Source organism: Tasmannia lanceolata, unplaced genomic scaffold (assembly GCF_043159265.1).
Source record: "Tasmannia lanceolata isolate RefF3 unplaced genomic scaffold, GAP_Taslan_0.1 ptg000037l, whole genome shotgun sequence".
NCBI lineage: Eukaryota > Viridiplantae > Streptophyta > Magnoliopsida > Canellales > Winteraceae > Tasmannia > Tasmannia lanceolata.
This window is the reverse complement of record NW_027518714.1, coordinates 13,596,137-13,717,874: the sequence shown is the minus strand read 5'-3', so window position 1 is coordinate 13,717,874 and position 121,738 is coordinate 13,596,137. Positions and strand designations below refer to the sequence as shown.

The window sequence follows — 121,738 nt, the reverse complement described above, 5'->3', positions numbered from 1 at the left end:
AGATCTATCATTCATCCAATGACTGCAAAATGTAGTGTAAGCTCAGATCTACACAAATTAAGTAAGCACAATTGCAACTGAGCCTCGAAATCTCTATGCAGATTTGTATGAGGCAAATAATCTCCTTGTTACAAGGGAGCTGTTTTTTTCTAAGAAAAACAGAAAAATTCTAGAATACTGTTTATGAATTGTATTTTCAGAAGGATAATTTTACCGGTGTTATCAGTTACACCAAAGTTATCTTGTTATATTTACAAGGCGATACTTATTTATTATTGTGCATCTGAGATATGTAAGAACTAAGAAAAACTACTTAGAGGGAACTAAGCCACCATATCCTCTATACCTTCTAGTTGCAGTGCTGGTGCAGTAAATAGCCAGTTGAAAAAACTAATCTCTACTACTAGTACAACTGTGCAACGTTTCAAGTTCCAGTGGATGGGTAAATGAGATCTTATGGAAGCTTAACATGATTGAAGGAATCAGATCCATCAAAACTTGAGGTACTGGTATTTCATCCTTAGCTCTCTGTATTCATTTGTTTTCCTTTGTGTGGATGATTGGTTCAGGGGCTTTTTGACCACATGAGAGGAGTTCTGTTGGTTTATTTTCCCCTCTACCATTTTATGGCAGGATATATTTTTATATCGGTCTAGTCAAAATATGAAAATAATATTTTGTAGATCGGATCTTTCACTTCAATACATTTACTTGATTTTTTACAATTCACCTATGCATTATTGGTATTTTTACAAATTCCAAGTTTTCCTTCAAATTTATGTTTTGTCAGTAGTGTCATTTCATTATCTTTCCTAATGAATTATTCTTCAGAAGAACCAAGTTTTGGGGAGAAAGTCTGCTTAATGGAAACGTCTTTGTCTGGAGCACCAATAATACTCTTTGTCCTATTTTTCTCTTTAGGTTTTTTTTTTCTTTTTTTGATAGAGTCCCGTTGTGTTGCTGAAAGAAATTATGATGTTCACCCAATTGATCAATCATTTCTTACTCTTAGTATTTTCATGCTATACTTTTTCTCATTGCCTATCTGCATTCTTGCTAGTTTCAAAAAGGTAATTGAGTATCTTGTGTGGAAGTGGTGGGCCATGAGGAAAGAATGTGGAAAAGAAGAAGCCATGGAAGCTTGCATAGCTACAATAAAGTGAGTTCAATGTGGGTGGGTCTTCAGATAAATAGGTCTAAATATGAACAGAAGCACCTCTGCTAGAGGGTTCTCAGTAATTCTGTCCTATTTGTTGCTTGAACATGAAGACTTGAAAGAAGTCTAGATGGTCTTATTGTGAAAGCTTTGGTGGAAGCCTCTTTGAAAATTTTATTTCCAGATTATAAGACAGACTCAGAACTTTCTTTCAGAAGATTGTTCACTGTAAAGTCACTGTAATTCAAAAAAAAGATTGTTCACTGTAGATGTATCGAATAAAAGATGTCTGAATAGATGAAGTCTGTAAGCTGTCCTACTTGTTGCTGCCATGAGTTTTATCTAAGACAGACTTGCTTACCATTATAAAGACAGAATTGCTTTATTTGTTTTATGTTTATTTTCTTTGGTGGACCCATTTCGATGTACTCTGAAATTTTGATAGATCCCACTTCACTTCATACTTTCATAGTTGTTATTTTAAGATGGATGCAAAAAATGTGGGGCAAATAAGTGGGGGCCACTTGCTCAACGATCCAGACCACTCATTTTCCAGGTCTTGCTATGGATGGGTGGAGCAAAATCCACCTAAGGCCGAAACTGAAATGTACCAAATTTCGGGAATTTTGGCCGAAATTTTATTAAAATACTATTTTTAATCATTCTTACCATATTTCGGCCGAAATTTAGGCCCAAAGAAACAATTTTTCGGGACTTTCTGCTGGATTTTGGCTGAAATTTTGGTTTTGGGCGGACCGAATTTTATACCGAAACCGAAATTTAAATCCAACGTTTATGAGTTATGACTACGTTTTTACACTACAAGGGGTGGCCCGTGGCAGAAAAAGGGAAGTATAATTTCCCATATCAGCATCAGCTCCGCTTGTCACGGCGCTAACCTGGCAGGCATCTTATAATAGCTGATGTTACTGATAGGGCCCACCTCTTTACCAGACTTATATCATCCGTATAACATTGCAGTCATGTAGGCTACATGACAATAATTATTTAATCTAATTAAGAGGCAGGAAAACTGGGAACTCAACATGGAGAGGTTCAATCCCAGCTTACTTACCAAAAATAAAGTAGGCAAAACTAAATGCTAGTTCCCTCATTTGTGGGTCATTTTCTGCTTTTGGGCTAATAGGAAAAATGGTTCGGAACAAGTGTACCTCACTTTTACTTGGACCCTCACCATCGGTTGTCACAATCTGAAACGAACTGGGCCTAATTATGGGGCTCAAAGTTAATCAGTTTTGGACTCACAATCGGTTCTCAAAAAATCCAAAACGAACAGAGCTTAGAAATTGTATTAAAAGCTAATTAGAATAGTATAAAGTAAATGGTGTGGTTCCATTCAATCCATCCCGAAAGAAGAAGAAGAAGAAGAATCATCAAAAGATCGGCGAAAAATAATTTTAAAATCAGAAAATTAATAATACAGGGGAAAATCAGGTTGAACCAACAAAAACATCAGGTTGAATTGGTAACACATCCGCTTAAACTAAAAAGTCGGGTTGAATCATCAAAACAATTGGTTTGAATTGACAAAAATGGGTTGAATCATAAAAAAAAGAGTTAAATAAATGAAAATCGATTTTTTTTTTCAATTCAACCTGACTTTTCAATTTAAGCCAAAATTTCACCGATCCATCCCTATTTTTGCCGATTCAACTCAATTTTTTTACGATTCAAATCCATTTTTATCAATTCTACTGGATTTTTTGTCGATTCAATCTGACTTTTTAGTTCAAGTAAGGGTGCCTTCATTGGATGCTAAAGTGAAGGGAGTCTTTGGAAAAACCAGCCGCAAGGGCTCCTTCATCGGATCCACATTGCCAATATGCATTTATAATAAAACAGTAAAAATTAAAAGTAAAGAAATAACAAATGCACAGTGGTGATGTGGATCCAATGGAGGTGCCCTTGCGACTGGTCTTTGTGTGCGCCCTTCACTTTAACATTCCTCAAGTAAAAAAGAGCAAAATTCAAATTATCTTTTAGATTAGTGGGTGAATAGTTTTGAAACTACCATTTTTCAGATAATTCCTTCTCGTATACACATTCACTTCTAAATAAAATAATATTAGTCGCACCAGATATTGATTCTAATGATCATTAATGATCCTAATCATACATTAAGTGGGCCCCAAAAGAGGAGTGTTTTGATTCAAATGATGTGATTGTTTACCCACAAGCATTTATTTGAGGAGGAAAACAAAGAAGAAACTTTGCTGAAAGGTGGCTTAAGATTCACATTAGAAAGATTATTTTGGGCCGAAAGAAACTTGTTGAAGGGCAGCCTCATAACAACAAAGATGACAAGGCCCACCAGTTGAAAGGTTAGAATCCTTTGAAACTTGTGGGGACACACATCCCTAGAAAAGACAAAAATTTATAACTTGGCTAATAAATTAGTCCACCAAAATTCGAAGTCGGATGTGCTTTTTTGTCTTCTTGTTTCCCCGCCCAAGAAAAACAAAAAAAAAAAGTTATTTTAGAAGAAGGATGAGTCCTAATATTTGTTAGGATTATTACACTCTTTTCTTTAAAGCCCCTCTGATTTTGATCAGTAGAGGGTTTTGAGAGGGGGTTAAAATGGAAGGTGGCAAAGTGGAAACAGGGCCTTGTGTTTGTGGAGAGATGATTGGTGTTGAGAAGAATGAAGTTTCTGAGAAAGATGATGACTTGGAAGTGGAAGATGAAGATGAAGATGATGGAGTTTTTGGGTTTGTTCCAGGTCCTTTGGTTCCTCTCAAACAACAGCTGGAGAAGGACAAGGTATTGTTTTATTCATCTTTTTCTGTCTCTGTTTATTTATTTTGGTTTTTTTGTTTTCTTGTACTCTTTCTTAACTTTTTTATCTTTTAGATGTAATGGGTTCCTGTAGTTTTGGCATTTCTGGGTTGTTTTTGTCGGAAAATGTTTGAGAACTTGATGTTAATGCCTCAAATGGTTTTTTCTTCTATTTGATTTTGCTTTTCATTTCTGGGCTCTTGTAGTTCCATTGTTTTGTTTTGCCTTTTGGGGTTTTACATTAACATCCTCACATTGTGTCATGGATTGTCTAATTTTTTTTATTTTGATACCTTGGGCTTCAGATTTTTGTTAAGACCGACTCAATTCGTTTTTGCTCGCGATAGTATACTATTTTATTGGGCTGGCTTTGTGATGTCTTGAGTAGGGGTGTAAACGGATCGAATTCGGAGCGGATATGGCTATATCTGAATTCGATTACAATATACACCATCCGAATTCGGATTCGGATTCGGATTCGACGGATATTTAATATCTCTTACCGAATTCGTATCTGCTGGATATTGTTCGAATTCGGATATTATCCGTATCCATTTATCCGGTAAATTCGAACATTTTATTGCAGCACTTTATCTTTTTTCTCCTTCTTACTTAATGAATTTTCCAAACCCTAAAACTAGACCTCTACATTCTTTTCAAAAAATAAACTCGCAAACCCTAAAATATATGAGATCCTCTTCTTCCCTTTAAAACAAAGGCAGAGAGAGAGGGAGGCGGTGGGGATGGTTGATAGAGTTGGTAGTGGTCTTTGGATTTTTCCTTTTTTTTTTGTATATGATGGAATGGGTTTGGGCTATTTTTGTTTTTTTTTTTCTAAAAAGAAAATTCACTTTTCTTTTAGAAACAAAAGGTAGTGTGTCATTACTAAAAATAAACATTAATGATATTATTAATAATAAATAAAAAGGATTTACTTCTCAGATTCGGATGTTAAACGGATCAGATATACCATTTACCAGATTTGCATCCGCTAAGAGCCGGATATCTCATAAACGAATTCGGATAATATCCGCTTGAAACGGATTCAGATAATATTCGCTTTAAACGGATTCGGATGCGGACGGTAATCGAATTTCCGAATATCCATTTACACCCCTAGTCGTGAGGGATTTTATGAACGTTTTGTTTGAAAATCTCTCTCTCTCTCTCTCTCTCTTCTTCTTCTTCTTCTTCTTCTTCTTCTTCTTCTTCTTCTTCTTCTTCTTCTTCTTCTTCTTCTTCTTCTTCTTCTTCTTCTTCTTCTTTATGGGTATATTGTTACTGCCAGGAGGTGTTTAAGATTATGTGATGTTTGACATATAATACTCATGTGTTGGAACAAACATTTCTAAACAGAATTTCTTTAATCATGTATATAGAAACAGATGCAGTGCATTTGCGTTGGGGATGTTAATATGCACACAATACTGGACCAAAAACTAACATTTGTATCTTAGTCTTATGGCATTAGTGCCACAATGTACAACAAGGCTCATAATTATCATTGCAAAGAAAAACTTTGCTGAAGAAGCTGAGAAATCTATTCTGAGCATTGTGACTGTCTACCTTCCTGCTGGAACACAGTATATTGCCACCTTACACTAGAGCAGGGTGTCACTGGTATTGATTATTTTAATGCGTTTTTATGCCAATTTTTTAAGAAATAATTCTTGATGTTGGTCTGATGCCAATAGAGTTTATAATCTACGTTTCAGAATCTTCATTGCTTTACTTTTGAGTCATGCTCTGTTCTGCAGGAAGATGAGAGTTTAAGGAGGTGGAAAGAGAGGCTTCTTGGTTGTATTGATGGTGACTTCAATGGTTTGTCTTAAGTTTCGCCTTTCTGTTGTATATTTGTCTTGCTCTTGGGCCTGTTTCCTGAAAGTTAATTTCCTTTTACAGGTCAAATGCAACCTGAAGTTACCTTCCACTCCATAGGGATTATAGTTGAGGATCGTGCAGAGATAACTACGCCCTTACCGATTAATGAAAATCAGAGTCATGTCTTGTTTACTCTCAAAGAAGGATCTCGGTATCGTCTCAAGCTGACATTCTGTGTGCAACACAACATTATCTCTGGGTTTACCTACTCAAACACAGTATGGAAGGGGCGGCTCCAAGGTACACCATTTCAAATGCCGATGATCTTCCACTAATTGCCCAACGCATGTTTGGTTGCCATTTTGCATCGAAACTCTCATTGACTCCCAGACATCTTCTACACATCATAATTGCCTTTTTTTCCCCCTATATGGCGCCTATGTGGCGGAAATGTTCCCTCTAATCTTCTCTCCATCTTTCACCATTTTGGTGGAATTTGGGTGGAAGAAGAGGAGAAAATTTCTGTCTTATTCTCTTTCTCTCTCTTCCACTCTGTATTTTGGTAATAACACCCCAACATCTTCTACTAATCTTCTCAAGGATTACCGTGCAACCACTCTTATCACTCTTCCACTATTCTTTTCGCGATCTTCCAGGCTTGTCTATTTCCCTTTGAACATACATGTTTACATTTTCCTTCGAACGATTATATGTTAGCTATTGTAACTATTATTTGCAAATTATTATAGAAGACTATATGTAAACAATTTTAAGAGGTACCCAAAGAGGCCCTAAAACTGCTTTAATGATACGTTTTATTGTATTGTTGGATGTCAGTTGATCAAAGCAAAGGCATGCTGGGTACCTTTGCTCCTCAGCAGGATCCCTATGTACATACCCTTGAGGAGGAAACAACCCCATCTGGCGTGCTTGCACGAGGAATTTACTCAGCGAAGCTTAAGGTACAGTTTAGTGTCTGTCTCTGCACTAATGATAAAAACAACTGCAACTTTAGGTTCCACAAAACTCCAGGGATAGCTATCTGTTAAAGATTTTTTAAAATCAAGTGTTTTTGGTCAAAACAATTTTTGGAAAATATTTTCTTTAAGTGTGTTTTGGAAAAAGAAAAACTTTTCTTTGGAAATAGTTGCTTTTTGCAAGAGAAAGAGAATAGTGTAATGTAGTTGAAAAGTTAGTCCCAAATCGGATGAGAGAAAAGAAAGAGAAGGGCTTATAAAGCACTACACTTTTCTATTACTTGTTTGATTGCACATTGGGTTGAACCCATGGTTGGACCCGCGGGACGGTGCAACGCACCGTTCGCGCACGCGCACGCGCACAAGCACGCGCGGCGTGGGCAATGGGCTATAGGGCGCATAGTGGCACTTTATTGGTGCTTTTTTCGAGGAGCGATTGGAGCCTTTAATTTTTCCAGATCTGATATGGACCGTTGGATCTAGACGATTGTGGATCGGTCTAGTGGGTGGGCCGAATAGTTCAAAGGCCCATCAAGCCCAAGCCCAGTGTCGAATAGTTCGATTGGGTTGGGCTTTGATTCGAGCACAACGGTCGGCCCAGCGGGCCCAGTGCTCCAACGGTCAGTGGGTGCGATCCATTGGGTTGTGTCCCTTCCCAACGGTCAAGGATCTAAGGGGTGCGATCTGTACCATAGATGGATCATCTAACGGTTAGATGGGAGGACGGGAATTTAAATATCCCAACAGACTCTCTAGGATTATTGATCTGGTTCGTTGAATCGCGTATGGGCGCGATCTAACGGCCAGAATTCAAACCGATCTGGAAAGACTCTATACAGGGGTGCTTTTCACACTGAAAAGACACCAGAGGCTCTATAAAAGTTGCAGAACCCAACCATTTCAAAGTACAATCGAATTTACCCATTTCTGAATAAATTTTTAAGACTTCTAGTGCATTATACTCTCTTTCTTGCTCCCACCAAAATTCATTTTACTAAACTATTTTCTTATTGTTTATCTAATTACTGTTATACTGCAGTAACAGAAATTAGACTGATTCTCTCAGGCTTGTAAGATTCTAAGGGCATTTCGGATTTGACTCCGCTTGTGCATAGCGTCGTCAAATTAGTAGGACATTCCTACTGGCTTCATTGTATCTTGGAGGCAGTTCGCGGATCCCCTTTGCACACTTCTAGTGGGGGCGAAATCTGTCTTAAGGAAAGCGATTTCGCGCCTTGAAGCAAACTGGTTACTGCTTTTTCTTTCCAACAGATACAGAATTATTTCTCTAACACTATCCCTGTGCCAAACAGCCCCAATAGGTTGTTATTACTCATGAGTACTGGTGATTGTTCAAGCCATTAGATGTCTTTTTCTGAATGCCATTTGTGTCAGTTATAGAAACATTTTATTTGACGTTCTTCGATTGTGTTGTGGTTCCTGCAGTTTGTAGATGACGATAAGAGATGTCATCTGGAACTTAACTATTCCTTTAAAATCAAGAAGCACTGGTAATGGAGCCTATATGGCAGGGATTCCCTGGTGTTTTTGAGTTTCTATTTCACTGACTTTGAACTGCAAGTATACATTCCATTCATGAAAATACTATGTAGATTGTAATTTTATATATTTGTAATTTAGTTACCGCTTGGCTACAGATCACAACCTCTCTCTCTCTCTCTGTTTCCGGTGATGGATATAGATCATCTTCTTCTTTTTTGAAAAGTGACATATTTCATTAATATTTAGATAGCATTCGGGACTAGGAGTCCCAGCCTGCGGTTCAAAATATTAAGGTGAATTGGCACGGGCATACCCAAGACCAATTCAAAGGGTAAACAAAATATTCAAAATTACAATAGAAACCAAGCATTCATTTTCTCTGTTCTGCTGTATGCAGTCTTTACACCTTCTATAACCATTTTAAAAACTCTCTCACATATCTTTTCGAGACAGCAAATAGATGGATATAGACCATTATCTGCCGGGTTTCATTAGTTGGGTCATATATTGAAACAAAGTAACACCTTCTCAGGTAACTTTGGAAAACCTACCAAAGTCTCCTTTTTTAAGAATACTCCCAACACACCAAGCTCGTAAGTTTTTTTTTTTTTAAAAAAAACTGAAATGCTTTTTCCTTTTTTCTTTCCTATTTTCTCTTCTTGTTCTTCTCATTCTTCCTCCAAAAAAAAGCATACAAATCATTCAAAAACAAAAAGCAGGTATTTCAGTTTTTTTAACTAAGAGCTTGGTGTGTAGCATCTTTAAAAATTCCAAGTTATTACTTGACAACGTGTTAGATTTGTTTGGTTCCACTATTGGTTTCCCTAGCAGCACTCTTTGTTTTTTACTTTCGTTCTGGCTCATCATGTTAAAATCAATTGCAGTTTCTATTCACTTGTGGTAGGGGTCTCAAAGGGCCAGATCCACAGGTTAATTGGATCCAAAATTTATCTTGTTATCCAATTGAATTCACATCCGGGCTATACGTATTTTGGCCAAACCCGTGCTTGAGTCCGGCCCATTTACACTCTTTCTCCAACTACTTTGAGAGGGGTGAAAGAAGAAAGCAGAGAAGGTTCTGTAAAAATGGCAAAGTGAATAAACTTCCTCTTTTTCTTTATAGAAGCAAAAGCCTGTGATATGTTCGTAGAATAATCTCAAATTCTACATAATAGCAGATTAGCATCACTTCTGTGACTAATTATCTTACATGTATAACTGTTTTTTTTTTTTTTCCTATCAAGGCTTACTTACTCGTACAAGATAAATTAATGTTACATAAAGTAGCAAATGGCATGATAGATAAAATGAGTCTAATCCCAACGACTTGCCCAAATCAACAACCGGTTCAAAACTCGGTTGAAGTAAGACCAAAATTCGTATACATTCCTTATCTCTCCAACCTGAGTCAACTCAGGCAATTACTGAGTTGGGTTGTGAATATATAGCGTCATGCGATCTGTCAAAGATACAAGAAAAATATTTAGATAACAATTTTTTCACTGCAAGACAAAAAAAAAGATAACTATGGCAAGGAGAAGGCATGAAAACAGCAACATCTCACAGGAAAAAGGCACATCTGGAAATAAAAGATCCCAAATAGTTTTAGATTCAAACTCTTTTAGTTAGGTTTTATGTCAGAACATTCAAATACTCACTACTCAACAAAGAACTCGGGTGAGTCACATCTACTCGGCCAGGTTCGAAGTACTTACTCAGACTCTGATTTTATAAGAAGTCGGGGTTTTTGAACATTGACTATGTCGAGAACTACGTCATATTTCTATGATATATACTTTTGAGAATTCACTCTAAACTATCTACAGCAGAAAATGTGGAGAGGTTGGAGGTTGCTGGGACTACAATTTACCCCTCTTCATTTACATCCGCCAATGACCAATTCATTTCTGGTCTTGGAGAACACAATGGGCAGCAAGATTACCAGATAAATAGATAATTGATATTTTGCGAGCTGATTGATAGAAAATAAATTTTGGTCCAAAATGAGAAAAAATGGAACAAATTATAGACATGAAACGGATGAGGGTAAAGGAATAGCCACATCTGACATAATAGGCATAAACTGAGACACTGGCTAAAGAAACCAATGCCTCACGCACAGACAAAGGGAATTTTCTATGATTTTTTCGCCGCCTTCTTTTTCCCTATTTTAAAGAATTTTCTATATTTTTTTCCCCTTTTTTGTTCTTTTTCTTTCCTTCACCTTCTTGCCCTGTTTTTTTTTTTTTTTCTCCTCTTCTTCTTCTTCTTCCCCTTTTTTAAGGAGTTCTTTCTATAATTTTTCCCAATTTTTCTGTTTTTATCCTTCTTCGTTCCTTCTCCTTCCCTAGGAAAACCCCATGAAATACAAAAGATAAGCGAGAAAAAAAGGGAAAATAAGAAGGGTATTTTAGTATTTTACCCCTCAAAACTTATGTATAGATAGTTTCTTTAAAAGCTTGGCAACTTAGTAGTTTTGACAAAGTTGCTTACAAACTTGATATTCGATCTATCTTTATTTAATAAAAGAAGCCAAAACAGAAAGACCAAGCTGGTCTCAGACAATAAAAACAAAGACAACAATACAAAACTGCTCAATCCTCGGGGATTTGTGAAGGAGGCACTATCAACACCTACCCGACCTCCAAACATGGTAAGAAGAAAAATAACTTACAATTTATAAATAGTGCAAGAGGAGGTCTGCAGAAGAATTCTTCAATCTGCAGCTCTGTCCAAGGTGAATGTCCCCAAAAACATACCTGAATTGCACTATAACTTGAGACACTGATTTCTATAATGAAAATCAGAGTCATGTCTTGTTTACTCTCAAAGAAGGATCTCGGTATCATCTCAAGCTGACATTCTGTGTGCAACACAACATTATCTCTGGGTTTACCTACTCAAACACAGTATGGAAGGGGCGGCTCCAAGGTACACCATTTCAAATGCCGATGATCTTCCACTAATTGCCCAACGCATGTTTGGTTGCCATTTTGCATCGAAACTCTCATTGACTCCCAGACATCTTCTACACATCATAATTGCCTTTTTTTTCCCCTATATGGCGCCTATGTGGCGGAAATGTTCCCTCTAATCTTCTCTCCATCTTTCACCATTTTGGTGGAATTTGGGTGGAAGAAGAGGAGAAAATTTCTGTCTTATTCTCTTTCTCTCTCTTCCACTCTGTATTTTGGTAATAACACCCCAACATCTTCTACTAATCTTCTCAAGGATTACCGTGCAACCACTCTTATCACTCTTCCACTATTCTTTTCGCGATCTTCCAGGCTTGTCTATTTCCCTTTGAACATACATGTTTACATTTTCCTTCGAACGATTATATGTTAGCTATTGTAACTATTATTTGCAAATAATTATAGAAGACTATATGTAAACAATTTTAAGAGGTACCCAAAGAGGCCCTAAAACTGCTTTAATGATACGTTTTATTGTATTGTTGGATGTCAGTTGATCAAAGCAAAGGCATGTTGGGTACCTTTGCTCCTCAGCAGGATCCCTATGTACATACCCTTGAGGAGGAAACAACCCCATCTGGCGTGCTTGCACGAGGAATTTACTCAGCGAAGCTTAAGGTACAGTTTAGTGTCTGTCTCTGCACTAATGATAAAAACAACTGCAACTTTAGGTTCCACAAAACTCCAGGGATAGCTATCTGTTAAAGATTTTTCAAAATCAAGTGTTTTTGGTCAAAACAATTTTTGGAAAATATTTTCTTTAAGTGTGTTTTGGAAAAAGAAAAACTTTTCTTTGGAAATAGTTGCTTTTTGCAAGAGAAAGAGAATAGTGTAATGTAGTTGAAAAGTTAGTCCCACATCGGATGAGAGAAAAGAAAGAGAAGGGCTTATAAAGCACTACACTTTTCTATTACTTGTTTGATTGCACATTGGGTTGAACCAATGGTTGGACCCGCGGGACGGTGCAACGCACCGTTCGCGCACACGCACGCGCGGCGTGGGCAATGGGCTATAGGGCGCATAGTGGCGCTTTATTGGTGCTTTTTTCGATGAGCGATTGGAGCCTTTAATTTTTCCAGATCTGATCTGGCCCGTTGGATCTAGAGGATTGTGGATCGGTCTAGTGGGTGGGCCGAATAGTTCAAAGGCCCATCAAGCCCAAGCCCAGTGTCGAATAGTTCGATTGGGTTGGGCTTTGATTCGAGCACAACGGTCGGCCCAGCGGGCCCAGTGCTCCAACGGTCAGTGGGTGCGATCCATTGGGTTGTGTCCCTTCCCAACGGTCAAGGATCTAAGGGGTGCGATCTGTACCATAGATGGATCATCTAACGGTTAGATGGGAGGACGGGAATTTAAATATCCCAACAGACTCTCTAGGATTGATCTGGTTCGTTGAATCGCGTATGGGCGCGATCTAACGGCCAGAATTCAAACCTATCTGGAAAGACTCTATACAGGGGTGCTTTTCACACTGAAAAGACACCAGAGGCTCTATAAAAGTTGCAGAACCCAACCATTTCAAAGTACAATCGAATTTACCCATTTCTGGATAAATTCTTAAGACTTCTAGTGCATTATACTCTCTTTCTTGCTCCCATCAAAATTCGTTTTACTAAACTATTTTCTTATTGTTTATCTAATTACTGTTATACTGCAGTAACATAAATTAGACTGATTCTCTCAGGCTTGTAAGATTCTAAGGGCATTTCGGATTTGACTCCGCTTGTGCATAGCGTCGTCAAATTAGTAGGACATTCCTACTGGCTTCATTGTATCTTGGAGGCAGTTCGCGGATCCCCTTTGCACACTTCTAGTGGGGGCGAAATCTGTCTTAAGGAAAGCGATTTCGCGCCTTGAAGCAAACTGGTTACTGCTTTTTCTTTCCAACAGATACAAAATTATTTCTCTAACACTATCCCTGTGCCAAACAGCCCCAATAGGTTGTTATTACTCATGAGTACTGGTGATTGTTCAAGCCATTAGATGTCTTTTTCTGAATGCCATTTGTGTCAGTTATAGAAACATTTTATTTGACGTACTTCGATTGTGTTGTGGTTCCTGCAGTTTGTAGATGACGATAAGAGATGTCATCTGGAACTTAACTATTCCTTTAAAATCAAGAAGCACTGGTAATGAAGCCTATATGGCAGGGATTCCCTGGTGTTTTTTAGTTTCTATTTCACTGACTTTGAACTGCAAGTATACATTCCATTCATGAAAATACTATGTAGATTGTAATTTTATATATTTGTAATTTAGTTACCGCTTGGCTACAGATCACAACCTCTCTCTCTCTCTCTCTCTCTCTCTCTCTCTCTCTGTTTCCGGTGATGGATATAGATCATCTTCTTCTCTTTTGAAAAGTGACATATTTCATTAATATTTAGATAGCATTCGGGACCAGGAGTCCCCAGCCTGCGGTTCAAAATATTAAGGTGAATTGGCACGGGCATACCCAAGACCAATTCAAAGGGTAAACAAAATATTCAAAATTACAATAGAAACCAAGCCTTCATTTTCTCTGTTCTGCTGTATGCAGTCTTTACACCTTCTATAACCATTTTAAAAACTCTCTCACATATCTTTTCGAGACAGCAAATAGATGGATATAGACCATTATCTGCCGGGTTTCATCAGTTGGGTCATATATTGAAACAAAGTAACACCTTCTCAGGTAACTTTGGAAAACCTACCAAAGTCTCCTTTTTTAAGAATACTCCCAACACACCAAGCTCGTAAGTTTTTTTTTTAAAAAAAAAAACTGAAATGCTTTTTCCTTTTTTCTTTCCTATTTTCTCTTCTTGTTCTTCTCATTCTTCCTCCAAAAAAAAGCATACAAATCATTCAAAAACAAAAAGCAGGTATTTCAGTTTTTTTAACTAAGAGCTTGGTGTGTAGCATCTTTAAAAATTCCAAGTTATTACTTGACAACGTATTAGATTTGTTTGGTTCCACTATTGGTTTCCCTAGCAGCACTCTTTGTTCTTTACTTTCGTTCTGGCTCATCATGTTAAAACCAATTGCAGTTTCTATTCACTTGTGGTAGGGGTCTCAAAGGGTCAGATCCACAGGTTAATTGGATCCAAAATTTATGTTGTTATCCAATTGAATTCACATCCGGGCTATTCGTATTTTGGCCAAACCCGTGCTTGAGTCCGGCCCATTTACACTCTTTCTCCAACTACTTTGAGAGGGGTGAAAGAAGAAAGCAGAGAAGGTTCTGTAAAAATGGCAAAGTGAATAAACTTCCTCTTTTTCTTTATAGAAGCAAAAGCCTGTGATATGTTCGTAGAATAATCTCAAATTCTACATAATAGCAGATTAGCATCACTTCTGTGACTAATTATCTTACATGTATAACTGTTTTTTTTTTTTTTCCTATCAAGGCTTACTTACTCGTACAAGATAAATTAATGTTACATAAAGTAGCAAATGGCATGATAGATAAAATGAGTCTAATCCCAACGACTTTGCCCAAATCAACAACCGGTTCAAAACTCGGTTGAAGTAAGACCAAAATTCGTATACATTCCTTATCTCTCCTACCCGAGTCAACTCAAGCAATTACTGAGTTGGGTTGTGAATATATAGCGTCATGCGATCTGTCAAAGATACAAGAAAAATATTTAGATAACAATTTTTTCACTGCAAGACAAAAAAAAAAGATAGCTATGGCAAATAGAAGGCATGAAAACAGCAACATCTCACAGGAAAAAGGCACATCTGGAAATAAAAGATCCCAAATAGTTTTAGATTCAAACTCTTTTAAGTTAGGGTTTTATGTCAGAACATTCAAATACTCACTACTCAACAAAGAACTCGGGTGAGTCACATCTATTCGGCCAGGTTCGAAGTACTTACTCAGACTCTGATTTTATAAGAAATCGGGGTTTTTGAACATTGACTATGTCGAGAACTACGTCATATTTCTATGATATATACTTTTGAGAATTCACTCTAAATTATCTACAGCAGAAAATGTGGAGAGGTTGGAGGTTGCTGGTACTACAATTTACCCCTCTTCATTTACATCCGCCAATGACCAATTCATTTCTGGTCTTGGAGAACACAATGGGCAGCAAGCTTGCCAGATAAATAGATAATTGATATTTTGCGAGCTGATTGATAGAAAATAAATTTTGGTCCAAAATGAGAAAAAATGGAACAAATTATAGACATGAAACGGATGAGGGTAAAGAAATCGCCACATCTGACATAATAGGCATAAACTGAGACACTGGCTAAAGAAACCAATGCCTCACGCACAGACAAAGGGAATTTTCTATGATTTTTTCGCCGCCTTCTTTTTCCCTATTTTAAAGAATTTTCTATATTTTTTTCCCCTTTTTTGTTCTTTTTCTTTCCTTCACGCACAGACAAAGGGAATTTTCTATGATTTTTTCGCCGCCTTCTTTTTCCCTATTTTAAAGAATTTTCTATATTTTTTTCCCCTTTTTTGTTCTTTTTCTTTCCTTCACCTTCTTGCCCTGTTTTTTTTTTTCTCCTCTTCTTCTTCTTCTTCCCCTTCTTTAAGGAGTTCTTTCTATAATTTTTCCCAATTTTTCTGTTTTTATCCTTCTTCGTTCCTTCTCCTTCCCTAGGAAAACCCCATGAAATACAAAAGATAAGCGAGAAAAAAAGGGAAAATAAGAAGGGTATTTTAGTATTTTACCCCTCAAAACTTATGTATAGATAGTTTCTTTAAAAGCTTGGCAACTTAGTAGTTTTGACAAAGTTGCTTACAAACTTGATATTCGATCTATCTTTATTTAATAAAAGAAGCCAAAACAGAAAGACCAAGCTGGTCTCAGACAATAAAAACAAAGACAACAATACAAAACTGCTCAATCCTCAGGGATTTGTGAAGGAGGCACTATCAACACCTACCCGACCTCCAAACATGGTAAGAAGAAAAATAACTTACAATTTATAAATAGTGCAAGAGGAGGTCTGCAGAAGAATTCTTCAATCTGCAGCTCTGTCCAAGGTGAATGTCCCCAAAAACATACCTGAATTGCACTATAACTTGAGACACTGATTTCTATAATTTGCAGCAGAAAATACCAAAGATAGGAGGAAGAAGAAAATTACCTATATTCACAATGTTCAGGCCATGCACACCGAGCTTTTCCATAATCCCAATAACAGTCCTCATTCCTCAAAGGTCCACGCCTGGCTGTTCGTGCAAGATTTAGGGGATTAAATTTTACAAAAAACAATGAGAACAATAAGAAAAAGTATCCACCTTTTGTAACAAATTTTGATTTTGCAGCAGGATGAATGTCATGCCACATCTGGAGCCACAACTCTCGCATTAAAACTGGTGACCGAACAATGTTCCTGTGGTTCGCTACAGAAATTATGCCAAATTAATATGAGGAAACCCCTACAGGTGCTAAAGAGCAGAGAATCAATTGATGCAGAACTAAAGTTAATCAGAGTACAGTCATCTTGCAACTGCAAGAAGGCGCCATTTTAACAATTTCAAATAGTTAAGGAATTTCAAAATACTTAATGAAAAATGCAAGGATTTATCCCCATACCTTTATCAAGCTCCCAAACTGCCGTCCTCCTCCCTGGAATGCTTTCAGAATCTTCATAATAAGTTATGTACTTAACACGGGGGGCCCTTGTCATATTTGGAACAATATCTACACCGTGTTGATGCTCCACGTTCAGGTCCACTTGTACATCAGATCCATCATGCTCTGACTTCATTTTTTGGCAGAAAACAGACACAACGATAAAAAATTTTAACAGACACAACGATAATAATGAAGGATACTATGTCATTCTGTAGTTAATCTTAAAAGATATGCTACGTATCAGTCTAGAAATTGATAAATTAAAACTCATAAACACAGTTTTGAAGGCCCGGTAAGTTGACCAGGGACTTGCAGCCTGTCACAAATATCTCCGATATTTTCAAAATATCGCATTTTTATTGCAACATTTTGATAAAACGGCAAAATCCCAAGATATTAAAACTATAGTGATATTTTCATTTTTATCATAAAATATCGTGATAATATCACGATATTATCCCAATATTTTACTACATTTTTATTTTATAATTTTTCTTAAATTTTATATATTTATATATATTTTTAATACTTTTATTTTATCGTTTTTCCCGATATAAACCCAAAAAAATAAAAACAAATAATATATTCCTAGATTTTCCCTTGCTGAGAAATTCCTGAGAATGATATTTGTAACATAGCATGCAGCAGTCGACCTGGCCAAGCCACATTCCAGGCTGTGAGTCGGGTAAAACTTAAATCTTTGTCCTGGTTTTAGGCACAATGAAGACAAGTTTGCCAAGTCCATCTGGGACTCCTTTGACTAGTCTAGGACATGATGAGTTAGACGAGTCTCCCAAAGAGTATTTTCGTTGTTATTTGTTGTAAAAACAATATTTTGAGGCAATATATATGGTTTAATTGAGAAATTAATAAGCATACATCAACCCAAGTTTAGGAATGTTCATATCTGTCAAGGTCGGTCCCATTTCAGTGTTCTTTGATAACTATTTTAGGCACAATGAAGACAAGTTTGCCAAGTCAATCTGGGACTCCTTTGACTAGTCTAGGACATAATGAGTTAGATGAGTCTCCCAAAGAGTATTTTCGTTGTTATTTGTTGTAAAAACAATATTTTGAGGCAATATATATGGTTTACTTGAGAAATTAATAAGCATACATCAACCCAAGTTTAGGAATGTTCATATCTGTCGAGGAAGGTCCCATTTCAGTGTTCTTTGATAACTAGAGTGACATTCGTGTAACAGATACTAGAGCCTTGCTTTAGATAACAAAATTATATTGACAATTGAGATGGGCTGTCACTTTATTCTAGAGAAAATCACGACAGAAAAATTAAAACTATACACATACAACAAGACCTAAATGGTGAACTAAAACCATAAGAAAGGACCAGTTTGTCTATTCCTGCTTAGAGGTCATAGATTTTTCTTTTCTTTCTTTTTTCCCTTTCCGTTTCCCTTTCAAAGATAACAGCCAAACTTTATTGTAAAGAGAGAACAAGGAAGAACAAAAGTAAATGAGGGGTGGCTTATCAACTCCTCTAGCTAATGAACCATCCACCACATCGCTACCACTATCAAGTGATGTGTGCAAAATCAGAAGATGGGTCTACCTAAATTAAGGACTCTGAAGAAGCAGAAGTTCTTGGGCTATTTGTTAGTTAGCGATAAGATTTGATAGGAAAAGCTACCGTTTGGCTTTAAGGTCGTTTAGTTATAGGGGAATGGGGGAATGAATGTCATATAAAAGAACCTGCAAAACAAGAAATGACAAAAGATGTGCCCATCCTAATAAGAACACCAATGCACTGTATACTGTGACTTATTGATGACAATCGTGGCTCCCATCATGTAGGAAAGCCCATAAACATGAAAGAAGTCCAGATCAATTGGAAAGGAACCCAATTGGACCATATAGATGATAGAACATTGAATTGGGATCTATAAATGACCAAAATTTGGGCTGAAAATTACAGTCGTGGCTATAGTTAGTTTAAAAGATTTTCAGTGAATTTTAGTTTGAATTTAGTAGTAAATAAAAAAGTTAGTTTAAATGAGGACTGTAAAAACTAAAAACAGATGAAAGTAGTATTTTAGGATCATTTCTTCATTGCATAGTTTCTGGTATGTAATTATCTTTCTGCATGAAGCTAACATCAAATTGGTGCCCGAGCCTTGATATCTGTGATTTTCGTGGATTTTCACGGCTAGTATGTGGAGAAATTTTGGATCACATCAAGGTAATGCTCGAAGGATTGTTGAATGTTCAGATCAGTAGAACCATATCAGAAGAGAAGAACTTCTAATATACCGCCGTGAAACTGAGCAGAGCCTACATGCTATGAATCACAATTTCTAAGATTAGATGACAGAATGGTGAGAATAGGGGAACATCTTGCCAGCAAATCTAGTGAACAAGACCGAGATAAGTAACATCTCAATGATCATTGCCTCAGGCCTTGGGCTGTTTTTCCACTCTAATTCCATGAAAACTAATGTTGAGAAGACAGAGAACAGTGCCAATCCTTCCTAGTGAAATGTATCAAAAGGATATAAAACCTGAAAGAACAGGACTGCCCTCACAGCTAAAATGAGAGAAAAATTTAAGAGAATTCCCAATTATGTGATTTCCTACATATTTACACCTTTAAAACTTCATCCAATATGCACTAAGACTTGTATTAGGTAAGTTTCAGATTGGATAAATGTCCAAATACTTCCTTTTTCCCAAATGTTTCAATAGATGCATCTCATAATTTGCACTACTTAGGATTTTGATTACCAGAACCACTCAATTTCATGTTAATAGTTTTAAATCATTGTGCTTGCGTGTTCTGACACTTGTTGAAATTTAAAAATCATAAAACACCACAGATCTAACATACATCTATAGAACCAATGAATGGTGTTTATTGGACCCAGTGGAATACCTGAGGAGCCCTTGTTATGTTCACTTTCGACCCAAGCCAAGTCTTACACCATGAGAGGGAATGATATGGTACCTGCCCAAATGACTTAATGAAAACAGGGTATCTTGCAGTGTTGAAAAAACTAAATACAAGGAAAAAAACAGGAATGAAATGTATCCAACACAACATTACATTAATAATTTCTCGAACATACCGTCTCATCCCCACTTATAACTCCTGGATTCCCATTAACTGAATTTCCTGACCTGATCAAAGATTCAAAATACATAGGACAGTATCCATATTAGACTTCAGAAGTTCAGATAGTCTTAAATATATGTACCAACCAAGATTTAAAATTTTGGTTTCGGAATGCGTTTCGGTCCTCACCGAAACCGAAATTTCGACTGAAATCCGACGAAATCTATTCAATGGCTATTTTTCTCCTAATTTATTTCAGCCGAAATTTCCAGGATAATATTAAATAATTATAAAAAATCCAGATTTTTGGCTGAAATCCCTTAAATTTCGGACAAAATTTCGGGGTAAACGAAATTTTTTGAAATTTCGGCCGAAATAAACTACAGTTTCGGGTATAATCGATTTTGGTTTCGTTATCGGCCGAAACCCGAAATTTCGGACCGAAATTTCAGATTTCAGTCGAAATTTAAAACCTTGGTACCAACAAGGTAACACCTAATATGATGTATAGATGGAACAATAACTGGTGAAAAATAAAATTTGGTGCCACTCAATAAAAAACTGTCCCTGTGGCACATGTGTACAAGATCCAGGTCGTTTATCTAGTGGGCCACATATGGACAAGGGAAGACATCTGAATGCCAGCCACAAATCCATTTAGAGGCATTTGAGGGAATTAAAATCCTGACAGAATCTGTGTTCAGGCACAATTCATACCCTTATGCAGGGAGCTTGATGGAGGGTTGAGCCATTCACAATTTGACCTTAAACCCATATCTAATCAGTTCAGTGGGATCGCAGGGGGTTAAGGGAGATGGCTGGAAACCATTTAATTAGCCCAATTTTTTTTTTGAATGGTATACATGTTAAAACCAAACAAAGAGCAAGGCCCATCAATATTCTCAGAACATACAGCAACATCATTATTAGCTAGGTTTAGATGACACTTGCCTTGAAAACAGTGTTCCCTCAAACTCATAAACGATATCAGTTATGATCCAGTTATCAGGATATGGCTTCCCACTTGGTGCAAAATAGTACCCAACCTGTTTTGTCAAAATACCTTAAATATTATTCACCATTATAAAAAGGAAGTGATATATCCACCCCTTTTGATTACTTGGGACACCCAGCAGCAGTGTATCATTGACTGCAGAGGGTCTGATGTACTTCACGTCAGATGGATTCAATGGGGCTGATTGCTGTGTACACTGCTGCTGGGTGTCCCAAGTAATCAAATGGGGCGGATATATCACTTCCCTTATAAAAATCCAAATAGATAGTCTAGAGAAGAATAAACTACAGTTTTAGAATAATTACATCATAGAAGGAGATATTGGTTTCAGCTATCAAGTGGAATTTCCAAATATATGCAGATTAAAAATAAATATACCACGAACTTTAAAGTATAGCTTTAGTAGAAAAAGGTTGGTATTCGGTTTCATGGAACCATTGCTCCTGTCATCATGCGATATATGTACTAAAGGATTTCAATGCCCAACGTTTGAAATGTTCATTACCTTCAATGGTTCTTGTTTAGGGTTTATGCTGAAAAGACAACTGAGACATTGTAAGGACAGACAACAGAAGTCTACCTAACCAGACTATCATAACCCCCTGATTTATTGAGATTTTCTCACAGAATGTAGATAGTTGCCTTTTTTACTTATTAATCATCCATTTATAGGCTACAAATTGAAGGGTTTGGGAGCTAAGTTCAGTTAAACACATCATTAAATCTTAATAAATTTTGAACCTTGCTCATAACTAAACTAAACAATCATAACTCAGAAACCATAATGACGCAAAAGAGTAAAAATCTGTCAGATAACTAGTGAATTTAAAAATAAGAAACAAAACAAGAAGTGTTTCGTGAACATCTGAAGATAGATCATACAACTAAAATAAGAGAGCTTGAATGTGTCGTTGTAAAAATAGCTAGAATCTATAAGAAAATCATAGGAGCCTAAAATAAACAAATAATATAGATGCCCACTTTACCATTCAAAGATATATAGATACCATTCAAATATATATATATATATATATATATATATATATATATATATATATATATATGAGGAATGTGTTCGTGCGCTTGAGCTCTAACATTAAATGGTGCGCTTGAGTGCACCAATCACATGGGTCCCATAATTTCTGTGAGGATCCAAACCATTCATTTGCAAGGCCCTATCATAGATAGGGTGTGTACCAAAAATCAGCTCCATTGAATCATCCTAACCCCTCCAAAAGTGGAGGGCAAAAATGGGCAGATTTGTGGTCTGTCCATTTTGACCTCCACAAATGGATGGGTTAGGATGATCCTATGGAGCTGATTTCTTGTACACACCCTATCTATGTAAGGGCCTTTCAAATGAATGCTTTGGATCATCCTAACAATGTGGGCCACATGGGTTTGAGAGCTCAAGCGCACCATTTGATTGGAACGCTCAAGCTCACAATCCTTTTCCTCTCTCTCTCTCTCTCTCTCTCTCTCTCTCTCTCTCTCTCTCTATATATATATATATATATATATAGAGAGAGAGAGAGAGAGAGAGAGAGAGAAATTCTATGATGCCCGACCATCAAGTCACGTAGGTGGTACTTCAAAAGTACCACCCTTGATATTTGATCCAACAGCAGCATCTTAAAAAGTGGGCTACTGTTGGATCAAATATCAAGGGTGGTACCGTTTTGACGGTCGGGCACCATATAAAAACTATATATATATATATATATATATATATATATATATATAGAGAGAGAGAGAGAGAGAGAACATTTCCTACACACTTGTGTAGGAAAGTTACCTACACATTACCTTAAAATACAGTGGGGGCCCACATTGTTTGGGTGATCCAAACAATTCATTTGAATGGTCCTCACATAGATAGGGTGTCCACAAAAAATCAGATCCATAGGATCATCCCAACCCTACGATTTGTGGAGGTAAAATGGACGTGTATAAACCTTCACAAATTAGTCCATTTTTTGCCTCCATAGTTTGAATGGTTAGGATATCCTATGGATCTGATTTTTTGTGGACACACTATCTATGTGAGGATCATTTAAATGAATGGTTTGGATCACCCAAACAATGTAGCCCCCCACTGTATTTTAAGGTAGTGTGTAGGTAACTTACCTACACAAGTGTGTAGGAAATGTTCTCTCATATATATATATATATATATATATATATATATATATATATATATATATATATATATATATAGACAGATAGATGCCCACTTCAATGATGTCATGATTGATGAGTAAATTATTTTAGAAGCTACAATAAACTTAGACATTGTACAGGAATAAAATCATTTCTAGGGTATGAATTAAAGTTCGATATTTTACGAGCATTGTACGCCAAAAAGTTATTACAAGTAGCCTCTGAGAAGTTGATAACAGAAGTAGTCATTTTGACATCCCTTTTGGAATCTACCGATACAAAACAACTAAATATAAATTATTTATAATGGGACTAAATATAAATTATTTATAATGGGAAACTCTTAGGGAATTGGCATACATGATTTGCAATGGAGAATTCATGCTGAAGGACTCATATAGGGCCTAAGTTGTAAATATCGTTTCATTTCGGCCGAAACGGACCGAAATTTCGGTCTCGGTCTGAAATCCGGAACTGGATTTCGTTTCGTTCCGGATTTTGGTCCGTTTCGGACGAAACAGGCGAAACACCCTGTTTCGCCTGAAAATGCGGAAGAAGTTTGAAAAAAATTGCGCCATTATAGCTGTTGGGGGGTATTTTTTGACGATTCTACCCTCATTTTATGACCGTTTTATAGCCCTTGGAAGGGTATTTTCCATCTTTTTGCATCCACAAGCCTATATATACCCTTTTAACCATTGTTTTCCCACTCCTCTTTCACCCTTCTCTTACAAACTTCATTTACACACTTTCCACAAACTAAGATCTACTCTAATCTTCTTCTAAGCTCTTCAAGCTTCTCTAATCTTCTTCTAATTTCACTTTTACACTCGTTCCCACTTTTACACTTTTTCTAATTTCGCTTTTACGCATTTTTTTGGATTTTTTCCATATTTTTAACTATTTAAAAAAAAATTCCCTCCAGGAAGCGGAACGAAAAGTTTCGACCGAAACGCGGAATGAAACGGCCGAAACACCGAAGCGTACCGTTTCGGTTGCCAATACGAAACGGCGAACGAAACAGATTTTACAACTTAGTATAGGGCCTTTTATGAGGCACAATGAGTATAGATTCTTTCCACAACAAATATGAAACACTATCTGCTACAACATTAGAGTTAATTAATAATTAGTATGCATTAAGAGCAAATATATCTACACTAAAAATGCAAATGCCCATTATGCACATAAAGAATAAAAGATGCTCTAGATTCACAATTTAACACACCAAGTTAAAAGAACAGTGCGCAACAGCAGTATGTATAATTTGGACCTATAACAAGTAACAACAAATGACCCAACCACAAAAAAAAAATTGAAATGCTGGTCTTATTTAGATGGAATAGAAATACCTCAGTCTTCCTATCAACACCATATATACAAAAGACATTTTTTACTGGTGGTCTATCCCAGGGTGTAAGAGGATTCAGCACTGGATCACCATGATACAACCTGAAATGTATAGCATTGGAAATGTTAAAGTAGAAAAGATTAAATAACGCCTTCTCCACCAGCTTAATCTTTTGGAGTAACTAGTTGTTTCACATGGTATCAGAGCCAAAGGTCCTGAGTTCAAACCTCCTTGATAGCAAAAATCCACATGCAATGGCCAAACCCAAAAGAGGGGCCACATGTGCCACGTGTAAGCCAACCCTAAAAAGAGGGGTCACACTTGATGGCGAGTGTTAAAGTATAAAAGATTAAATAACGCCTTCTCCAACAGCTTAAGCTTTTGGAGTAACTGGTTGTTTCACAGGAAACATAAGCCTATGGTATCGATCGTTTAATCACATAACAATATTTTCAAGGAAAATAACTCAAATCCTTTAAAAAAGAATAGGCATGCCAAATTACCAAGATATTTACAATAGAAGCCATAGAAACTAAAAATTACCAAGATATTTACAAATAGAAATATGCATGAATAGGCCACTATGAATTCAGTTATGAAAATATGTATGCAAAGAATTACAAATTTCTAGGAACAAGCTTCCATATTACCCTTAAGTGTCAAGCCACTCTTGTCGCAATTGCACATTGAACCCATCTCAAAGAATGCTAGTATGTTGAAGAGTCAACACAATCATAAAATATGACTCGTCGCGATGGTCATGAAGAGTTCACTTCATGCAGAGTGCAAGTAAAGAGGTCAAGTAATACCGGTAAAGTTTTACACAGTGATCCCCAAATAACTAGGCATGGATTCAACTAGATCATTTGTGCCATTTTGGGACAGAAATCTCATAAAAACTAAATGGAAACCCCAGTAATTATGGCTTTTTTGTCGGATATATAATCACCCAAAAGATGAAATCATTCGAATACCTTGAAGTATTGTACCCATGTATAGAAACACGCACGTGGGAAAAATTGAAGTGCATAAGCAACAAAGCTAACACTGTCATCCTCGTTCTCCACTATGGCACAGCTTCAGGAACCAACACTGAACATTCTTGTAGTGTCAATCTTCAGAAACCCAAAGTGAAGGAGGAGAGTGAGGGAAGGGCCAAAAGGGAAGGGAGAACATACTTCTTTTTTAAAAAAAAATGGTTCATGGTAGGGAGAACATACAAGGAGCCTCAATATTAATATTGCACATTATTTAATGTTTCTGTTTTTTTTTACATAGAAAAGGAACGGGTGGGGTGGTTGCTTGTACTTTAGAACGGGTGGTTGCTTGTGCTTTATGCTTGACATATTTAAAAAATGTTCAATATATAGAATGTTTCAATAAAAAGGGATAAATCAGAAATCTAGTTTCACAGACAGTAGCAGGGCTAGAGGAGGAGAGGAAAAAGTGCTCTAAACAAAGGGACTGCAGTTCCTCATTCTAGATCCGAGGTTCATACAACACCTATTGCAGTGAAAAAGATGAAAACCCCTTATATAGATCCCCATATCAAGATTAAGATCTAATTCTCTATGCAGATTTGGATACAAGATGAAGGACCTCTGTTGTAACCAAATTCCCTTTTGTGCCTCATAATCCGTTTTACTTTTCTTCCATTTGCACAAACCCTCATATCATACACAGACGCTCATTCATACAGTTAGAAGGGAAATGGTACAGAAAATCAGAAACCAACTGCGCAATTGTATGGGGACTTCCACAAAGATTTTGCTAATTTGACCCCTTAAACCTAAACTCAGTATGCACTTGCACATGCATATTTCTATGCACGCAAAACCAACCTTAAGAACCCTATCATTCAAAACCCATAATCCACAGATTGAACTTATGCAGCCACCACAATTGGTAAAGTTGTAATAAACCTTAGGGTAAGCAAATGTCTCCTACATATAAATTTCCCCTGAAAAGAAAAAAAAAGCCTCATTTACCAAAATAGAAAAATTCAACTCACCACAACCATGTCAGGCTCCCTGCTTGAGACTCTCATGGAGATCAATAAAAAAACAAGCACTATCAAATCAAATGAAAGTATGTAACATAGAAGGAGATATGTATTTTATAAAATACAAAATATCATCGTAGCAATTTTGCCAATTAGTTCTCTAGTTATCATAATATAACTCAAAATTTTGAAATTGCCCATGATGTGTCTAGTGAAGGGTAGCACCCTGAGAATTGTACAGATTGAGAAGAACGCCACCTTCCCTCCCTCCCTCTGTATATATAGCCTATGTGGCTGCTTTCTCATGCAACAGCCGCTCCGCGAAATGCCTTATGCGATGGTCCCTAGCAAATCCCATATATATATAAATAGGAAGGGGAGTTTTGCTGTTCACCACCACGTGTCCTCCTCCCCTTCCTCATATATATTTTGCATTTCATAAATTCTCAAAAATTAAGGTAAAAAAACGAAAAAGAGAAAAAACCCGGAAAAAAAAACTGTAAAAAGGTTTTAGAAAAGCAGGTATTTTTTGCATCTCTCTCTCTCTCTCTCTCTCTCTCTCTCTCTCTCTCTCTCTCTCTCTCTATACGGAGAAAATCTCGCCTACTAGGTGGTGAGAATTTAAGGGGAAAAAATTTAGGAAACACAACAGAAATATGAAACGACTTCGTTTTCCGTCCAATCTCTGTATCCCCAAGTCAACTCTTCCTGGAAAAATCTCCGACTTTTTTTAATCTTCTGTATCCTTAAATCTCCTATTTCTCGGGCAAAATCACTGACTCTCCATAACCATACCTATCCGCTTCGCAAAATCTATGGAACCTCCCTTGTCCATTTATTGTTTTCATTTGCTCTCTCTCTCTCTCTCTCTCTCTCTCTCTGCCATCCGATGGCATTTCTCGCTCACCCAACCCCTCTCAGTGTGATCGTCTAGATCACCACCATGTCCTCTCCCCCCAGATGGCATCTCTTCTCAAACCCATCTAGGGAGTAGCAGCATTTGGTGGAAGATGGCTTCAGAAGACGGTTGGCATTCTCCATCCCAGACCGCTGCTGCTGCTCTTGATGATCAACGTCCCCACCGCCACCGGCCACTCCATCATATATATATATATATATATATATATGAATTACAATATATATTTATCTATAACTTACATGATTGTCTAGGCTATGTTAGTTGTGATATCCGAATGAATTACATGATTGTCTAGGTGGGACGAAGTAAAAATGAGCTTAAATGTTAAAATTAGTAGAGGGCCCACCACTCCCTAAGCACCCATGTGATTAAATCCAATGGGCCATCAGCGGTGATTGTTATGGAACTTTTGTTCATGGGGCATATTTTTATGCCAATGTTACCCAAAAGAGGATGTCCATAAATTTTGATGCTTGACTTTATATCAAAGTCCATGTCCAAGGCCCACTTGTCAAAGCCCAAAACCTATATTCGAACCCAACCCACAGTTACGCCAAGCCTAATTGCATAATGGGCCAAGTCCATTAAAATTAGTCGGGGGCCCGCCATTCCCCAAGCACCTATGTGATTAAATCCAATAGGGCCCATCGCTGGTAAGTTTTACAGAGTTGTTGTTCACGGCCCTTATTTTTTATACCAATGTTCCTCGAGTGAGTCAACAAATTTTGATGCTTGACTTTATGTCAAATTCCATGCCCATTTTCCTCTAATTGACCCCCATTTTGAGTTCCTCTCAAATCACTGCCAAAGCTGAAACAATCAATCCCTCCTAGAGTAGAGTTTGTCCACACCCTGATCTGTCTTGGTATCAACCTTAAATATGAAGCAGAGATCATCCAGAGCCCACAAATTCAAAATCCACCACCAGCAGAGGCAAATCGACCAATAGAAATAACCACTAGGATTGTGACACCTCCAATCCGACACAACCAGAGGCTATTTCATTTGTACAGATGTTTTATAGTTATTAGCCGACCCCAACTAGTTTGGGACAAAGGCTTAGTTGAGTTGGGTTGAGTTGGGTTGAGTTGAGTTTTGTATTTATTAGGGTGCTGATGATTTATTAATGTCTGGACTGCATCACTTGTCTATTTGTAGAAAGCATGTATGATAGAGGCCTTCCGCAAGAATGACCATCATTGACGTGGAGCCTTTAAACATTTCAGTAATTTTAATATTGTTATTATCCATCACATTCAGCACCCAAGTTCAAGTAACAGAGTTGATAAACTTTTAACAGGGAAAAAATAAAAAGAAAAGAAAAAGGTGGCCTTAACTATGATGCGATCAATAGCTCATGACATAAATCTAAAGAAATTGAGCTGTATCTTAGTTGGAAAGTTCTTTATGTTGCAACCACTAGGTTGTGGTTCCAATCACAGCTTACCAACCAAAAGAAAAGCGAGAGATAAAAGTCAACTAAGAAGCAATAACATGTGAAGAGTAAGGAGGAGTGATATAAGTGAAAACGTATGAAGTTGAAATGCATACAGGTTGTGATGTGTTAAATAAAGTAAGGAACTTGGAAGAACATGACTCATTTGGAAAGCCTAAAACTGCTTCCCTCAACAAAAGCGAGTAACCAGGTAAAGATTCATGAGTAGAGAAGTGAGACAAATTTGGAACCAGTGTGTCTATGATATCATGTTAGCCTTAAAATGCTGCATTAGCTATTAGTTGCCAATGAACTTCAATGATAAATTTTAAACCTCGTGCATTAATAAATGAACCAGCTAAAACATCACTAGTCCAGACAACTGATATAAGTACATAAATGTTTTTCCCAACCATAGCTATACAATTTAGTATTGGATTCATTTAGCTTCAAAAAATCAAACATCCATTATATGACTTACTTGTGTAGTTGATGCAACAGTCTTTTGCTATCCGGATCATAGTCCTCTATTGCTTTAAAGAAGGTACCATCTGATACTTCTCTAGCTGAGAAAGAAAGCTGAACAGGAAGTCCGCATTCCATGCCAGATGTGGTCTGTGTTACATCAGAAATAGGTGGATAGGCATCGGCACCTACAATTATGAAAAAAAAAAAAATAACCGATCAAAAAAAATTACGAAAATTCCAAAAAGCATAAGTATGTGTTCGAAAATGTTTCACCATCAGGAAACATGCAAAGTTTTAAAGTTGTACCGCGGTTTGAAGGAATTTCAATATTTATAATATTTGTTGGCCATCCAGAGTAATTTGACCGAAACTCCATATCATCACAATGGTACGCGCTATGCCCCCTTTCTCTCCCTTCAAAGAAATGTTTCCAATACATATCATCGACCCTACAATACTCGGAGAATGGCATCATCCATAAAGAAGAACCAAATGAATTGAACATCAATCGAGCTGTTCCCTGATTACTTGTACAAGAAAACAATAAACCTGGGTTATTCAGCTGGTTTCAAAGACATGTGAAGGGATCAGTGTCCATTAACCACTCAATGTTTCAAAAAATAACCGAAGGTAATTGGGAAACCATGAAATTGGGATGGAACATAGTCAACAATCTCACCGAAACAGAAAACTGATATTGCAAAGAGATGATTTGGTAGTACAACCCAAAGTTATTAGGAAATCATGAACTTTACAAATGGGCAAGACAATTGAGCAAAATAATAAAATTCTTAAGCAGTAAAAAACTAACTCCTAGGAGTATGAAAAAGAAAAGGGAAAACCTCGGCAACAGGAAGACCAAAAGTGAACCCAGAAAGAGTTGCTTTGACTGTCTCAATCGCACCAAGAAGAGGAGCTCCTGAAATTAAACAAACAAATGGTTCACATAACGGATATGCATTTCCATACTGGGAGTATTAAGTTAAAATGGTTTGGTAGGAGGGAGAAGTGAGCATACCGACTGCAAAATAAGCATGTATGTGTTCATCAAGCCATTGGATATATATTTTTGGTGCAATTTCTAGCTTCAACCATTCCAAAAAGTAGCGAAAGACATTGTTTCCCATTGAATGTGCAAAAACCAATGACGGGCCCCCACGAAGTTTAAGGGCTGTTTCAAAAGTCAACCTAATAAATGAAAAAATATCAAAAATCTAAGCCACTTGTACTGAAAATTATCAATCAAGCACCTGTACTGAAAATTATCAATCAAGTACATACTTTATAGTTAGAAAACCAAATGGGCATGATGTACTAAAACCAAGGTGTATTATTAAGTTTATCAGCCAAAAACTTGTTTCCCAAAAAATGCAGCCAATGTACTTCTACATGCTTGAAAGGATCAAATAATAGCAATGGTTTATGTATATTGAATCCCAAGAAAAAGCACTAATACAATACATACCGAGGTTACATATCTGTCTGCACTTTGCACCATGTGAAGAATTCAGAACTACTTAGAATATCAACAGGACTTGTGATTAGAAGACAATGATGCTAGCAAAAATTAACAATAAGTGAACAACTTGATCCCTAAATGCACATTTTGTAATTGTGATGCGACTGCCACTGGTCATGGCATGGAAAGAGATGAAATTGTTTTGTCCAAATGCGGTGCTATTTCTTTGGTTTATTCGACGTCTCCACTCCTCTTAGTAATTTCTCCCAATTAGCGACTTTTCGCTCTGGCAGTGTAGGCCAATGGGCAACAGAAGGCCTATTTGTCTGAAAAACTATCTTCCCTTCAACTTTCTGGCTTATTTGACAAGAAATAAATGCTTGTGTTTTTACAGGAAAAAGAAAAAGTATAGGCAGGACAATTAATAATATTGTAATCAAGGTCTCACAAAATGCTTCAAAAAACTCTCTCTTTCTGGAGTTTCCCCTTCAAAACCTTCACAGGGCTTCAGTTTATGAGGAGTATAAATGCACACAGCATAACTAAAAGTATAGTAATCAAGGTCTCACAAAAAGCTTCAAAAACCAATCTCTTTCTAGAGCCTTTAAAACCTTCTTAAAGACAGGGCTTCAGTTTATGAGGATTATATTAAAAAAAGGATCGGCAGGAAAACTAATAATATAGTAATCAAGGTCTCACAAAGAGCTTAAAAAACCGATCTCTTTCTATTGGCAGGATTATATTTCGATTTATAGGGCCCATCTACTGGCTTACTTATGCATATTGTAGGCCAAATAAGAGGCATATTTGCCCATTAGGATTTATTTCCATGTTATTTAGTTTCTAGGCTTTTATTATTGGGTTTTGGGAGTGGTGTTTGATGTGATTAAGGGTTTGTTTACAAAATTGGGTTCAAGGAAAGGCTTATATATGGGACTGATTTTGTTGTAAAACAAAGGGGGCTGGGTTGAGGTGTTCAGCTGAGAATTAAAAGGGTTTGTGGTGATAGTTTGAACACAATAAACAGGGGGTTTTATGGTCTGATTTGGGACAGCAGTGGGTTGTATTCGCAGCTGATCTTTAGGGGAAAGAGGAGGCAAATAAGGGCCGGCTACTAAGGTGAAAAAAGGGCTTGGATCTTAAGCTCTGATACCAAATTTGATGTAGGACTAGGAAAAGAAATAGAAGAAAGGGAAGAAAAAGAGAAGACGAAGAGAAGAGAGGGAAGAATAGAAGAAGAAGAATAGGAGGAGAAGTTAAGAACTAGAAGTAGAAGAGAAGAAATAGGGGAGAAGAAGAAATATGTACAGGGGAGAAGCCAATCAATTCAATTAATCATCCAAACTTCTAATCTCTACTACATAAGGCCTATATATAGGCAATTAGGAGTCCTTAAAAAAAGGAAGGTGCCTAATTAAGAGTTTCTAAAAGACTAAAATAACCCTAAAAAATCAATTATACCCCAAAATACCCCTAATAACACTAAAAATAACAAAAAGATCCCTAAGAAGCAAAAATAAAAATAAAAAGATCTCTACGGGGCTCCTCGAGGGCGGCCCCGCCGAGAATAAACTCGCAAGGGACGTCGATCTCCATCATTTCCCCCTGCTGAAAAGAGGAGAGTGAAGAGTCTAGTACGAAGCTCCGCCTCTGTAAGCCAAGTAGCGTCGGAATCTAGTCGACGATGCCACTTGACAAGATAGCGCTGAAAATCACCATGGCATGAGGAAACGATCTTATCAACAAGTATAGCATCAATCTAGTCGGCAGGAAGTGATGGAACTAGCGGAACCACTGGTACTGGGGCTGGAACAGAAGAGCTAGCAGTCTGACCTGTAGAAACATCTGTCGGCATAGTAGGAGGCTCGAAGGTACCTCGATATGGGATAAGATCTTCAACAATGAATACGGGACTAATATTCATATCAGCAGGTAAGTCTATTAAATATGCATTAGGGCCATGCTTACGAAGGATATGAAAATGTCCAATGGCGAGGGTACCACTCAGGAGGAATACGAACCATAATATAGTCACCTTCATTAAATTCAAGTTTCCTACAATGTACATCAGCGGCTAGTTTGTAGTCAACATTACTCGAGCAATCTTACGACATATATTAGCATGAGGTCACGAATGTGCTGGGCAAAAGAATCGGCTGACTGAAAGGGACGGGCATCAGGGAGTAATGGTATAAGATCGACGGGCTGGCGAGGGTTGACGCCATGAATACTCTTAAGGGGGCTTTTTCCAGTAGTCCTATAAACGGAACTATTGTACGCAAACTCAGCAGCCAGTAACAAAAGATCCCATGCACCTGGACGGTCTCCTACCAAACATCTCAACAAATCACCCAAGCTACGATTAACGACCTCAGTCTGAGCATCAGTCTGTGGATGAAATGCTGATGAAAACTTCAATTGGGTTCCGAATAGTTTCCAAAGTGTCGTTCAAAAATAGCTAACGAACTTGACATCTTTGTTAGACACAATGGAAATAGGTAGCCCGTGAAGTTTGACGACCTCTTTAAAGAACAGCTTAGCAACCCGCACGACGTCAGCTGTCTTGCTACACGGAATATTACTCCCCCTATCGGGTTGGTTTGACCTCAACTTTGGCAATAAGCCACAAGGTAAGGTTATGCAGGACTACAATACTGAGATATGTATATCTCTGACCTTGATAGTAGGGCTGTGTCGGATTTGTAGGCTCTCTATGAAAAGAGAGTCAAGCAATTGAGGCAACGCAGCCTGGTGTGAAATTAGTTGATGATCAATGGCGTTACCAAATTTTAAATCAAAGGAGACTCTAAATATTATAATAAGGCTTAAGGAAGATTCTAGGCCTTCTTGGCACTTCTGGATGTATGTTAGAGAGAGAAATATTCTTTAAGTTAGGTGAGTGTTTCTTCACCCATATTCACCTTGAAGAAAAGTCAAAGGTTGACAAGCTAGCTAATTTTGGCATTTTTAGTACAAATTTAATTGTTTGGCACTATACAAGGTTTTAAATTTTGGTTTAAGTTTTGGCTTTGGCCGCCATAGAAACGAAAACGTTTCAGCTTCGGTTGGAAATTCCGGTGGAAATCATGTAAAATCACGGAAATGAATGGAAACATATACAAATGATAGAATTTTAAGATGAAACTTTAGGAAATGCAAGAATAAGCACAAATACAAATTTAGAAACCATCAAATAAGCAAGACAACCATCCATGATAGTTCAATAACATTGACAACGAGTGACATGTGTTGCCGTGCATGTCTAATAATTCAGTACATACCATATTTCACATGTGAAAAAAGGGCGGCCCAATGCACGAGGCTCCCGCCATTGCGGGGTCTAGGGAGGGCTAGATGTACGCAGCCTTACCCCTGCTTTGCAGAGAGGCTGTTTCTGTGACTCGAACCCATGACCACCAGGTCACAATGGAGCAACAACATTTCACATGTTGTAAGCCCAATGGTTCTCACCTTGGCAATCTTCTATGTTTTGATGATTCCAAACACAAGTTGAAATGTATTGTATTTCTAACGTGTTTGATGTTAAAGTACATGTATTGAAGATTCAAGTATTTCAAACACTTGATCAAGGAAAACGGCATGGATCGAGGCTTGTACATCCTTGAACACCATTTGAAGCCAAAGGATGATGAAGGCTTGGAGCATTCAAGGAGAGATCTTAAAAAGCCAAAGAAATGGAGGTGATCCATGCAAGAGTTCAAGACTTGAAGATGTGCTTCAAAAGTAGAAGATTTGAAGGCTTAAGTCTTGTGGTAGATTGTACATCTAATCCCTATTAGGTACCCCACCTTGAGGCATAATTGAGTCACCAAACAACTGACTTTAATTGAATAACAATCCCATCTATGTCAAATTTGGAAGCCCTTGAAGCCCAAAAATGATCAGCATAAAAAATATGGAATATTGGCTGATCTAGGCTTCTCGGAGCTCCGAGCTCGGAACTCAGTAGCTATTTTCCAAATTTTGTTTGTATTCCCGGAACTCCGAGACCACTGTGTCGGGAACAAAATTATGACCGTTTGGGATTTTGCCATAATTACGACTATGCCCCTGTAACGGTCATATTTGGGTTTTCCCTATATATATGTGTTCTTTATGCCTTAGAACACATCTCTCTCATTACTAAACATGTTTTAAACACATTAGAGAGTGGTAATCACCCTTGTGCCTCAATTTGGGATATCTAGAGGGATTAGACCTAGGCTTGAATTTGTACATCATTTCAAAGAGTGGAATTTGTGTGAGCTTGAGAGCTATCTACCCTTGAAGAGGGAAGTTGTATTTTCTATTTTCTTTGATTGTATTTGGGCGAGTGCGAAGGGACGCGGAGCCATCCCAAGGGCAAATGTTCGGAGAAGCGTAGCCCTCTCTCCGTGGTGAGGATTGCCACCAAGGTTAAAGCGATTGTAATCGGCACCGGTCTTCGCGGAAGTTAAGAAGATCAAATAGTGAAGCCATCAACGGGTTTGGTTGGTGGAGTGGAGTAAGCCTCGTGTTTGAGGACCGAACTACTTTAAATCTCGGGTGCACTCTTTCTTGTCTCTTGCTCTTTATTTGCATTGGACCTTTAGATTTAGCTTGTGTGCTTGAATTTCATTGTTGATCTCTTAATCTTCTAAATTAGGTTTGAGTTTTCAAAAGGTTAAAACTTGCTAAGCAACCTAATAATTTTCACTCCTCATAGTTGCCATTTCGGGACCACCCTTGGAATTTCACATGTAATTCACATAAATATTAATACGTAAACCACATTTCCTATGTAATTCATTTAAATACAATTATGTAACGCAAACTAATATTGTATAACACTAATGGATTTACGATTTTTTTTTCTTGAATTTCAAATCAATCTATATTAAAAATAAGCAGCGACCGAGATGGTCAAATGCAAATAGAAACAGAGATCGTAACACAGAACAATGAAGCAGAACCAAAAAAAAAAAGCAGCAAGGAGTAATTCTCTAGGGGTAAGAAATAAAAATAGATAGGCTATCTCTTTCAACTCCCGACCGAGCTAAACGATCAGTGTCGGTATTAGCCGATCTCCGAACATGCTGATACATCACTGAAACACCCTCCATCCTGTCAAAAATCTCATCGAACATGGGCATGAATCTGCATGGAGGCGGATGGCTCCCGCTCGCTTGCCCACCAAATAACATTAAGAGAATCCCCCTCAACAATCAACCTACTGAGATCTGAGTTCTCTACGATCCTTATTCCTTGTAATAATACTCTAACCTCAACTTCACTCAAGTCCATTATTTCAACCGACAACGGGAAAGTCCATTTACAATTTTTGTTTCGGTATGCATTTCGGTTAATGTATTGTTTCGACTGGGATGGCTGATTTTATCTTAACTTCACCATGTCTGACAATTTCACCGCTAACGCCATCCATGTGCTTCAATGATGTCAGCTCTTATTTTGTGGCCCTCATAGTAGGATTGTGTCGGCTTTTGCAGGCCCTCTATGCATAGAGAGACAAGCAATTGAGGCAAGGCAGCCTAGTGTGAAATTAGTCGTTGATCTATGCCATTACCAAATTTTTTATCCAAGGAGAGTCTTAATATTATCATATGGCTTAGTTTGAAATTCAAGTGCGGTACTGTGGAGATTCGTCGCCCTATTTGAAGAGATCCAGGACAAGGATGGGGCCGCATCAATTTCCTTCATCCATATTAGGCGGTCAGCTAATGGTGAGGCGGACAGATTGGCTAGGGAAGGTGTATCTAGGGAGAGTATTGAGCTCTTTAATTCTCTCCCTCCCTAGAGTATCGATTTCAGTTCAATTTTCCTTATTCTTGAGATTTCTATCGATTTGTACTTTTAGGGACCTCCTCGGTCCCTGTTTACTTTAATGAAATCTCTTTGCCATTAAAAAATATCCAATTCCAGTAAGAGGATGGGAATGCATATATTGAGCCAGTGCCTAATCTACTAAACTTTGTAGCCAAATGTGCTATTGCAAGTAAATGAGCAGCACAGCCAAGAATTAGATGTTGTAACTAGGAAGAAACTGATTGGCAGCATGCAAGAAATAAGAAGTAATGATGAATACAAACTTTAGCTTGTGGAAGTAAAGGTCTCGCTCCTCCAGCATTGATGCTGACAGCCTCCAATCATATGGAACAGCAACGATTGCATTTGCCTCGATACCAAATTCAATACACCATTTTAACCATTCTTTCCATACTGAAGAAAGAGGGCCTGGGGATATATCATTTTAATGTGAGCAATCAATTAAAGCAAATAAAATTATAAAAAAATGCAGATCTGCTGAACAAGCTTCACAACTCGAAACATTCTTATCCGTAAATGTTTCATTGTTTAGTGATGAAGATTAAGAACAAGGTAATCATGTTATCCCGATTTAATTATGGGACGCGCATAACAAGGGATTAAATATAAAATCTAAGTTACTATATATATATATATATATATATATATATATATATATATATTATGAAAAGGTTTCTGAGCTCGAGCTCAGCCTGAGCTAGAGCTCAGAAACCACCACTCCCATAGTTGTTTGACTCATCCAACCTATTCATTTTATAGGTTATGATTAGGGTTATGGTTGGGATTATAGGTTATGGTTAGGGTTATGATTTGTGGAGGTTTAGAATGGATGGCTAGAAAATGGGCTTCTACAGATTGAATGGTTAGGATTATGGTATGGAGATGGTTTGTTAGGAACACCTTATCTATGTGAAGTCCTATAGAATGAATGGGTTGGATGACTGAAACAACATGGAGATGGTGTATTTATAGAGCTCTAGCTCAGGCTGAGCTAGAGCTCAGAAACCTCTCTCTCTCTCTCTCTCTCTCTCTCTCTCTCTCTATATATATATATATATATATATATATATATATATATATATATATATTAGGAAAAGGTTTCTGAGCTCGAGCTCAGCCTGAGCTAGAGCTCAGAAACCCACCATTTCCATGTTGTTTCAGTCATCCAACCCATTCATTCTATAGGTTATAGTTAGGATTACGGTTATGGTTAGGATTATTGGTTATGGTTAGGGTTATGATTTGTGGAGGTTTAAAATGGATGGCTAGAAATTAGGCTCCTAGATCGAATGGTTAGATTATGGTATGGAGATGGTTTGTTAGGAACACCCTATCTATGTGAGGTTCTATATAATGAAAGGCTTGGATGAGTCAAACAACTATGGGAGATGGTGTATTATGATTTATGAGCTCTAGCTCAGGCTAAGCTAGTGCTCAGAAACCTCCCCCCTCCCCCCTTCTCTCTCTCTCTCTCTCTCTCTCTCTCTCTCTCTCTCTCTCTCTCTATATATATATATATATATATATATATATATATATATATATATATATATATATATAAATCCAAGCAAGAAATGGGGAATAAAGAAGGAAGCAGGCTAAGGAACTGCCTTGGGTAAAAGGCCAGGCGACTCCACGCGCGGGTAACTGCGCGCTGGCGCGTACGAGCCCTCCTGAGGAACAGTCTCTCAGGCACCTTCCCCTCACCACACCTAATGACCAGTAATATATAGAGGCTTTCTGCCTTAGCTTGCAGGTGATCCTGATCTCGTGTAATTTCCCCCCGTTTTAAGTAGAGACCGACATAAGGTGGGCAGAATTGGCATCTAACAGCTTCCAATCCTATAACCAGAATGTGGACCTGACTTTAGAAAAGTAGGATGGTGCTTATACAAAGTCATTATGGGTACTATGCATAGTTGTCAACCCGTGACTCGATTTCTTAATTTTATGAATCGTGACTCGACTCATGACTCATAAGAGTTCTTGAAAAGAAAAGAAATTTAGCTGAAAAAATACAATTATATATCAAAAGATGACGCATGTAAAAAATATAACCCAATAGCACATAGATAAAGCACTAAGCCAAAAATATAAATAACAATATGCTTGTAACTTGCATGCACAGAAATAATTAAGTTCTAAGTTAGCCAAAAATATAAATAACTATATACTTGTTACTTGCATGCACAAAAATAATTAAGTTCTAAGTTCCAGCTTCCAAGTTTTCAACCATCAAAACAAGAAAGACCAGGCCCAGCAACTCGACTCAACTCATAAGAGTCTTATTTGTTCGAGTCAACTCACAACGACTCGCTCAAGTCACCAGACGACTCTTAAGAGTCTTCAACAGAGACGAGTCACCCATGTGACATGCCTCGAAAGCCCAGCGACTCGACTCGACTCAGGAGTTGACTCGTACGAGTCGTAAGAGTTTGACAACTATAGTCCTAGGTCCTATCCTAGGTGGCGACTCTACCCAATTTTCCTAGGGAATCCGGTTAGCACGATTCCATGGGAAAATCCGTATCGAAGGCCTCACCGGCCTCCAAGAAAAAGGCCCGAGCCGGCAAGGCCTTGTAGAGAGGTTAATGGGCTAGCCCAGTTCGTTTATCTCTTTTAAAACTTGTTTAAGTTTGAAACTAGTTATTTGCCTATTTTATTGCATAAAATCAATTTAATCCTAAGTTCATAAGTAGGAAAATCTGAATTGCTGCTACTAATTTTCTTCCCTTTTGGTCCTACATTATAAAAGCTCTATTAGATTTTTTATTTTTATTTTATTGGTGAAAAGCTCTATTAGATTTATGACCGCAAAATAATTCTTCCATAACTTGCATAATATCATTCTTAATAATCTCCAAAAATTCTTAGAAGAAACAAAAGGAAAATTCATCAGGAACTGGTTATTTTTATCAAAGGTAAACATTACCCTACGAACTTCCTCTTCAAGGAATATAGCTCCAAATCAGACAACATAGGGAGTTACCCAAGGCAAATTACCAAAGATCCATGCCCTAGACTTTCCAATCTGACTAGAAGATGGAGGGGAAATGCTTCAAAATTTCTTCATCAAGACCATGTCTAATTGTAAGGGTCTAGCAACATGCACAAAAGCCAATAATCTACAGCAAATCGATGTGGCAGGAAACATGATTCAATCTAAAGTAAAACCACCCCAATAAAAAACCCAACCCATGTGTTTACTATCCCAAAAATGACACATAACAACAAGATGGTAATGCATTTCCACGGAAATGCATTGAAAAGGAAGCGAACCACAAAAAGAATAGAGAAATGTTTCAGAACATGAAGGAAATATATGTGAAATCCGTGGGAATCACGTAGGAAATAACATATGTGAAACGTGTGGAAATGTGTGTGAAATGCAAGAAATGTGTGGGAAACGTGTGTGAAACATATAGGAAAGATATGGAAAATGTGTGGGAAACAAACGAGAAAAGTTTCGCAGAAATCACACCCAAAAAATTATAGGATATATATTAACAAGGAAAACAAAGGAATCTATAGTAATAAAAATAAGTAAAAGAAATCTACTAGAAAAATAACTGTGTACAATATAGATAGATCATCTATTTTTGCCTCTAATTTAAATAAAAATAAAGAAGAAAATTATAAACGCATGTATTTTCTGCATAAATTCTTGTAGAGCTTTGAAATTAACAAATACTAAATCAACAAACACACAAAAATATGCAAAAAAACGTATGGAAATACGAATTAAAAGGAAAAATAGAATAATAAGATAAAAAATAACAAGAACGAAAATAAAAACATACTAGGTGTGTTTCTCTCACGTTTTGGAGGCGTTTCATATATGCTGAGAAGCGTTTCACACACAATTCAAGTGTGTTTCTCTCGCATTTCCCCTATCTTTCATATGTGTTTCCATAATGCTTCCCTTCACGTTTCCCATTTCTGTTTCTCTTCTAGAATGTGTTTCCTAAACCGGGTACCTATGGTCTAATCACTTAGCAATTGCACAAGTTTTACAACATCGAACTCAAGAAATATCTTTCAGTTATACCGACCAACCACATTTTGATAGTTCATGTAGGTAACAAATTTTATCCAGATAAAAAGCCAACCCAATGAAGGATCACCTATTTCATCCCAAACAGAAGCTTTGGAAAGTCCATCAAAAACCATGTATAGCTCTTAGTAAAGATAAAGTATTTATTAAATATGTTTCTAGATATCACAAGAACAATGCACGGATTGTGAATTCAACATCAAAGAAAATTCCTGTGATAAAAAAGTCTACAATAACAACCATCACTGAAATAAGACAAAAACAAAAGATATCAGAGAATGGTATAACTTTTATGTCAGAAGCTTACCTGTTATATAACCTGGATCCAATTCTGTAATTGCAGATAGACCACTGTCAGGACGTGACTTGCAATCAGGATGGTCTGTTTGATTGTAAGGGTCTAGCATGATGCACTTCAGCCAACAATTTACCGCAGATAGAAGCTGCAAGAAACATTAAAATCTGGTTGTAAATTCATCAACCTAAAGTAATATCAGTCCGTGTGTTTATTGTCCCAAAAAAAATGTAATAGAAAAAATGGTTAAAAGAAAAACACAATTATTTTTTACCAGGCTGCCTAAACAACATTATTTTGTTGAAGGCTAAGGCATATCAAGTGAAAACTTGGCTGAATTGATCGCAAACGATGTAAAAATAAAATTTAATGGCCACATTAAACCATGAAAGACTTCATAAGTATCTAAAACAGATACCGATGTTAATAATATGAAGCGCACGGACTACTTATCTGCTCCCCATTGCTTACTGCGAATTTTGACATCCATTTCCTTAATCCTTGCTATACATGGACCAGCACTACAGTTAATACCAATGGCATCAGGTTAGTCTAATTGGAATACTTTATTGAAGTTTATGGACCTCGATAACTGTTCTGTTCCTGCCCTCAAGAGTGTGGTGATCTGTGTGAATGTTGGCCAAATGTCTTTTTGGCTGGTAAATCATGGAACTTGGAAAGGACATATCATAATTGAACATAAATTCCACAATTCCCTTCACCAGGTACCTTATCCAGCAAAGTCTGTGTTATTAGGATATAGCATTGATGCCTCACAATTGCAGCAGGGATATGCTTTTAAACTAAGTAATATTTTTTATATAATCATGATGCCCAAATTAAAAGAAAGATACCATGATAAATCTAAAAGCCTTGATTTTTCACTATATAACACTGGATAGAAAGAAAAAAAAAAAAAAATTTGTACCAGAACAAGTTAACTTTGATTACTGCTCATTATGTGATTCCGATTCACCTAAGTTGAGCAATTAGACTGTTAATTGTTCTAAATGTGCAACTTACCTGGTTTGCAGGTGTAATTGTTTCAACTTCCCTCTTTGCCATCCATAAGTTGCAAATGAACTAAGTCTTGTCAGCTTCCATAATTCGCTTGTTTGGTTTGCTCGGGTTCACTATTCTAGTCCACTCCAATTCATAACTACAGTTTTTATACTTCAATCTTCAATTCACTCCATTCATTAGTGCAGTTTTGTTTAGATTATTAATTCAGTAAAAATTTATCCTCGTGGCATGTGCCAAACGCCAGCCAAAATCACAATCGGTCAAAATCGAAATCAGTCAAAATCGATTATACACAAAAACTGCTTCAAAATATCTCTTGAAAACAATCAAAGAAAAAAAAATAAAAAGGACAAGACAAAAAATTTAAGGAGCAGGAAAGAAACCCTAGAAAAGGTGAATTTAAGTTAACTGAAAAAAAAAGTAATGAAAGGTTTTGTGAGAGCTTACTTTGGTGGTATCGAGCCAAACGGAGTCGAGAGGGTTAAAATCGAGTGGTGAATAAGGGCAATCAAGGACTGACCATGCTCGGAGTTGTGTAGAAGCGAAACCTGGGATTATAATCCCTGAAAGCTTCGAGTAGTCGCCTGTGAAGTCTCCGCCATTAACGAAGCTACTCTGAAGAGCTCCAACAAAGATGAATGAGAGGAATATGTAAAAAGATGAAGGCGCAAGGAATCCTCTCATTACAGAGGACTTCCTCGAGACGAACGAGAGAGGGAGAGAGAGTCTTCTTTTTACCCGACTTAAAATACTCTCGGCTTAATAAAAAGGAAATTGCTAAAAAAAAAGGGGTGCTGATACATTCGCATCCTTGTTGGATAATTCGCGCCCCTGTCAACGCGATTTGACGTCAAGAAGCATTAAAGTCTGCCCCCCAACTCACGCTACAAGTGGTGCAAATTATCCTACAGTGGGTGCGAATTTATCATCTCCCAGAGAAAGTCAGTTTTACACTCATGGGGGGGACACTTCAATCTTACTTACGTGATCAGATCCGGAAAAGATAAACCGATGATGTTTGTCGGCCTTTATCTTAAAGAAGAATAGGAGGAAGGACCACCAAAGTGAGGACACTCATGTTGCTGTGCAAGATCAACGGTCTCGATCTCACATACATGCCCCCTTATACATCTTAACCCGGACCAAAATAAAAATTGCCTTTTAAGTTAGATTGGAAAAGTACTATTGTTTTGGTAATGGCACTCTACGCTTTTTTAACCGTGGTGATATCAATAATAGTGGAATGTTAATATCAAAGGATGATAATTCAACACGATGTATATCAAATGTTAGGCAAGGTTTAAAATTTCGGTTTCCGTACCGGTTTCGGAACTTGAAATTTCAAAATTTCGGTCGAAATCTGGTACAAAACCCGAACCTCGAAATTTCGGTGAAGTATTAAATTAATTTTCCACTGCGGGAATTTCCATCATTCTACTCTGTCACCCAGCTTCTTAAACCAATGGTGATGTAACAAGAAAGATAAAGGACTTTACAGTAATATAAAGTTTATTATTTAATGCAATTCCAATCCCCCAAAAAAGATCGTTTTCCGCTTTTATAATCCCAAAAAACTCCCTTTTCCCCTTTTACCCATCAGGCCATCATTCCCTCCTAGCCCTTTATCCAGGTTTTAAACTTTAAAGAGAGAGAGAGAGAGAGAAATTAATTGGGTTTCTTGTGGGAGAAGATAAGTTATAGATCGCTTTCTGCTTTAAAAAAAAGATTATTTGGGTAAATTTCGGTCGAAACAAATGACCATTTCGGTTTTCATCGATTTCGGTGTCGGTCACCACCGAAATTTCGGATTTCGGTCGAAATTTAAAACCATGATGTTACGTACCTTACCAATATGCCAAAAGCTCCAGAGCTGATGGAAAAGCATCAGGCAAAGCCCTTTAAACCTATCCCATACCAGGCTGGGTCCCACCCAGTCACATACCTAGGCGGGCCCCCACTTAGGACCGTAACATACCACCACGCTTCCGCATCCGTCATCGCGGCCCACTCTGTGATGGCTTTCTGTTTTATGATGGTAAGTGCCTAATTAATTCGATAGGCCACTTCATTGATTGATCCGGACCATCTATCTAGTGGGCCCCATCTGTTACGAACCTAAATCGGTTCGTAAAGGATTTGATCTTCTTAGAGGGAAGATCAGCCTCTTGACCCACTTCGAGGGAAGGGTCGCCCTCCTCTGTGCACAAAACACACTATTTTGGGGATAAAATTCTCATTGAACAAAGAAAGGCTACGTACAAGTTATTTATTAAAAATTCCCAACCTAGATAAGCGTTATCTCTAAGACTCCTAACTAACTAGCAAATCTCAAAATAACAAATATCTCAACCGATTTATTTCACATAAGGTGAGACCCAAATAAGCACGTAACACCATCCCTCCTTCGATTCCCTGTCTCAAAATAAATTAATGAGAGAAGGGAAGTAATATATTCACACCTAACCCTCACTTGGAACAGCCCTCTCTAGTGTACATATAACTTCTCTTTTATACCACAGAGGGCTGTCCCAAGTAAAAAAGGGGAGGAATACATGATTTCATGCCCGAACGGGGAAAACTACACTGCTCAAAAGGCTTAATAACGTCAATTATAGTAAATTGGGTAGGCTAATAGGTGAATGGTCCACATCAATCACAGGTGGGGCCCATCAATTTACAATACAAGCAGGCGGACGGCCCATATCAATCACATGTGGGGCCTATCTATTTGCAATACAAGCATTGACACGTTAGGTTGCCCCGTTCCCGATCGTCCTCCTAACAAAAAATGAATGCATTTCAAACCCTCTTTTTGTTCGTCTTTTTCCAAAAATGAAATCATTCACAAAAAGACAAATAAAAGGGGGTGAAATGGGAGGAAAGAATGGGGGAATTCATTAGTAAAAGGGAAGTACAAGGGCCTGTGCAATCTGAGGGGTGTACACATGCAGAATTCATGAACCATGTTATCATATGATACATGACATATCTTTGATTATAATAAGAGAGAAACAGTATGTTATAAAAAATTTCCAATCCGTGAAAGCTTTCACTGTTGGTTTTAGATTTTGACAGGGAAAGCAAACAAGATATGAAACTACAATCCAGTAAACCATATCAAGAATAAAAGACTACTCTGGATATTCAGAGTTAAAAAGGCTAATATAACTAAGCAAAGGAAAAGGGACTAAATCAATGAAAACACAAACAGCATAATACAAAGGTAGTAGTAAATAGTTAAAAAGGAAATAACTAACAGAATAGAAAATGCATCTCCTCTCTAAAGTAAATAATATCACAACAGACCATTACCTATTCCATTGATAAAACAAAAGATTAAGCTTGATTTACTAGACCCTGGACGGTATCAACCATGCCTAAGGAGTGTAGAAATCTGTCTGAAATCACAAGAGATGCAGCTCAGCGTCTTAGCCTAGCTAACATAATTAAATATTCATCTTGGGAACCTCAGTCGATATAAATCATGAGGAACATACCCAGCTGCCACAATCCGGTCCCCATAAATTCGTCCATGCAAACAATGTGCGGCAGAGGAAGCAGCCTCTTTTCTCACATACTCAACAAGAACGCAGCCTTGTTCAAATACATCAAGATCGCAGGTCTTCTGTAAACTGTTTATGTTGTCAACATCTATTTTTTCTACTGTAATTTCATTCAATTCAATGCAAGCATTCTGCAACTCTCCATCCGCTAGCTCAGGCTTTGGGTCTTCCTGAGTCGTACCATTTTCCTGGCCTGAGTCTCCAACCTGGAAATCAGCACCCCTATTGGAACATGAAGGTTGATTTTCGCTAGTGCGAATCTGGGGGTGATCTTTGGTAGCCCCACTACTATCTAGGTGAGTGGGCTCACTAGATTCATTCTCTCTAAGATCATTAATGGGCTTGTCATCAATAGATTTGATGTCTTCCACAGCTTCCCCAATGCCATGTGGCTCTCCAACGGCCGCAACTTCCCCAACATCTTGAGGTTCTCCAATGGCTGCAATTTCCCCGACATCTTGAGGTTCACCAACGGCCGCAACTTCCCCGTCATCTTGACGTTCTATAATGCCCATAACTTCCCCAATATCATTAGATTCTCTAACACTCAAAACTTCCCCAATGCCTTGTGGCTCTCCAATGGCCACAACTTCCCCAACATCTTGTTCTCCAATGGACGCAACTTCCCCGACATCTTGTGGTTCTCCAATGTCTTTAGGTTCTCCAACACTCACAAGCTTTCCTTCATTATTTTTTTCGGGTTCACAGTTAGCATGCTCTGTTGATTTTATTTTATCAGGATTCTGCAAATCTCTCTGTATGGTGCTATTGTCATTGATTTCAAATGCTTCAGGCACAACCACATGATTGTCGCTGAACCTTACTATATTCACAGACTTGACAGTGCCAAACCTGTAAAAATGGAATGCAATAGATATTAAGACTGTTTTACAGAGTGAAGCAATGGATTTCAAGTAGATGAGATTTTCACAAACCTAGCACACTCTAGCCGTATATCTTCCAGTGTCTCTTCCAGTTCAGGTTCAGATAGCAGCAAGGATTCCTCCAGGTTAAACTAAATCAAACCAACCCATAATTATTCATTGTCAGTTAACCCTAGTAAAGATGAAAATGCTACCGAAATAAACACCATAGCCTAACTTTGTAGCGATAAATTGAACCCTACCACATTTTTAAGCCTCAGGACTTGTGTGGGCTTCTCAAGTAGTGGCTTTACATGCTCAGGAACACCATAAAAAGGAGGTCTTTCAGTTGGTTCCTGGAATACAGATTTCCTTTGGTTAAAGTTTTATACATGAAAAATGTCTTTCAGAGGGACAAAGAAACCAAGAAAATATCTTTTTCCATTTGAGTTGAAACAAAAATACTCTGTATCTGAGATCAATTAAATAATAAAGAATGGATGTGATAAATACCTCTACAAGCTCATCAGGAAAAGCTTGAACCACAGTTAAGACCTTCCCAGCCAACTTCATCCCATTCAGCCCAGCGCATGCCTTCAGAGTAATAGACTGGTCTACGTACTGAAAGAAAATAGTATGAATTTGTCAGTCACAAGAATTCGGGGGCACTTTATAAACGTGGCAGACAGAACAAGCCAATTAAAGTGAAAGCATAGAATGGCACTCGTATATGAGAAGTTTCAACATCACATTATAGGTGCACCCATATTTTTTGTTTAAAGAAGTGCACCCATATATTTATAAACTTTCTATAATAAGAGCACAGAGAGCAAGGACTGAAAACTCCTCCAGAAGAAAGGTCGTGGCCGTAATAAGAGCTCATCTAACCCAGGATGGAACTCCATGAGGTCAGAACTAAAGTCACATTTACACTTAATCATAATTTTCACAATTGAATTAGACTGTTCATCTTCCCTTTCCTTTTTGGAACTAATAAAGAAGAGAATTGTGTCCACTGCTACTGTACAAAACAGTGAGGCACTGGATCACAATAATGAATGGTCTTTAAAATAAACTGTCGTTATAGTAGGCTAACTATGGCTTGACGACAAATTATTAATAGAATGAATTGGTGATGCGTAAGAATCTAAAATACAATGAGAAATTTTTTACATAGAGAACAACAATTGGAAAATAAAATGATGAAGAAAAATAGTAAGAAGCTACACATAAACAGGTGATATGATTAGTAAGTAAATCTTCACTCATCATGAACTTCATTTCCAAGAAAAGAAATTGCAAAAGTCATACACCATGACGGAAATATGCTGGACTGGAGAATCAGATAGCTGTCTTTAGCCAATTGTAAAAATAAAAAAAACACACACACGCACTCTGTTATGTGCATATTAGTCGTGTTAGTTAGATGTGGTTATTAATTATGTGCTTATGTTGTGGGTAGTTTTAATGTAGTAGTATGTAGATAATGGTATGTAGTTTAGGGTGGAGGGGTTAGTTATTTGTGATGTGTCTTGTTAGTGGGTAAGTGTGCTTGTGATGGGGCACTCTCTCTTGCTTGTATTTATGTAGTAGTAATCTAATGAAATGGCAAAAAAAGAAGATTTTTACAACAGCATAGGAGACTTTGTTTTGGAGAGTCATGGCTCCTCTCAATTTGAGCCATTAGGAGGTCCGGTTGCCTCGAATCAACCTCTCTCCCCCCTTTTTCTCTCTTTCGTTTGTTTATTTCCGTTACGGCCAATTAGGCATGTAACAAGTGGTATCAGAGCCGTTGATCTTGCACCATGGCTTCATCGTCGGAGTTTTGGGAATCCGTACGTGAAGATCTACAAGAAATTAAAGCATTGGTTTTGAAAATGATTGAAGGACAACGAAGATTTGTGGAAGGTTTGAAAAAAATCAATACGGCGAGAGAGGAAATGTGCAACGAGGAAGAAAAACATAATCTTGAAAATGTTGATTTTCAAATGGAGAAAAATGCGAGAATTGATGGGGACGAATATACTTTAGTTGAACACCATGCCAAGTTTTTCAATCAGTCTGTCGTTTCGATGCGCCTCCATGAAAAATCGCATTTCTCTCCAACTTCGTTCGCCATGGATTTTGGAGGGATTCAAATGATGGTGGCCATAATGATTTGGGACCCTGGTGGATTATAAGTATTTTCTCAACAATTCAACCTTGACGACAAGGTTGTTTGTAAGGGGGGTGGAATGTTATGTGCATATTAGTGGTGTTAGTTAGATGTGGTTATTAATTATGTGCTTATGTTGTGGGTAGTTTTAATGTAGTAGTTATGTAGATAATGGTATGTAGTTTAGGGTGGTGGGGTTAGTTATTTGTGATGTGTCTTGTTAGTGGGTAAGTGTGCTTGTGATGTGGCACTCTCTCTTGCTTGTATTTATGTAGTAGTAATCTAATGAAATGGAAAAAAAAAAAAAAGATTTTTACAACAGCAAAGGAGACTTTGTTTTGGAGAGTCATGGCTCCTCTCAATTTGAGCCATTAGGAGGTTTGGTTGCCTCTAATCAACCTCTCTCCCTCTCTTTTTCTATTTTCTGTTTATTTATTTCCGTTACGGCCAATTAGGCACCTAACACACACACGCACACAATGTTCTAGAAACCAAAATGAACAAGCTGGACCAACCCGGTCCTACCGAAACTAGCATGTTTCCAACCTGTCTTGATCAAACCATTAACTTTTATTTCAAAATCATTTAACAGCCAAGTTGAGTGTTTGGACTGCTTTCTTCATGTGAACTGGCACTGTGCAAACCGGGAGGTTCATTTATATACGAAAATAAGGTGGTAAATTATTAATCATTACTTAATTAAGATTTCAAATTTCAGCTATAGACACTTGGAAAGAACCTAACTAGAATTACACTAATCAATGCATAACCACACTACTTTAGCAATGAAGTAGAAACATTATTTAGGAAATAATAAAAATTATTATTTCCGAAATAAAAAAGTAAAAAAAAAAGAGTCAAAAAACTCTTCAAGTCTTGCCTCTTGGGTTTCTGACCTCCTAAGAAGCACGGGTGCGGGTATGACACTACACGTACGTGATTTTCCAAAAAAAAAAATGATGCGGGTACGTTGCGGGTACTGGGTACACCGAATATAATATATTTTAATATTTTATTATATATTTATAAAGAATTTTAAAAACAATTGGAGAATGGGTTGGGGAGAGAGATCGAGAGAGAGGAGGGAGATTTGGGGGAAAAAAGACATAATGGTCTTTATAGTTGTTTTTAAACCACCCCCCGTATTTTAAAAACCCACCCTCCGTTTTTTTTTTCCTTAAAAAAAATGGTTTAAAACATGTCGGGTGCGCTCGGGTGTGCACCCCAGCGCACCCCGACCCACTTTTTTTCTTTTTTGAAAAAAATAAAAAGGATACGCACCGGGAATGCACCCGGGGCTCGGGAGAGTACCCGCGCTTCCTTGCTGACCTCTCTCCTCTCACCATCTCAAAAAACTCTTATGATTACAAAAGGAAAATAGAAATGTCTTGCCTATTGCCATTCGTTTGTTTTTAAAAAAAATAACCCATTAATGGCATCCTGTTTAAACCGGCTGTAACCGGAACCTTCTCCGGTTAAGATCTCCGGTCTGATTTTCAAAACATTGCTTAACAACTTCATCAATCATTGACAATTTGATATGGCCAAATGGCCAATTTTTCACATACCAAACTCAATCTAACACTCAAAAAAAATCCACCCGAGTCAATGAATAATGGGCTTGGTCAATGGGAATAACTCTTTCTGCTCAGTTGAGACTCGGGTGAGCCCATGCCCTGCCCAAGTCCAAGTTCAAATGTTGCTTCTAGCAGATAGTTTTTGCTATGTTCCAGATAAACATGAACAGAACTATATACAGCCATGAATTTAAATTTCGGTTTAGGCCGAAGCCGAAATTTCGGCCAAAATCCGTTAAAAAGTATTATTTTAATATTTCAGTAATTTCAGCAGAAATTCCGGAAAAATTATATATTTTTGAAAAAAAAAAAATTTAAGAAATCCGAGAAATCTGAAATTTCGGATTGCATAAAATTTCGGTTTTGGTCCCGATCGAAATTTCGGATTTCGGTCGAGATTTAAAACCATGTGTACAGCTGTAAAGAAATTGCCAGAAAATAACAGTAAAATAAAAGAACTTCAGTCGATACCTCCAAAAAAGCAAATGGTTCGTTCAATTCCGTATTAACCTCAAAGCGGTACGCCTTCAAAAGTCCAAATGCACTAACAATCTCCATAAGCTGAAAAAAAAGTCATAAACGGGATCATTTGTCTAAAAAGTTATCGAGAGTGAAAAATGTTTTTAACTGCCCAAAAAGAAAATGTAACCTCTTGTTGACCCTAAAGCTAGAAGCCCGAACGACATTCTTCATCAACATGTGACCCAGTTCTTTATTGTTTATCTTTTTCAGAATAGTAAACTTATCAACTAACTTACCATATTAGCTGAGAGAGCCTTCGAGATCCCACCAATGAAGATCTGCAACAAGTGAACAGGAAAAGGACCTAAGTTCAGAACAAACTTGCCAGCCAGTAAAGTAAATAAGAGGAAGTAGTGTATCAGTTATGCCCCAATACAGTACAGCTTCTCATACAATGATACAAACAATAAGTCTGATCTTTTCTTATTTTATTTTATCTTTTTGATTTTTTGAACTGTGACAAACAATAAGTCTGATAATATTGCGTATAGCATGCCTCAAAAAATCCGACGAACCCAATACTAATGGCAGAGTCCTAATACTTCAAAATGGGTGCTTTACCAATGTACAACGCTAATGTAGCCAGAGAGATTGGTTGGTTGGTAGGCATTGGAAAATAGCTCACAGTAAATATGAGATTTTGGATTTTTTACAGGGGCTGATATTTCATTTCACGTCAAGAGACAAGTTAATGCACTAGTGGATCCTTTAGTGAGATGGGGTGTAAATAGAGTTGTACTATGCATGGATCTAGCTCTGCCCCTTTTGTAATTTCCTCTCTTTTAATAAGGTTTCCTTTCGGCTAAAAAAAATACCATGTCATTCTCAGGATGTAACTTGATAAACATATATGATCGAAAGAGCATCTATCAATAGAAAATCAAACAGATTTGATTAACCATGTGAGCCCACAATGGTCTTGAGAACCATTCAACCTAGATATTTTCTTTCTATCATTTTATTTTGGTAAAACAAAGGGCACATTTTTAAGGAATTTTTAGAGCCATTAGATAGGCACCTAAAAACTGATAGTTGCTATAGGAACGTATCTAAATCAGCTGATCATTGGTTCCTAGCAGGAGAATATTCTTGGGACACGTGATTCACATGGGACAGAACTAAATTGATACGTTGCAAAAGGTCACCTCTTGATCCACTGCGTTCTACACCGCCTCACCTTTCTGGTGCAGATCATTGGTCTCGTCACCGAAGAATATTTTCCAGGCACACAATTCGCTTCCTGACTACAGAAAACTCCCATTGGGAGATATAAGTGAAGCTTAAAGAAGTCGACGATCTTAGCCTAATATCTGGCTATGTGGCTCAAAAATCCACCATGAATTTTGACTGTTAAGGTCATCCACCTCATGGGTTCACATGATCTCGGCAATGAAAACCAGCCTCCTTATCATAAAAAAAAAAAAAACACCCCCTCTCTTTTATTGTCCCTTCTTCTCTCGCTTTGCTTGCAAACAAGAAGAAATTTTTGTCATTAAGAACGATTAAGTGCAGGTATCAACCACATGAGGTAAAAGGAGAAGCCTTTGAAGAGGAATGAGAGACCCCTTTTCCATGATCTTGCATGGAATGATGACATTAGGCTTCCAAACATAATACCCTTTTTAGAGCTCTCCAAGTACTTATCGAAAAGGGGTCACCGTATCCCCTCCTTCATTTCTACCCCCAAAAACATACCTAGGCTTCCAAACATCCCTCCAGATTTATCTCTATTTCAAGCATAATTCTTTTACTAATTGCATGATCACAGTATATTCACACGAGAATGAAAAATAATATAATGTGTTGAAAGGCTGTACCGCACGAAATCAAATGATAGAGAATAAAAAATAATGTAACGTGTTGTACTGCACGAAATCAAATGATAATATCAATTTTTTAATGGAAAATACCACAATACCAGTATGCATAGAACTCAAATGCAGCTTCGTTTGGAACTAATTACCAAATACTTCTCTATCAAATAATTACCAAATAATTACCATATACCATTCAAAAAAATTACCAAATACTTAGACTCTATCAAATGTTGGACTCTGGATGAGAATAAGAAACAGGGAATTCACTCTGTCAGCTTTTGAAGGGCTTGCTCTTGACAAAGGTACTGGGGCAACCTTCATTACCCTAATCCCAAAGGTAGAGGGGGCTTCAAAGGTGTCGGAATTTCGTCCGATAAGTTTAGTTGGTTGTTTATATAAAGTTTTGGCAAAAGTTTTGGCGGATCGCCTCAAATTAGTTCTTCCTTCAATAATATCAGATAGTCAAAGCGCTTTTGTTAATAAAAGACAAATTCTTGATTGTTCTCTCATCGCAAACGAAGCTATTGATGCCTACATGCGAAGCGGTGAAGGAGGGGTCTTGTGTAAACTTGATATGGAAAAGGCTTACGATCGGGTTGAGTGGGAGTCTCTGGACTATAGTCTTGGAAAAATGGGTTTTGGTTCTCGGTGGAGAGGTTGGATTAGATCTTGTGTACCTTCTGCTTGGTTCTCAGTTCTCATTAATGGCTCTTCCAAAAGTTTTTTCAAATCATCTAGAGGGTTGAGGCAAGGGGATCCTCTATCCCCCTTTCTCTTTGTGATTGTTGCGGAGTCTCTTAGCCGGCTTTTGAGAAAAGGAAGCGAGTTGAGTCTTTTTGAAGGATTCTTAATTGGGAGTAATAAAGTGGAGGTTTCGCTCCTTCAATTCGCAGATGATACGTTGCTATTCTGTGCCCCAGTGTTTTTTCAGATATTGAATCTTAAAGCTGTCTTAAGGTGTTATGAGATGGTCTCGGGCCAAAGATCTAATTTTTCGAAGTCAGGGTCATATGTTATAAATGTTCCTTCTTCCGAAGCTTCTGTTTTTGCAAGGATTCTGGGGTGCTCATTGAATTCTCTACCTGCTTCTTATCTTGGCCTTCCTTTGGGGGTGGGAAGACTGAATAAACTATTTTGGAATCCAATCATTCATAGAGTTGAGAGGCGTCTAGACTCCTAGAAACGTAATTTGGTATCTAAAGGAGGGCGGTTAGTTCTCATCAAAGCAGTTTTATCAAACATTCCGATTTATTTTCTTTCCTTGTTCAAATGCCCTGTGCGTGTAGTAATTAGAATTGAACAGATTCAAATGAGGTTTTTGTGGGGTGGCTCTCATTCCTCTGGTGGAATTCCGTTCGTTAAATGGAGTTCTGTGTGCCTCCCTTTGAAAAATGGAGGGTTAGGAATAAAGAGAATCAAAGGCTTTAACACGGCTTTGTTGGGAAAGTGGCTGTGGCGGTTTGGGTCAGAACCCTCTGCTTTATGGGTAAAAGTATTAGGGAGCAAATATGGGTTGAGGGAGGGGAATTGGTGTACTGCGGATAATTTTAAGTTCAAGGGTCTAACTGTTTGGTGGGATATTTTGAAGGTTGAGGTTCTATTCTCCAAAGGTATTCGCTTTAAGGTTTATGTTGGGGATAGAATCCGTTTCTGGTCAGATCCGTGGTGTTCGGCAGTTCCTCTTAGGGCATTATTCCCTGATCTGTTTCTGGTGTCTTCTCAAAAGGTGGGTTGGGTGGCGGATTGCTTTGAGAGGGTGAACTCGGTAGTGGTTTGGAAGCCGAAGTTCAGAAGAAACGTTTTTGATAGAGAGCTGAATTCAGTCCTTGAGTTGATGGCCTTGATTGAAGGGTGTTATATTAAGAGGAGGGGGGTTGATTCCCGTGTATGGTTTTGGTGTTCATCTGGTTTTTTCTCTGTTAAATCTTTCTATCATCATTTGGTGTGTAGCGAGGTTGAGTCTCCTTCTGCATCGATCTGGAAGTTTTCTTGCCCACCGAGGGTTTCTTTTTTTGCGTGGGCAGTATGTTGTGGTCGTATCCAGACAATTGATTTTTTGAGGAAGAGGGATGATTTTGGTCAACCATTGCCCTTTATGTTTTTCGGATGGCGAATCCATTGATCATCTATTCATTCACTGTAAGTTTCCTAGAGATTTATGGGGTTTTATTCTATCTCGCTTTGGGGTATCTTGGGCTCTCCCTAACACCATATCAGATTTTATTAAATGTTGGGAATGGTGCCCCTGGAAAAGAAAGGGTAAGTCGCTGTGGAAGATGTGTATGGTGGCTTCATGGTGGTTCATTTGGAAGGAAAGAAATTCCCGAGTATTTGACGGTGTGGCAAAATCGTCTTACTGGATATTTATCAAGATCATTTCAGCGGTTATTTCTTGGGCTAGAAGCCTTCATCTGTTTCATTTCGTCTCAGCGTATGATCTTTGGGAAGGCTGACAGACTATTTGCAAGGAGGGGATAGCAAAGTCAAAATTAATCATCCCTGGCTCCCTCCTCCAAAGGGAATGTTAAAGCTGAATTTCGATGGATCCTCTCTTAGCAATCCTGGTGATGCAGGGATTGGGGGTTTATGCAGAGATTCCAAGGGGGATGTTCTCTGGGCTTTCTCGGGCCCCATTGGAGTGGCGGACTCTAATGAAGCAGAAGTGAGAGCAGTTCATTGTGGGATCAAGTTTTTGGATCATTCTGTGTTAGATAAGGTGATCGTAGAAGGGGACTCCTCTAATGTTATTCTCTGGCTTCTGGGTGCGGCTTCTCCTCCGTGGCGTATTTTATCTTTCTTTGAGGAACTTGATGATTTAGTTCTTGACTCGTCTATAACATTTAGGCATGTGAGGAGATCAGCTAATTCAGATGCTGACTCCCTAGCAAGGGGTGGTGTATTTAGGTCTAGTATGGAGCGGTTTGATTATCTCCCTCCTTAATTGTGTATTTTCTTTCTCTCTCTCTTTCTGTAATTTGTTTTGAACCAGCTCGGTTCGCCTTTTAATATTTTCTCATTTTACCGTCTCAAAAAAAAAAAAAAAATACCTTGTGAGGAGAATCCTTTACAATGTCAGATATTGCAACAGCCACTGCCACAGGTTTCTCTGGGATTGTTGCCACTGGTTTCTCTGCGATTACCGTCTGCATGAAAACAGCAACTGTCTGAAAACCTGATATGCAAGTGGTAACCGTGATTTACCTTAGAAACCGAAAAAATTGTATCCAGAAGAAAGTGCATTCTAAACCAGAAATTACCTCAGTGTCCTCATATAAGAGATAGAAAAAATTCATTCAACGAAAAGAGAATATTGAAGCATTTGAAATACTAAATTAGAGGTTTACTGTATTAAAGAGAATGCAAAAATATATGGAAATTTGCTAGGGACCTCATCTCAAATTCCCAATGCAAACTAAAAATAACATAGCTGGCAGAATTAGTGCCGAAGAAAACAACAATGCTGGATTGAAAAAGAATGTCAGCTACAAAGAAATAGCGACCTTCTTGCCTTGGGTATTACACGACACATATGTCCTGAAAATGTTAGACTAATAGCAAACAGCATGTTTAATCGACACTGTAACTCGCTGGAGAGACACAAACTTTTCCTTGAGAAAATAACCGGATTGAGGCTTGGGGTTGGATCCTGAACATAATAAAGAGCCATCACAAGCCCTCTAGTCACCAATTTGGTCACTAAATTGAATGATGAAACTAACGCCTCCATGAAAGTGAAACAATGTAATTATGCTCCTCTCCAAGTGTATCACTCAAATTTGGATTTGAAGCAACACTTTGGCAATTAATCCATGGGTGAAGAAGCTCTACCCTACCCCCACCCACCCACGCACGCACCCACGCACGCACGCGCACACACACACACACACACACACACACACACACACAGCAACATTTTTTTTTCTTTTGAATGGCCACTTCAGGAAACAACGTTTAATATCTACAAGTGAAGATGTGTGAATTTATCACTTAAATTTATCTTAATATCAAGCTGGAAAAAAAGTACTAAGAAGAAAGGGGAAATGTCAGAAATGAAAGCCAACAAGGACATATCATCGACACCCACATGCTGCCTATACTACAGAACATAACAAAGAACCTTCACAAGCCCTCTGGTTACCAATTTGGTTACTAAAATGCATGATGAAACTAATGCCCTTCGTGAAAGTGAAACAATGTAATTATGCTCGTCTTGAAGGCATATCACTGAGATTCAGATCGGAAGCAACTCTTGGCAATTATTGCATGGCTGAAGAAGCTTAACACACACCACCCTCCACCCCGGCTCTTCTCCACCCCCTTGGAGATTTATGTCTCACTTTTAACAAATGCATCAAGCGGTTGCAACTTTCCAATTGAGTCGTCTTTACCATATCCAAAGGAAAGCCAGCTCCTTGGCTAAAAGATTGGCAAGCTATGACATGTGTCATGAAAACATGCCCAACGTGTAACTTAACCGCTTTATGGAGCCATTTTGTATTTTGTAACAGTTTTTTAATAAAGTTCCATTATCACTTGTGTGTGTGTGTGTGTGTGTGTGTGTGTGAGAGAGAGAGAGAGAGAGAGTTGACAACATTATAATGGTCCAGAAAATATGTACTAAATAAAATACAAACCAATATGCTTCACAAAATTGGTTAAAAAAATTTCAAGCTAACAAAGCACCTTCAAATTGAACACATAATGAAAGGTGCCACATATGCTATGCGTATATTGTAGCCCAGTCGCCCACAAATAAATAAAAGCTTAAATTCACAATACACTATGTGTCAGCTCCAGCCACAAAACAATGCTAAAGGAGAAACTGAACCCTAGATTAATGGCCTATGGATAATCAAATATACTTAATATCCAAATCAATTGGGCCTAGTTCTATCTAGAGTGCATTTGGGTTCACCAATCATGGATGTTTCCAATGTAGACAGATTTTTTTTCTTTTTTTTTTCCAAAAGATAGCAAAGCAGGCATAATGACGAATATTGAATATGAAGAAATCAAGCTATGAGTTCAAAATTCAGACTCCAAAGCAGCACCATGAACAGAAGCCAACAAGAAAGAAGTAACTTCCAATCACAGCCATAATGACTTACTTGAATTCTGTAACACTATCAACCTAGGTTGTACTTCTTGGTTTGCTACTAATTGTAAATGAATTAATGTTACGCAGATGTATTCTGAACGTAAAAGTTGGAACTTCAAATTGTAGTCATGGAACACTTCTTTTTTATCAATACAAAGTGATCCGTTCTAGAAAAATGAAACAAAAATTAAAAAAGAAACCCTTCTCAAAAGCTAATACACACCCACCCCAAAAGGATGGATAATTCAAGAAATTGGCCCTCTACAGAAGTCTCTTTCTAGCCTTCTGTTCCATGATGTGTGACCAGGAGTCGGAGCAAAGAGGATTTAGCCATTTAGGTGTGGAAGTGTGGAAGCAAAAAAAAATTAGGAGAATCAAGAAGCAAGAGGATTGAGAAAGATATTGAATAGAATGATATTAAAAATGTAAATTATGAATTTATTTACTAATGTATATAAGGGTTGAAGTTGATATTAACACCCCATCATTTGCTAGTTTCACGCCTATTTAAAAAGAAAGAGGTGGCTTCATCTTCCAGATGATTTCCGTTGCTATAGTGTGCTTCCTAAAGGTTGGTAATTAAAAATATAATCAACAAGGTCATAATAAAATCATAATAGAGACTGAGAATATGCCTACATTCTGTGAAGGAGGATAGTAGTGGCTAATCGTACGCATGACACTTGTGTTTGGTGATTGGAATTGTTGCTCCAATGGCTACCACAAAGTGACAGAAGGTAATGATCCCATGCCAAAGGGAGACCTCATCCACAAGAGCAGGGGCTGCAAACAATCAACGGTTAAAATTTTCCTGACAAGCCACGTTTTTACTCATCCCTGAGCATGGGTCTAGGATAATCCGATCATAGTGATGCCCATGGTTATAAATTTCCACCAAAAGCGACATGAAATGGCTGAAATGTTTCTGTTTCCATCCCCACCGAAATGCATACCAAAACCAAAAACCTAAGTGCGTTAGACATATACTATATCAATATGTGTTACATAACCACCTTTATGTGAATTGCATGTAAAGTGTGGTGCAAGTATTATCTATAAATATTTATATTAATTACATGTGAAATGTGTTGTGCACTAAATTATCAGACATGCACGACAGTGCAAATCATTAGGTGTTCGATGTTATTAAACTATTATGGATGGTTGTCTTGAGAGGGCGAGCCTTGGCGCAACGGTAAGGTTGCTCCATTGTGACCTGGTGGTCACGGGTTCGAGTCTCGGAAACAGCCTCTCTGCAAAGCAGGGGTAAGGCTGCGTACATCTAGCCCTCCCCAGACCCCACAATGGCAGGAGCCTCGCGCACTGGGCCGCCCTATGGATGGTTGTCTTGCTTATGTGATGGTTTGTACAAGTGAATTTGTGCTTATTCTAGCATTTCCTAAAGTTTCATCTTGAAATTCTATCATTTGCATACGTTTCCATGATGTCATAGGATTTCCATCGATATTTCCAACTGAAACCGAAATGTTTCCATTTCTTTGACAACTGAAACTGAAACTGAAAACAAAATTTAAAACCTTGGTTATGCCAACATGATGGATCGGACTCAAGCCGGCACAAAAGATCAACATATTCCACTACTAAATTGTCACATGTGGCCACATGACATTGTGTCAACAAATTGTAAACATTGCACACGTGCTCAATTGTCACATGCGGCCACCCAAATGACATTGTGTTAACAAATTGTAAACATTGCACATGTGCTCTGTGGATCGGGTCCTTTCATGTAGTGGGCCACCACTAGCCTAATACAAGCCCAATGTATGCATGGTAGATGAGAGAGATGACCGAGATTGTTCATCTTGTGGGCCACCATGACACCGTTCCTCATATATAATATCATGTTTTTTTAATGGTGCACATGTAATATCATGTTAAGCAAACAATCTAAACCTTTCTCTCAAAAAAAGGCTTTGTAGACATCTTTCAAGTTCTCAAAATATATGGTTGTATAATGCATGTTTCAATAGAGCTGACAAAATCTCTGTTTGACGTGAGCATGTGGGATGCACTTGTGTCTGGCTACAAGAAGAATGGTAATGATTACCACAAGCCTCATTTAGTGGGCCAGCAAAGAAAAAAAATTCCCTTGCTGTACAGTTAGTATAATATCTTTAGGAAATATTACATGAATATGATAAATGAGGGCATTTTGGTCATTGCATAGATAGTGCTTTAAGGCATTGTTGATTTATGTTTTGATTAGTAGTCTTTAGAAAACATGCCGTAGAAAAAGGTACCCTCATAAAAGACCAAGCCACCTCTTTCCTACTTATTAGGGAGCTACAGTAACAAATAATGGGGGGTGCAATCAACCCCTGTAAAATTATAAATTAACTTAGGCCCCGTTTGGATACCTCATGCATTTGTATCTTGATTTGGATTTGAGTTTTGGATACAAAACACATCAATCATCTTCATGATCATGTTTCAAGAGAGGGAGGGAGGGAGGGCTGCTGCCGGAGCAACGTCGAAGAGCAGCGATGGTGAAGGAAGTTGCCACAAATATTGATTTCCAAATAATGTCTCGCAGAACAGATTTGAAAATTGGAATTTTTTGCACTGTTGTAGCTGATTTGGAAATCTAAGGATCTGATCCAATTCAAAACATCAACTAAATCCAAATCTAAATCTTGTTGGTATCCAAACGTGGCCTTAGGGGATTTTTTAATGCGCTGATTTTGCTTATGCCATAGTATCAAATTCATTACAAGCTTTAAAAAAGTGCAATGTTTTCCTAAAATTAGTTTTACATTGTTTGGGTGACATCCTGTATTTTATAACGATGCAGTTTCATGTGGTTTGGATAACATCTTGTATTGTCCTAGAAATTTTATGTGTGCTGTTTGGCTGAGAAAGATACCCTGTCCAGCAACTGAGAGCGACAATGGAGAAACAGCGCAAGAGTGAAGACAGAAAGATGACAATGCCAAAACCAGTTGTAGAGTGAACAAGACCACAATGTAAGGGGTGGAAACATCATTTCCCGATTGAGAAGGGTAAATAAAGGGAGATGGCTATGCTTTTTATTTATATTTTTATTAATATATATTTTTTACTTGTTTACTTTTTTATTCAATTTATTATTTATTAATTTTCTTTTCCCCTGTCCCAAAAGTGGAGAGATAGCACAACTGGGGAGAGAGACGTGCAAGAGAAGTGTCTTTTAGGTGTTTTTTAAGTCTTTTAAGTCATAGGGGTAGTTGAGTCTTTTCCCATCAAAATCACTCAAGTTCTTTGAGTTATGAGTGTTTTAAATAGGTCCACGCGTGCATTACAAAAAATTTAAGTGGGGAGAGATTCTTTAAGTCGATAGAGCATATTTAGTCCAAAAGTATTAGGTTTTTGTTTAGGATTTTAGAACTTTTAGTTCTCTTTCTTTTCTTATATATATATATATATATATATATATATATATATATATATATATATATATATATATATATATATATATATGTGCCCTTTTGGAACTTTTCTTAGATGCTATCCAATGATTGAATGAAGTTTCTGTTGAGAGTGGGCATCTGTAATACCCACTTATGGGGGATATTTCTGTCTTTTCATTTAATGTATTATATTTAATATCGTGTGGGAGGGGAGAACTCACTCTATCACGCATTCGGAGCACAAGGTTGAAGATTGAAATTTTCATCCTTGAAGAAACCCTAAAACTCTAACCAAATCATTGCCGCCCCACCTTCCCTAACCCTAATACTAATCCTCATCAACCTAAACCCAGTCGCACCCCTCCCTTTCCCTTCCACTAGTGTTGTACCACTCTAAAACCCTTTCTTTGTGAATTCTTCCAACCCCCAAGCCACTCCCCCCTCCCTTTCTACCTTAACAGTGTCGTACAACCCCCAATGTCTTAGTTTTTTTTTATTTTTTACAAACATAAACACATTCCCCCCCCCCCCAACCCAACCTTTCTTTTTTGGTTACACAACCATTAACCCTACTTGAAACCCTTCCCTTTGATCTTCTCAACCTCAAACCCTAACCTTAACCCGCTACTTTATACAAATCAGTCCCTAAACTCCTTTTAATCTACTTCCAACCTTTCATATTCATGATCTAAATAGGTATTATTCGCTCTTTATCATCTCGTGGTTGGTTCCGGGCTAAGGTTTGGTGATTCTCTCATATTGGTAGTGTATGTTTGTGGTGTTGTCGCCTCTTTCTATACCGGAACCGTGTGTTAAGGTGTGAGATAGCATCTATGGGTGCTTTTGTTGGTGGCTTGTTCGTGATTTGATGGTGATCAGTTGTTGGTGTTGGTTGTAGTTGGCTTGTCATTAGACTTGGTGATGTTGGTGGTATTGGTGGTGATATTGGTGGTATTTTTTGGTCACTTGATTTACAGTGCTGTTTGAGTTGTTATTTGTTGGTGGTGGTTGTTGGTAGAGTACAGGTGGTGCTTGTAAGCAGTGCATTCTGGTTAACCATGGTTCTTTATTAGTGATACCGCTCTGTTTGGAGTGATTGGCACTTGGCTTTTAGTGGATTGAGAGTTGTTCTGTGATCACTATTTAGTATGACTACTCCTACCTCATCCAATACAGTGGCTGGGTCTTCTACGGCCCTCCCTATGGTTCTGATGACCTCTGTCAAACTCAATGCTATGAACTATCCTGCGTGGTCTCGGTCAGTTTGGATCTATCTTCGTGCAGAGGGGAAGACTTCTTATGTTACATCGGATCCACCATCGTCTGATAGCAAGGAATATGCTCAGTGGAGAGGATGCTCACATCCAGACCCAAATGTTCCATAGCATGGAGCCGCAGATTGCAGAGCATTCGATGTTTCTTGACTCGGCTAAGGCCATCTGGGATCATGCAGAGACATTATATTCAGGGGAGAATAATCTGACACGGATATGTGATACCTACTCTCACACACAGAAGGGATACCGATGTTATAGTCCGCAGCTTCGACGTGTTTTTGTGTCTGCTGATGTTACCTTCTTTGAGGACGCCCCTGACTTTGGTGAGTTATGTCGCTACACCATCTTCTGATCCTTTAGTTCCGCTGTCGTTACCAGTCCAACCCCACTTCCTACCCCTATGAAACAACAGAAGCCAGTGCAGGTTTATTCTCGTCGACCTCAGAGGTCGTTATTACTTCCATGTGAGGATGGCACCTCATGCCCACCACCTCCTTCAGAGATCGATGGACTCCCTTGTGCTCCTGAAGTAACTAGTTCTTTGCCTACTCTGGATGATGCTCGTGTCTTCTCGTAGACGTTCGCGTTCTACTATTCATTCCATTTCTGATTTTTTTTCGTATGCTTGTATGTCCTCCACTTATGGTTCTTTTCTATCATATGTATCTTCTGTTTCAGTACCTCGTTATGTTGCAGAGGCTTTGGCTCATCTAGGATGGCAAGAAGTGATGGATACAAAGATGGGTGCTTTGCAGTCCAATAGTACATGGTAGTTGGTTTCTCTTCCATCTGGGGCTCAGGCAGTGGGTTGTAAGTGGGCGTTTACAGTCAAATATCTGCCAGATGGAACAGTGGAAAGACTGAAGGCTCGTTTGGTTACAAAAGAGTACACACAAACTTATGATATTTATTACACGGATACATTCTCCCCTTGTGGCAAAAATTCCTTCGGTCCGAATTCTGATATCTCTTGCAGTTAACATGTCTTGGCCACTTTACCAGTTGGATGTCAAGAATGCCTTCTTGCATGGCAATCTGCAGGAAGAAGTTTCCATGGAGTAACCTCTTGAGTATGTTACTCAGACGGAGATGAAGTATCCTAGATGATATCTGTAAGTTGCACAAGGACTTGTATGGTCTGAAACAATCTCCTCGTGCCTGGTTTGGGAGATTTAGTGAAGCAATAGTACAGTTTGGCATGACTCGGTGTGTTGTGGACCACTCAGAATTCAGCTCTCAGTATAAAGATGGTCGGATCTTTCTGGTTGTTTGCGTAGAGATGATATCATTTTCATAGGAGTGATAGTGCAGGTCTAAAGAAGCTAAAGGATTTCCTTCATAAAGAGTTTTGTACCAAAGACCTTGGTCGTCTAAGGTACTGTGTAGGGATAGAGGTAAGCACATTCACATGGAGGGCTATCTCTGTCACAAAGGAAGAACGCATTGGATATATTGAAAGAGACAGGTCTTTTGGGAGCAATGCCAGATGAGACACCTATGGACCCAAATGTTAAGCTTTCTCCTGACCACGGGGACTTACTGGAGGATCCAGGCACATACAGACAATTGGTGGAAAGTTGATCTACCTCACTGTCACACGTCGAGACATTTGCTTTGCAGTCGATGTGGTTAGTCATTTCATAAGTACACCATGGACACCTCACTGGTCGGCAGTCATTGAGATAGTGAGATACCTAAAGAAAGCTCCTGTTAAAGTTTGTTCTTTAGGAAACAATAGTCATATGAGGGTCGAACGGTACTCATATGCAGACTAGGCAAGATCGCCTGAAGATAGGAGGTCTACTACTGACAATTGTACCTTTGTTGGAGGCAATTCGGTATCGTGGAAGAGCAAGAAACAGGATGTTGTATCCAGGTTGAGTGCAGAGGCATAATATAGAGCCATGGCCTACACAAGATGCGAGTTGATCTGGTTGAGGTCGTTTATGTCAGAGATTGGGCTACCCTAATCATCACCTGCTTCACTTCACTGTGATAACAAGTCCGCTATTCATATAGCCCAGAATCCAGTCTTTCATGAAGGGACAAAACACATAGAGGTGGTCTACCACTTTATCCATCATAGGATTCAAAAGGGGAGATTTGCACAGTGTTCACGAGGTCAAATGATCAGATAGCAGACATGTTTACCAAAGTAACCAAACCCCTAAACAAAGCAGGATTGAGTGACTTATGTAACAAGCTGGGGGTGTATGATATATATACACTCCAGCTTGAAGGGGAGTGTTGAGAGTGGGCGTGTGTAATACCCCCTTATGGGGGATATTCATGTCATTTCATTTAATGTATTTTATAATGTCATGTGAGGGGAGAACGCAACTCTCTCTATCACGCATTTTTTCTCCCATCTCTTCTTCATCTCTCTATTCTCCAATGTAGAAACCAACCGTTTCTATTCCTAAACTCTTATTTTTCTTTTTGTGTATCTTCTCATCTACCCCTCATCCCCTTCCGATTGGGATTATAAGCCAATAACCCCCTATCAATCTCACTTCTTACATCATTGTCTCCATCTTCCCCCTTTTTTCCCATATCTAGTCTCATTTCTCTTTTCCCATCTCCTTCACCCTTCCCTGTTGAGTTAATAAACTGATCCCCTTTTTTACTCCTACCACACCTTTTTTGGATCGTGATCTTGATTGTCGGCTTTCTCTCTCTTGGCTGTTATGGATTCACCTCATGAGATGAGGTCCCTCCAATGCCAATGGTGTCGGCAATACTGATTACAATTGGTGACCACATGATTCCAAAACTAGTAGTGTTGTAGAGGCATATGTCCATGCATGGGCCATATCGATGTCACCAACCATGAAAAAGCTTTTAGATGAAAATCACTTCGAAGAGAAAGGCTAGCCTAGATAAATGCTGAGCACACATCAAGCAATTTCTCCTCCAATGACAAAGGCATCCACAATTACATCCTCTCCAGACCACAACAAAATTAGTTATGATATGTATCCCAATTCCGTTCTCGAATCAAACAGATAATTGGCGTCTAACTACAACTTGCAATCTATAAAGTCATCCACCAGTCCAGGCTAGTGAAGTCCAGAATATTCCATCATAAGATCTTATTCTCATCCCTTATCCCAACTATCATCCCGTATCCCCTTCTCAACCTCAGCCAACTGTCAATAATGTAGAACAAATCTACGATTGACACTCCAATACCAAATAATGCAGAAAAAAAATCTATGATTAACGCTCTAATACCAATTTATATGAAACTTTTATCAAGAATAATGGCTAAAATTCGATGGGTAGCTTTTAGATCAAATCATGGGTCAAAATCTGGGTAAAAACTTAGGCTTCAATCAATCTTCTTGAGATAAAAATTTGGCTACAAGTTGTACTACATCAGCCATCGTTTCTTGAAAAGAACTTGACTTCGAGTTGATGTCGTCCCCTTTTAAAGATATTTGCTTGGCAATGAAAAGATGGTGGCAACAACGCATATACAAACAAGATACTTGGAGAGATAACACTCCGATGGTAACTCTAGTGGTATATCAGCGAAAAAAATATAAATAAACTCGACGAGTGAAACTTCAATAATCATCTTGTCCAATCGATCAACATTCTCTTCCATCAACTGACCATATATCTGTCAATCGATCCACTCCAAAGTTGGCTGCTCGTATGTCAATTTTCTTGGCACGATTTCTTTTGATCGGAACCTCAAATGGCTCTATTTCATTATTTTCCATCCATATCCCAATCCATTTATTTAAGATCCCTTTGGTGTCATTGACATAAGAGATGGCATTCAATCGAAGAAGATGGTATCATTGACATAAGAGATGTCATTTCTAGTCTATCTGTTTCTATCTATGGAAAGTTAAAGAAATCATCTATTGGGCACAATACTCTCACCTCTAATTCTGTCTACCGTGGTAAAGAATAAATCTTCTCTTAAATTAGTTTGTAGTATTATAAGAGATTCACATACCTCACAGCATTTTTCACTCAAGAGATGTCATTTCTAGATTATCTGTTTTTATCTACGAAAAGTTAAGAAATCATCTATCGGGCACAATACTCTCACCTCTAATTCTGTCTACCGTGGTAAAGAATAAATCTTCTCTTAAATTAGTCTGTAGTATTATAAGAGATTCACATACCTCATAGCGTTTTTCACTCAAATCCTCATAAGATACTTCACCTTCTAATCCTCCAAACATTTCGAGAGTTTCGACTTAATTCCTTATTCACATTAATTACTTTTTTGTGGAACTTGGTTCATGGACTGGAATAGTTGCCAAGGGGAATACCATTTGGGTATGGCTAGATACCTAGGGTTCACCTCTTTTTTAAGTCCTCCCAAATTGGTCTTTACATGTTTCGATGCACTCAATGTTTGATGCATCTTTTCATTGCGCATGAATTGAGTAAGAACAGCATTAAATTATATGAATTGCTCTCTCATCTCCATCTTTGGGTCATGCTTTTGCCCATGTTGCCAAATTAATTCCTTCATCTCCTCAAGATTCTTGTTTTCTTGCACATCTTCACTAAAATTAAGGACGGATGTCTTTTTAGGAGGCATCTTGGCTTTGATATCAATTTAATCAAGATTAAATCATTGATTGATGCCCTAATACCAATATATTATGAAACTTTTACCACGAATAATGTCCAGAGTCTGTGGGTAGCTTTTTTATCCAATTCTAGGCCAAAATCTGGGTAAAAATTTAGGTTGTGAACAATCTTCTTCCTGCAATCAATATTTGATTGCTACGTTGTACTACATCACACTCCCCATCACTGTCCACCTTAAATTATCTGAATTTTAATATTGGAAAAGGTCCCACATAAATATTCAAAGAACAACATTATGAAAAGATAGAACTTGCCTCTACTTTCAAACCCCCGAGCCTCGACCAAACTTACCCATTATGATTCCTCTCCAAAAGGGTGTTCCAATTCTCTACAAATCACTAGAGCCATTTCCCTAAGAGAGCTTTAAGCTCTCTTAGGCAAATGTTCCCAAGCCCAAGAACTCCTGATTTAGGCCGAAAAAGGTTCCCCCACTTTACAATATGTTTCATCTTCCCCTCCCCTCTGTCATTGTATGTTTCCAAAGAAAATCTCTATGAAGTTGTTCAATCCTTCTAGAAATTGCCTTAGGAATCTTAAAAGAGACAAAAGTACATCAGAAGGTTCACGAGGGTGACCTTAATCAAAGTTATCCTTCACCTCAGAGAGAGGTAAGTTTTCTTCCAATGACCAAACTTCCTCCCGATAAGCTCACCCACTGGATCCCAAAGGGCTTTGAGAGGAATTATAATATGACGGGCCACCCAAGATAAGGAATAGGAAGCTTTTTAACATAACCAAAAGAATCTACGATTCCATTTCCTCTATTATCATCCACAATGATTCTCGAGATGAAATTCTTTAAAGCATTTACGTTCAACCCTGACACCTCCTTCAACCACCAAAGAATACCTCACACATTAAGAAGTTGAGTGCTTGAAACGCCGCATAAATATTAAAGTGTCGTCTGCAAATTGAAGGTACAAGATGGAAAGGCAATGCCAGCCTGTAGAGAATCCATCAAAAAAGCCCACCTCTTCCGCTTTAAGAAGAAGCCTACTCAAAGTATCCCCCACCAAACTGAATAGGAAGGTGGAGAGTGGGTCCCCTTGACTAAGGCCCTAAGAAGTAAGAACTCTTAAAGAACCCAATGACCTTCCCATTAATAACAATGAAAAAAATACGGAGAGGATACGGACCCATGATCCAATTCTTCCACCTTTGCACAAAGCCCATCCTTCCCAAGATATATTGAACGAAATCCTAATCCATCATGTCGTAATCTTACCTCATGCCAACTTTGCAAATGATACTTGGACGTCTCCCTTTTCCTAGAATCCAAACATCCATTCGCAATAAGAACCCCATCAAGAATTTGACTACCCTCCACAAAATCCCTCTGATTTTGAGATACCAATCTCTGAACAAATATTCGCATTCTAGTACCTTACTAGATACACTATTTGCTTGAAAGCAGATAAGAAAGATCTATAGATTGTCAGCAATCTACCTCAGAAATCTCCATGTGGACTTTATCATGGTTTTAAACTTCGGTTTCAGTCACAACGGAAACGGAAATGTTTTGTTTCAGTTGGAAATTTCAGTTGAAATATTGTAAAATCATGAAAATGTATGAAAAATTGAAAACATATGCAAATGATAGAATTATTAGTAGAAATTTTCAAAAAATATTTTAACAAGCACAAATACACATTTAGAAACCATTGTATCAGCAAGAATGACACCTATAATGATTTAATAACATCGAACACCTACTGACATGCACTGTCGCGCAAGTTTACTAATTCAGCATATGCCACATTTCACATGTAAGGTATATAAATATATGCACAATATACACATGACATTTTACATGTGATTCATATAAATAAAATTATGTAATACATACTGATATGGTATACACTTACAATTTTGGTTTCAATATGCGTTTCGGTTTCGGTGGGGATGACAACAGAAAAATTTCAGTCGTTTCGTGCCGGTTTCGATGGAAATTTAAAACCATGGACTTTATAAACATCCCCATTGCAAGGAATCAATAAAGAAAATTGACCAAGTTCAGAACCAGCTTCCATAAGAATAGCTGCTAGCACGTTTTATAGTTGTATAAAGGATGATTGTATAGCATCATAACACTGTGACTTAGATGACTGAATCCAAGTACACTGACAAATCCAAATTTACATATAAAAACGTTTTGATGGAATAAATAGCCTAGTCGGATCCTCAAAAAAAAAAAACCCCAAGTATATGAAGTTATGGACATCTAAGATATATTTAACCGACAGTCCTGTGAGGAGCGCATCGGATATCATTTTGCAAAGTTTGCCATTAGACAAAAGCAAACGCCACATAATGGTCAACAGAAATGACTCTTTCAACAGTCAAGATCAATCACCGGAAATAAATTCTGGAAAGATGCTGCTATCACATCAAGCTTGCACAATACCAGGAAGTCTTCTTATAAATGCCCTCGCTTTGTCACCATTCTGAATGTGAATTATGACACACCCAATATAAATACCCTATTTAAGAGAGATGTCAACATGATCGTCAGACAATTTCATCTTAGGATACAATATATCATGTCTTACACAAACCAAAACAAGTTCAACTAGATAAACAGTTACTATGGGAAAAAAAATGAGATAAGCAACCTTTTAGCAATTCTTCACAGTGCAGTGGCTTAAGGCACAAGAAAGCACAATTTTTAAGTGATTAGTGCAACCATCAAGTTGGAGCTTACAGATAAAAAATCCACTCAGAATTTCAGCACATCTAATCATGATGGTCTTTTAATATTACAAAAGCATGTAGGCTAGCAATCTGAATGTAAGAGAACTATTTAGAAGCTAGGACTATTAAACTTTTGCATTTTGAAATTTGCTATCCATTTTATTGGGTGGCAATCTTGCAAAAATATGATCATTGCATTAAGTTATGGTTCCACTTCATAATGCCTATATTTTTTTTCCTTTTAGAAACACATCCAGGATTCATATATCCACTCAAGAGGACTACAAAGTACAAATAAAAGATAATGATCAGCAAATAGCTCGGCATTGAATCACAATTTTCACCATGACACATGTATCAACTGTGGTGGAGAATGTCTAACAGGAAGAATCCAAGAAATACAAAAAAAGAAGAACCTCTGAATTGAATATATTCATACAAATAACAAAGCACACCCAGGAATGCATCTATGCATCCATAGACATGTATGGCATTTGGAAGTTAAATGCATGCACCATCTACCAATCAACTAAAAATCAAGGATCAAGAAATATCACGCCGATCTAAGAAACACGAGCTTGTATCTTGTACCAAACAATTAACATCAGCTGAAATGGGGAAGGGAACATATTACAAATATTAGCTACTTTGCCATCTAGACCCTTTGTAAGTACTTTGATCTTCACAAAGAAATTCTTAGGTTTCAGAAAACAAACACAGTTTCTTAACAGTCACCAGATCTAAAATGTTCCAGGATATCCACTACAGAAAAATACTTAGATGCATTGAAATTACTAAGAGATAAAGAGTGAGAGAATTGAGGTTATAGTGCCTATATGAGAAACAAAAAATATGGCATGCAAAAGGGACATTATATAATCCACCATTCGTTCTCTCCTAAAGAGGTTACTGTTTATTTATTTTTATTTTTTAGAATGGTAAGGTTACTGTTAGTCACTGATTTCTCTTCCTCATCTCCATCTTGTGACCACAAGATGCCTCGAGACAGATTTTTTGGTCGTGGCTGACCCCACAACTATCTTTCTCTTGATTGGGTTTTTTCCAAGGTTGCCAGAGCAGGAATCGAAGGCTCCCGGGATGGTCGGAAGCGGGAATCGTGAAGTCGCCGGAGAGTCACCGGAGAGTCGTTGGGGAGTCGCCGGGGAATTGTCGGGGAATCACTGGGGAGTTGGGCATCGCCAGGGAATCTCCGGGGAATCGCTAGGAAATCGTGTTTCACATAACATCCTAGTTATAAATTTCGTTCCGTTCCCGCCAGAATGGACCGGAATTCCGGTTCCGGACCGGAATTCCGGAACGGAATGGCCATATATTCTGTTCCGGTCGGAATTCCGGTCCATTCCGGTTGTTCCGACCCAAATTCCACTAGAATCCGGAATTCCGGACGAAACAGGCGGAATGTGTTGTTTCGTCCGGAATTCTCCAAATCCTGTTTTTGTTTTCATCTCTTCCTATTTCTTCTTCCTGGTTCTGTCTTCTTCCTGGTTCTGTCTTCTTCCTGTTTCTGCTTCCTGGTTCTCTCTTCTTCGTAATATTTACATGTAAATCTTAAGTAAATGCCCATTTACTTAAGATTTACATGTAAATAAGGGAATACCCCCATTTGGATTTATTAAAAATAGTTTCAAGACCCAAATCTAAAACGATAAAAAGTCAACTTTCCAGTTCTAGTACAAAATTCGAAAAAAATGAGTCGGGTCAAAATCTTAACTTCCAAACGATGGGGTATTTTTCTAATTTTAAAAATTCATAAAATCTATCGTGTCCAAAAATTATTAAATCTCAAAAGTCCGGTAAAAAACGTCTCATAATTTGGTCTCTAAAAATTTTTCATCTTGTCAGGCACCCGTCAACGCACTGGTCAACATGCTGGTCAACACAGGCAATTCATCTTATAGTGATTTTCCTTTAAGTAAATGTTGGATCTTCTACATATTTTGTTCAATTAATTGTTGCTTCTGTTTTTATCACAATTTCTGATTTTTTTGGATTTTTTTCATATTTTTAACTATTAAAAAATATTCCCTCTTCCTAGCGGAATGAAAAGTTTCAAACGAAACGGACGAAACACCGAAACGTTCCGTTCAGTAGCCAAAACGAAACGGCGAACGAAATGGAATTTATAACTTAGCATAACATTAAACCGTGGTTCCCAAAAATAGGAATCGGGTTTCCGGGGAATCATAAACCGCGATTCCCACAAGTGGGAATCGGGTTTCCGGCGAATCCGAACCGGGATTCCCAGTTTTTTGGGATTCGAGAAGATTCCCGTTTCGACTTCGAGAACCCGGGAATCGAGGTTCCCCACTCCCAGGGAAGAATCCGGCTTCCTTGGTTTTTTCCATGTGTAGTACCCAAATCAACATTCTCGCAACCATCTTTCAAACCATATCCCAATCCGTTTTTTTTTTCACTGTGTGCCTAAGACAACTAAAGATGGTTTCTATCCCAGGCAATCCATTACGAAATCATGTTAACATCTATCATCCCAATAACCATAAGAAGCACAGGTCTCAAATTGCTTCAAGGCATCAAGCGGTGTACTTCACTCTAGAGCCTGAACCTAGTGGACCACTTCAATAGTTGACACACTAGAGGTTTTACCAACATTGACAGCCACGATTCAAGCTATAAAATGCCAAAAACAGTGCCACAAATCATGCATGTTTCCTTTCTAATTTTGGATTAATAATCTTTGAAAACTCAATGCATAGAAATAAGTTTAGCCATACACTGACTTTCAGTGTTGCTTTTTTGTTGCATACCAAATATCGTTCATCTTCTTGCACTTATTGCTTGTATAGATGTGGTATTCCCTCATCAGTTGCAGTTGATTAATGTTTGTTTCTCCAAAATATGTTCCATACATAGGATAAGTTTAGCTATTCACTGATTTTCATTGTGTTAGTTTTGTTGCATGCCAAATACCATTCATCATTTTGTACTTATTTGATGGAGACTTCACGAAGAACAAGGGTTAAATATGATGATAGGGCTATCATTAGTGCTTTATAGTTATTTCTTTGTTCGTATGTCTTTTGTCTTAGTGGGGGTATGAATAATGGTCTTTTAGAATTTTAATTTTAATGTAATTGGGTTGGGATAGTGTTTTAGTTGGAGAGCAGGGAGGGGGGGGGAGGGGGCGGACAGCGGAAGCAAAAAGGGAACAGCATCCCCAATACACAATTAAGGAGGAAGTCAAAAGTCAAAATCTCCTCCCACATCACGCTGGAACGAGCTAGCTAAATGAACCATCTTTTTCTCATTGCAAGTGCCTTGCAAGATTTGATTCAATGTCCTTCAGGTGCTGCTAACGCAGGAGCTCAACTACCCAGGCATCAACAAGGCGGATCTATTGTTTGTCTTGTACTTTTCTAGGTGGACGGTGATTCAACCAATGTTATTGTATGAGCAAAGCGATTAAGTACCGGTCTGTGAAAACTAACAGACGTCATATTGGAGATACTTGATCTAAAAAAAAGAGTTGAACTCCTGTTATAGGCATGTTACAAGAACCCCCAATAATATCGCACACACTTTAGCAAGGGTTTGATACCATGTTGGCTAAGAGATGCCAGTTTTGTAGCATGCTTCTTTCTATGTTTTGCCCCTTCTCTTCCTATTCTTTTGTCGTTTTTCATCTTATCGTACCTTTTGCTTTTCTTAATGCTTTTTCTCTTTCTCAGTGTTCAAACATATGTAGGGAAAATATGTCCAAACTTACTTTACTCTATTCTCTAATTGGAACTTTTCTAATCAGTTGTTAAGGTTGTCACAGCCCAGAAAGCTAACAACAGCCAATCAAAAAAGTGTAAAGAGAGGAATGCCACTACAAAACAAGGGAGTGGGAATATCAGTTCCCTATATATATATATATATATATATAGAGAGAGAGAGAGAGAGAGAAGTGTAGCAACACATACGTGTAGCTAACTTAGCTACACCGATGGCTTAAAATACAGTGGGCCTACATTGTTTGGGTGATCCAAACCATTCATTTGATAGGCCCTCACATAGATAGGGTGTGCCCAAAAAATCAGCTCCAATGGAAGATCCCAACCCTTCAAACTGTGGAGGCAAAAATGGAAGGTTTTTACACGTCCATTTTTGCCTCCACAAATCGTAGGGTTGGGATGATCCTATGAAGCTGGTTTTTTGGGCACACCCTATCTATGTGAGCGCCCATCAAATGAATGGTTTGCATCACCGAAACAATGTGGGGCCCACTGTATTTTAAGGCGTCGGTGTAGCTAAGTTAGCTACAATATATATATATATATATATATATATATATATATATATATATATATATAGAGAGAGAGAGAGAGAGAGGCACACAACCCATTTCAATGTCACGAGAATCGATGGACCTACGTGTGTACAACATCCATGTGGTGACCATACAAAGATCTCCCACATATCCAGGCTCCACTTCATCAATAGAAGTCGTCAACTAAGGATCGTATACTGTACTATGCACAAGTTCTTCAGACCTATTGATTGGATATATCATAGTATGGAAAGTTTATTGGAATTTGCAGTGAATTGTGTGTATATAAGTTTCAAAAAAGAGTTTAAGATCTCATGTAGTGAAGGAAATTTTCTCGGGTTGATATTGGCTCATACATTCTTTAATTTTCCAACATGCTCATCCCTCATCTTTAATATCCTTGGAATATGAGCAAGAAACTTCAAGCTGAAAGAGCTGTTGACCGTCGCAAATGATGTAGGAACCACAAAAATTCCCTTTATAATGTTCTGGTCCAACCATAATTCATTAAAATTACCTCCCTTTTAACGAAAACCAACAGTAATTATTAGTTATAGTTGGCAACTGGCATTCTTTATAAAAAAAAGAAAAAAAGGAGAAGTTTAGTAAATAATATCAAAGCCTACAAAAGACATGAGAGGTAGAGCTGTCAGTTTACATTTTACAATGTAAACGGTAAGCAGCATGACTCCCTAGCAAGGGAGTCGTCAATATCACTAACCTCACGGAGGGCATGACATCAAACAAAAGGCAAATGCCATGAATCTGTCAAAGAAGATGGTTAGTCTACAGGAAGACAATCCCACACATTTCAACCAATAGATTACATTGAGCAAATCAACAAAGAGACAAAAAGGACCCCAAGAAGATTCTAAGGCCTTCTAATAGGTGAAGTCTTCAGCTTTAATAGTCCTAAATTCCCAGAAGACCAGCAAAGGCAAGCCTCACTTCACCACTCACTTACTAGAAGACACTTAACAATGAAAAACAGAGGACACTAATGAGCTTCAGTTAAAGTTTAACTCAGGAACTCCAGCGGGGATCATTACAACTTGCGACTGCCTTGGGAAAGCAGGTTATTCTGTAATTTATTCTTATAAATTATTGATTCTTATAGTACTGGCATTTGGTCAAAATGAAGCCTAAGAAATGAAAAACCTGTTAATGTCAGCCAATCTTATTATTTCTTAAATATTAATAGGTAACACTTAAATAATTCCTCTCATATCATTTGTCCGATGAAATAGTTTTTTTTTATGATTTTGTCCAATGAAATAGCTATTCAAACCTTTCCTTTCAGATATTTCATAGAGGTATTTGGCCTCATGCTAATTCATCTCAGTGTCCCTATGTTTGGCTCCAGACCCCATCCGCATGCAATAAACCCTCACTGACCCAGGAACAATCACCCCCTTCAAATTGATAGTGTTCCTCCAACTTCCATTAATGATGTGTTCATTGTTCATCGGGATACCTTCTCTCAACTCGACATCATAAAAAAACCAAAAGAACAGAATTAGAAAATATCCACTTTTGAATCAGTAATTAAGAAATTTGGGTTGATAGTTTTTCAGAACAAGGAAGAGACTGCTTTCTCAAATAGACAGTGCTGCCATAGTGCCGTGGTAAGATTCCAGAAGAAGTGCCGTGGTAAGATTCCAGAAGAAGTGCCGTGGTAAGATTCTAAGACCCTAAGTCTAAGTGGGATTTAAAAATACTCGCAGCAGTTTAATGAAACACTTCCTCATATAAAGATCACAAAAAAGTAATAATAAAAAGAAAAAGAAACTTAGAAACTAAAGCATCAATACTGGGAACAACTAGTAGTGACACTGCTGCAAATATCATCATTTAGTCCAGGTTGAACAATAAGTGATAATTTATGTTGCATCAGTACGGATACGAGTGTCGGAATCCAACATAGGTATCAAGTTTTGGATTCGGCAAACCTCAAAAAGAATGATTCGCGGATTCGCCAAAAATATTTTAATAAAATTTTAAATTTGGTTTTCTTACATAATAATATGGTTAAAACAAGAAAATTTTTGAAAAATTTAATCTGTTAAGCAGATATAATATTTTATTTCTATTTACGAAACTTGGGTAAAACTCAAAATTTGAGGCGTATCCGACACGGATTCTTCACCCATTTAGAAGAATCCATGTAACATGGGTGATAATGTTACTTCTACGTACTAATTTCATCACTATATTCATTAACTTATAAACTGCAAAATTCAAATAATGATGTGCAACTGTTCAGCACCATTTACAATTTACACCTGTAACGCTAAACCTCTACAAACATTGCAAAGAATATACAAGCAATAAAAAAGATAAATTACAAAATAAAAACGGAAATGGTATATATAATTAGCAATCTTACTGTTGTTTCAATGAAATCTTTGGGGCGCCTGATTTTGAGGATAGATCCCGAGAAGGATCTGCCATCAAAAGCAAGAGATAATGTAGCATATTCTGGTGTGAGAAATTCCACAAGAGCTTGACCCTTCTCTTTGTTTATCTGAAAACATAATGCCTTGGAAAAATAAATAAATCCATGCCAAAAATTCTTGACCCTTGAAGTTGGTTTTTGCAAGGGTGCCCTTCATTCTATCATTCCTCGGCCAATAAATAACATGGAAAAGCAAAGTATTCACTTACAATGCAGCTGATGCAAGGCCGTGTTCCTTGGACATGATTAACACTCAATGACAGAAGAAAATCATTCAGACATTCCATTACAGCTTTATCAGAGGAGGAAGCTGGTATGTTTTCCACATAAAGCCTCCTCATTGGCTTGGTTGCTTGTGTTAGTTGAATTGAGTCAATGGATATATCTTTTATCGTTGATATAATATTTGGAGAACTAGTAGACTGAGGTTTAGCTATGTTTGATGTGAGGGGCCCCACAGTAGGCAACTCATGCATATTTGACGATACAACTTGGTGTGGTGATTGAAAATTAGCCGGCATGGAAGCAGCACCAGCACCGTCCTTTCCTACCGGTGGGAGATCCCAAGCAGCATTTTTCCTTTCTGGTGACCGAGTAGTCGGGGAAGGAGTCTTAATAGCTGCCTCGGTCCTTCTCTTCCTCGGTGAATAGCCACCAAGGCCACTTGAATGCCCACCATGTCGCCGATAATGACCACTTGAATGCCCACCATTGCTCGACGTTCTGCCCTTATCAGCATCAGAATGCTGCCTTCCGGGCCTGTCTTTAAGGGAATGAAATGATGACTCCCCATGTTCACGTCCATGATGGGACCCACGCTTGTGTGGCCTTGGTGATACGGAACTAGACCTCCTATCTCTGTCCCCATCATGTTCTCGACTCCTTGACCATCTCCTTTTTGGCCTTGCTTCTTCATAATGGGGTTGAGATGACTCCTTCTTCCTGCCTTTTCTTTCTGAAAATTCTGTATCTTTCCACCTTTCTGAATCGTGTTTTTTTAGAGCACTCCCATCTATCTCTGATCTACTTTTCTCATCATTTCCACTGTGATGTTTCCTTTTGCTCTCTCTTTGGGATTTTTTGTCTCTGTCACCATACTTATCCTTTACCACAAAGTCCTTGGACTGTCTTCTTTCAGATTCAATCTCAATATCATCCCTCAATCGGTCTTCCATTCTGCTCCTGTGATGACTCCGTTTTTCGCTGTTGTCTCTCTTATCTTTACTCCTCTTATCTGTGCTGGACTTCACCTTCAAGTTGGCCTCTGAATCACGATTCCCTTTACCCTTTAAAAAAGCTTCTTCCTTCTTGGATGTATTTTCTTTTTTCTTTCTGGAGATGTCCTTCGCTTTATCATTCATAGGTTTGTGACCACCATCTGAATCAGAATAATCAGAAGCACTTTTAACATTGTCCCTCACTGATAAATCCCCCGGCTCTCCAGCTCCCTCTTTGGCATCCGCAGGAACTTTCTTGTTTTTCCTTCTTAGCATAATCTCCTCAACGCTGAAAGGTCTTGTCCGAGCTGCAGTACCTTCATTAGAGTTATTTCTTGAAAACTCATTACTACTGCCATATCTGTCTTTATGCCGACCAATTCTGCTCATCCTTGCCGGACATATAATTCCTACTCAAAATGTTTTGGAAAAAATCAGAAGAAACACTGAGCCAGATAATCTAGTGAGCAGACCATTTAGACAACACTTTCACCAGAACTAAAAAACCAACACAAGAAAATGCACTCATTTGATGAGTGAGGAGTACTGCCAAAAAGTGAACTCCCCATGATGGTCAAGATCGATATACAGATATCGTTCCTAGATTTTAGATCAAAGATTTAAAGAACAACACATTGACTGCAGGTTGAAGGACGATAAAATGTGAAATAACAAGAAATAAGCTTCAAAAAAATCATAAGAAGTAATCATTTACATAATATACAAAAAAAATTGTCCTGCAGTGACAAGCAGGGTAACTAGCTTGACAAATATCAAAGTTATTACGAATGGTAACCAAGCCTCCCAGGTAATACCAATTAAATTTTGTAGGAAATATAGAATATACCAAGTTTATTGTTCAAAATTTTAAACAATTAGATTGACTAAATCATTATCCTATTCGTGATAGCAGGCACAGAGTCAGGTGATAGCACCTAGGAGTGTTACCAATTTCGTTATATGTTCTTTTTGTTTAATGGTTAAAGCTTTCATTTAAAGAAGAAATGTGGGACAGTCAATACAACAGAAGGGAAGATAACAAGGCAAGTACATATAAGAGAGATATAAGAGAAAAGGAGAAAGGCAGCAACTCAAGGAGGTAGATCGTCAGCTCCAAAACCTCCTTGGAAACCCCTCCCTTTGCAAGCCTATCAGCTACCTCATTGGGGGATCTCTTAACATGATGGAATGAAAGATCCAAAGTACCCATCCAGTCACGTATCAAATAAAAAAGGAGCAAATCTACAGGCACATCCATGGGAACCTCGAAGCCATCTAATCACGTTGAGAGAGTCCCCCTCCACCAATATCTTACCCAAGTGACCGGCTGCTAATAATTTTATCCCTTGATGTGCCGCTCTCACCCCCGCCTCACTAGCATCAGTGGAGCCAATGGGACCCGCGAAAGCCCAAATCGCAGGCCCGGCATCATCTCTCAAAACAGCACCAATACCGGTCGGGCCGGGGTTTCCCATGCTCGAACCATCGAAATTGAGTTTTAGGAAGCCCTGCACTGGGGAACCCACTCCTTCAAGACCATAGGCCGCCGCTCTTTGGAAACGCATATTTATTGCCACCCTCTCCAAAGGTCGAAGGCGGACACGAACCTGAAGCATGGAAGAAACTTCACCCAGGAGATGACTAGGGCTACCACTTTATAGTGAAGAGAAGAAGAATTTTTAGAGGATCCTCTAAAAAATCTGGCATTCCTTTCCTAGTTTCCTTCCAAAGGACCCAAATGGTAGCCAACAACGATACGTTCCATAGAACCCTCTGGTCAGTTTCTACAAATTTCATGAGAAATGAAAGCAAAAAAGTTCTAAACGCAGACACTCCTTATAAACAATAAAAAAGCTTTATGGATGAAAGACCAGCCAAAAACAAATTACAAATGAACATAAAAACTCTATTTCCAAAACTAGCGTGACATTTAAGAACATATGTTGTAAATCATAAACAACTTCATGATATAAGAATCACAGGATTTTAAGAGTCTAAATAATTTCAACAGAAGGAATTGCTGGAATGAATCCAACTTTATTTTTGGAGAAAGCAAATAAAAAATAGGTCTATCTATTGTACTTGTGCACCTGCATGTCCAAATTTATACTAGTACATTACATTGGTAATATAGGTGTTTGAAAAAAAATGCAATGAAATGGAAATGAATGTTTGAAGTAGCTAAAGATTTTTATTTTATTTTTTAAGATCATCAACAATATATGAAAAATCAAAAGCATTTTCTGCTCATGAAAATTAGTTATGGAATAACTTTTGACCTTCAATTCATGAAATAGAGGTAAATGGGAGATAATGAACCATGTGTACATTGGTCATGGAGATGCCACTAACATCAAGAAGGAAGGCACGACAAGCCCATTTGGTTGTATCAGAGGGTAGTACTTAAACTAGACATGTTAGAGACTGTGCAACAGTTTAACACATCAAGTTTCACGACTCGTCGATGTTGGGCATGCAGAAGCGTGCCTCCAAACCGCCGTTCATAGGATTAGGACTACCATGTTGGAGCAATTACCAGTTTGTCAATGAACCATAATCCTTGTATCGTATAATTGTCAGAATGAGTTGGGCTTGGTCCACTTGGACATGAATAATAAAAATAAGAAGGGTGGCCCGGCATAGACAGAATACCTAAAAGCATGGCCTAGAGACTCAATTCTCAAGAGTAAGCCAAGTTCTTGAGTTTCTACGAAGAACAGGGCACAGATTCGACAAGACCTACGCTTTGTTGTTTCTTCTTCTTATTTTGTGTAAGAATGGGTTTAGAGTCCCACTAGGAAACACAAATTGTGTCCCATCCATCATCTCCATACACATGGTACAACCCACTAATTATCCATAATGTCCATATGGTTGGCACCCTGTGGTGGATGGGCTACAGCACAAAGTTGTACCTATCAAATGGTTATAAATTGTCCAATATGTGAATTTTTCGATTATGAGCCTACCCTTGCTATATACATTATGAGGGCACTAGGTGATTGACTCCAATTGCCAACCACAAAACAAGTGAAAGGAGGAAATTAGGTGGAATGGCATCTGGGGTGTCCTTCCAAGAGACCTTTCATTTTCATTTCGTGTAATTGAGTTGAGTGGCGTATGCCTGAGGGTAGTTAGCCCATAGTGACAAATAAAGCTCACAAGAATTATTTGAGGCCATGCTTGTCATTGGAGATTTGCTCACCTTTTGGATGAGATTCTAAACAAAAATGGAAAATAAAATTGAGTCTCTAGGCCATGCTTTTAGGTATTTTGAAAACCTAGCTCATATGAACGAACTAAACAAAAATGGAAAATAAAATAACCCTATCTGAATCCATTTAATACCCATGTCCAAAAAAACCCAGAAATCCCCAACCAAAAGCAAACATATCATGCAAAAAACATAACCCATATGGGATTTTCAACATATAATGGTTTAAAAAAATAAATACCATCGAATCTCTTCAATTCCTTCTCAAACATCCCAGAAATTTCTATCCAAAACCAATTTCATCAAAAAGTAAACAAAACCCATGTGAAGATTTTCAATGTAAATGAGTTCCTTCCTCCAAATCAGCATAAACAAGCTCGAAAGATAGAGAAATAGAAACATTAGGATAGCAGATAAGGAATAGAGACATGAACATTTGTAATGAAACGAAAGAGAATAAAGAAAAGCGAAAAGTACCTGAGGAAATCTACTGAAAGACAAACTATGTGAGAGAGAAACCCTTCGGTTGGCAGAAGAAGAAAAAAACGTATAAATACAAGTGGGTTTTAATCCCTCCAGCAAAGAGTTTTTTAGACGACCCGCGGCGTGTGAAGCGAATGGGGAAAAAAAAATACGAGGTTGGTTTCTTGAGTTCATGTGGATATTTTGGTCTTTTCAAAAGAAGGAAATGATATCAGCACAACCATGTTTTGATAGTTTCACGGTCCCAGCTTGTCTTTTCTTTTCAATTGCCTCATAAGAGCTTTTGGGAACTGTAATAACCTTTTGAGAGCTCTTTATAAAGGGATATGCTAGGGTCATCGCAAAAGGCATTTCGCGGCTGGTATGTTGCTTGTCAGACCGCTCACCTAGTGAATGGAGACAAACTTTTGCGAGGACCCTAGCAACATACCAGCCGTGAAATGCCTTTTGCGATGGACCCTAGCAATTCCCCTTTATAACAAAAAAGAGGGGGGAGATTTTATGGAATGTTTACTTTCTAGCTATTATATAGGTGATATGAGAGGAGTCAAATGCTATAATCTTTGACGGCCTCTCCAAGTACCCTTCTTTCATTTTCTTAAAGGTGATAGCTCTATCCATTTTATGGGTAAAGTCATTGCCTCAATTTAAGTTTGTGTCAGCATTTGATTTGTGGTATGGGTAGAGAGAAGTCTTCATTAGTGCTTAGAGACAGGTTGTGATATCTAAGGACTATATGCCTCCCAGTCAGGGTTTCCTAAAGCTTAATTTTGATGGATCGAGTATGGGAAGGTATTGATGGCGTCCTAAGAAATGAGGGGGGTGATTTGGTCTTTCTCTGACACAATTTGGATAGCTGATGCTAGGGAGGCGGAGATGAGGCCAGCTTACCAAGGAACAAAGTATATGGAAAAGGAAAGTTTAGACAAGGTCGTAGTAGAAGGAGACTCATTAAATGTAATTAAGTGCTCAAAAGGCTCAATTCCTTGTCATTGGAGATTTGCTCACCTTTTGGATGAGATTCTAGGTATACCGGGGTCTTCTTCTAATTTTGTTTCATCATGTAAGGAGATCTACAAATAAGGTAGCTGGCCGTTTGGCCAAGGAGGGGTCTTATAGGAAAGCTTGGAAATTTGACTTCCTTCTGCCTTGAGTTTTGATTGTTCTTTCTGGTTTTGTTCCCTTATTGTACTGTGTAAGCTTCTGCTCTTGTATTTTATTGTTTCTATTTTTGTTTCTGACTATCTCGGTCAGATTTTCTTTAATTAAATCTTCATCTTCTCCCCAAAAAAAAAAAGGCAAGATGCTTTAGCGGAAATATTAAAACATGGTAGTGTTGAATGTTGCCATTAAAAAAACAATTAGAACAGTTAAAAAATGATTAGAACCTACCGCTAGATGCAAACTTATTGGTTAATTAAAAGCATTCCAGTTCAACCCTATATTTTCTTATATTGTAGTCCTATGAAAGTAGTTATGGAATGAATATCTAGATAACATTCTATCATGTAGCTGAAATTTCTAGATGCTCTCCTAGAGATAAAAATAAATAGAAATCAGTGCTTTATTATGGTTCAGCTTCTTGTCTGCATAAGGGTCCAGTCAAAGTGGTAGGCCTATTAAAATACTTGGTCGGTGGATTTGATAAAAGGCTTATCAAAAAGGTTTTGAAACATTAAGAAGTTTTAATAGTTTTGCAAATGCATTTGAGAGGCTTACACCGCTTGACCAGAATGGTATACCATGAGTAGGCCCAGGGGGTAAGAGTTGTCACCCTCCGTAGGACTCAACTCAGTAGATGTAGATCGGAGAAGGGACATGCGCATACTAGATGTGGTTAGGGGTAAGATGATTTGACGGTCATCGTTAGGGTTACGTCTCGATAGAGGACACTGACTCAGTACGATTGTAGTTATAACTACGGAGCGAGATCGCAGTGGAGCCCACCATCAGGTTCCACATAATCGACCGTTGGATCACTGCAACGATCACACTCATAACTCCAATGACCCCAGTATATTCTTATGAATAAGGTCCTGCATTTTATTTATAAGCACTTACGGATATGATCTGATGGAGAAGAAATATTGAAAATGTTTAAAAGGATTTTAGAAATGCACTTGAGCCTTTTCTATTCCGCCTCCAAGCGAAATCACTTATCTTTGCGAACAGGATTCACTTTTGTTGTTGGGCCGAACTTTAGACCCCGATTACAATGAAAAAAATAATATGAAGCTCACGCAATGCATCTTGATAGGCCAATACAAACAATAAATAGCTCACAATCCCTCAAAAAGATTACAAATATAAAGCCCGATGGAGATCTTGTTCAAAATGATATGTAAGTTCAAAATATTCGAAGAAAACTAATGGATTTTGAAAGTTTAAGCTCTAAATAAGATTTTTAATCATTCCAAAAGTCTTTGAATCCATGAGAAAATAATAATTTTATAGCCCACAATGATTCATTAATGTTTGGGGGTAGTTTGGGCAAAAAAAAAAAAAAAAGACAGGTCAAGAAAGCAACTAGCCGTTATGCCCCAACGATTAGTTTCTCGAGTAGTGTCGGTCGACCGCAGGGGGTTAGTCGCTTGCGAGTGGGCTGTTGGATTTTTTTTTTGCCTCTCTGTGTGCGACGGTAGACCGTGCCTGCAAACAACTGTTTTTCCAGCCTGATTTGTAAAATTCATATCTCACTTGTTTCTCATCGGATTTTGACGCTCTTGTACTTGATTTGAATGGAAATTATGAGATCTATCTGTTAAAAATATTTTAAAAAAAGTTTTGGACCGATTAATGTGGAATTAAGGTCTATGGTCTACAATGTAAGTTTTAATTTGATGTCATTTCATGTTTTACCTCGACTAGGCACTTGGGCTTTGGTTATTGGACTAGGACCTTTAGTTTTAACAATGTTTGGAACCTTTAAAGATGATTTTCCATGAAATACATTTAGTTTCAAAGGTGGTTTTGAGAATGGTTTGAAAAACACTTTTAAATGCAAAACCATATGAAAAAAATGTCCAGTACAATCTAGAAAATGAAAATACCTGGGAACCTTGATTGCATTGGCTTCAGAGATCTTCCTTCGGTTTTTGGGCATGGAAGTGAACACTTGAGTTGCTTTGGTCCATGTGACTCTCTCTCTCTCTCTCTCTTGATTGAATCTTCACTTTGGATGAGGTCACCAATGCTTGTTCATCTTCAAGCTCCTCTTGGCATTGTGTAATGGCATGCTTGCGGGATCTTCAATTTGAGCTCTTGATTTGACATCTTCCAAGGACGATGTCACAGTTGTGTATAAGCTCTCCTAGTTCCTTTGTATATGTTGATCCTCAAGCCATGTGTTGTGTTGTATTGTGTTAATATGCTAATGGCGATATGACATGTGAAGTTCATGTCTAAGGCACAACACTCCAAGGCAACACATTAGTTCATAAAGACTAATCAGTTTGAGTTTGCTAGCATCAAAACAACAAGGTAAAGGTGATTAGTTGAACCCATGGGAACCCTTAGGCTAACAAACTCGTCTTGTCTCAATATTTAAACTAGTGGGAAACCCGTGTGATGCACGGGACGACGAAAGAAACTACGCTTTAAAATTGTTTTAATGAAATGTTTTAAGCCATGTTTGGCAACTATGATTTTTTTTTAATGATAAATTTAAATTCTCAAGTGGAGAGAGAAGGGCACTATGGGAAGGAGGAGAGATTTGAATGGGTACCAATGAGTAGAGGATGAGAAGAAAAAAACCAGTCATACTTTCTTTGTTTATCATGAAAAAAAATTATGGTTGCCAAACATCGCCTTAGCGAAAAAGAAGTATGCATTCTTTGAGAAGATGCAACTTAGAAATGCAGGTAAACCTAAATCATTTTGTTCAAGGTTAGAGAGGTACCAAATCCTTTTGTATAAGGAAAGAGAATCGTTAAGAGACTTTTTTTCTGAAAATGATATGCCACGTGGGATGGAGAATCGTGAGAACTGAGAAGTGCTGATTTTTTTATTCCTTCCCACACGTTTAGGAAAAATAGAAAAGTAGCTGATTTTTTGCTAAATATTATAGGGCAATAAATAGTAACTTTTTGATATTGTGTAGGAAAGAAAATAGAAAAACAACTGATTTTTTGCCTAAATACTCTAGGGGATAAATAAAAACGTTTTGATGTTGTGTTTTGTATATACGAAATAATAATAATAAAAAGAATGATGCCACGTGGCGCACCCACATTGTCTAGGATTTTGCTTTACATATATATTATATGATGTAATTTCTATTTGTCACAAGGAACGAAGAATCATCTTCTTTTCTCCCTATTATATTTTCTATTGCTTATGAAGATATCCCACCGGACATGGAATTATTTGAAATTAATTGAAATGTAGAGCAGTGGAATGCGAAAAGGCTATTTCTACATTAGATATAAGGAGTATGAGGTTTCCTCTTTAATTAAAACTGTATTTATTATCAAATCCCTATTATGACGAATATGAAGAAAATTAGAAAAGATAACATTTATTCAGGAAAGATAGCAAATGTGATGCATAGGGTTGCTGATTCGTGATGCATAAGGGGATATTTATATAGATTAGATTAGATTTTGCTATAAACGTGGGATATAGAGGGAGATTTTTTTCTCTAATAATTGAAACAATTTTGCTAAATGATGGAAATGAAACGGCTACCACATTCCACTTTATAAATCCCTTATAATTAGAATCCGGGAAAGTGGAAACGTCTCCAACCTTAATTATGGAGTAGTGTTTTAAAAATTGCGGGATAGAGGAGGGGCTGCCACGTGGCAGCACCACAGCTTAGAGGATTCCACTTTACTTAGATATATAGGTTATATGATGTAATTTCTATTTTTCACAAGGAACGAAGAATCATCTTCTTTTCTCCCTATTATATTTTCCTATTGCTTATTAAGATATCCCACCAGACGTTGAATTATTTGAGTCTCTCTTCGAGGCGCCGTATTAATAATATTACGATATTGAGTGAGGGCCTTCTTAGGTTAGGTATGATAATAGGTGGGACCTAGCCTGATATGTGACCGCTTTAAAAGGCATAGCCTAATGTGTTCCATAAGCCCTGGAGCTTTTGGCATATTAGTCAGGTACCTAGCTTTTGGTATTGGAGCACACGTGTGTTTGAGTCATGGCAGGGGCGACCTTTGGAGAGGACAAGCTGGAAAGATTTATAATGTAAAAAAAAGAAGCTAGAGTGAAGTTGCCATAGAGTGGGCCATCGTGGAAGGGGCAACATGTGGAAAGAACTACATGGAAAAAGGGGTAGAGTGAAAGCGGTCATAGAGAGGCCCGCCGAGGACGACAGATGTGAAAGTGTGGTAGAATGTAACGGTCCCGAGTGGGAGCCTGCTTAGATATGGGACCGAGTGAGAACCAACCTGTTATGGAAAGTCTTAGGCTAGGCCCTTTAAGCTTGTTCCATACCTCTCTTCGCAACGCAACCAGTTATGTGTTCATGGACGGATCATGTAGTGGTGCTCACTTATTCCAGCGATGTAAACCATTCATTCAGTGGTCCTCCACAGATAGATCGTGGCCCAAAAATATCTAAAAATTTGATCCCAACTCTCTGATCTACTGGGTGTGAAATGGATGGCTCGGAAAAGTCATTACATTTATCCATACAACATGGCTGTAAATCAAAGGAGAAATGATAGAATGAAGGGCACCCTTGCAAAAATTAGCTTAAGGACGCCCCCATCGGTTACTTTATGTAAAGTGTGGCGCAAAAAAAAGTGGAAACCGTGTTGACCAATAAGAGCGTCCTTGGAGTTGATATTTGCAAGGGCGCACTTCATTCTATCATTCCACTCAGATATGCACTTTAACATGAGACCGCGCGAGTCGAAAGTTATTAGACGGGAACAAAGAAAGCGCGCGCAACTCAACAAAGCCCTTCCCGCCCTCAGTATATATTCCACATTTTGGACCGTCCATGGCTCTTAATCAACGCCTTAGATCACTCCACCAAAACCCATATTCCCGCCCGCGCGCCTCCCGACAAAGAAAACAAAATCACATTTGAATGAAGTTACAAGTCCGCGCTTGTGAAATAAAACAGGGCCTTTACTTTTTCCAAAAAGAGAAACGAAGAAGTATAATGGAGGGCACTGAAAATTACAATCGATCTCTCAATCCATGCCTTCTTCATCTACAGAAGATGGGATTGGAGCTTAAATGCCCTACGTGGTATAATTTCTTCATATTTCTTCTTCTTTAGATCTCTTCCCATCTACTATAAATAGGGTTTGTTTCAGTCTCAGTCTTATTTTGAATGTGAAGGCATATTTCCCCCTTTTTTTTTTTTTTGTGCTGCATGTTTGTGTCTAAATTTTATCTAGTTGTGATTTTTGAGAATACAGTTGGACCAATAGATGGATTAAGATTTCATTTTTAATGGATTCATCAACATAGGACGTCTTAAAAATATTCCCTCAGCTCTAGATCTAATGACTAAACCAAATGTTGTGGTAGCTCTGATTATCTATGCCCTTATGCTCAAATCCTGCATATGATCAAGGCTTTTATACAGTGAGATGATAAATTCACACCCTCTAGGGGATAATTCGCACCCCTTTACTGGGAATTGACATCAAATAGCGTAAAAAAGAGAGGGTAGGTAGCTGACTTTAATGCTTTTTTTGACGTCAATTGACGTTAAAGGGGTGTGCATTATCCTCAAGGGGGTTCAAATTTATCATCGCCCTTTATATATTGGAAACATTTTCCGTGCTTGCATGCTCAAATTAGGGCTTGGAATTTGACATTGTCGTCTTGCATTCTCTCATTATTTTGCATTCAAAATGTGCGTTTAGGAAGTGGCAGATGAGATATTCAAGGTGATAAGAATTAAGAATAACTAGAAAAAATGTTTGTTTTTTTTTTTTTTTTTGGTAGTGAAAATATTGTGCTTGAATTTGATGGGTAGGGATTAGAAGCAATAGCTACAATTAATAAAATGCTCTAATTGAGGCAGTATTGAAGTTTGTTACACTTATAGAGCATTATCTAGGCCAGTTGGGGAAGTAATTTCAACACTCAAGTGTTTTCAATGCATGCGTGCATCCCTTTGATTTTGTTTCTTGTGAAGCATGTTTATGAATATATAGTTGAAATTGGTCTTGTATTGGTTAATTTTATGGTAATTATGTCATCTGTATGCTCAATTTAGGAGGGTGGAATTGGAAGAGGCACAAAAGTTTTCAACTTTCTGTTTGAAAGGAATCTAATTCCATAAAACACATTGGCTGCTGGGTATGCCAAGAACTCAAATTTTTAAGTAGCCCTTGAACTCTTCCATATGGATAGAAGTCAGTGTTTCAACTCTGACCATTTGCTGGTCTTCTGAGCCCTACTGGGAGGGAGTACTGATCCATCAGAGAAGGGTTCTCAAGCCTCTGTTTGAGAATTGAAAGATGGATTCAAGTTAAATTGTTGTTTTGCTAATACTCTTGTTTCAGTGTATACTAGATGTTAGAAGTTGGATCATAAAAGATGCTTCCCAATCGGAACTTGATCTCGTGGACTTGAATGATTATCAGTTTTTCTAAACTCAGGCATGCCAAACAATCTCATTAATTGTTTCATAGAATGGTCATAATCTGTGTGAAGCTCAACTAGATCACTGACATTGTTGTTCTATCAGCCTGTGACTGTGTGGGCTTGGTTGTTGAAGGATGGAAGCACTTGCATTTTATTTTCAATGTTCATGGTATCATCTTGAGAGTGGGGAACTATGCCTGCAAGCTTGATTTGCTTTGTTGATCAGGTTTTTCAAAAGATCCCCTTTAGTTCGTTAATTTGACGCCTTTTAAGTTGGATGCTTTGTTTGACATACATTGCTTAGAGCTTGTAAAAATTCTTGACAATATGAAGCTTGGAGAACTAGTGGCTTAATATATTTCTTAGAGCTGCAATCACATGATATAATGTCATACATCGTACTTTTGAACCCGTATGCTGTACTAGCTAGTGGATTGATGTGCCTTACATCAAACGCATGGAAAAGAGAAGGCTAACGGAAGTTGCTAGCTCTAGTTGGATAGAGATAACCAATAATGTATACATGTTCCATGTGGGAGGTACTCTCTTCCATGATCGTGAGAGACCTTTGTAAAGATAGATCAACTGGCTTGAGAAATAAAGGAGACTGACTAGTGCCACAACTTGAGCATAATCTGTTTTAGCATAGGATATAGTCATCACTTTGGTATCATAAGTGCGTCCCCGTTGATAGCTGCTAGTCGAGACACTTTTTGAGAGACTTAAATTGCTTCTATCATATTTAGGATTGTGTCATTGTGTGCGCTTTTGTGGTGAATAATGGTGATGCATATGAAATGGGTAAAACATTCAGGTTTTAGCTGGACCAGTCAGGTCGGCATTTGTGGGACCAATAGGGGTTGCAGATTCAACTAGAGCAGAAGTGCGTGCTGTCCACCAAGTAATAAAACTGCGTGAGAATGAAGATATGAATAAGGTGATGGTGGAGGGGGACTCACTCACTCAATGTGATCTGATGGCTTAGGGGATCTCACAATTATACGTGGAGATTGGCGAGTTTTTTTTTACGAGATTCAAGATAAAGCGGGCGGATCATCCATATCTTTCAAGCATGTAAGGAGGTCGGCCAACGGGGCTGCCGATAGGTTAGCAAGGGATGGCGAATCAAAAGAGGCTCTGGAGTTGTTTGGTTTTCTTCTCCCTTGAACTCCTTTCTCTTGTTTCCATACTCAATGGGGAGTTTCTGTTGTATCTATTTGGTGTTTTCTTTTTCCTATTCTCTTGTACTGACCATCTCGGTCTTTGCTTGCTTATTAATGAAATCGTCTACCGTTCTAAAAAAATTCTGGCTTTAGCTGTTGGTTGGTAATTAATCCCTGAATCTAGAATCTGAAATGGACTTCAAAATTCATGGACATCATTCTACATATAATATAAATGCTACCCTTTTGCCCTAAGAAATCAACTGCCGGTTACCTTCACTTATAATGCACGCAGTCTTCAAGCTTTGGATGATGAAACTTGAGACGTCCTCTCCACAATGCAAATCACCTCTAAAAGCAGGTCAATGTGCCGTTCAAGCATGCATCTAAATCCTGATGTGGCTTGTGTTCATAACCACACAAGTGCCATCAGTCTTAGTGGCGCAACTCCTTTGTTCTGACTTGTTGAGCTTTGTTACTCTGTAATTTAGATTGGGTTTTGGTTGAATCCAGTTCATTTTAGCATATGCTCAAGAAAACCCTATCTTAGTTGGAGCCCTAATAACTCAATTTTTCTAGCTAGTTCTACAATTCTTATATTATTTTCAAGCGACTCAATCAGTGAACAACTTGAGAACAGAATCCGTTACCGCATCTTTCATTTAAGGAGCAATCTAGCACTACCAAGACCCTTGTTAAGTTCCCATATTATCAAGATATAATGGTATTTCCAAGGGAAGTCTGCCAATGAGATTGAAATATGAACATACTACATCAATTATACCGTGTATATGACACAATTTTGTCAATTTGAGCTTGAGCTGAGTTGAGTTATATAATTTTGTGGTCTCTTAGATGTTAGTTTTAGCACATCAAACTATATGTTCAAGTTACATTCCTAGACCACGAGTGTTTAAATGATACGGTCTTTATCAAGTAATTGACAATTTAGGAAAGAGGAATGATAATATCACCTGCCCAAGTACAATTGTCCTCCTCCCTGTCTGTTGTACAACTTTTGGCTTTGTTGATTGGAATTGTACATCAACATTTCACAATTTTCTATGTGTAGTTTTTTTTTTAATCAAGTGTTTTTTTGCTCATAATGTAAATACTAAACACTAAATAAATTTTATTGGCATTTCACCTTTAATTATTTAGGGTTCAAAGTATGAAAACTTTCTTAGAGTTTATTTGTACATTTATATTTCTATTCATCATATTAAATTTGCTTTATTGCAGCTTAAACTTGCTGAATCGACCTCTATTGCTGCCATGTAATCATATATTTTGCAGGTTTGAGATTTTGACTTAATTTTAATTTGAATCGATCTGTATATCATTTGTTTCTATAATGGAGATATAATTTCTTTGGTTTATGCAGTTCTTGTATTTTGAAATTGATGGAATTCGAATTGAAGTGCGCTGTTTGCAAATTACCTTATCTCCATCACGGTAAGCTTTCAAACAATAAGTTACTACTCAGATTCTTTTTCATCTTACCCTAAGATGTGCTTCCTGCAAGCAGATTTGAGGCCTTCTCCTCATATGGAAAGTATGGTAAGCATCTACCGAAGCATGGAGATTGTTTTTGGTGCAAACCATTTACAATCAAGGTCCCAAGTTGATCAGCCTGGTACAGTCATATTCTGCTTTAATTTGCAAATTATTAATTAAACTTTCTTTGATTTTTAGTTTGACACACTGGTTTCTTTGCATTTATTCTTTGTAGATGGCCAGGAGCATTCACACCATAACCCTGTTTCAAGCAACACAAATATTGGTGAGAAATCAAGGGGGGATCCAACACCTAATATTCACAGAGAAGAATCTATTCATTCTTTTCCAGCTAAAAAACAAGTGCAGTTTTCCCCTCCTTCTAAAAATGGTGTTGCAAGACCTAGTATGACAAAGGATGAGAGAGAGGATGATTTTGTGGGATTAAGTTTTCATAGCAAGAAAGAATCTCCTGTTAATGAAAGAAATCCCTCTCTGTCTCCATCTTCTTGGTCAACTGACCAGCAACACAAAGAGAGTGGAACTCAAGAAAGAGGTGTGAACCAGCTAGAACAATCATCACCAGGCAGTCCTCCATCTTTTGATTACATTAAGGATTCAGATGATGACAATAATGATCAAGGAAGTGAACATGTAAGTCTTCATTTGATGATTTTTGCAGTTTATCAGACGAAGGTCATTTGAAATGTATCTCTGCACACAACCCAGTTGGCTCAAAATAACTCTCCATAAATTGAGATGAAAGCAAGTATGCTTGGTACCAATGATGTGTTGGATATAAAACCATAATGTATCCACTAGTTTAGGGGCCTAAAAAAATTTCATGAGTAGATATTACTGTTAGATTTGTGCAGCTTCTCAACAACTGGCAGAAAGAAGTCAGCAAAGATAGTTCTACATTCTTCTAATGAAAGGGATAGTTCTACACTCTTCTAATGAAAGATTTTGCACACTCTTCTAATGAAAGATTTTGCACCCTAGTATCCAGTGCTTTTTGTCTCGCATCTACTCTTGTTTTGTGCCCCTCCTGGTTATACAGAGATCTGGTAAAATTTTGTATTTAATTTCTAGATGGATTTTGATAATTGATGATCACTCCATGTCATCATTAAAAGATGTTCTTAATTTTAAAACAGAAGTGGGTTTGCCCAGAGCATTATTACAAATAGAGTGCTCTGTATGCGAGCATGTTTTTTGATATTTTTTAATCATAAAATCCATACTTCCCTACATTCCAAAGCTAAATCGTTGATAGCCCTAATGACACGCATTATAATCCTAGTTGTAATGATGATTGATGAGTTATTTGGTTTCTTAAGTCCCACCTTTCACCACTTTCAATCTTTAGTTTTTCAAGCACTTGTCATTGCTTGCTTACTCACTGCCTTCTTGAATCCTGTTTTTGGTTATTCCAGTTGCTTCTTTTGATTACTGGATGCATGCTAGCTTACAGTTGGATCTAAACATCTTTGCAGGGTTCTAAAGGATTGTCTGCTAATATGAATCAACGACATACCTCTCCGGCAAAAGAGGAACACACTAGAGAATCAAAGAAACAGAGGAAGTCGAACTGTGGGCTTCACGATATGGTAATTAAAAGTTGCTTAATACTCTGTTATTGGATTCTTTATGACAATGCTCTGCTTTGTTATTTAATTGTGGACCTAAACTTGAATGACTTCTTTGCAAGATGCAGCCCTCCAATACTTCTGACCACATAAATTTAAATCCAGCCGCTTTGTGCGCATTTTGCCAGTCCTCTAAAGACACCGAGGTGAGTCAGAATTTCTGACTTTGGTGCTTATTTGACTTCTAACTCAAACTCAATACAAAAGTTGGGCATCAATTTTCAGACATGAAGTTATTCTTTCTGATCTAACAACAGTAATGGTATTTCAATCATTGTTCCTAATTTGTATGGCATCCAGTGTACATACAATGTTATAGTTACTATAACCAGGTTCTCACTGTTTCATATGTAATGGGAATCTCCAGGCTTCTGGGCCAATGTTGCATTACAACAATGGGAAAGAAATTGTAGCGGATCAAGTGACTCTGTCTAATGTCTTGCATGTTCACCTAAAATGCATGGAATGGTAAATTCTTCTCAGAACTCCTAGTTGAATCTCTTCAATAATTATGATATCATTAAATTGTGCAGGGCTTAGTCAATTTGAGTCGGGTAGATCCTTTCACTTTCTTCATGAAAATTTTCTAAAGGATTCATTAGCCGACCCCCAACTAGTTTGGGACAAAGGCTTAGTTAAGTTGAGTTGAGTTGTATTAAATTGTGCAGGGCTTGAGCTTCTAGCTCAATTGGTCAAGGCTTTGTTCTTCAACCTCGAGGTTGAAAGTTCAATCCTAGCTTACTTACCATAAAGAATAAACATTACATCATGTTGTGTCATCATTTGTGAGCTATGTTTCCCAAATTTCACATTTCTTTCGAACTATTTGTTATATTTCTTGAAAAATCTTATTGATGGTTTTCTCAATAAAACTTTATAAAATTTTAAAAACTTTGAAAAATTTAAAAGAACATTGGTTTACACAATCTTTCAAAAAGCTTCTGATAATTTGTTTTGGATTAGCGTTTTGCTTCCCTCACGATCTGTTTTCTCTCTTTCTACGTGTATTTCTAATTTTCCTTACAATTTAGTTCTTTTTGTTGATGTAATTCACTAGGATAGTAGGATCAAGGAAAATAAATGGTTTTCAAGTTCATCCTTAGGTCTTTGGTGAATTCCATGATGTGTTGAACTCAGATTGAGTGTTTGATTAAAAACCAACATTACTAGATTATCCAAATTAGTGTATTTATAATTAATCTAATTTGATTGTATGTTGATAATTGTAATTTATTTGCCGCCATTTATAAACTTGGGTTATTTTAAAGGAAAAAATAAATAAAAATAAGGTTCTTTAAAAATTTATAAATGCATATTTTGTCTTTTTACATATTACTACAAATCTTTCCATTTACCAATTCAATCTTATTCATTTGTTTATTGAGCTATAAGGTCGTTTTGTCTCTTTTCAAATCAGTTTTCATGAATCAAAGCCAGTGACATTTGAATATTTCTTTCAGAAACTAATGACAATATTTCTTTTGCAAAATTTGGTCTAAATTGATGTCTCCTTATACAAATTTTTAAACAAGAGGTCTATGTTTACAAATATGCCAAATTGGATGACTTTAGGGACACCCAGCCCCAGTGTATCAATGACTAAAGGGGGGCTAATGTACTTGACATCAGAAGAATCCAGGGGGTTTGATTGCCACGTACACTAGCGCTGGGTGTCCCTGGTGATCAAAAGGGGCGTAAATATCACTTCCCTTAAGTTATTGTTTTGAAAGATTTGAAACAACGGAGGTTTGTTAGCTTTATTACTAACAGCAATTTATTTGTGCTCCAATTATGCCCCGTGGTTGTGACAGGTCCATTGATCTAACAGCTGAACACAAGTTTGACCCTTTCCCATTGGTTCCACCTTAGCCAAATGATTCTAGCCTGTTGATCTATTCTGCATCATTAGGGTTCTAGTAAGATCAGTTAAACACAGGACTAGTACAATCTGAGTCTTCTCATGATGTTGCCCCAGATTAATGATCTTGATCACATGATGTGCGTTCGTGATAAGACTGGATTTAAATCTTTATCTCTGTTGTTTACTTGGGCAATTAGCAATAGGGCTAACAACCAACATATTTTAGATTTTTTTTTCTTTTAAAATAACTCAAGTAATGGGTATTTTTATCCCTTTCTGTGCAATAGGGATATTTCTTTTAACTTCTTACATGTTAAATTGCCAATTTGGAAGACTTCCTTTGTTTGACTTATTCATTTAATTCATCTGAGTTGGCTGCTCTCACATGCAACAGCCAGCTGCTAAATGCCTTTATGTGATGGTCCCTACAAGCAAATCCCTCATCTTTATCTTACACCTGATTTTGTTGTTGATGTCTTTGCGGGATTGTAACACCCTGTTTGGAAATTCTAATATCCTCTGGAAACGTGTTATAAAAGTGTAATGAAACCATTTAAAAAAAAAGTTTAATGAAACAGTGGAGTGCCATTATTAAAACAGGGGATTGGATTCCAACTCATCTGTATGTGTTATATATATATATGAGGAATAAGATTGTACGCTCGACCGTACCTAAAGTTAGGTACGGTAGAGTGCCAAATCACAGGGGTCCCACATTTTTGGTGAGCATCTAAACCATTCATTTGCAAGGCCCCATCATAGATAGGGTGCATACCAAAAATCAGCTCCATAGGATCATCCTAACCCATCCATTTGTGGAGGCCAAAATGGACAGACAGTGTTTGTCCACAAATCTGCCCATTTTGGCCTCCAGTTTTGGAGGGGTTAGGATGATTCAATGGTGCTGATTTTTGGTATGCACCCTATCTATGATGGGGCCTTGCAAATGAATGGTTTAGATGCCCACCAAAAATGGGGGACCCATGTGATTTGGCACTCTACCGTACCTAACTTTAGGTACGGTCGAGCGTACAATCCTTTTCCTCTATATATATATATATATATATATATATATATATATATATATATATATATATATATATATATATATATAGAGAGAGAGAGAGAGAGAGAGAGAGAGAGAGAGATGAGTATGTATGTATGCATGTGTGTGTGCGCTTGGAAGAAATGTAGACACACATGCTACCTAGGTGGTTTTGTAAGTTGGCCTAATTCCTGTATATTGTTTGCTAAATACGTACTACTATTTGAACGCTGTGGTCATTGACAATGCAGGGCACCCCAAGTATATTTTGATGGTGAGACTGCCATGAATTTGGAGGCAGAAGTGACAAGGGGTTCAAAGATCAAGTGCTACAATTGTGGGAAGAAGGGGGCAGCACTTGGTTGCTATGCCAAAAGCTGTCAGAAGAGCTTTCATGTTCCATGTGCCATTCAGATTGAAGAGTGCCGCTGGGATTGTGTAAGATATCTGCAGTTTTGTAGCTTTGAATTGTGCAAAAGGTGTTTCTTCTCAAGCGAGTTTCTTTCTAAAAATCTTATGTGAATTTGTTGGCTCGTCATAGGAGAATTTCCTGGTGCTTTGTCCATTTCATTCTTCACTCAAATTCCCAAGTGAAAAGCCCAAGTCTGGAAAGAAGTCTGGAAAGAGAATCAAGACGACCCATTCATCAAACAAACTGTACTCTCTCTCTCTCTCTCTCTCTCTCTATATATATATATATATATATATATATATATATATATATATATATATATATATATATATATATATAGAGGAAAGTGTTGGTGAGCTTAAGCTCACCAAACTTATGGTGCGCTTAAGCGCCCAATCACATGGGTCCCACATTTTCTGTGGTGATCCAAACGATTCATTTGCAAGGCTCTATCATAGATAGGGTGTGTACCAAAAATCAGCTCCATAGGATCATCCTAACCCCTCCATTTGTGGAGGACAAAAATGGGCAGATTTGTGGACAAACAATGTTTGTCCATTTTGACCTCCACAAATGGATGGGCTAGGATGATCTATGGAGCTGATTTTTGGTACACACCCCATCTATGTAAGGGCCTTTCAAATGAATGCTTTGGATCATCCTAACAAAGTGGGCCCCCATGTGATTGGGCGCTTAAGCGCACCATAAGTTTGGTGAGCTTAAGCTCACCAACACTTTCCTCATATATATATATCAGTTTTTTTTATAGTGCATATCAATTGGCCAAAAATGCCCCTTTCCTTCTAAATTTGCTTGATTCTTCAACTCAGTTTCGAGATTGACTATTTTTGTCTAGCTAGCATGAGGACTAGTGCTAATTTTTATTTTAAGACTTCTTCTTGATTGGATTAAATATTATCATCTTTTCAGAGACAGTATTCTATTTATCAGATAATGGTACTGGTAGTGTGCAGGCTGAACCACTCAATGAAGTAGCTTGAGTTGTAAGGCCAAGGTTTTAGACCCAGGCACTGTTATTCATAGATTACCTCCTAGACAGAAAAGATTGGTGGAACATCCTTTTCTGCTATTTTTTGCACAGAGCTATTGAGGTGTTTCGGATTGCCCATAAAATAGGGAGTTGTTTCTGCTTTTGTTCTTACATTTTAATTTTTAATTGCCAGAGCCCAACTATCTTTTCGGGATGTTCCCTCTTCTATGATTCAACCGTCAACCAAGCTTTGGACAGATTCAGCCGGTGCAAGTAATGAATGGGTACTATGTGGGTCTGCTCTCTCAGCTGAGGAGAAGGTGAGATTGAAGAAAACATAGCTTTTCATCCTTTCTCATGAACACTGCCTTAATGTCAATACTTTGTGGAAGTTTACTACAGTTAAAAAGTGTCTACTATCATGTAGATTAGTGAATCCTTGACTGCACAATTGATGAATAGATGCAAGAGTTTTCTGAGGGCATTTCAATACGTTTTGTGTTGTTGCAGAATTTATGATTTTTGTTGATATTATCTTTGCAAGTTCTGTGGAATGGAAATGTATGGTTATGATAATACTTAAGCACAATATTGATCATGGGAGTATATTCACTTACTTTAATCCCCGAAAACTTGTTGGTTATTAAATGATTTGTTGAGCAGATAATAGGCGGTCGCAAAAAGAGACAATAGAACTTGCATTGGTTATCACAAATTTTGTATGGGCTGTGAGATATTGTACTATGTTAATTCCAACCTATGATTATGATGTTTGGAAAACTGAAAATTGGCAGCAAGTTAAGAAGATCGATGATTTGTGAAACTGAAAATTTTGTTGCCTGGGCTTAATTATTTTTACAAAGAATAAGACTGTAAAGCCTACACTAACTTTAATCTAAACACTATCATTCTATTGATTATCTTGGACATTCTTTGTTCTATGCTAATATGGCAATCTAACCCATTACTTCTCTGTCTTTCTTGTGATGGATCTACAGGATCTGCTGGCTGAGTTTGCGAGCTTGACTGGTGCAACTGTCTCAAAGGCTTGGAGCCCGAGTGTTACCCATGTCATTGCATCTACTGGTGATATTGGCGTATGCAGCAGAACATTGAAATTCCTCATGGCCATCTTGAACGGGAGGTGGATTCTGAAAATTGACTGTAAGCTCATTTTACTTGGTAATGTAGATCCAATTTGCCTGTAGAAACGTCCAAATAAATTTGTTAACACACATGTACTTTTGTGCCCTGACCATAGCCCTCACAAGTGATTGACATGGAACTATATATTTCAAATTCCAAGTGATTGTTTCTCATTTAATGAAAGACTGATGCATGTTGCATTCTATTTCATTATTTATTGATGATGTTTGAGTTCTTGACAGGGATAAAAGCTTGCATGGAAGCTAAACACCCAGTTGGTGAAGTGCCTTATGAGATAAGTTGTGACATTCATGGCTGTTGCAATGGTCCCAAAAATGGCAGAATTAGAATCATGGATAAGGTCTCTCTCTCTCTCTCTCTCTCTCTCTCTGTTTTTTGTGTACACATTCTTGCCCTGATGCATTAATGTGTATATCGCCTGGACAAGCAATTAGTAAGGATTTTTCCTTGGGGTTGTTTTTTTGATCTTTTGCAGGCACCAAAGCTATTTAGTGACCTATACTTTTATTTCAGTGGTGACTATGAGCTTTCATACAAGGGATACCTTGAGGATTTGGTAGTAGCTGCAGGGGGTACTATGCTAGTGGAAAAGGACATGTTGGTCTCACTGGACTGTGATAAGGAAGGGATCCCTTCAGCAACCTATGTAATCTATAACCTTGATCCCCCACAGAGATGCGTAGGACAGTTTTCTTCAGTTATAGAGCAGAGGCGCGAAGAAGCAGAAGCTTTTGCTGCCAAAACTAGCTCTCGGGTAGTCGGTCATACATGGCTTTTGGATTCAATCGCCGCTTGCGAGTTACGGGCTCTTCCCTTGTGAGTAAAGATGAAGGGGAAGTTATTTTGTAGTGTTTATTTTATGAAGGTTGATAATCTAAAACAGTATATTGGTGTAATCTGTTGTTGCCTATCTAATCTGTGAGAGCCTTTTGGAAGCTAATATAGCAAAATGTAGAGAGTAATTCACTGTAAGCCCATGTCTTCTCAATAGCTTTTGGGAGACCATGTTGCAAAGCTCAGCTCTTGCCTTTTTACACTTTCCATTTCAATTGTTTAGGGTTATTGGCTTCATGCTACTTTTGGGCCATTCAGAGATTGTTTGACTGTTTTTTGGGGCGGTTTTGCTGATTTTTCTGCTTTTAAAATCAGAAGTATCGAAGCTCATTTGGTAAGGTACTGATTCTGATAACGTATACCAGGCACAATTGACGTGTAACAAGTGTCTTTTAGTAAGGAGCATAGGAACCGTGTCTTTAGCATTTTTCTATCACTAATAATCTGTATTGTTAGTTGATGAATATGAAAATTGATTATACTGCAGTTTTTTGCTTTCCTAATTTCAACGGTAAAAAGCTAGCATGATTTTTGGCCGTTAGAAATCCAATATTGTCCTGTCAATGTTGAAATTATGTTCACGCGGATATCATAGGATTGCATGATATATTGTTTCATGGGATTTGCTAGGGACCATCGCAGAAGGCATTTCGTGGGCGGGCTGTTGCATTAGAGAGCTGCCACCTCAGATAAAAAGACAAAATCTGTTGAAAAGTTAGTCTACGTGACTGCTCTCTCATGCAGCAGCCTGCCCGAGAAATGCCTTGTGCGATTTTTCCTAGCAAATCCCTTGTTTCATAAAATTGTCCCTTTACCAAAACATGGTCAGGATTGAGTTGTGTTGGGTCTTATTAGGTCTCATAGTCCAAATATTAGTGGGACGTGAACATATCTAGGAAACATGGGCAATTCCAAGAGGGTTCTCACAGACATGCTTATCTAATTTATAAATAATTGGGATAATAATACAAATAATTTGCAATCTTAGAATCTTCTTCAGGTTAGCTTGTGAGGCCCACATGGGATTTGGATTGCCTTATTGACTAGGACTGTAGTTCCTAAGTTGGAGACAAGTTTTCCAGGAAGTCTCGTCTTTTAACTAGTTTAAACTCTTTAATTAAAAGGTGTAATCAATGCACCATGTTGCCTCTGATATGAATTCAATTACAATGATAATTTTTCATCCTTCGGTTACATCTCTGCTTCCAAGTTTTTCATAGTAATAATAATATTAAACTTGAAAAAAAGAATTAGTATTCTTGAAAATTCAGAACCATTGTAAAAGCCTAGCTTCTTAAAATTGAAGATGAATAAGAGGAATGTCAAGGGTATTAGAAAAGTAGCTCAAGAGTTACTTGCTTTCTATAAAAACATGAATTATATCTTAAATTCTGCTGTCGTCTGTTGGGATAGCTTCATGCATCAACCACCCTATAAATGTGCTTATTTTGGTAAAGATGAAGTCCTATTTAGCCTTTAGCCCAATCTTCTGGCTATGCGCCTATGCACCATCCCTAATCAAGTTCCCCTCGCGCGCGTCTTTATGGAAAATGACCCATTATTGGAAGTGCACCAGATGAGCTTATTATCAGTAGAGCTAATATAGTTATTAATAGATGATATTTCATCAAATAAGTATTTTTCTAGCTAACCTTCAACATTCCAAGATTTCTATCTCCATGATTATTTAGAACGTCATTGTTGCGTAGATTGGACATGGAGCCATTCATGGATGTTTGCACTACCATTTCTCCTTCCCAATCAACCACCTCCTATTATCCATCCATGTGTATTTTATATTTATAAAGGGTTTCTTATGTCATCTTACTAAGTAATTGACTTGTTGACAATATTACAGACAACTAATCAGATTCTCCGATCACAATTTATTCAACAATAATCTCATAGTGACAATGACGATGGTGATAAAATGGTGACATTATTAACATCTTAAGAATCATGCATGTGGTCATCATTCTATTATTTATTACACTATAATCTTAGGAAATAATATTTTCACCCTTCCACCTCCAGCTGGTTGTATTTTCTTGAAAATAAAGACATTTTTGTGAAAGGGGTTGGAAATATCATTTCCCTATGGTCTTTTAGGTGGGCCCATCGAAAGAGAGACTTTGTTCATTTAATTTTGTAGTGCTTTTTTTTTTAGGAGATGATATTTTCACCCCCGCTCCATTACTTGCACGCTCCCCGTATTACCTGATTTGACGTAAAAAGTGGGCAACTTCATGTCAAATCAGGCTATAAGGGGCGCGTGCAAGTAATGTGTGCCGGGGGGGGAGGTGGTGGTGGTGGTGGTGGTGGAAGGAATTTCATTCATCTTGATTTGATAACCGACACATGTTTAATGACATTAAAAAGTAAAAGGAATTTCATTCATTCTAGAATTCTAGAAGAAAAGGATGGAGATTCATATACAGTTGTTTGGTATGGTTACTACTTTCTCTCTTGGATTAGATGTGATGTTGATTTTCCTTTCTCTTATAATCACGATTCTGTGTAATGGAATTTGGCATGTTGCCAAACATGTGAAAGGAAAAACATCACAATAGAGAATTTTGAAAGGGAATATATGGAAGAGTAGAACAAGGCACCATCTGGTTAATTGAATGAGATTAGGTGACCACAAAATCCTTTTGACTCATATATCAGGCACCTTCAAAAGTTAGGATATATTCCTCTTAAGGCATGAGTTTTGGTATTACATCTCCAACCCTAACTATCTTTGGTGTGAAGAGAATCTCCTTGTGAAGCTTGACTTGCTATCGAGCACCTTTAGATTAAAAAAAAAAAACGAAAAAGAAGGATAAAGGAACTCAAACTCTATCAGTTGTCACTGTCTTTATATACATGTTCTCGTAGATAGAAACTGTAGTATTGAAGCCGAAGCTATCTCAAATGATGGTGGAGTAGAGCCGTAGAGATTACACACCAAGTTGTGTAATGGTTATAGATGATAGTTATTTCATCTTAAAAAATGATGGTGGAGTAGAGCCGTAGAGATTACACACCAAGTTGTGTAATGGTTATTTCATCTTTCATTTATTAGGGAAGAACTACCATTCATCGCAGAAGGCATTTCGCGTAGGGTATGTTGCATGTGACTATGTGAGAGTGAATGAAGACAAAATCTACTGAAAAGTGAGCCTTGGTGGCTGCTCTCACATTCATCAGACCATCCGCGAAATGCCTTCTGCGATAGACGCTAGCAAATCCCTATTTATTAATATTAATATTATTTATTTTGTCACATCTTCACTAATTCTCATTGAATTTTATTTAATTAAATAGGTAAATGAAGCATCATGCATCATCCTTATGTAATGCTGATAAATTAACATATCATATTACATTAAGCTAGCAATTGTGGAAATTAGTGCTTTGTATGTGTTTGGCTTGTCATCGATAGTCGCTTTGATTGTCTAATCAGATCGGATTTAGCCAATCAAAAATTTTATATGGTCAATTAAGATTTTTTTAGTGCATTACTTTATAAAGAAATGAAACTGTGCCAATCATAAAGGGTTTGTTTGATTGTGGGATAATTTTTTGGAGCATAGCTTATTCATAATTAGAATAGCGTTTGTTAAATGACTATGTATTTAACTTAAAAAATGAGGACCAACAAAGCCTTTGTCCCAAACTAGTTGGGGTCGGCCTTAGTTCTAAGCTCGAAGAATAAATTCAAGATCTTATGTGGATCGATCTATTTTTCTTCATAATCTTAATGTATATTCTAATCATAATCTTTTTTTAAAAACTAAAAAATCTAAATGAGTTAAAAAATAATAAAATAGAAAATATTAAGACGTTTTTTATGCGAAAAGTATTTAATTTTTTTACAATTAAATTCCAATTATCTATTTACTTATGAGATAAATTTTTTTTATGGCCTCTTTATTTGATTCCAACACCCAAATGGGTCAAAATCATTAATATATATATTTTTTGCATGACCTGTCTTGGAAGGTTCTGTCATTTTCTACAGGAAAGAAAGAAGAGGACTCGAAGAAAATAACGTTGGCTAAAGTCCAGAAATTCCTACATATGGGACCGATATGTGTAGGATTTTCTTCTTGTGGCCCACAAGAAGATTACACCGATATGTTAGGTGTATAATGTGCCCACAGGATTATATTTAGGGACGTGATGTATTGGGCCCCTTCTCTTACATGGGCAGCCTCCTCTATTGTACCAAGGTTTAAAATTTCGGTTTCGGTAATCGTTTCGGACCCCACCAAAAACCAAAATTTCGGTCCGAATTTGGTAATTTGGTTCCAAATTCCGGACCCAAAATTCCGAAATTTTGTAACACTTTTAAAATAAAAATAAAAATAATGTCATTAAACCGAAATTACCGAAATTTCGGAACGAAATCCGAAATTTGGTAAAGGGCGAAAAATGGAATTTCGGAAAATTCCGGTTTCGGTCCCCACCGGTATCGGATTTCGGTCGAAATTTTAAACCATGTTTATGACTACTATTTTACACTACAAGTGGGTGGCCCGGGGAAGGAAAAGGGGGCGAATATATCATTTCACTGTATTTAGCATCCACTGTAGTTGACTTGAGACTAAGCATTACTGGTGATGCCTAGGTGAATGGTGGCTTGGTAGTTTTCAGGCGTGCGGCAAAAGGGTTGAAATTTAGGTCTTGCCAAACGAGATATTAGGATAGTTATGTTTCAATAAATTTTGTGCAATCTTTCGATAAATTTTGGACACTAATGTTGGCACTACAGTGTTTTGATAATTGCACCAACTCATCTTGTCATTTATTATTTAAACAGCGGTCAAAGCTTATTACAGTTTGCTTCTAGAAGTAGGGGTGCAACTCGGGTCGGGTTGAGGCCAACCCTAACCCAACCCGCTATAGCATTTCCTCGACCCTAACCCGACCCAACCCTAGCCTCGGGTTGAGGATGATCAACCCTAACCCAACCCGCCTCCAAATTGGGTTCAGGTTGGGTTCGGGTTCATCTAGAGCCAAACAACAGAAAAATACAAGGAGAAAAACATAATCCTAAGAAAATCATCTAAAAAGTAGAGGACGGAGGTCGGGTTGGGTTGCGAAGGCCTCAACACTAACCCAATCCGAAATTAAATCGGGTTGGCCCGAGAAAATGCCAACCCAAGCAACAAAAATTGGGTTGAACCTGTTGGGTTCGGGTTGAGCCCGACCCAAGTTGCACCCCAACTCAGAAGCGAATTAAAAAGAAAAGACAAGCTGAGTTTGTGCAATCGGGTAACCGAAGCTGTGTATTGATCGGTCAATGATAACGGCTTCTAGATGGAGAAAAAATGGTCAAGAAAACCCTTCCGAGTGTAGAAAAGACGGAGGAAAGTGATATATTCTCCCCTTTTTTTATTTAAGAAAACCCCCTCCAGTGTATTTATGACAACTCGTTTACAGTGTCTATAGGGAGGCTGTCCCGAGTGATAAAGGGGCAAATATATCATTTCCCGAAAAAATTGGTGTCTAAAAATGACGTAAGTTCATGTTAGGTCGAACATCGTCAAGTTTGAATCTGTTGGCTGAATGTTTGTGACGTGATGCTTTGATCGGCAACGGAGATTTGTAAAGGGGCCCAACTTCTCAACTTCTTAATTTTGAAATCCAAATCTCCTTCATCCAAATAGATTTAGGCCACTTTTGGATACCAACAAGATTTAGATTTGGATTTAGTTTATATTTTCAACTAGATCAGATCCTTAGATTTCCAAATCGGCTACAATAGTTCAAAAAATTCGGATTTTCAAATCTGTTCTGCGAGACATTATTTGGAAATCAATATTTGTGCAGCTTCCTTCACCATCGCTGCTCCTCAACGTTGCTTCGGCAACAGCGAGACACCCCCCCCTCTCTCCTCTCTCTCTAAATATGATCATGAAGATGATTGATGTGTTTTGTATCTAAAACTCAAATCCAAATCAAAATACAAATGCATGAGGGCCCCGTTTGGATACGTCCCATTTTATATTTGGATTTGGAATTGAGTTTTGAATACAAAATGAATAGGTCCGGCGGCTCATGTAGAGGGAGACAGAGAAAGAAGCGGGTACTTCTTAGTGGAGGGGAGAGGTTGAGGAGCAAAGAGGTTGAAGGAAACTGCCAGATCTGGAGATTTCCTATTTCTTATTTTCACAACAAATTTAGAAATCTGATTTTTTTCACTGTCACCTGCTGAATTGGAAATCCGAGAATTTGATCCGATCCAAATTATAATGTAAAAAGGAATGCAAATGTGAGAAATCCAAATCAAAAACTTCTCGGCATCCAAACGGCCCTTATATATATATTTTTGGGACTGGACTTGTAGCTCAATCGTCAATGGTTGAGGCTTTGTTTCTTACCTTGGAGGTCTGTAAACTTTGATCGTAGCTTACGTACCAAAAAAAGATTTATATACAAATCTATGGATTTAAAAATTCTTGATTTCAAATCTCAAAACTAAATTCAAATAATTGGGTATCCAAAGGGACTCTCTCTTTTATATCTATCTACCTATCGAGGTTATTATTGTCTTTCTGAAAGGAAATAACGATTTGGTCAAATGACCTATGTGGATGTAACTTATAAAGAGCATGAAATCACATGATTTGATTAAAGGGACGTCAAATGGAAAGGTCGCTTTGGTGCCTGTCCTTGTTTAGGCCTGAGAAGGGTACTTCATTTCTCATAATTAGTGAGTTTTAGCCTAATCCTTTTTCCTGTTTTCTTTTTGGGTTAGGCAAGGTCGGCTGATTGTGATCCTCAACTCACCGTCACTCGCATTGGGGTCATACAAGTGTCCCTTTGTATTGCTGCATGGGTATTTAGGTCATTTTTATAGGACAATGACTCCCAAAAAGAAGGGTATTCCTGTAATTTAATCCAAATTCAAAGGACAAGAGTACAAGACAGACTACTGTTGCGTATGGTCAGGAAGGACGAACACGACTAGTTGAAAAGTAAGTGGGATTGTCGTAATTATCCAGGGATCAGATCCTCTTTCCACAGAGTGGGGTGTCTATAAATAAGAGAGAGTGAGAGCTTGTGAAGTAGCAAAAGGGTTCGATACTTCGATTCCTAATCATGGCTGAAAGTGTAGAAACAGGGGGTGGAGATTTCACACAAGATGGTTCTGTGGATCTCAAAGGTAACCCTGTTCTTAGATCCAAGAGAGGAGGTTGGAAGGCTTGCTCCTTTGTTGTGGGTAATCTTCTCTTCTCAAGCTTTTAAAGGGCTTACCCTTCTCTTTCTACTTTTATGTTTAGCATGCCAATTTATATGTGGGTTCTACTTGGATTTTGATGCCACCTTTATTTTTCATAGATTTAGAGGTTTATAGGCTCTTGCTTATTACTTTAAGGCTGCCCCCTTTGTTTGTAAAGACACCCTTTGTATTTTGGGTCTGGAATTTTGATAAGTCTTGATGTTTTAGGCTCTTCTATATGTTTTCACAGTCCTCTTTTTTCTATGAGCTCTTTAATTTCAATGGCACCGTCATGTCTTTAGAATTTAGAGCCTATGGTACTCGAAGGGTCTCTTCCTTATCACTTTTGTAGCCAGCCTCTAGTTTGAAACACAATCCTTTTTTCTACAGGCTCTTGAATTTTGTGGTCAACCTCATGTCTCAAAGATTTATAAAATGATCTTTAAATCTGAACTTTGGATGTGTCTTATATAACATAATGTTTTCTACGTTTCCAGTTTTCTAAACTACTTTCCTACTCCTTTTGTATTAAATCGCCATTACCAACAGCCTCATTTTTCTCTGCAATTTGTCTCGACAACTTTAAATCTACTTTATGGTCATCTTTAAGAACCACAGGTCATTTTAATTTTCAGAGTACTCTACCAAATTTGGGTTGACAGTTGTGTATCTTTCTGCAGCTTGAAGTGGTTCTTTTTCTTTACCATTCCAAACACTGGTTTGAGACTTGAAAGAGAGGTCACATGTACGTAATAAATCCATTGAGTCGGTGGACACTGACTAGTCTTGCCCATTTATCAAGAACAATTCTAGAAAGTTATAAAGGGGTATCAATTATTAATTTATTCTATTTTCATTTATGAAGAGAATTTCATATATAGTATAATATCTGTTGCAAAAGCTTCAAATTTCTTATGTAACCCAATACCAAGAAGAAGTATATTGTATGCATAGAATAAGCTAAAGCTATAAGGAACCTTACAGCATTTTGATAGCTTGCTTCTGTACATTCGGATCCCACATATAATTCCATCGATCCTATACAGACACATACATTTGTGTGTAGGGGAATGGTATCCACACTCCCTTGTTTTAATAAATGGCACTCCTCTCTTCAATTTACACCATTCTAATCAGTTTTAGATGCTTACAATTCATGTAACAGTTAGCCAATCAGAAAAGTGTCTAATAAAATTTTCTCGTTATAAAGACAAGTGATTGTGGATATTTTTTTCCTATTTAAACATTATATACAAGAAAACAAGAGGCACTATGCCCCAACATGACCTTGTTTTTGGTGGTTGTAGTATATGAGGTGTTTGAGAGGATGGCTTTCTATGGAATATCATCAAACCTTGTATTGTATCTGACAAGGAAGCTCCGTCAAGGTACTGTTTCTTCAGCAAATAACGTCACAAACTGGGTTGGCACCATTTGGATGACCCCCATCTTGGGGGCCTACATTGCAGATGCCCATCTCGGCCGGTATTGGACTTTCCTCACTGCATCTGCCATTTATCTCTTGGTAATTTATTCTTCTCAGTAACACCCCGTTTTCTTTACTGTGTTGTCTTCTTTTAATAGGAAGCTAACATGGGGTGAGCCCACTCAGTCTTCTTTCTCTCTGTCTTTATTCTTTACGTGAAGACCTTCCCATCAAAATGCCTATAAAATTAATGAGGTGTTCTGATATATGAGAATTTATTTCACGGGTTGTCTCTATCAGCCTTCTTTTTCAAATACTAAACTTTAGTCATCAACTTTGTGTTGACTGTTGACCGGGTCTTGGTCAAGTTGTTCCTCCAAAATCCTCATATGCTTATTTTGACCGAAATGATAATGTGAGAGATGCTTACTATGAGAAGCTTGATTTGGGCCCACCCACAACAAGTTGAATACAATCCAAACCACCTTTCATCCTGGCCGTCCAACTAGTTGACCACATCGAAAGATTAGGAGCGTTTTGATATGTCGTCTACATTGTGGGACCTCTTAGATCAAGAGTTTGAAACTGAATTATGCTCCCGTCATGTGGGTGATCCAGACCATTCATCTGTTGGGCCTTGCTGGGAATGGATGCGATCCTAACCCTCCGTCACCATTCAGATCGAGATCCTCATTAGTCAAGCTACGAACATATTAGTGGAAGCAATCTGGTTTAATTGATTGGCCTGGTAATTGAGTCATAGGAGTAGATGGTAGTTCTAAATGCACATTATAGTGGTACCAAATGACTAAAATGCCCTTATCTTTAGAATGACCAAATTACCCTTGACTAAATTGTGGCCTCTTTCTGTTACAGGGAATGTGTACATTGACACTAGCAGTTTCCATCCCGTCCTTGAAACCGCCCTCCTGCTCGCACCCGAATGATCCCGGGTGCAACGAGAGCGCGTCTTCATTACAATTGGGTGTTTTTTTTGGCGCACTCTATGTGTTGGCAATTGGTACAGGTGGAACAAAACCCAACATTTCGACAATTGGCGCGGACCAATTTGACGATTTTGAGCCCAAGGAGAGGGCCCACAAGCTATCCTTCTTCAATTGGTGGATGTTTAGTATCTTCTTTGGGACCCTCTTTGCCAATACCTTCCTTGTCTACATACAAGACAATGTGGGCTGGTCCTTGGGCTATGGGCTTCCTACACTTGGGCTCGCCATTTCTATCATTATATTCTTAGTCGGCACGCCCTACTATCGGCACAAGGCACCGTCGGGGAGTCCCTTTACGAGAATGGCTAGGGTCATAGTGGCTGCCCTAAGGAAATGGACGGTACCGCTCCCTAATGACCCTAAGGAGCTTCATGAGTTGGACCTAGAGGAGTACTCCAAGAAGCACAAGTTTAGGATTGACTCCACCCCTTCTTTGAGGTTAGTAGTAATTATAATCTCTCATCATTCTTTTGGTTTTTACACCATTTATATGGAGAATTATACTATGAAAAGCTCTTGTCTAACATAATATGAAAGCTCTCTTTGTGATTTTGGGAGCCTTCCTATTTGTGTTCACATGATCTGGACCGTCAATCTGTTCATCTCAGCCTGCGGTTGATGCGACTGATTGTACAATCCGAACTCTACTATGTGGCCGCGATATGGGCAGCTATATCCTAGAAAAGAGCTTCTAATACTATTGTTTTCCTACATATAAATACATCATCTGGTTTTGTGCCTACTGAATCTTTGAGTTTTTTAGTCACAAAGCAAAAAACAATAAAAGAGGGAGCGGGCGGTCCTAGTAAATAGAGGGGTACATTTATCATCACTCATAGTTTAAATACAGATATATCTAATGCATATTTCAAAGGTTTACAATAGAGCTGTACTTCACTAAATTAGGTTTTAATTTTGGCGAAGTTATTAAATTTGTTTAAGTATAATATGGTTAGTGGGAGCCATTAAAAAAATGGTTTATGGGATAGATTGACAGATTGAGACAACTCTCGGGAAAATGAAGAATGAGTAATTGTTGAAGAATGCAACCAGAGCCCTATTTGTTTTGCATATTGAGAATTGATTTTCTTCAAAACTAATTATTGAAATCAAAATTATATGCAAATTTGAGTCTAATAATCAGTTTTGGACTCAACCAATTCTCAAAATCCAAAACAAACATGGCCTTAGTCTCCCAAACCCAAGTGAGACTAGACCTTTCACCATAACAATACACTAAGACATAAAAACAAACAAATAAAAATTAAGGTAATATCCCTAATTCCTATCACAATCCTCTCATTTTATTAATACCTTTTGCATTTTCAACCATTAGAAATTTTAATAATCTTCATGAATGCAGGTTCCTTAACAAAGCAGCAGTGAAATTGGGTCCAAACACCCCATGGATGTTGTGCTCAGTGACACAAGTAGAGGAAACCAAGCAGATGCTACGAATGATCCCAATCTTGTTCGCGACATTCATCCCAAGCACTATGGTTGCCCAAGTCCATACCCTTTTTATCAAGCAAGGAACCACACTTAACCGAAAAATCGGCCACTTCGAAATCCCCCCAGCTAGCCTTGTCGCCTTTGTAACATTATCTATGCTCATATTTGTCGTGATCTATGATCGTTTCTTCGTGATGTTCATGAGGAGGTGGACCCATAATCCTAGAGGAATCACACTCCTTCAAAGAATGGGACTTGGCATTCTCCTTCATATCTTAATCATGTCAACTGCTTCTCTAACTGAGAGGAGGAGACTAAGTGTTGCTAAAGATCACGGCCTAGTTGAAAATGGCGGCCAAGTTCCACTCACCATCTTCATATTGATCCCCCAATTTGTGCTTATGGGAATTGCAGATGGTTTCTTAGAGGTTGCAAAGATAGAATTCTTCTATGATCAGGCTCCTGAGGGAATGAAAAGTTTGGGGACTTCTTATTCGATGACGAGTTTAGGAATTGGTAACTTCCTCAGTAGTTTTCTCCTTCGTACTGTGTCCAACATCACTGAGAGAAATGGTCATAAAGGATGGATTCTTAATAACCTCAATGCTTCCCATTTGGACTACTATTACGCATTTTTTGCTATCTTAAATTTTCTGAATTTTATTTATTTCCTAGTCGCGAATAAGTTCTATGTCTACAAGGTTGAGGCTTCGGAATCAATTGAAGTAGTAGGAGATGGTCGGGCAATGGTAAATCTGAGAGCCTCTAAACATGAAGAGTTAGAGAGTTAAGAAGTTTTTTGTTTGATTTGAGTCAGAGAAGAATATGTTGCCCTTATGTTGTGGGGTGAAGGAACTGATTGCAGTGTATCCTCTAGGTTCCTGCATACTTAGAGGAAATTGATTAAGAAATACATGCTTTTACATTGAGAAGTAACAAGTGATCTTGCTTCTTGAAGGGGTTAAAATATTGGGGGTGTAGGGACACAAAAAGATGGAAAGATAACATACAAGAGTGGAGTGATTGTTGAGATTGCATTGAAGGATGTATTCTTAGGGGTGTATTTTCAGGTTTTTGTATACTCTAACATGCATTCTACAAATTTTGATATTTTGTTCCTGATAATCTCTCTCTCTCTCTCTCCCCCCTTGCACTCTTGATCTTCCCCAAGAACTCTCTCTTTGTTTTATGCGACAAAAACAAACCCAAGAAGAAGTAGCAAGGCATCATGTATTGTCTAGGGGAAAAAAATGAAAAAAGGTCTATTTCTCTTTCGAGATTTTATATGGTGTAAGGCCTTACAACAATACCGTAGCGGTATCACCCTTGATATTTGATCCAACAGCAGCTCACTTTTTGAGGAGCTGCTGTTGGATCAGATGTCAAGGTGGTACTTCCACCAAATTAATGTTGATTCATCAACTCGTTCCTTGTTTTTTATTAGTAGTGACTGTGATGCGTTCAATGTTATATTATACTATAGAATGAGCTCGGTTTCATTTGGTATAAGCGAGAAACTAAGAGGGAATGGACTTCGTCTGATACTAATCCTCCTTTGATTTGAGATAACTTGAAACTCCTCTAAATTATTTACTCTTCTACTACACAAAATTTTTATTTGGAATTATCTGCTAGAGAAGATTGATTTTGCAATGTATAATTCTGTATTAATTTTATAATATTTCATGTAAAGAACGATAAAGATTATCCATTTTTGATATATATATATATATATATATATGAGGTGACACCTTAGGAACTCTATTCTCTCTCTCTCTATATATATATATATATATATATATATATATATATATATATATATATATATATTTTAGGAAAAAATACAGATACACCCCATCTAGTTTCTGACACATTCAACTCTAACCCTGACTTTCAAAACGTGACAAATACACCCCTGAAGTTTTTTTTAAAGTGATGGAGTAGACAGTGAGGCAGAAATGACCAAAATGCCCTCGTCTTCCCCAACTGAAAATTAGGGTTTTCAGACTTAAAAACTGAAAAATAGGGTTTGATTCAAACCTTTGTTTATTTATCAACATAAACCCTCGATTTATGAGTTTTATTTGTCTTCATTCACACCATTATCATGATTTGCACTTAAACCCTAATATTTTAGGGCTTTTAAAATTTTTTATCAATGTTTTTTTCTTGAAATGTGGGTTTGATGTAGCCATGAGGTGGGGTTTCATTGTCTGTGGTGGAGGTGATGGCGATGGCCAGAGATGACGACGGCGGCGGTGGCCGAAGGTGGTGACGGCGGCTGGAGATGCGACGGTGGCGGCGGGAAATGGCGTAACCCTAATCCCTCTACAAATAAGGGTATTTCTGTCCTCAAACTATTAATCATAGTTAGTTTCAGTCTTTCCGTCAGGTTAAACTGACAGACCGTTGATGGAGGGGGTGTACATGTCACGTTTTGAAACCTCAGGGGGTGTTCTTGTCACGTTTTGAAAGTCAGGGTTAGAGTTGAATGTTTTAGAAACTAGATGGGGTGTAAATGTAATTTTCCCTTTATTTTAACTAGGGGTGCAACTCGGGTCGGGTTGGGTCGGGTTGAGGCCAACTCGACCCAACCCGATTTCCAACCCGGTTGGGCTCAACCCGACCCAACCCGATTTGCAATCGGGTTAACCCAACCCAACCCGATTTCCAATTCGTGCACATGTTTTTTGTGGGCCCCACTGTTATTTTTTGCTCACATTCCTACGCAGGCATCCACCATATAAAAACTCTTTGTAACTGAACTGAAGGATAAATTTATGTTGAAATTTAAGCACATTTCTAGCTTCAATGGGAAATGTGTTCAGTTGAAATCGGGTTTTAAGCACATTTAAGCACATATCGGAATTGGAATCGGGTTTCGGGTCGGGTCGGGTTGCCCGACCCAACCCGATTTCCAATTCGGGTTGATTTTTCCCAACCCAACTCAACCCGATTTAAAAAAAAAACCCAACCCAAATTCTGGTTGAACCCGACCCGAGTTGCACCCCTAATTTTAACCTCCCGTGTAATTCATTTCACAAGTTTGCCACAGAGAACAGTTCCAAAAAATTGTACTTCACAAATGTGATACACCGTGGCTAGGACCACCATTGCTTTCATTTCACAAGTAAAATAACAAGGGCGGGCACATCAAATAATTTTCACAACCATACTTCAAAAAAATTGTACTTCCCATTAGTTCATTTCACAAGTTTGCTACATAGGGAACGAGATTAAAAAAATTGTACTACACAAAAGTGTGATGTACCACGTCTGGGACCACCATTGCTTTCATTTCACAAATATGAAATAACAAGGGCGGACACCATGGATGAACCCATCAATTAATGGACAAATCGATCGCATTTTCAAAATAAAAAGTTGTTCTCTACTTGGAAGAAGGGAGAATGCATGCAGACCACATTTTCAAAATGAAAACTTGTTCTCTACTTTGAAGGAGGAGGAGCATATAGTATGTGCCGTGAGAAATGTAAAAGAAAACATTCTACAACAATGCCATCCTGTGTATTCATGACTTCATACAACTTTGCATTTACTAACTTCGTATTTACTAAGAAAAACCAATAAAACTACAATAAACTTTGTTACTTTTCTCCATCCTTCATTACTCCATTCTCTTGAATGATGGCCTTGCTTGGCAACATCTCTCTGGCTTGAAGCAACTCTATTTTCGATTCCATAACATCCGTATTATACACATATGACTTGGAAACCATCACAAAAAAGACTAAATTGAGAACACTTAGTACAGCATAAAATGCATAATAGTAGTCCAAATGAGACTCATTTAGATTATCCAGAATCCACCCTTTGTGATTGTGCTTCTTGGTTATCTTAGCCACATTTGTAAGAAGAAAACTGCTGAGGAAGTTCCCAATTCCCAAACTAGTAGTGAAATAAGAAGTCCCCAAGCTTTTCATCCCTGGTGGTGCTTGATCATAGAAGAATTCTATCTTCGCAACTTCCACAAACGTGTCCGCGATCCCCATTAGCGCAAATTGGGGGAGGAGAGTGAATATTGTGAGAGGAACGATCCCCTTTGCATCATTAATTCCGTGATCTCTTGCTACATTTAGTCTCCTTCTTTCGGTTAGGGATGCAGTGATCATGACTATAACATGAATGACTAGTCCGATTCCCATTCTTTGTAACAATGTGAACCCTCTAGGGTTTTTTGTGTATTTCTTGATTGTTGGAACTATGTACCGGTCATAGATCACGAGGCTACTCAACATGAAGATTGTCACAAAGGCGGTAAGACTCGCTGGAGGGATCTCAAAATGGGGACCCATGTGCAGATCTAGGGTGGTTCCTTGTTTGATAAAGAGGGTGTGTACTTGGGCTACCGTGGTGCTCGGTATAAATGTTGCGATCAAAATTGGGATCATTTTAATCATTTGCTTGGTTTCCTCCACTTGGGTCACTGGACATAGTATCCATGAGGTATTTGGACCGCTCTTCACAGCAGCTTTGTTGAGAAACCTATATAAATAAGATGATTGTTGTTCACTAGTGAGTTCGAAAAATCGAAAGCAATAATATGGTGCTTAATTATCTCAAGATCACAAGAAAGTAAAGCAAAAGGAGCTTCAACAAGTTCAAATAATGAGTTCGAAAAATCGAAAGCAATATGGTGCTCAAGATCACAAGAAAGAAAAGCAAAGGAAGCTTCAACAAGTTCAAATAATGAGTTCGAAAAATCTAAAGCAAGATGGTGCTCAAGATCACAAGAAAGAAAAGCAAAGGAAGCTTCAACAAGTTCAAATCAATCACAGGAAATCACTTTTTTGATATTCAAAGCTCAACAAGCATAACAAAGTTATAATATGGTAAAATCTGAATAATAAGGGGTGGGATGGAAAGATGGGGAATGTTTCGACTGTACTCTCTACACATTATAAGATATTAATACTAAAAGACAAAGCAATGTAGAGAGCAGAATATGTGACAATGGTGGTTTTAGAAATTTAAATGAAGGGAAATATCATTACCAATACGAAGCTCCTTGTACTTTCTTGGCCAACTTCTTATGCTGGAGTACTGTTCCTTTTAGTTATTAACACAGTTTTCTTTTATATATTTTTAACTATTTTCTCATTTTTGTAGACCAATTAGATAGAAATGAGAAATTCAAATTCTACTACGGCCCATGATTAACCCGAGCCCATTATGGCCCATCAACATTAAAATGCTAATAAGGTATATGAATTAGATAAAGATAATTAGTGATCACTTCCTACTGTGAATTGGTCATGTACATTAAATTTCAATCTCAGTTAAGGCCATATCATCTTATCATTGATCTGATGGTTGTAAGGAAAGGAGCCCACCAAGGTGTGGACCCCACACCCAATCAATATTGACCTGGATTGAGCACTGATGTTTCCATTCAAATACTGAATTCAATATGGGTATATTAGCATTGGATCATTCCTCATATATATTCATAATTAACAAAAACAGATTATATTCAAATCACCGCCATTGGGCTTTGTTTGTATGGGCCAAGGCCCATCTAAATTCTTAGTTTGACACAAGGGCTAGGCTCAGCCCATAGTCTCTCAAATAAGTAAAACCCAACAGATAACTCTAATGAAAAAGTAAGAAAACTAACCTCAATGAAGGCGTATAGTCAATCCTAAACTTTCCAGCTTTGTCATACTCCTCCAAGCTCAACTCATGAAGCTCTTTTGGGTCATCAGGTAGGGACACCCTCCACTTCCTTAGTGCAGCCACAAGAACCTTAGCCATCCTTGTAAATGGGCTTCCTGAGGGAAACTTGTGTCTGTAAAAGGGAGTGCCCACCAGGAACACCAGTATCGAAAGCAAAAGGCCAATAGTAGGAATCCCATAGCCCACAGACCAGCCCACATTGTCCTGTATGTAGACTAGAAAGGTGTTGGAGAAAAGGGTCCCAAAGAAAATGCTAAACATCCACCAATTGAAGAAAGAGAGCTTTTGGGTCCTCTCTTTGGGCTCGAAATCGTCGAACTGGTCTGCACCCATGGTGGATATGTTGGGCTTGGTACCACCCGTGCCCGCGGCAATTATGTATAGGGCACAGTAAAATATGCCCACTTGAAAGGTTGTGGCTCGTTTGGTGCAGTCTTCGTAGGCCACCCCTTTCGCACATGAAGGTGGCCTTAGTGATGGCAAAGACACTGATAGTGTTAACAAGCACATACCCTGCATGGAAAAAAAATAAGAAGGGGTATTTTGGTCATTGTAAAATTGTAGAGGGTTTTTTTTTACCATGTTTTGGTAATTGCACTAGATCATATTGTCTTTTATTATTTAAACAGCTGTCAAAAGTTAGTACAGTTCACAAAAAGCTAGCATAAGCTAATTGAAAAAGAAAAGACAAGCTTCGTTTGTGCAAATATTAAAACATGGTAGTGCCAATATTAGAAGCCTTTTTTTTTTTTTTTTTTTGGGCTTAACTGACCTATATCGGGGGGATAATATTCACACTCCTTTATTTGATAAAGACACACCTCACCTTACTAAACACTTTTCAATTTGGTTGTCGAAAACTAGGAGTGCCAACAGATCCAATTCACCTATGTCTTGGTCGTGATTCATTCAAAAAAACATAAAAAAGATCCATTCAAATCCTTAACAGGATTCCCTTTAGTGGCTTTTTTTGGATCTTACTTCTTAAGTCTGTGTCATGATCTATTTCGAATCGGACCATCCAATTCGAGAGAGAGAGAGAGACAGAGAGAGAGAGAGACTTAGAGAGAGAGAGAGAGAGAGAGAGAGAGATGAAAGTGGGAAAACGAAATGTTGTTTGTCCTAAGGAGAGAAATGAAAGTGGGAAAATGAAATGTTGTTTGTCCTCTCGGGAGACTTTTTAAACATTACAAAAAACATTCCTGATGAATAGACATAAATGAATGAAAATATGAAGTGTATTTTCATATATTGACTGTCTTCCATTCGGATCTAGGATGGTTCATTGAATTTAGTGGCTACGTCTAGGTCACGTCACGATCCAAACTAATTTTGGACCTTAGGATATGGATCCAATGGACACAATTTAGATCCAATTGTCATGTCCAATTTCTGTCATTTATCATCACAGTCCATTGACAACCCTCTAGATTATTTTTTGGGAATATCGATGGGAAATGACACAGGAACAACCATGTTTTGATAATAGGTGATAACTCAGCTTGTCTTATATGTTTAACCAGCTATTACAATTCCTAAAAAGCTGTCAGCAGGCTTTAATAGTTAGTAAAAACATATGAGACAAGTTGAGTTCGTGCCTATTATCAAACATGGGATTTGCTGGGGATCCCTCAAAACATGGTTGAAATAGAGGCCATGTCATATCAAGACATGTGGGGTTGTTTGTGTTCAAAATATGTCTATCTAGAGAAAGCCCTCACAGTATATACACTGGTCCACGGTGTATAATCGAGAATAAGAAAATAGGCTATCCTCTGGCTTATTCTTCTACAAGGAGTATCTACATGCCAGTGGCTTCCAAGAAAGATTGGGATTTCAAAGTTCTTAAAATATTTGTAAAAAGAGGATTGGAAGAACTACAAAAACAAGGAAAAATGTTATTACCAAAGAAAATCTGACCGTCAGATGAGAGTGATTTTTGGCCACTGGCAATCCAAGGTAGGGCCCATTAGATGGACATTTAGTCTCATGATTGGAGTTGCACCATAATATCGTGGAATTGTTGAAATGAGTTGTGATGCATCAAATATTGAATATGGAAGTTTTATTACCGAAAGATAAATGGCGGACGCAATGACAAAAGTCCAATAACGGCCGAGATGTGCGTCCGCAATGTATGCGCCTATGATCGGGGTCATCCAGACCGTTCCTACCCAGTTGGTGACAGTATTTGAAGAAGAAACAGTCCCTTGATGGAGCTTCTTGGTCAAATACAGTACCAAGTTTGATGCAATTCCATAATAAGACAACCTCTCAAACACTTCATACCCTACAGAAAGAAACCTCAGAGAGTTAAAGATTAATATAAAATGAAGAAGCCCACTTTAGACATGGGTACCTTCAACATTTGGCATATCTGATATCATGCCCTTCAAAAATAAAAAAAATCTTTGTTCTTCAAACATGGCTGTTTGGATGTAGGATTTTTTTTTTCCATGATAAATGAATTTTTCAATGTTTCTTTTTGAATGGCAAATTTTTAATGTTTGTTTAACTTATTTTCCATGATTTTTTTTTCATGGCAAACTGTGAACCTTCCAGACTGTGGAATTTTATTTTCCTTAAAATGTTTTTCCCATAAAGAAATATTATTTTTTTCATAAATTTCTTTTCCGTTGATTCAGTAAGAGTGTCAAAGCTTAAAAAACAGAGAGGTGTAATTGTGTAAATGGTAAATGTTATAAATAAGAGAACTTATATGGTGCCCGACCGTCAAAATATAAAGGGCGGAGAGAGAACCATCTCTCCCTTGATTTTTAATCCAAGAGAAACCCCCTTTTTTTACTTTTCCTTGGTTCAGTTCTCAGGGCAGCAGGTTTTGTCTATATACGCCCTTTATGTTTTGACGGTCGGGCATCATATAAATTCTCATAAATAATATGTGATCTACACGGTGCAAACATGATGGAAATAGTAAACAAAGCATAAGCTACATACATGATATTTAATTGTGGTTCAATAACTTTGTCTATGCCCATAGGCTAGTCGATGAGAAATCCACTATGAATAAGAACAAAAGATTAGAATAATTTTCCTTTGTTCTGAAATCAGAACAAACACCCAAGCTTTCCTGTAATCTCTCTAAACCCTCTTACTTTTTTTTCTTATTCCTACAAAAGAGCATTGTGACTCCCACACCATAAGGTCTAACATCCACCATATATAACTTAGGCTTTCCAAACCGAAGTCTCTTTATCTCTCTCCTAATCTAACTAGGAAATAACAGATGGGCTACATATTAAAAATCATCCAACACAAATCGCCTAATCTAACTTGTAAAATTGCATCAAGTAGAGACTTCAGGAGTTTTTGTTAAATTTATTCAAGATTTTTTCGCAAGTGAATGAAAAACATTTGAAATAATCGCCGATAAAGATTTATAAGCGGCGACACTTTCTGAGGAATCGTCGCTAAAGACACATAACTGGCGACGGAAAAATAACCATCTCTAAATGGCGAAGGGATTTTCCGTCGTGGAAAGGGGTTTTTCTTGTAGTGACTTCTATTTCTTGCCAAATCATGATTAACATAAAATCCAAATTATATAATATAATTATATTTTCATACATGCCTTTTCATTTCAGACCCTCTTTGGACTAAACCCATTTAAAAATTCATCTGAATTTTCAGTTCCTTAAACGAAAGGTAGGACTGCCTCAGCTTCCTTAGCTTATTGAGAAAAGAGGGTTAGCTTAAAGTGTAAAGGTCCTAACAAAATTATAATTCTCTTAAAAGCATAAGGTTCCTAATAAAAATATATAAATTTGTATAAATTAAGTTACTTTTTTTCTTTTGAAATGGCTAATAGCAAACTTTATAATGAAAAAAATGTTATAAATTAAGTTACTTTAAATCCATAAATATCATTTTTGTTAGATAAACCCTATTTGCCTTTACAGGGAGGGAGCAATAAGGACATCCTCACAAGCTAGAGCACTAGCTACCCTTAAACCAAGGACACCTTATGCTTGACCAATCTTCTCGTTTCCCAAAAAAATGGACCCTTCTCTGTCCCGAGAGAGCAAAAGAGATCATTAGAATTGCCACTGAAACATACTATAGGAATACAATAATAAAGGATGCCTTAAAAAAGATAGGGTACTTTACCTACGATGAAAGAACATGCAGTCCATCTGCCTCCCTGTGATCGTAGGACTGGTTTACCCTTGAGATCCACCGTCCCATCTTGGGTATAATCCCCTTTGCCATCTTCAACCCCCTTCTCTTCTACCCCTGACATTTTTCTGTGTGTGTGTGTGTGTGTGAGAGAGAGAGAGAGAGAGAAAGAGAGGCTTACTGGCTTAGCTGGAGATCATGTGAGAATGCATGGCCTCTTTATAATAAAGTAAGAGTGAGGGTGACTGGGTGAGTGAAGGGAGTTCTTACTTGGTTGTGTCATTTGTCTACATTTTTTTTAACTCTATAGTTGTCGGCTTAACCCTAAAATATCTAAGAAAATTTGCTAAAAAATATATGTTTTTTTTTAAAATTAGCAAGGTAGGGTTAGGCAAGACCCCGACCAGAGAACAGAGGAAACAAAGAAGAAAAAATAAATAAATAATAATAATAAAAAAAAGAAAGATACGTTCGGCCGCACTTGAGCTTTTGATCAGATCGGATCCGTTGATTCGAGTAGCAATCATAATTCGGGCCAAATTCCATTGAGAATACCTTAATCGAACGATCCTGAGACCTTGATCCATAAGCCTGGTTTAGCAGATTTTATTTAGTCCTTTATCTTACGCATTGGATGTCCAATGGGCACGGGACCAAGACTATGAGGGCCACTTCATTGGACGGCCTCGATTGCATGTACATGTCCCTGTGTGGGCCCTATAAATTGGTTGTTAGTATCGATCCCAACTGTATTGTCTGCCTAGTCATTCTCATTACCTAGTAGTTATCATTTTTTTGTTCATGGTCCCCAGATTCGATTTTGTGTCTATTAGAAAAAAGATGGTATCCATTAACAAGGGAGATAATATCTGGACTCCCTTGTTTTTACATTAACTATCCTTTGCTTATCTTAAACGTTTTTGAATGGCATGGGACAGCCCCCTCTCGTGTATTTAGGACAACTCTTTTACCCTAGAGGGGGCCTTCCCTAGTAAGAAAATTAGGACGAATATATTATGAGAATTGCCAACAACAAAATAAGGGAATGCATCTCTTATTATCTATATTACAAAAAATAATGATTTTTCCGTTGTGAAATTATTTTTTTTTTCTTTTTCGGGTCCAGAAAGGGAGAGGTCGTGGCTCTTGTCTAATGCCGAATGTAGAAAATACAAGCTTCTATTTTTGTTTATCAATATATTTGTTTTACTAACAGCTGAGGGGGTCTACCTTACACAAATTGAAACCACAGGGGGTCTACTTGTAACTTTTTAAACATTAGGGGTTAAGTTGAATTTGTCAGAAACCACAGGGGGTCTAAGTGTATTTTTCCCCGAAAAGTTATACTAATCTAACAATGCAGAGTAGTAGAATACAAAGAAGATTCGAAACTTACCTCTATCGGTCATGGCGGAAGATCGATCTAGGTTGGATCTTCTACTGCATCTTTGGATGATGTGACTCTGACAAGG

The 121,738-nt window shown here is 37.8% G+C and overlaps 6 protein-coding genes and 1 long non-coding RNA gene across 19 annotated transcripts; 3 read left to right on the top strand and 4 right to left on the bottom strand.

The window, feature by feature from the left end:
• Nucleotides 1-3,602: 3,602 nt before the first annotated feature.
• LOC143862377 (rho GDP-dissociation inhibitor 1-like) lies at nucleotides 3,603-8,407 on the top strand. Of its 4 annotated transcripts, none has more exons than XM_077373416.1 (5): nucleotides 3,603-3,937; nucleotides 5,710-5,773; nucleotides 5,855-6,073; nucleotides 6,611-6,816; nucleotides 8,050-8,141. In XM_077373416.1, the coding sequence occupies exons 1-5, from the start codon at nucleotides 3,755-3,757 to the stop codon at nucleotides 8,113-8,115; spliced, it is 738 nt and encodes a 245-aa protein (XP_077229531.1). In that variant the 5' UTR covers nucleotides 3,603-3,754; the 3' UTR covers nucleotides 8,116-8,141. The 4 variants fall into 4 exon arrangements, with proteins under 4 accessions (XP_077229531.1, XP_077229533.1, XP_077229532.1 ...); XM_077373418.1 differs by lacking the exon at nucleotides 8,050-8,141 and adding an exon at nucleotides 7,817-7,864 and having other exon boundaries at nucleotides 3,608-3,937; nucleotides 6,611-6,735; XM_077373417.1 differs by lacking the exon at nucleotides 8,050-8,141 and adding an exon at nucleotides 8,197-8,407 and having other exon boundaries at nucleotides 3,609-3,937; nucleotides 6,611-6,735.
• Nucleotides 8,408-9,348: 941 nt separating this feature from the next.
• LOC143862107 (uncharacterized) lies at nucleotides 9,349-11,019 on the bottom strand. Its single transcript, XR_013240163.1, has 2 exons — nucleotides 10,928-11,019; nucleotides 9,349-9,712 (listed from the first exon to the last, which is right to left on the bottom strand). It is a non-coding gene; the product is annotated as an uncharacterized LOC143862107 (long non-coding RNA).
• A 3,446-nt stretch (nucleotides 11,020-14,465) lies between these two features.
• Nucleotides 14,466-42,636, bottom strand: PSAT1 (phospholipid sterol acyl transferase 1). 4 transcript variants are annotated; one of them, XM_077370899.1, is made up of 16 exons: nucleotides 42,335-42,635; nucleotides 40,877-41,012; nucleotides 36,779-36,923; nucleotides 30,252-30,421; nucleotides 30,076-30,152; nucleotides 29,540-29,753; nucleotides 29,247-29,418; nucleotides 24,411-24,510; nucleotides 20,835-20,929; nucleotides 19,897-19,948; nucleotides 19,704-19,775; nucleotides 16,772-16,940; nucleotides 16,474-16,578; nucleotides 16,320-16,404; nucleotides 16,153-16,237; nucleotides 14,466-14,830 (listed from the first exon to the last, which is right to left on the bottom strand). In XM_077370899.1, the coding sequence occupies exons 1-15, from the start codon at nucleotides 42,569-42,571 to the stop codon at nucleotides 16,156-16,158; spliced, it is 1,911 nt and encodes a 636-aa protein (XP_077227014.1). In that variant the 5' UTR covers nucleotides 42,572-42,635; the 3' UTR covers nucleotides 14,466-14,830; nucleotides 16,153-16,155. The 4 variants fall into 4 exon arrangements, 1 of the variants encoding a protein (XP_077227014.1); XR_013239671.1 differs by lacking the exon at nucleotides 14,466-14,830 and having other exon boundaries at nucleotides 16,320-16,400; XR_013239672.1 differs by lacking the exons at nucleotides 14,466-14,830; nucleotides 16,153-16,237 and having other exon boundaries at nucleotides 16,474-16,568; nucleotides 42,335-42,636.
• A 2,464-nt stretch (nucleotides 42,637-45,100) lies between these two features.
• LOC143860535 (RNA-binding (RRM/RBD/RNP motifs) family protein) lies at nucleotides 45,101-81,290 on the bottom strand. Of its 2 annotated transcripts, XM_077371216.1 has the most exons (11): nucleotides 81,135-81,290; nucleotides 76,436-77,853; nucleotides 76,158-76,295; nucleotides 69,194-69,269; nucleotides 55,432-55,556; nucleotides 50,804-50,845; nucleotides 50,517-50,606; nucleotides 46,827-46,934; nucleotides 46,577-46,669; nucleotides 46,386-46,465; nucleotides 45,101-46,302 (listed from the first exon to the last, which is right to left on the bottom strand). In XM_077371216.1, exons 2-11 carry the CDS (start codon nucleotides 77,831-77,833, stop codon nucleotides 45,342-45,344), a joined length of 3,111 nt encoding a protein of 1,036 aa, XP_077227331.1. In that variant the 5' UTR covers nucleotides 77,834-77,853; nucleotides 81,135-81,290; the 3' UTR covers nucleotides 45,101-45,341. The 2 variants fall into 2 exon arrangements, with proteins under 2 accessions (XP_077227331.1, XP_077227332.1); XM_077371217.1 differs by lacking the exon at nucleotides 69,194-69,269 and having other exon boundaries at nucleotides 55,432-55,527.
• Nucleotides 81,291-87,119: 5,829 nt separating this feature from the next.
• Nucleotides 87,120-99,595, top strand: BARD1 (breast cancer associated RING 1). Of its 3 annotated transcripts, none has more exons than XM_077373046.1 (14): nucleotides 87,122-87,362; nucleotides 91,121-91,174; nucleotides 91,263-91,333; nucleotides 91,407-91,514; nucleotides 91,611-92,029; nucleotides 92,872-92,985; nucleotides 93,087-93,170; nucleotides 93,392-93,492; nucleotides 96,182-96,368; nucleotides 96,472-96,587; nucleotides 97,527-97,653; nucleotides 98,332-98,497; nucleotides 98,722-98,840; nucleotides 98,976-99,595. In XM_077373046.1, exons 1-14 carry the CDS (start codon nucleotides 87,199-87,201, stop codon nucleotides 99,318-99,320), a joined length of 2,175 nt encoding a protein of 724 aa, XP_077229161.1. In that variant the 5' UTR covers nucleotides 87,122-87,198; the 3' UTR covers nucleotides 99,321-99,595. The 3 variants fall into 3 exon arrangements, with proteins under 3 accessions (XP_077229163.1, XP_077229161.1, XP_077229162.1); XM_077373047.1 differs by having other exon boundaries at nucleotides 87,128-87,362; nucleotides 93,093-93,170; XM_077373048.1 differs by lacking the exon at nucleotides 91,121-91,174 and having other exon boundaries at nucleotides 87,120-87,362.
• Nucleotides 99,596-106,388: 6,793 nt separating this feature from the next.
• Nucleotides 106,389-111,557, top strand: LOC143860586 (protein NRT1/ PTR FAMILY 5.2-like). 3 transcript variants are annotated; one of them, XM_077371295.1, is made up of 4 exons: nucleotides 106,389-106,547; nucleotides 107,855-108,072; nucleotides 108,850-109,418; nucleotides 110,344-111,557. In XM_077371295.1, exons 1-4 carry the CDS (start codon nucleotides 106,427-106,429, stop codon nucleotides 111,221-111,223), a joined length of 1,788 nt encoding a protein of 595 aa, XP_077227410.1. In that variant the 5' UTR covers nucleotides 106,389-106,426; the 3' UTR covers nucleotides 111,224-111,557. The 3 variants fall into 3 exon arrangements, with proteins under 3 accessions (XP_077227410.1, XP_077227411.1, XP_077227412.1); XM_077371296.1 differs by lacking the exon at nucleotides 107,855-108,072; XM_077371297.1 differs by lacking the exon at nucleotides 106,389-106,547 and having other exon boundaries at nucleotides 107,894-108,032.
• Nucleotides 111,558-113,938: 2,381 nt separating this feature from the next.
• Nucleotides 113,939-120,474, bottom strand: LOC143862581 (protein NRT1/ PTR FAMILY 5.2-like). Of its 2 annotated transcripts, XM_077373644.1 has the most exons (4): nucleotides 120,258-120,474; nucleotides 118,202-118,419; nucleotides 116,071-116,642; nucleotides 113,939-114,938 (listed from the first exon to the last, which is right to left on the bottom strand). In XM_077373644.1, the coding sequence occupies exons 1-4, from the start codon at nucleotides 120,388-120,390 to the stop codon at nucleotides 114,041-114,043; spliced, it is 1,821 nt and encodes a 606-aa protein (XP_077229759.1). In that variant the 5' UTR covers nucleotides 120,391-120,474; the 3' UTR covers nucleotides 113,939-114,040. The 2 variants fall into 2 exon arrangements, with proteins under 2 accessions (XP_077229759.1, XP_077229760.1); XM_077373645.1 differs by lacking the exon at nucleotides 118,202-118,419 and having other exon boundaries at nucleotides 120,258-120,385.
• Nucleotides 120,475-121,738: the final 1,264 nt, after the last annotated feature.

What these genes read in the sequence shown, in the direction of transcription:
- LOC143862377 (XM_077373416.1), top strand. Translation starts at nt 3,755, where the DNA reads ATGGAAGGTGGCAAAGTGGAAACAGGGCCTTGTGTTTGTGGAGAGATG. An exon ending in AACAGCTGGAGAAGGACAAG is followed by an intron (nt 3,938 to 5,709) that starts GTATTGTTTTAT and finishes TCTGTTCTGCAG; the next exon opens with GAAGATGAGAGTTTAAGGAG. An exon ending in TATTGATGGTGACTTCAATG is followed by an intron (nt 5,774 to 5,854) that starts GTTTGTCTTAAG and finishes TTCCTTTTACAG; the next exon opens with GTCAAATGCAACCTGAAGTT.
- PSAT1 (XM_077370899.1), bottom strand. Translation starts at nt 42,571, where the DNA reads ATGAGAGGATTCCTTGCGCCTTCATCTTTTTACATATTCCTCTCATTC. An exon ending in CTTTACTTCCACAAGCTAAA is followed by an intron (nt 30,422 to 36,778) that starts GTTTGTATTCAT and finishes TTCATTTATTAG; the next exon opens with GTTGACTTTTGAAACAGCCC. An exon ending in TGAAATTCCTTCAAACCGCG is followed by an intron (nt 29,419 to 29,539) that starts GTACAACTTTAA and finishes TCATAATTGTAG; the next exon opens with GTGCCGATGCCTATCCACCT.
- LOC143860535 (XM_077371216.1), bottom strand. Translation starts at nt 77,833, where the DNA reads ATGAGCAGAATTGGTCGGCATAAAGACAGATATGGCAGTAGTAATGAG. An exon ending in ATTTATAAGAAGACTTCCTG is followed by an intron (nt 55,557 to 69,193) that starts GTATTGTGCAAG and finishes CTTGCATATCAG; the next exon opens with GTTTTCAGACAGTTGCTGTT. An exon ending in TCCTGAGGCTTAAAAATGTG is followed by an intron (nt 46,466 to 46,576) that starts GTAGGGTTCAAT and finishes GGTTTGATTTAG; the next exon opens with TTTAACCTGGAGGAATCCTT.
- BARD1 (XM_077373046.1), top strand. Translation starts at nt 87,199, where the DNA reads ATGAAGTTACAAGTCCGCGCTTGTGAAATAAAACAGGGCCTTTACTTT. An exon ending in AAGAGTGCCGCTGGGATTGT is followed by an intron (nt 96,369 to 96,471) that starts GTAAGATATCTG and finishes GGCTCGTCATAG; the next exon opens with GAGAATTTCCTGGTGCTTTG. An exon ending in CTCTCTCAGCTGAGGAGAAG is followed by an intron (nt 97,654 to 98,331) that starts GTGAGATTGAAG and finishes ATGGATCTACAG; the next exon opens with GATCTGCTGGCTGAGTTTGC.
- LOC143860586 (XM_077371295.1), top strand. Translation starts at nt 106,427, where the DNA reads ATGGCTGAAAGTGTAGAAACAGGGGGTGGAGATTTCACACAAGATGGT. An exon ending in CATCTGCCATTTATCTCTTG is followed by an intron (nt 108,073 to 108,849) that starts GTAATTTATTCT and finishes TTTCTGTTACAG; the next exon opens with GGAATGTGTACATTGACACT. An exon ending in GACTCCACCCCTTCTTTGAG is followed by an intron (nt 109,419 to 110,343) that starts GTTAGTAGTAAT and finishes TCATGAATGCAG; the next exon opens with GTTCCTTAACAAAGCAGCAG.
- LOC143862581 (XM_077373644.1), bottom strand. Translation starts at nt 120,390, where the DNA reads ATGTCAGGGGTAGAAGAGAAGGGGGTTGAAGATGGCAAAGGGGATTAT. An exon ending in TGCATGTTCTTTCATCGTAG is followed by an intron (nt 118,420 to 120,257) that starts GTAAAGTACCCT and finishes TTCTTTCTGTAG; the next exon opens with GGTATGAAGTGTTTGAGAGG. An exon ending in GACTATACGCCTTCATTGAG is followed by an intron (nt 114,939 to 116,070) that starts GTTAGTTTTCTT and finishes TTATTTATATAG; the next exon opens with GTTTCTCAACAAAGCTGCTG.